General features: G+C 43.8%; 2 protein-coding genes, 1 long non-coding RNA gene and 2 pseudogenes across 3 annotated transcripts; 1 reads left to right on the top strand and 4 right to left on the bottom strand.

The window, feature by feature from the left end:
* Nucleotides 1-12,879: 12,879 nt before the first annotated feature.
* LOC105473028 (SUB1 regulator of transcription) lies at nt 12,880-31,976 on the bottom strand. Its single transcript, XM_011726589.2, has 5 exons — nt 31,863-31,976; nt 28,758-28,830; nt 25,649-25,771; nt 17,938-18,046; nt 12,880-15,995 (listed from the first exon to the last, which is right to left on the bottom strand). Exons 2-5 carry the CDS (start codon nt 28,827-28,829, stop codon nt 15,916-15,918), a joined length of 384 nt encoding a protein of 127 aa, XP_011724891.1. The 5' UTR covers nt 28,830; nt 31,863-31,976; the 3' UTR covers nt 12,880-15,915.
* A 15,103-nt stretch (nt 31,977-47,079) lies between these two features.
* LOC105473027 (uncharacterized) lies at nt 47,080-112,166 on the bottom strand. Its single transcript, XR_011625098.1, has 4 exons — nt 111,698-112,166; nt 80,660-80,754; nt 79,797-79,900; nt 47,080-47,230 (listed from the first exon to the last, which is right to left on the bottom strand). It is a non-coding gene; the product is annotated as an uncharacterized lncRNA (long non-coding RNA).
* On the bottom strand, nt 87,398-88,448 carry LOC112425096 (putative transmembrane protein 183BP; annotated as a pseudogene).
* Nucleotides 88,504-96,315, bottom strand: LOC105473026 (transmembrane protein 183A-like; annotated as a pseudogene).
* A 3,133-nt stretch (nt 112,167-115,299) lies between the features above and the next one.
* LOC139363620 (large ribosomal subunit protein eL34-like) lies at nt 115,300-115,679 on the top strand. Its single transcript, XM_071097897.1, has one exon. The coding sequence runs from the start codon at nt 115,312-115,314 to the stop codon at nt 115,663-115,665; it is 354 nt and encodes a 117-aa protein (XP_070953998.1). The 5' UTR covers nt 115,300-115,311; the 3' UTR covers nt 115,666-115,679.
* Nucleotides 115,680-144,179: the final 28,500 nt, after the last annotated feature.

The raw sequence follows: 144,179 nt of genomic DNA on the forward strand, positions 1-144,179 counted from the left end.
TCAATGGCTCTGAAGAAAATAAAAGCCCAGGACCCCCACCAATGACTGCACTTGATCCCCAAAGAGCTGATCCTGCCTACTACACGTACCTCCTCTCCACAAAGAACATGGACTGCGGGTGTACAGAAAATGAAGGTAAAGCAACAACTACCCATCCAACCATCATTCAGAGAGTTAAGACTAATGGGTCCTAAATGAGATAGGGAGAATGTCCAGGAGAATTTACCCACCCTATATAAGAGGAACTAGGCTTGGAAAGAATTGTCCACATTAAACATGATATGCAGAGAAATGCCACAATGGAATACTAAAGTAATAAATGTGAGTAAGCTATAACCACACACAACAGCATGGACGGACCCCACACACAACAGCATAGATGGACGCCACACACAACAGCATGGACGGACCTCACACACAACAGCATGGACGGACCCCACACACAACAGCATGGACGGACCCCACACACAACAGCATGGACGGACCCCACGCACAACAGCATGGATGGACCACACGCACAACAGCATGGACGGACCTCATGCACAACAGCATGGACGGACCCCACGCACAACAGCATGGACGGACCTCATGCACAACAGCATGGACGGACCTCATGCACAACAGCATGGATGGACCTCATGCACAAAATGCTGATGAAAGAAGTTCAGTGCAAAAGGATGCATCCTAAAAATTCTATTCAGATATCATGCCATGAGAAGTCAGAATCCTCACGCCTCTTGTAGGGGGTAGATGTGAGCAGGGCATGTCTGTCTCTAGTGAACAGCACATTACATCTCTCCCAACTCCTGACAATTTTACCCCAATTGCCTTCTTATTGACATTCCATATTTTTTTTAACTCTTGGTGCATATCAATTCTGTAACAAACTCTTTACATATTGAAAATAATACAATATGGTATCATGCTATCCATAAGTCATTCACTGCAAAAAACGCCTCATTGTGCAGCGATCATTCCTCAGAAAGACATTTTTGAGGGTAGTGATGGCAGTTCATCAGTGGAGTTCAGTGGTCTCCCCCCATGAATTTGCTAGATCCTATCTCTCAAAATTGCTTCATCTGAGGTCCCGTTAGTGACCCCACAGTGAACCAGGGCACACACCAAGGTCGCTTCCACCTTCGTCTAACCATGAGAAATTGCTGTGACTTACCCACTCTGGTCCAAGTTCTTAGTTACAGACAAGACAATCCAATCCAGTTGGTTAAAGTACAAACAGATTTGTTAGTGGGTACATGGAGCTCACAGAATCAATACAAGGGCTAAAAGGAAGACTGAACTTCCAAGAATGAGTGCCAAACCACACTGAACCAACAAGGAAGCTGCTACCCCTCATCAACAGGCAATGCAGAATCAGAAAGCTACTGCTCCTGTTAGCCAAGAACACAGAATCAGAAAGCTGCCCAGGCTGGGCACAGTGGCTCACGCCTGTAATCCCAGCACTTTAGGAGGCTGAGGTGGGCAGATCACCTGAGGTCAGGAGTTCGAGACTAGCCTGGTCAACATGGTGAAACACCGTCTCTACTAAAAATACAACAATTAGCCGGGCATGGTGGCGCACACCTGTAGTCCCAGCTACTAGGAAGGCTGACGCCGGAGAATCGCTTGAACCCGGGAGGTGGAGGTTGCAGTGAGCCGAGATCACACTACTGCCCTCCAGCCTAGGCAAAAGAGCGAGACCCTATCTCAAAAACGAAAAAAAAAGAAAGCAAGCTGCCACAGACTGCTTGACTCACTGGTGCTATACCCACAGCACCGGCACGGAGGCTATTGACATCAGTGACCTGCCAGCCGCACAGTTGCTTCTTAAACTGTTTGCTCACAGTTTTCTGGAAGACAGTGCTTTCCAAACCTAAAGATGCCTACAAATCACCTGGGGTTCTTGTTAAAATCATAGATTCTGCTTCAGGAAATCTGAGGTGGGGCCTGAGTTCTACATTTCTAATGAGCTCCCAGGTAAGACAGATGCCGCTGCTCTCATTCTTTAAGGAACAACACTAGGAGACATCAGCCGAATGAAATCAAGCCCTATAACCCCTTTCACCTCAATCCCACCAGTGTTCCAAGCCCCTGGGGCATCTGTCATTTGGTCTCTCACCCCTCACACTACCCTGGATACCGCAAACTAACCCTTGAAAACTACACCAGAGAAATCTTACAGACACCACATTGGCAAAACTATCAAAGTTGTCACCAGTAATAGGACAAATAAACATCATGTACCTCCTGATAAGATGTACTGAGAAGCCTATATCGCTTCTGTGGTATCTCTGTCAAAAATGCATAACCAGAATTTAATCATCAGCATACATCAGACAACCCCAACTGAGAGACATCCTACAAAATAAACGACACGTACGTTTCCAAAATGTCAAGGTCAAGAAAGAGTAAGTACTTCAATTCAGAGGAAACAGAGACATGACCAAACACACACACACACACACACACACACACACACACACACACACACACAATGGGAGATTCTGGATTGGATCTGAGACCAAAAATGAGGATACTGGTGGGACAGTTGTAAAATCAGTACATTAGATAATCATATCAATGTTAGTTTCCTGCATTTGATAATTGTACTGTGGTTACATAAGATATTAACAATTTGAGTGAAGTAAGAATTTGAGTGAAGTACTTACAGAAATCCTTTGTACTGTTTCTACACTTTTCTTTAAAGTCTGAAGTTACTGCAAAACAAAAAGAACTTGGCCGGGTGCGGTGACTCACACATGTAATTCCAGCACTTTGAGAGGCTGAGGCAGGTGGATCGCCTGAGCCCAGGAGTTTGAGGCAGGTGGATCGCCTGAGCCCAGCCTGGCCAACACGGCGAAATCCCTACTAAAAATACAAAAATTAGCCAAGCATGGTGGCACACACCTGTAATCCCAGCTACTCTGGAGTTTGAGGCAGGAGAATCGCTTGAACCCGGGAGGCAGAGTCCGCGCCAGCAGACTGGACCCACGAAGCCTCCATGCATATAGTATTAGCCTGCACTAACACTAACACTAACCAACACTACCACATGTGCACTAACACTGCCAGATAACCTTTCTTCATGTCACTGGTAAACTCACAATCCCACTGTTGAAGAAATCAAGTTTGGATTGTGTTTGGAATTGTGCTTTTGGAGATACTTCACTGATGGCATTCCAATTGGCCGTGCTCGGCTAATTGTTAGAGTTGACTATTTATGAAGGACTGAAGATAAATTCTAGAAAATATAGCCTCACTTTATTTTATATAAAAGTTAAAAAATTAATATCCTGGCTGAGCACGGTGGCTCACACCTGTAATCCTAACGCTTTGGGAGGCCAAGGCTGGGGGATTGCTTGAGCCCAGGAGCTCAAAACCAGTCCAGGCAACATAGCAAGACCCCATCTCTACAAAAAGTAAAAACAAAAAAATAGTCATGGTGGCATGCATCTGTAGTCCCAGCTACTTGGGAGGCTGAAGAGGGGAATCAGTTGAGCCCGGGAGTTCAAGGCTATAATGAGCTATGACCAAACCCCACTGCACTCCAGTCTGGGTGACAGAGTGAGACCTTGTTTCAAAAACTAAAATAAAACAAAGTATCTTTCCCCACCCCTGCTAATATTTCCCTGTGAGCTGGTTCATTTACTACATATATTATTAAAACAAAACAGAAACAGTTTAGATACACATTATCCCCTGTGACTGTCATCAACTCAGTCTAGATAAGTTTTAACAAGAAACAAGTTCATTTATCACATTAAAAACTAAATATTGGTATATATCATGTTGTTCAAAACTATGTGTAGGCATTTAATGTGGGTATTTCAATGGCTATTTCCACCATTTCACTCTTTGTTTATACTTACAATGAACATTGTGCAGTTTTTACTTTTTCTTCACGTTTGTTGATGTATTAAAATATTATTATTCTTTGCTGGCCGGGCGCAGTGGCTCAAGCCTGTAATCCCAGCACTTTGGGAGGCCGAGACTGGCGGATCGCAAGGTCAGATTGAGACCATCCTGGCTAACATGGTGAAACCCCATCTCTACTAAAAAATACAAAAAACTAGCCGGGCGAGGTGGCGGGCGCCTGTGGTCCCAGTTACTCGGGAGGCCGAGGCAGGAGAATGGCATGAACCCGGGAGGCGGAGCTTGCAGTGAGCTGAGATCCGGCCACTGCACTCCAGCCTGGGCGACAGAGCAAAACTCCGTCTCAAAAAAAATTTAAAAAAAATTATTATTTGCTAAACCTAATAATAAAACATTAAGACTTGTATTTTATATTTTTAAATGTTTTTCTAGTAATTTATTTGTATTTAACAAAAGTAGTGGTCCACAACCCATTGGAAATAACCACAATTTGAGAAGCAATGCAGTCGCCTTTGATATTCCCTAGATGGCCACTAGGTGGTGCCCAAGGATCTTCTTCCTGGCTGGTTGCGTGATCTTTGCAATGGCATGCTCGTGATAAGGCGCTTGGCAGTGTATAAGTGATAAGGCGCTTTTCCAGTGTAGACGGGCAGGATTGTCAGACCTTTCCTACCTGTCAAGTCCACAGAGAAGGCAACTTACTCTCCTTTGTAGGGGACATCTATAAATAGTTGAAGTTGACTTACACAAATGAAGATATATTTTCATGTTTCACCAATTGTTGGGAGGCTTCCCAAATGAATAAATAGAAGCATCTCTAAACACCAAAGCTGTTACAACTATTGTTGCATCAAGAAGACTATTTGAGAGCTTTTGTTCAATAATAGTGACAGGAGCCAACCACATCCAGGCCAAATTATAAAGGAAATCTACAAAGTCTTTCCAATGCCCGCATCTCCCAGAATCAGGAGGGCAGTGGAATGGCAGAACAGAATTCTGAAAAATACCTGGCTGGTATCAGTCTACCAACGAGACCTCGAGAGGCAATCCTTGCATGCAGTCCTCATAAATATGAGATCCACAGTCAACAGAAAGGCTCTCCCACACACAATAGCCCAGTACAACACTTCCCACTGCTCCCTGGGGAGCCACTCACAAGACACTCCTATATTTAAATAGACGTTGAATGCCATTAAAAAACGCATATGAAATATATCAAAGCTTTCCATTCAGAGATCTGAGAATCCAACCCTTATGAGCCCTGCCACAGCTACAACCTATGTGAAAGTTCAGCAGAGAAATTTATTCCTTCAGCCTCACTAGGACAGTGCTAACAAAGACCAGCTTTTCACCAACACATAAATCGTCAAAGCCTTTAGATTTCAATACATTCTTCCCCTGTGAGACTTCTGCACCACTGAGGCAGACAGCAAGAAGAATGCAGACCTGGACCACAAGAATGCAGACCTATGGCCAAGGTCGACATCAAGAATGCAGAGCTGTGTATGGCCAAGGTCGACATCATCCCTTGAGATGACTTGTCAAGGTTTCCAGGCCTGCCACTTGTGACTAGAAGTCTGATTTCCAACTTGTGTACCTGCCTTGAGGGTTTGCTCTGTCCATTCTTCAAGTTTGTCAACCCAAGTCCTCAAAAACTTGTAAATCTCCCCATCCAACTCTGACCTTGTTTTGCTTGGGGTTGAACGTGCTAGGAATGAATACCCAGTCTGTCAAGGAGAACGCTGTGGAATAGCAGCCACTGGGAATCATCCCTGCGTGGAAATAGGCAATAGCCCTGTTATTGCCAATAATCTCATGTTCCTGTTGATAATCTTGATTATCTTTGGTAGTGAGACAACACAAAGAGATTATGTAGCCTTGGAATAGATACAAGTTTGCCTATTAAATTTATTTGCTAGTTGATGATTTTAACAGTTGTTTCTGGTCATTGCCAAGACTTTTTAGAGGCCTCATAGGGCAAGAAAGACCAAACACATTAAAAATATCCAAGCGAAATTCTTTTGCACAAGGTTTGAAGACACTCATCTTTGACTTTAATCTACAGAACTAGGTAACAGAGGTTTTTAATCCTAATCCATAATAGTTGTCTCTGCTAATCTTATTTGCCCATTATTAGTCAAGCTCCCAACCTGAAAAAACACTCAAATTATGCCAATTCAAGGAGTAAGATTTATTAAAACATATTATTTACAAAGGTGTGAGTGAAGCCTTAGGAAAACAAAAGGGTAACCCTGAGCTAGTAGTAACACAGGAACTAAACATCCCACAGTTGAAAGTTGTAGGGACCAAGTAGTTACTAGAAGCCATAAGAAACTCACATAGAGGAAGTCACCTTGAGAGGAGTGGTGTAAGAAACACAGCCAACCTGAGGTCCTTTCACCATGAACAAAATCCAACCAAACATCCCAGCCTCCCAGGACAGAGAGCAGGGTAAGACTGCATCTAGGGGAATAGATGGAGTATCTAGGGGAACAGATAAAATACATACATATCTGGCACTATCCGAGCCTTTTGCCTTCAGCATCATTTCTTGTCCTTCACCTGGTGGAAAAACTTAGTGCCCAATACAGGGCAAGAATGATGTTCCACCAACTACTACTTCAATACAAGTTATTCTCATACTCCCACAGCCTAAAACTTTAGCCAACATCGGTGTTATTCATTTAACTTATTTCAGAGAAAAGGGAGGGAGAAACAATTATGAGGTTTATATTGGTCATCTTAGCTGCCTCTGCCCTCTGCCCATTCCCAGTCCCGCTTAGCCTCTCCCAGCACCTTCACGGGGCCAGGGTTCTTTACCAGATGAGAAGTACAAAACCTTTTGTACCAGATGAGAAGTACAAAACATTCTTACAGTGAGTCTTTGGAGGTCTTCTATTTATGGGTTGAAGTTTTTCCTTCATCAAGACAATTGGTTAAGTGAGCAGAGTCACCAGTAAATCCCCTGGTTTCCAAACATCACTCTCCTTGCCACCACTGTGTAGCAACAAACAGTCCGATTTCCCTCATACACTAAAGATCAATGAACTCAAACAACACAATCACCTCCTTATTTCCCTATTAATTCAATGGCATGAGAAGCCCAAAATGACCAAAAGGCAGTCTCCACTACAAATGCACTGGAACAATCACTCCCTTCCACGCTAGGCTCCCAAAACTTACATGCTTTTCAAAGAATGAAAGAGACTGAATGCTCCTTGAGAGTAAAAAATTTTTATTTGTGGCCGGGCGCACGGTGGCTCACACCTGTAATCCCAGCACTTTGGGAGGCTGAGGCAGGTGGATCACTTGAGGCCAGGCGTTCAAGACCAACCTGGTCAACATGGCAGAACCCCATCTCTACTAAAAATGCCAAAATTTAGCCAGGCGTGGTAGCGCACGCCTGTCATCCCAGTTACTCGCCTGTCATCCCAGCTACTTGGGAGGCTAAGGCATATGAATCATTTGAACCTAGGAGGCAGAGGGTACAATTAGCCGAGATCGCACTACTGTACTCCAGCCTGGGTGACAGAGTGAGACTCTCTCACAAAATAATAATAATAAATAAAGTAGATCGGGCAATCACCATTTTAAATAACTTAGTGATCAAAATCCACACGACCAGTTGTGAAACAACTTGACGTGATGTACCTTCTGGCGTGGTGCAGTAAGTACAGCAACTCTTATGTAGCATTCCTGCAAAAGTCATTTAACCCGAACTGAGCCATGAGGAAACAGACAAATATAGAATACGGGACATACTACAAGTGGCCTGGATTCTTACAGAAGGTCAATGCCATGGAAAACAAAATAGTAGGGAATTATTCTAGATTAAAAGAGACTAATAACCAAATGAAGAGCATGAATTTCGATCAAGACACTGCATTGGGAGGAGAAATAACATTTTTGGGAACTGGGGAAATTTATATATGGACTGAATGGTTGATAAAATTATTGATGTTTTAAGTTATGATAATATTGAGGCTAGGTAGAATGTCTTTACTCCCGGGAAACGCACATTGAAGTTCCAAGGCAGTCTCAAAGAAAAGCACCAGCAGAACTGTCTGGAGTGTGAACTGAACTAGCGGCACTTTGCATGGAGCACCATTTTAACTTCCAAGATTGACACATTGTCACTGTTCAGACCTGTGGATTTGGCAGACTTCTCAAAAACAAACAAACTGAGCCTATCACTTCAAAAAAAAACTGACAGCATGTGTTATCAATGATGAAATTCAAGTTTTCAAGGGGAAAATTACATACTACAATTTTTAAGAAACTACCACTTGTCAAATTTTGTGGTTGTTATCAAAGGATACGTATCCACAATTACCTGGAAAGGCTATTAAAGTATTCCTGTGCCGGGCACGGTGGCTCACGCCTGTAATCCCAGCACTTTCAGTGGCTGAGGCAGGTAGATCACTTGAGCTCAGGAATTTGAGACCAGCCTGGCCAACACGGTGAAACCCTCTCTTAACTAAAAATGTAAAAATTAGCTGGGCATGGTGCCAGACGCCTGTAATCTCAGCTACTTTGCAGGCTGAGGCATGAGAATCGCTTGAACCTGGGAGGCGGAGGTTGCAGTGAGCCCAGATGGTGCCACTGTACTCCAGCCTGGGCGACAAGAGCAAAACTCCGTCTCAGAAATAAAAAAATAAAGTATTCCTCCCTTTTCCAACTACACATCTCCATGAGGCCACATTTTCTTCACATACCTCAACCCAAACAAAAGACTATCTGCAGAAGCAAACAGGAGCATCCACCCACCCTCTATTAAAGAGATTGGTAAAATGTAAAATAATATCACTCATAATTTGTTTTGTAAAATGATTATTTTCCATTAAAAAATGTTAAAAATTTAAAAAGTGTCTTTCCATTCCTAGGACTTACTGAAGTACTTAAAATGAAATAGGTCTGCAGTTTACTTTCAAATATTCATCCAAAAAATTGCATAGATGTATACACATGTATGTATGTGTATAAACACGTATGCCTAAGCGGCATCACAGATACTTGGTCTTTGTCCCTGGTTCCTGGCACAGAGCTCCTAAAACCTAATTTATTGAGTTAAAAGTGATAGGAACATTTTTTGTTCAAATGAGGAACTCTTGGCAGAGCCCCTAGATAGCTTCAGGATGGGGATTGGTGGCTAGAAAGACGAAACTTTGATTAGAAGCTTAGAATGTTCAGCTCCACCTCCCAATCTCTGGGGATGGATGAGGAAGTGAGGACTGTGTTACTCACCAATGGCTAAAGGTTTAATCAATCACATGTAATGGGATCTCTATAAAAACACCCTAATGATGGGGCTCAGAGACTTCAGTTGGTGACATATTAAGGTGCTGGGAGAATGGTGCTCCCAGAGAAGGCACGGAGCTCCACATCCCTTCCCCATACCTTGCCCTGGGCATCTCTCCCATTTGGCTGTTCCTGAGTTGTATCCTTTATAATAAACCTGTAATCGTGAATAAAGTGCTTTCCTGAGTTCTGTGAATGGTCCCAATTATCAAATGTGAGAAGGGGATTGTGGAAACCCTCTGAATTTACTGGTCATAAGTACCAGTGACAACCATGGACTTACGAGCTGGCATCTGAAGAGGGGGCTGTCTTGTGGGACTGAGCCCTTAACTTGTGGGATCTGACACTAACACCGGGTAGATGGTATCAGAATTGAATTGTGGGACACCCAAATGAAGTAACAAAAGTGGTGATGGAAAAACACACATACTTGGTCTCAGAAGTAAAAAAGCTCAGCATATGTGTATGTAACTTTCTACAATTTACTTTCAAACAGTTCAGCAAAAAGAGACAGAATGTTGCAGTATAATAGGTGAAGCATATGAGTGTTCCTTACACTATTCATTCAACTTTTCTCTGGGTTTGAAATTTTTCAGAATAAAATACACTGGGGGCCAGGCACAGTGGCTCATGCCTGTAATCCCAGCACTTTGGGAGGCCAAAGTGGGCAGATTGCTTGAATCCAGAAGTTCAAGACCAGCCTGGCGAACATGGTGAAATCCCATCTCTACTAAAAATACAAAAAGTAGTCGGGCATGGTGGCACACGCCTGTTCTCCCAGCTACTAGGGAGGCTAAGGAATGAGAATCGCTTGAACCTGGGAGGTGGAGGTTGCAGTGAGACAAGATCACGCCACTGTACACGAGCCTGGGCAACAGAGCAAGAGTCTCTCAAAAAAAAATAAAGATAACATACATGGGGAAAAAAACCAAGTGCAAGGTCACTGAAATATGAAGCAAACATTCTCCAAGTTGGAGGGGCCATTTCCATCTGCGACCCTGTGGCCTAGGAGCCATTCCCTAGGCTCCTCCAATAGATTAAAGAGGTCTTAAACTTCCTCCCTTCATTTATAGGCTCCCCATCCAGAGCAGGCCCTGTGACTCCAACAGGGAATGGAGACCTCAGGTGCCTTAAAAACAATAAATGAGAATGGCTCATGGCTAGACATGCCTAGTGCCAGATCCCAAAACCCAAGGTTTGACAAGGCCATGGTCTGAATTTGGAGAGCCTGACTGTGGAGAAGAGGGGCGTGAGAACCAAGTGATCGGATTCATGTTAAAATGAAGTAATTCATGGCTCACACCTGTAATCCCAGCACTTTGGGAGGCCAGGGCGGGTGGATTACAAGGTCAGGAGTTCAAGACCAGACTGGCCAAGATGGTGAAACCCTGTCTCTATTAAAAGTACAAAAAATTAGCCGGGCCTGGTGGTGGGCGCCTGTAATCCCAGCTACTTGGGAGGCTGAGGCAGAGAACTGCTTGAACCTGGGAGGTGGAGGGTGCAGTGAGCCGAGATCGTGCCACTGCACTCTAGCCTGGTGACAGAGCAAGACGCTGTCTCAAAAAAAAAAGTAGTAATTCGTATTTTTCTTTAACATTACTAGAAGTACTCACGGTTCAGGTGGCACTTAGTCACCAAAAAAAAAAAAAGTGCGAAGTGGTTGAAACTGCTGCTGACACCCAAGGTCAACTTAAATTCACACTGAAGCAAGTTAGGAACCTACACGTGTACCTTCCCTTAGATGCTGCACACTGTAATTTCAATCATACTCTGCCCTGGATCCCACACCTTTCTACAGCCACCATCCCATTTTTCTTTATCCTTCACAACCGAGCTGCTCAAATAAACTGTCTACACACCCTGTCTCCACTCCTCATTCAACTAGCCTCTGCCCTCCCCACCCTTGTCACCACCACCAATGGCCTTCATGTTACCAAATCTTCAGAAACATCAAAGTTGTAAAAGTCAAGGAAAAATTAAGGAAATTGTCAGACTGAAGGAGACTACAGAGATAATCAAATGAGACACGTGATCCTGAGTTAGATGTTTTTGCTAAAAGACACTGAAACTCACAAAATCTGAATGGGGTCTCTGAGTGGAGGGGTACATGGGAGTTTTTTGCACCATTCCTGCAACAACTACATACTTGAAAAATAAAGCCTTCGGAATAGGAGCTATTAAAAGACTTGGGCTTGCCAGACACAGTGGTGTACACCTGTAAAGGTGCTAGGAAGGCTCAGGCAGGAGGATCACCTGAGCCCACAAGCTCAAAGTCATGGTGCGCTAGGACCACACCTGTAAATAGCCACTGCACTCCAGCCTGGGCAACACAGGAAGGCCCTGTGTCTTCAAAAAATAAATAAATAACATTTTAAAAGACTTGGGCTTAGCTTACTTAGGAGGGCAAAACTGGAACTTTTACATCACTTTTCAAGATACGTGAGTTACTACATAGACAATTTCAGCTGATTTCTGAACTACATACACAGTCTTTCTGTTACCCAGGGAGGTTACATTATCCAACCATTGAAATGAGTTGAAATTCAGAAGCAGTTACAGAAGTGGCATAAATCTTATCTCCTAACTACAATAAGTTATCCAGCAGAAGGATAAATCATTTAAGCTATCAAGAACATAAAAAGTGAAATAACAGGAGCATTTCACTTAGATAGTGGGTCATTATTAATCCAGGACTAACATGTCTATAAAAGCAGGTCTGGGAAGGTCTGAACTCTTTAAGGGGCTTATGTGAATGAAGCAAGTGGGGAAAAAAAGTCCTGTTCATGTAGCAAGATTTTTTTTTTTTTTTTTTTTAAGACAGTCTCACTGTCGCCCAGGCTGGAGGGCAGTGGCACAATCTCGGCTAGCTGCAACCTCTGCCTCCTGGGTGCAAGTAATTCTCCTGCCTCAGCCTCCTGAGTAGCTGGCAGGTGCTCACCTGCATGCCCAGCTAATTTTTGCATTTTAGTAGAGATGGGGTTTCACCATGTTGGCCAGGCTGGTCTGGAACTCCTGACCTCAAGTGATCCGTCCGCCTTGGCCTCCCAAAGTGCTGGGATTACAGGAGTGAACCACCATGCTGGGCTGCAGCAAGATCTTTTACTAAAATGTACGTAACTATTGGGTGAACTGTTATATAATACTTAATTCCACATAATTTTTTAAATGTTTAGTACTTTGCAAATACCTTTCCTATCCCAGTAACTTCCTTTGAGCCATACTACAAAACTATCAAGTCAGTGATTGTGTAAACTCCAAGTACTACTTTTTTTCCTTCTTCTGGCTGAATTATGTTTTACTAAAAGCAAATTTACAGTTAAGTGAATATACCATGGATCTTTCTATTCCTAAACAGAAATTGAAACGGGCCCTCAACGTATCATCTTAAGCAAAAACACTAACCAAGAGCAAAATAGGGACTTTATAAATGAAAATATAAGTCTGAAATCTTCAAAGGAGTCCATGACACAGTCAAGTATATGAAGGAATCATTAGACTACAAGGCACTTACAGGGAGAAAGAAAAAAAAGAGCCTGTGTACACCTAAGTGTTTGCATTTTTCCATTTGGATCAGGTAGATGGAAAGGACGGACCCAAGACTAATCCACATTCCAAAGCATTCACACAGAAAGGCATACTATTAATCAAACCCATTCAACAGACAAATTACCCATTTACCTTCAGGTTTGTGAAACTGGGATAACACAAAGGGCAGATTTCTTTCTTTTATTTTGACATTTAAAATATTCACAGATGGAGTATTATATTCAGACATCTCCATGGAAGATGTACGAAAACAAAGCATACAGGCATTCCACAAGTACAGAATTACATATTTGTGATTATGTGAATGTTCACCCTAGAGTTTATCTGGAAAAACACCACTTAAAAAAAAAAAAAAAAAAAAAAACACTTTTGAGTGTTTCATTGGGTTAATTGCCATAAAAAATGAACTGCAAAGAATTTCAGGAGAGATACCTAAATATTAGTACTTTTTAAAGATTTCAAACTTTTATGGTATTCTGCTAACACATCTCCTGTGAGGAACACTTAATACTGAATTCTTTCTTTTTCTCCTCAATAGCCAAGTCAGAATATACTTATTTCATTTTTCACCCAATTCTTTGTTTCTAAACACATTATGTAGAATAGATGTGATTGTCACAGCATCTTGAGTAGCTAATGAAGTAGGAGTATTCTTAAGTTCTTAGGCATTGATGAAGCAAAGCAAAACACAATCAAATTACAAATATTTTCTTTTGTAGTGGTTGTTCGTTAAGTAAAATGCTAAGAGCACTGGAAATTGGTCAAATGCTGCTCACATTTTAAAAACAGAAGAAAAACCCATTAGAAAGCCCTGATACACATAGTCTATTAAAGGGAAAAACCTGAGTACTGGAATTAAATTCATTTTGGCATTGTAAGGTAAGGTATCTATGCCTAAAAATGCCAAGCTTTCTGCCTAGGAAAAAAAAATCTTTACCAAGGAGATAAAATTTAAACAGAAAACAAAATTAATCTATACTTTCTTTTCAGAACAAGTTAATTTGCTTCTTTTAACCCAGTTCTCTTTTCCCATACACAAAAAACGGATTAATAATCTCAGTATATTGCATATCCAGTAACACATTTAAATGAAGTTAGCAGTCAACCTACCAACTGTGCCAAAGAAACACTCCTTACAAGGAGGTTTCATTAACATAATGCTAAACAACTAGATAACATGTAGGTAATAGATTTCAGCACCATCTGTTAGTAGATTGTTTCAAAATGCATACACCCCCCAAATTCATATAAACTTAGGAAATTTACCCATCATTCCCTCTGCATCTACACCAAAAATCAAAGTTCTGTATTCTAACTACCCTTCCTGTGTGCCAAAAATAAGAAATATTTACAAATCTATCCAATTAAGTTAATAGGACACAAACGTTCCCCAAAAAAGGAGGGAAGTTACCAATCAAGCATGATGTGTCTAACGTACAAATTTTGGGAGTTTCTCTGAACCTACTCTAGGTTCAAGGGGCTGCAAAAAAAAAAAAAAAAAAAAAAAAAAAAAAAATTTTTAATACATTGGTACCTATTATTTGATGAAGGCTAAATTACAAGAAGAGATTTCACCAATTTGAACCTCTTAAGGTTACTGCTAAATATACTTTAAAAAGTCATCTAAAAAATGTTTTAAAAATACAACAGAATAGCTACTAGAAAAAAAAAATTGATAACTATGTGGCCTGGCAAATGATTTTCAAATTAAGTCCTTGACAATCAACTACAAAATGTTTTAGATGTACGAATCAAACTTGGTAGCAAAATAGTGCAAAACTCTGATATGGCAGCCCTTAATAGCAGGTAACCATTTGAGATTTGCTACCAAAAATAATTTGTCAACAAGAATCTTTTATGTCTTTAAACCTTTCCTTTTTCTAGTCTACCTAGAATTGTGTTCCACTCGTTATAAAAATCTCAAAATATCATGCATCTATCATTTAGATAGAAGAGAATTAGTTGTTCTTCACTGCCGCCTCCTTTAATTTCAGTTATAATTCCCTTTATAAACATTCTTTTCCTAAGGCACACCATGCCCTATTTATTGCCACAAAGCCACTAAAATCTGTGCCTCGATCTGTCTGCTTCATCAGTATGGTTAAATACAAACCACTTACTAGTGTCTGCTAAAACTTAGTAACACCAAGCCTAGAATGCCACTGGTCTCTTCTACTGGGGCAAAGGCCAAAATACACAAGCATTTGCTCATAGGCTCTTTTCCCTACAAACTAACCATATTACCTACTGTAACAGTAAAACTTAATGACATCTCTGGCTACATATAATTCATACTCAATACTATAAAATAAAATGTTAGGCCAGTAAGCTTTCACAATTTTTATTAAATCCTAGTCTAGTTTAACAATATCTGATGTTACAGACATCATCCCATGGTGAACATGTTTAATAAGTGAAAGCAAGTCAGACATCTCATCTAAGTCATTATTTTCTGCAGACTAAGCAATAACTACACAGAACACTATGGGTAAACAAACACCTGCTCAATTTTCACACAAGCCATGTTGTTTATCAAATTAGATCTGCTAATGTTGAATACAGTAGATTTGGTGATTGTAGTTCTCATGTAAGTATCCTATTGAGATAACATTTTGACAGTTTCACTGACATTCCAAATAAGCATAACATACTCAAAGAAAAGAATAAAGAGTGAAGTAAAAACTGAACATGAAGAGATTAAGTTATTAAAGGAAACTGAAGTAAACAATTATAAAAAGAGTGAAAAATCATTGGGGTGAAAGTCAAACAAGCCTAGACATTTGATTGGAAGAGAATAGATCAAATATGGAGTTCTCAAACCGTAAGTTTATAAGCTCAATGCAATACGAATCCTTTTTATTGTAAAAATTGAGTTGAAACTAAAAGATCTATAAAAACTGTTATTTTTGGCCTTAAACAGTACCAATTCTTATGATCAAAAAAGGCCACAACAGTTAAGATTGTATTACTTGATTTTATTTTACACTAGGTGGTGGGCACAAAGCAATCCTTAATAAAGTTGACAATTAGCTTCACTCAACATTTTTAATAATGCACATTAAAAAAAAGTATTCATCTTACAAATTCTTCTGCAATCCAAACATACAATAGCTTGGAAAACATTTAGAAAACAAAAGCCAATGTAAAAAGACAGATTAAAACAACTAGAACAGTACAGGTTTTATTTATATGGCTCGAATTTTACAGTTTTCTTACTGCATCATCAATGTCAGAAATCTGTTCCTTCAGCTGGCTCCATTGTTCTGGATTTAAAGAAATACCTAAAACAAAGTTTAAAAATTCAAAGGTGAAAATCTATTTAAGCATTGAGGATATTCATACTTCCAACTAGAATACTGTTTTATCAAAATTGTCACCTTAGGCCGGCTGCAGTGGCTCATACCTGTAATCCGAGCACTTTGGGAGGCCAAGGCAGGTGGATCACTTGAGGTCAGGAGTTCAAGACCAGCCTGGCCAACATGGTGAAACCCCATCTCTACTAAAAATACAAAAATTAGCTGGGCATGGTGGCTGGCACCTGTAATCCCAGCTACTCAGGAGGCTGAGACAGGAGAATTGCTTGAACCTGGGAGGCGGAAGTTGCAGTGAGCCGAGATCACGCCACTGCACTCCAGCCTGGGCAACAGAGCTAGACTCCATCTCAAAAAAAAAAAAAAAAATGCCACTTTGACACAATGCTACAATACTGAAATCAAATGTACATCTCTTACATTTGTTAATTAACAAATCATCATCACAATTTACTAAGCAGATCAATCTCATATCCAGTCTTACTTTCCACAGTGCATCCTGCATAGTACCTATTTTAACCAATGAGAATAAATGAGGGTTTGAAGACACATCTTACTAATACCTGCCAACTATCAGGCTAAAATGGTCAGGTCCAGATTTGGCATGTGATACCCCATTACTATATTTCCAGTTGGTTCCAATATTTGCCCAAAATTTCCACAGAAATTCAAGCTGAGTAACTGTGCTGAGTTCTTCCAGAAGCATTCATTTCACTTTGGAAAAATTCCCAGGACCTGATTCATACAGGACTCCTCAAAAAGTATATACCAGGTAACTGCATTCCAGGGTCATCCTGTCAGGGTTAAAATCCCAGCCTCACTTTCACTAAGCGTATGATCCTTAAAAAAGAACTACAACACCTTGTAAGCCTTAGTTTCCTCACCAGTAAAATGGTATCCACACCCCAAAGAGTTGCTGTAAATGATTAACACGAATAATGAATTTAGCATATAACCCAACACATAAACGGTTAAAAAATGTGAGATATGTCTTTCCTATTTAAGATGTAAAAGTATGAACAGAAATTTTATATTTTCTGTATTTTGTACTTTAATGTTCTAGCATTCTAATACTGATGCATATAAACAGAGAAGTAAACAAGAACTAGCAGAAAGTACTCCCAGAAAACTGCCAGAAGGCCATGAAATTGAAAAAAAAAAAGAATAAACAAGAAATATGGCATCAGCCACTCTGGTACGTGAATGACCAATCCCGAAGTGACTTGAAGAAAATACGAAAGCGTATAAACACATATAGAGGCTGAGTTTAACAAAAAACTGAATGAAGCAAACAAGTGGTACCTTTCAAACTAACAGGCAAGCAGAGTAAAACTAAATAAGGAAGCATTTTTCTTTAGCTGAGGGTCAACCTAGAGCAGCAATCCAAATATACAAATTTAGGTTGGCTCACCTTCTCTAGCTGTTTGGTGAATAATATAAAATATGCTTCCAGAATGCTAAGAGGCTTGGGACTGGATGAAGCACAAATGGAAGGACAGCAGAGATCCGCTTGAAGAATAATGCCCTAAAGAATAGCTTTTACGAGCTGAATCAAAAGGAAGCATTGTAAACCGAGATTTTCCATTCCAGATTTTACAAGTTCCCAGATAGTGCCTAATCTGCTTCAGAATTGCTATAAACCATTTTAAAGATTGTTCAAGTATATTAGCAGCCAATTGAAGTGATACTAGGGGGTGTTACTTTTCTGGGTTTTATTCCCAAAAGCTGTATTAAGACATCTCTTTAAAAAAATGTTAAGTATCATGTCCAAAATGACTACAGAAGATAGAGAATCAACTAAGATTCTTCCTTGCCCCGTGTGTCCTGCCAACATTTCAAGTTAAGTAAGCTACTCAGAAAAGTTTTAGTTTAGTCCCAACACTATAACAAAATTCAAGTAATCAGACCTCACCTTTTCTTCCTGGTTTCATTTCACCTTCAGGATCCATCCAGTATTCTCTAATATCAATTAGCACTTTGCCTTTAAAATCTCGAACGCTAACGTACCTCATTTTCCCAATCTGCAAAAGAAACAAACATAAAAAGAGGTGCTCCTTACAAGAGTGGTATCTGTTTCAATTGTATTCATATTCACAACCTGCTGCATGCTCACTCTACATCTAATCATGAAAATGGTTACTGCTGACCCTTGAACAACATGGCTCTGAACTGTGCAGGTCCCACTTATATGCGTATTTTTTTCAATGAACATACTGGAAAAAAATTTGCAGACTTGACAATTTGAAAAAACTCACAGAACAACTGCATAGCCTAGAAATAACGACAACACTAAGAAAAAGTTAGGTATGTCATGAATGCATAAAACATACATAGATATGAGGTTATCAATTACTATCATAAAACACACAAATCTATTATATGAAGTTAAAATGTATCAAAACTTATGCACACGGACACAGTAGAAATGTAAACAAAGATTAAATCATAACTGCATAAAATTAACTGCAGTACATAGTGTAGTAGTGCTAATAATTTCATAGCCAGTTCCTGTTGCTACCTCAGTGTGCTCAAATGTTACAAATATCTGCTTAAAACACCTTGTGTAAAACACCATGTGATGCTAATCATCTCTGCTGAGCAGTTCATGTCTCCAACAAATTGTGTACTGCAGCAAAAAGTGATCTCTCACGGTTTTCACATATTTTTCATCATGATTAGTGCAATACCATAAACCTTAACACGATGAGTCCTATACAAGTGCCCCTAGAGATGCTGAAAGTGCTCCCAAGAAGCAGAGAGAAGGCATGACATCACAAGAAAAAAAAAACGCCAGAAGCAGTGGTGCATGCCTATGATCCCAGCTACTCAGGAGGCTGAGGCAGGAGGATCACCTGAGCCCAATCTGAGCAACACAGCAAGATTCTGTCTTTAATTTTAAAAAGCAAAAAAAATAATAATTAAAAGTTGAATTGCTTCATATGTACCACGGACTGAAATCTGCAGCTATGGTTGCCTACAATTTCTAACATGATATATCTTATAAACAGACAACGTAAACTAGTGTTATTGATAAACACCATACAGTGCAGTAAAATGTATTTTTTCTCCCATATTATTTTCTTAGTAATATTTTCTTTTCTCTAGCTTACTTTATTGTAAGAATACAGCATACAGTACATATAACATACAATATATGTTAACCACTTATGTTACTGGTAAGGCTACCAGTCAACAGTAGGCTATACTTAGCAGTTTTGTTTTGGCGAAGTCAAAAGTTATAACCAGATTTTCAACTGCACAGGGGTTGGTGCCTTGCATTCTGACCCTGCATTGTTCAAAGGTCAACTGTACTACTCTCAATATCAGAACTGCAGCCAAAGGAAATTACTGTTTAAACTATCATATGATCCAGCAATCCCACCTCTGGGTATATATCCCAAAGAAGTAAAAGCACAGACCCCAAGAGACATCTGCATACCCATGTTCATAGCAGCATTATTCACAAGAGCCAAGAAGTGGAAACACCACAAATATCCACCCAGAGATGAACTGATAAACAAAAAGTGGGAGGGGGGTGGAATAGACACACAATGGAGTATCATTCAGCTTTTAAAAAAGGAAATCCTGTCACATTGTATGTCAATGAAATAAGCCAGTCATAAAAAGGAAAAAGGTAAATACTTTATGATTCCACTTACATGATGTCAAGTTCATAGGAACAAAAAGTAGAATGGTGGTTACCCAGGGCTGGGAGAAAGGGAACTGTTGTTTAATGGCTACAGAAGTTCAGTTTTGCAAGACGAAACAGTTTCGGCAATCTGTTACACAATAATGTGAATACACTTTTATGATTTTTACCACAAAAAAAAAAAGGAAGCAAAATTTTGCAGTACAAACTACAACCAATAGGAATCCACAGATGCAACTAGCTACAATGCTTCACCAACCATTCAACCATATACAAATCCAGAGTTCCAGTCAATAATAACAGTTTTCCTTTTCATTTCACTTCAAATAACATCTTCAATGCACCTCAAAGATTGAGAACTTAAAAATATTCACAGAAAATTATTTTTCAAAAATCTTACGTATCTGCTTACCACAAATTACAAACTCCAGAGAAAACAGGCTTTCCTCAACAAAGTGTCTCTAAGCACTTTTTAAGACTCACTGTAATACAGTAAGGGAAGACAATGTGGCACTGCAGTAAAGACAGACATAGGGGTCAATGGAACACAATGGAGTCAAAAATTACACACACATTGGATATACTCACTGGTTTTTGTTTGGTTTTTTTTTTTTTTTTTTTTTTTTTGGTAAAATCCAGGGTAATTCAAAGGAATAAGAATATACTCTTTTCAACAAATGATGTTGAAACAACAAGCGTCTGCATTGGGGGTGGGGAAGATTCTAAATCCCTATCTTACACCACACACAGAGAAATTAATTCTAACATGAATCATAGACCTAAACGTGAAAACTACAACTATAAAACTTCTACGAAAAAACACTGGCAAAACTTTTTGTGGCCATGGTAGACAAAATATGTCTGGGACAGAAAATAAGCATTAAGCAAAAGAGGAGAAAAATTAATAGACAATTACACTAAAGCCTTTTTTTAAAAGATGTTTCAGAAAATAAAAAGGTAAACCAGAAACCTAAAGAAAATATTCACTCAAGGTGCAGCCACAGGGGTCTTGGCCTTCCAGCACAGCCTAAGGAAGGAGCAGAACTGTGAACATGAAGAAAATGATGAACTGACCAGAACTGGTGAGAACCTCCTTTCCAAGAGAGAAGATCTGTCACAGATGCCCCTGACCAACTGCCAGTCCGCCCTTATCCTGTCTGTTTGATTCTGTCTCTCTGGTTTCATATTCTTTCTTCTCTGTTAACCTTCACTCATTTTTAAACTAGACTGCTTTGAAAACTAAAGTGTCCCTGAAGTCTAAAAAAAAAACTAATCATACTTACATCTGACAAAGGACTTATATCCAAAATACATAAAGCGTTACAACTCAAATGACCTGGCATTATTTTTAAGTGGCCAAAAGATGCTCTTCACAAAAGATGTAAAAATAGCCAATAAACACACTAAAGATGTACAATGAATTAAGACCTGTACATGAGGGAAATGCAAAGTAAAAGCACCATGAGTTACTATTATACATTCATTGTAACTAAAAAGAATAAAACTTAAAAGACTGACAATATCTAGTGAGGATGTGGTACAACTGGAATCTCGTAAGTTGTACTGATGGCTGTGTAAAATGCTACAGCTACTATGGAAAGTGGTTTGACAGTGTCTTATATAGTTACACACTTACCCTATGACTCAGCAAATATATCTGGTATTTACCCAAAAGGGCAAAAATGTCCACAAAATGACTTGTACAAGAATATTCACAGAAGCTGTATTCCTAATAGCCCAAGACTTGATACAATTCCAATGTCCATCCAAAGTGAATGGATTAACAAACTGTAGTATTATCATACAAAATACTATTCAGCAATAAAAACAAATTACTGATATATGCAACAAGGACTAATCTCAACACATTATGCTAAGCAAAAACCAGACACAAAAAACAGACTGCATGTATCCATTTATACAAAGTTCTAGAACAGGCAACAAAAATCTATAGTGGTAGAAATAAGATCAGTGATTACCTAGGACACGAGCGATGACTGCAAAGCCAAGAGGAACTTTCTGGGGTGATGAAAATGGTCTGGCCACAAAACCGTGTACATTTATCACAGTCTATCAAAGTATGCTTTTAAATGTGTGCATTTTATTGTACATAAACTATACCTCAAAAACATTTCTTAAAAAAAAAAGAAATCTGCCCAACATTTGCTTCTCCTTTAGAAAAAAAAAAAAAAAGAGGAAAATTGACAAATTCTTATTAGCAAAAATTAAACAAGTGATGAGATATTAGTATAGGGGACATATTACTTAAAGGTAGAAAAAATAAGGCCGGGCGTGATGGCTCAAGCCTGTAATCCCAGCACTTTGGGAGGCCGAGACGGGCGGATCACGAGGTCAGGAGATCGAGACCATCCTAGCTAACACGGTGAAACCCCCGTCTCTACTAAAAAATACGAAAAATTAGCCGGGCGAGGTAGTGGGCGCCTGTAGTTCCAGCTACTCGGGAGGCTGAGGCAGGAGAATGGCGTGAACCCGGGAGGCGGAGCTTGCAGTGAGCTGAGATCCGGCCACTGCACTCCAGCCTGGGCAGCAGAGCGAGACTCCACCTCAAAAAAAAAAAAAAAAAAAAAAGTAGAAAAAATAAAGATCACTGAAATCCCATTTTATTGGAAGAAAATAAAATCAGATGACAGAAAATATTTTATATCCACAAAATCTGGAGATTAGCAGCAAAAAATACCATATACCTCATAAAGAACTGTGATTCTTATATGAATTTGATTCCCTGTCCCCTTTGAAGATCTGATAAAGCAGCGGTTCCTAACCTTTTTGGCACCAGGGACCAGTTTCATGGAAGACAATTTTTCCACGACAGGCAGGGAAGGGGAAAGGTGACAGTTTCAGGATGAAAACTATCCCACCATCAGGCATTAGATTCTCGGAAGGAACGCACACCCTAGATCCCTCGCATGCGCAGTTCACAATAGGGTTCGCGCTCCTATGAGAATCTAATGCCACTGCTGATCCGACAGGAGGCAGAGCTCAGGCGGTAATCTTCACTCACACGCCGCTCACCTCCTGTGCAGGGGACCCCGTGATAAAGGTTATGAATAATTCCTTCAAACACAAAAAAGAAAATTCAAATTAAAAAAAAATTCTACAGACTCCTGCCCCAGATTAAAATGACCAGTTATAATCATTTTAAATTAAGTAATTTGAAAGTATCAAGTATCCTTAAATCATCAAATCAATTAAGGCAGTATTACTGACCCTTTGTGCCTAACTCGAAGAAAAATATGGATCAAAGTTTCCTGCCTCAACTATTCTGACCTTTCAAGACACAGGTACTAGGTGATTATGAGATAATTCTCCAGTCTCTTTATAATCACAGATGTCACTCCAGGTAGGTTATCTCCCTACGGAAGGAAGTTCTTCAAAATCAGGGCTGAAGGAACCAGGAAGCAAGCATCTCTAATATCTTCTCTCTAGTCACGATTCTGCCTCAATTATTTCAGACTTTAAAAGACTAGTGTATTGATTTTCCCTTGGTACAACTCTTTACTACATTTAGAGAACGGCTTATGTACTGATGTTTATTGTACATCAAGCTGTAATGGCAATGAAATTATTATACTATCTCTTACAATGCCTACACTACTAGATCCCTGAAAGCCACTCTGAAAATAAGGCCTAGGCCAGTGCGGTGGGTCACGCCTGTAATCCCAGCACTTTGGGAGGCCAAGGCAGGCGGATCATGAGGTCAAGAGATCGAGACCATCCTGGCCAACCATACTGGCCAACATGGTGAAATGCTGTCTCTACTAAAAATACAAAAATTGGCTGGAGGTGGTGGCGCACACCTGTAGTCCCAGCTACTCAGGACGCTGAGGCAGGAGAATCTCTTGAACCCAGGAGGCGGAGGTTGCAGTCAGCCAAGATTCATGCCACGGCACTCTAGCCTGGTGACACAGTGAGACTCCATCTCAAAAAAAAAAAATGACCTATGTTCCTCCTAGAGGCAGGCTTTCAAAAGATGCAATGTCAGCCTTAGGAGGCTTGGGAATCTTTCCAGATGAGGGTTTAAGAAATGAAGCTCTGTTTTTCTGGTGAGAAAATTCCTAAAAATTGATCTAGTTTTCACAAACTCCTCTTAACAGAATCGAATCTCTAAAATGTGTGTTCCGAACTAAATAGTTCATCGGTACTTTGTCTATCTTCTTTACCCAGAAGTATAACAAGGCAAAAATAAGCATTAGAAAAAAAAAACTTAAATTTTCCCATTCTCACATTAATCTTGGCACTCCACCTTTCAAAGCTATCAACAGGTCAAAAAATACATGTATGTTAGCCTTGCTTTCTAGTCATATAAATGTTTACAGTCTTGGTCAGGGAGGGTGGCTCATGCCTGTAATCCCAACACTTTGAGAAGCCAAGGTGGGCGGATCACCTGAGCTCAGGAGTTCAAGACCAGCCTGGGCAACACAGCTAAACACCATTTCTACCAAAAAAAAAAAAAAAAAATTTGCCATGCATCATGGAGCATTGCCTGTAGTCCCAGCTCCTCAGGAGGCTGAGGCAGGAGGATCATTTGTGCCCAGGAAGCGGAAGTTGCAGTGAGCAGAAATCACACCACTGCACTCCAGCCTAGGTGACACAGCAGAGACCCTGTCTAAAAAAAAAAAAAAAAAAAAAAGTCGTCGCTCGTTCCACCCAACTTTTTGGTTTCAACTAATACTTATGGCTTCTGGAAACACTCATCCTTTTCTTGCTCCCATTACTGCACTCTTCTAATTTTCCTTCACCCTCTCTCTTAACCTACACCTCTTTCTCCTTCCATTCTCTATCTGAATATAACCCAAGACATGCCCTCATCTGCTTCCTGTTCTTCCTGTTTAACACTTTAGTAGGCAACTTTAGTCAACCATGCTGATAATCCCACATGAACATTTCCCAACTAAGTCCTTCAGGTGCTACAGAAGCAACTCAATTTTTTTTTTTTAATCACATCCACAATCAAGTCCACATCTTCACTGATTGCCTAATTCCTCTGGTCCATTCTTTCCAACCTGTATCTTGTAATCAGCACAATTTCTCCTTTAGGAAAACCCATCTAATCCCTTATCACCTCACATACAGATTAAAGCCTACAATCATCTAAGCAATCTCACCTGCTTCCATTTAACCCCAACACCCCTTCCTCACAAATCCTTCTTGTACAAAGATGCCAGATGTCCCTAAAACAAGATAGGAAACCCAAGAGAAGCTATATGAGTCCTCTCCAGGTGATTTCATCAAGTCCCTCTAAAGAACTTCCTTCACTTTACCTATTCAACTCATTCCCCTTTCTGTTGCTCATCAGGCCAAAATTAGGCACATAATAATCTATTCATAGCTTACTGTCCCAACACTTGACCTGCCTCCTCCAAGTTGCTTTCAAAATGTGCAGTTCTCAATCTCATTTTTTGGATTTCTGTAACATTTAAATTTGCATTGGTTTAAATACAGCAAAACTGGACTTTAGAGACTTTACCAATAATCCAGCATTGTACAAAATACTTTAACTAGTTTGTTCTGTTTTAATAAATGTCTCTAGTTAAGAGGATTGTAACACACATATTATGCAATTATCAGATTATAGTACTTTTAACACTCTTCAGATCAAGCCAGGTAATAATTCCTCTGAATCTAAAGAAATAGCCAACTTTGGCCTGGCATGGTGGCTTACACCTGTAATCCCAGCACTTCTGGAGGCTGAGGCAGGTGGATCACAAGGTCAGGAGTTCAAGACTAGCCTGGCCAAGATGGTGAAACCCCAACTCTACTAAAAATACAAAAATTAGCTGGGCATGATGGCGGGTGCCTGTAATTCCAGCTACTCGGCAGGCTGAGGCACAGAACTGCTTGAACCCAGGAAGCTGAGGTTGCAGTGAGCCGAGATCGCACCACTGCACTCCAGCCTGACAGAGCGAGACTCCATGTAAAAAAAAAAAAAAAAAAAAAAAATAGCCAACTTTACCTGAAACATGTTATCATCTCTGCTGCTGCTACTCTGCTTAGAAGATGACAGAGCTCTCGAAGTTTCACCTGTCTTTTGCTTTTTTACAGGTTTTTCTGGAGCAACTTGCTTTTTCCTCTTTAACTAGAAAAGAATATGGTTAAAATCTGCACACATAAGAATAAAACACATCTCAGTGTTAAACAATCAAAAGACTATATCCAAAATATCATAAATATACACACAAGCAAATTTCACTCGACAAAACTATGAATCTGACCAATCCTTCTATCTAGTAATGTTTTCAAACTCTGTTCTCAGGATCCCAAAGACACTTCAGGCATTAGAATGGTATTAACCACAGGAACAGTTATTTTGTGGTTTGGGATCCCACGTATGATTTCTTTGGTAGAAAAAAAAAAAAAGGAGGGACCTTGCTGCTTCTGAATAAACCTGGAAACCACAGGTCTACTAAAGCTAGTCAGTTACTTATTTTATGAAGCAGATATATTAATTAGAAAGAATACAACCCACTCCAGCCTGGGTGACAGAGTAAGACTCTGCCTCAAAAAGAAAAAAAAAGAATACAACCAACTTACTCCATTTCCAGGATATGTCCTGCCTATTCCAAAAGGAATTTATGCTAGCTTAAGGAAGTTATGGGCTGGGAGCAGTGGCTCACGCCCGTAATCTCAGCACTTTGGGAGTCCGAGGCGGGAGGATCACTTGAGGTCAGGAGTTCGAGACCAGCCTGGCCACAATGGTGAAACCCCATCTCTACTAAAAACACAAAAAAATTAGCTGGGCTTGGTGGCGGGCACCTGTAATCCCAGCTATTCGGGAGGCTGTGGCAGAGAACTGCTTGAACCCAGGTGGCTGAGGTTGCAGTGAGCCAAGATCACACCACTGCACTCCAGCCTGGGCGACAGAGTGAGACACCGTCTCAAAAAAAAAAAAAAAATTAGCCAGGCGTGGTGGCACACGCCTGTAATCCCAGCTACTCGGAAGACTGAGGCAAGAGAATCACTTGAACCTGGGACCCAAAGGTTGCAGTGAGCCGAGATCACGCCACTGCACTCCAGCCTGAGCAACAAAAGCAAAACTTCATCTCAAAATTTTTTAAAAAAGGAATTTATGACTAGGCAAATCTGAAGAGAGCTATTTTGCACTGGGCACTGAGAGCCAACAACTCAAGAACTTCCTCACCACAAAAAAAAAAAAAAAAATCATTGAAGATAGACAGCTATGTGTTAGACTAGCTTTCAAAAATCACAAGTGTTTTAAAAACTGCATTATTTTAAAAACTTATTAGAAAGTCTCATTCTCAAAAAGAGCTAACAACCCATAAAAACCACTAGAATTCACAATCCAAACAGGAGAGGGCAGTCATGTTCCTTCTTGATGAAATAATATAAATATTTTAATATTACTAAATTAATTGAAAGTTATCAAATTAGATGAGGCTAGGAAAAATATTACATACATGTAAAACGTGAAATGAAAAACATGGTATATAAGGTTAAGTGTTTACAAGATTAATATTACTACTTGGGACAAACAAAAAGTTAACTCAGCTCAGTATGCAGAAAGTAATTATTCTATAAATCAGGCTGTAAGTTTTCCCTGTGGACTAGTGCATGTCTGGCAAATAAAAGCTCAATACACATTTGTTATTATGAACATATTCAAATACTATATAGGGTGCAAATTTTAAAATTAAGAAATTTACTCAAGTATAGTCTTTGAAGCCTTATTTTACCCTTCCAAGTGTTGTTATAGTCTATATTTATACTTTAACATTACAACTTCTCCAATCTCCCACAGGCTCTCCCCTTTTTTTATAGCTAAAATTGCTAAGCTTCAGGAGGAAAAAAAAGGTGGGGAGCCTGCTTCTTTTGAATAAACTTTTAGAAACCACAGGTCTACTAATGCTAGTCATTACTTGCTATTTTACAAAGGATATATACTGATTAGGAAAAACACCACCAACTTATTCTATTTCTAGTATATAAATATCTACTCAGATATGTAAAGTTCTATGAGATAAAGAACAACTCTGCACGGAAGACTTGACCGCAGAGTGAGACGCTCAGTTATGCTCCACTGAGATGCTCAATTTAGCAAAATGCACCAATTACGGTGCAGCTGTCATCTAACACAGAAAAAGCCTATCTTGTCAAAATGGGTTTCAAGTTAGCTTTACTGGGTGCTGATTTAGTTAAATGGAAAGGACCAGAGCACAAACTTGGTACATTCCAACTTAAAATGTACCAAGTCTAAAATTCAGAAAACCTTATGTGCAGAATAAACACCAGTAACTGAGAGAACTGTCATAATTAACATTTTATGGCCATTCATGATGGCTCACACCTGTAATCCCAGCACTTTGGGAGGCTGAGGCAAAACAGCATGAGGCCAGGAGTTTGAAATCAGCCTTAGCAACACAGCAACACCTGGTCCCTACTAAAACATTTTTTTTTAAATTAGCCAGGCATGATACCTGTAGTTCCAGCTACTCTGGAGGCAGAGGTAGGAGGATTGCTTGAGACCAGGAGGTCAAGGCTGCAGGGAGCCATGATGTTGCCACCACACCCCAACCTGGTTAAGAGTGCAAGACCCCGTATTTAAAAAAATAAACATTTTACAAAAAACATCAGGTAAATTTCTAAATAATGGCAAATAGTGACTTTGGCCTACTTAGAATTCTATGACCCTAGGATCCAAGGCAGTGGCTCTGCAACTTCAGGGTTCCTAATGGTCCTCAACAGAAGACTTGTTAAGTCTGATTAGGGCCTATGAGTATGAATGTGCAAAAAGCATCCTAGGCACTTCTAGTCAAGTGGTCCACAGACCAACCACACCACCAGAAATACCCATTCACATTCTCATTTTTTATTTTTATTTTTAAAGAGACAGGGTCTTGCAATATGAGCCTGGTTGGTCTTGAACTCTTGGCCCCAAGCAATCCTGCCAACTCAGCCTCCCAAAGAACTAGGGTAACAGGCATGAGCCACCATTCCCATCTAGATCCTCATTTTAAGATGTCAATATGCCTTTTACTATCCTTCAGAATGGGATATGGACAATATTGTTGAATATCACAAAAACGACTTGGTGCAGTAATAGTCACCTTTTTGTCAACCTCACTGTCAGAATCACTGCCAGAAGAGCTTGAAGAAACAAGTTCCTTTGATTTAGGCATCCTGAAAGAAAAATACATTACATAAATCAAGGTACTCTATTACTTTCAACTTAGCTCTCCCCCAATCAAAGAAAAAAATCAAGGACAAGTTCCATGGTTCATTCTATCATTTTTGTGGTACTGGAGTTGTTACACTGAACACAAGTTTTAATTTATACTCTTTTAAGTTGCAAATAACATGCAGGGTGCAATGTGCTGCACTCAGAACAATTAACTAAACGTCATACACTCCTACACCTCTAACCTTTCTCCAAGCCAATGAATCTTTCTATACTTCGTTTTAGTGGCATTACACACTATGGGTAGGGTAGACTGCAAGAAGGCAACAGATAACAATTACTGTTAAAACCAGAAAAATGTAATTCTACTATTACTGCTTTAGACTTCACACCAATGAGATCAGAACTAATGTAAAATTATTCACTGTGGGGAACTGACTCCAACATTTACACAACAGGGAACTAGCTGTACTATGCAAATGTGACATCTAATTAATTTTCACATATTTTATTCATATTTTGCCTTTTTGGTCATATCACCAAAATAACAACAGGTACTAATTCAAGAGTATACAAAATTATACACAATTCAGGCCAGGAACGATGGCTCATACTTGTAATTCCAAAACTTTGGGAGGCCGAGGCGGGTGGATCACTTGAGCTCAGGAGTTCCCAGACCAGCCTGGCCAACATGGTGAAACCTATCTCCACTAAAAATACAAAAATTAGAGGGGCACGGTGGCGCGCCTGCAGTCCCAGCAACTCGGGAGGCTGAGGCAAGAAAATCGCTTGAACCTGGGAGGCGGAGGTTGCAGTGAGTCGAGGTCACGCCATTACACTCCCGCTTGGGCAACAAAGCAAGACTCCGTCTCAAAAAAAAAAAAAAAAAAAAAAAAAAAAATTCTACACAATTCACAGCAATTCAGCAATTCATTACATTTTACACAGATTTTCTACTCTGGAACATAATTAAAATTTGAAGAACCTATTTATGTGAGGTGCAAAACCTTCCCGCAAATTCCTACCGTGCTGGTAGCTCCCCAGGTTCCCCCAGAGACACACATAGCTTAGTGCCTTGCTTACAAGTGGGTGTTTACTGAGTGCCTGAGTGCAAGTTTGCAGAGAGCAAACTATCAGTAAGCCTAGGTCCCAAATTTCAAGGAGTTCCAAAATATGTGGATACCTCTATTCAAGGCACTTATAACACCAGATCGTAAAACGCTGATTATCAAAATATCTTTTGCTCTCCCCATCTCAGAGGAGATTAGGTCCTATTAACCCATTTATGCCGGAGGTTACAATTTTTTGAATTTTGCAACCAGACCTTGGAGATGACCTTGAGCAGTAGGATATAAAAAACTGCCACATGCTTAGCGTTCCAATAACGGAACACTAGCCATAAATAGGTTAATTTCTATATGCCTTAAAGGGCCTAAACACAACACAGTGTATTTGCTGAATACAAGAAAAAAAGACTTAAAATTCCTCCTCAAAATAAAAAATCATAAATAATCTAGCGCTCTAGACGAAACCTGCATTAGCACTGATGTTGCATGTGTTCCAAAAGAGGAGGTCAAGGAAAAAGAAGTGGGCCACCCCAATCCTAGCCATTAAATTCAAAAAGCTCAATCTGATTTTAACTGGTAACGTCTTCAAGAGTAAATTCAGAAGGCAAAAGCAACGTTCATGACCACGTTTTATCCATTTTTTGTTTCTGCTCCATTTTGCAACCTAATCTCCAAAATCAATTTAGTTCAGTTTATGCTAGTTAATACGACAAAAAGATATTTTTAAAAAAGGTAACTAAATTGAATATAATTTTTCACTTTGAAACTCTCGATCATAACTACCGTCTGTTATTAAAAACGGCCTGGGGGCCTAAGAATTTTTCTTTTTTTTCTTTTTTTATTATTATACTTTAAGTTCTAGGGTACACGTGCACAACGTGCAAGTTTGTTACATATGTATATTTGTGCCATGTTGGTGTGCTGCACCCATCAACTCGTCAGCACCCATCAACTCGTCATTTACATCAGGTATAACTCCCAATGCAATCCCACCCCCCGCCCCAAGAATTTTTCAAAGAACCACCTGGTATTCAACCCAAAGAAGTCCACTGGAAAAGAAAGGTAACGGTAACTAAAGCCAGCCTCTCAACTTTTAACAAATATATTTTTACCTGTTCCAATGTGGGGGTGAGGGGAGAAGCAGCTTGTAATTCAAGTAACTGATACTGAAACCGCTATTGTAGAATTTATACAAAACGCAACTTTAAAAAGAGAAACGGAATCTTTCAGCCTTTGCTGATTGAGAGGAAGATCAGAAAAACCGAGGTGAAAATGAACCAGGACTGAAGGGCACACGACTTCGGCATAACAGGAAGGTGACAAACACAAGACCAGGGAAGGGGTCGCAAGGACCCAGCAAGCTGCTAGAACCCCGTGGCTAGCAGCTCCTCGGGCGAGGGTAGACAGGTTGGTCGGAGGGGGCGTGGGAGGCGGCGAAGTGCGGAGAAGACGGCGTGGGAAGGGGCGGGACTTGCACCAAGCGCCATTTTCTTCTCTCGAAGGGTTCCCTCCCCCAGCACATCAGCCGTTCTCCCCCCCCCCCACCGCCCCCTCCCGCCCGCATCCGCTCTCCCAGTATCCAGACTACCCCGCTCAGGGCGAGGGCCGGGGGAAGAGTATATAACTGCACGCGCCCCACCTAGGCCAGCCGCCGCCGCATTGTCCCTAGAGGGACCGCGACCCCTCCCCGCGGCTCCTCGCCCCCCGGCCGGCCTCAATCTGCCGCCCAGGGCCGCAGCGACCGTCGCCTGGGCTCGGCTCCCCGGGGACGGGAGTCTAGCGCGGAAGGGCCCAAAGCGCGTCAGGCGCGGAGTCAGGAACGGAGCAGGGGGCCTGGGGACGCCGAAGAGGGGAAGGGGGAGGTAAGGCAGAGCCGCCATTTCCCGCGGCCGTTGCCGGCGAGAGGAGTGGAGGGCCAAAGGCAGCTCACGGCCCGGCTGGGACGGTGGGGGGCCCCGCGCACTCACGCTTCACTCGGCTTTAGCAGTCGAACACCCTCTTGCTCGTTCGCTCGCGACTGACAGAGAACCGGAAGTGACGGCAGCCAGGAGACGCCGGCCCCGCCCCGCTGGGGCTGCGGTCACGTGATGGGGCGTGGCCTCCCCACCGAAACCAACACTTAGACCCTTTCCAGGGCCTTAAAGGGACGGCGTCTTTCCCAGATGGGTGACGAGAAAGTTAGATATTGGAAGATTACATCTGACCCTTGAGAGAATGAAAGAGCTAATATCCTTCCTGTAGGAGATAGCTTTTAAAAAAAGGAAAAGAAAACGCCAATAAAACATGAGTTACTAGCGCCATGCTTTACACTTGTTCAATAAATGTTTATTCTAATGAAGCGAAGGGGCCATAATGAAAAAGATCGATACTCTGTCCCATTTTCCCAGAAATGGCCTTCTTCCTACACCACTGCACCCACCTCAATACATGAGTCTGCCTCCTAAAATCCAAAGGAAGGAAGCTAAAGTCACAGCGTCTAATTCCAGAAAGTGCAAGAAATCTTTGGAGTACTCCTTATTCCTGTATTGAAATCTTGGAGATATAAGGGAGTTCACAGAAGGCAAGAGAAATCCATATACAAGCAGCAATATAGCTAAAAGATTATTTGAATATGTGTTTGAATGAATGCCTCCTACAGCTAAGAATCAATATAAAGGCATATCTGTTAACAAAGATCTATCAAGCACCCACTATGTGTCAGACACTGCATGAGGCAATTTACATTACTCATCCTAAAAAGCACGTTCCAAAGCAGGAATGACTACTCTCTCCATTTTATAGACGAGGAAACCAAGGTTAACGCCCTATGGAGAGGATATTTCCTGTTACAGCTGAAGCGTGAATTGGCCTTATGTTCCCTGCCTCCAGACCCTATTTTCCTACCTCAGGTAGAGGAATGGTATGAGATTGTACAAAGTAGAGGATGGAATCCTGTTGAAACTCAGAATTGCACATCGGAGATGCAACAGAGGCTGAGGAAGGGCAGTGGGTTGCAGAAAGGGAGGAGTGTTTGAATCTACATATGGAGCAATTAGACCTATGGTTCCCATCCATTCCACCCTTATAGGAGAAGAGTTATATATTGCCTGGAAACATTAAAGCTGGGGGCAGAATGTGCAATGAGGTTGAGACGCAAAGAATACAGCGGATGGAATCAAAGTCTGAACACTAAACGTGAACGCATCCCCCACACGTGCCTTTCTAGAATTATTTGACTTTTAAAGGATTAAATGCAGACAAAAATACAAATTAATTCCTTAGTTTGTTCTGAAACTCTTGATCATAATGAAATCAAAGCAGCCATGAAAATAAACACTGACGTCGCGGTGGCTCACGCCTGTAATCCCAGCACTTTGAGAGGCCGAGGCAGGTGGATCACCTGAGGTCAGGAGTTCAAAACCAGCCTGACCAATATGGCGAAACCCGGTCTCTACTGAAAATACAAAAATTAGGTGGGAGTGGTGGCATGTGCCCAGCTACTCAGGAGGATAAGACAGGAGAATCATATGAACCTGGGAAGTGGAGGTTGCAATGAGCCGAGATTGTACCACTGCACTCCAGCCTGGGTGACAGAGTGAGACTCCGTCTCAAAAAAAAAAAAAAAAGAAGAAGAAGAAAAGAAAAAGAAAAAAGAAAAAAAACATTGACATTATACACTGTCATGGGACACTGCGCAGTTCCACACCTACCTAAAGAAATGCTTAATATTCAAGGTAAACCACATGCACTTAAACTAATATGGCATCCCCTGCATCTGCAACCCTTCCTGCTTTAACAAGTTTTCATTCAGTTTCTGTGTCACTGAGGGAACTGGGCAGTGTGCCCGCTGTAGGTTTGGGTTTCGGTTCTCTAAGCGTCGGAGGTGGAGAGCTGTTAAGGAGGTATGCATTTTTAGAAGTAGGGAGACCTGAAGCTTTGCATGCAAATTTGTTGGCTCAATTTTCCTGGGTGTGGTACTTTGTAAAACTAATCAAAATCCTTGATCCTAAGCGTTGCCTGTTTTTAAAAGGTAAACATAACTCAAGAAAATAAACAAAAATAATTTTTTACATAGGTGAAAGAGGAAGGAAATTTTTTTATTTTAAACAAAATAGAGACTGGGCATGGTGGTTCACACCTGTAATCCCAACACTTTGGGAGGCTGAGGCGGGTGGATCACCTGAGGTTAGGAGTTTGAGACAGCCTGCCAACCTGATGAAACCCTGTCTCTACTAAAAATACAAAACATTAGCCAGGTATGGTGGCAGGCACCTGTAATGTGAGATACTTGGGAGGCTGAGGCAAGGAGAATTGCTTGAACCCAGGAGGCAGAGGTTGCAGTGAGCCTAGGCTGCACTGAGCCTAGATCGTACCCATTGCACTCCAGCCTGGGCAACAAGAGCGAAACTCCATCTCAAAAAAAAAAATAGGACAGCAGTTGCTTTCAAATAATAGAATGGGAAGGAAGTGTAATTCACATGCATTTGTACATTGTGGGGTGGGGAATAGCTCCTTTTATAGGCAGATTCCTAGAGGGCATCTTTAAAAGTGAAATAACTCCCACTTTCTACTCCAAGCCTTGGTCTGGAAGAAGAGGGTGGCACAAAAAGGAGTGTGCTGAATTTGGAGAATCTGTAGGTGTCCCAGAAAGGGAGGTAGATTGGGAAGTAGGGCTGAGAAGGGAACTAGCTCACAAACTGTGAAAGGGACAGAGCTTGAGGAGGAGACTGCCAGGAAGAAATTCCTGGAGGCCTGGAGTATCACGCCGGACTGTTAATGCAGTCCCTCCAAGGCCTTATGCTGTCGACACCCTCCGTTACTCACTTCTTTCAAAGCTTCAGAAAAAGGCTTATTCAAGTATCAGGATATTATTTTGACATCTTACCCAATGTAGCTCTTGTTACTAGCATTTCCTGCTTTCTGACTTTTACCCTTTCCCCATCATTTGACTAGAAGAAGGATGTTAGACCAGAACACACAGACCAGATTCTTGGCTTTTGACTTTTTTAAACTATAAGGATTCCAGGCATAAATTATAGATTTAAGATAATATGCTATTAAAGTTTTTTCTGGCTGGGTGCTGTGGCCCCTGCCTGTAATCCCAGCACTTTGGGAGGCCAAGGTGGGTGGATCACAAGGTCAGGAGATTGAGACCATCCTGGCCAACATCGTGAAACCCCGTCTCTACTAAAAATACAAAAATTAGCTGGGCATGTTGGTGCGCAGCTGTAGTCCCAGCTAATCAGGAGGCTGAGGCAGGAGAATCGCTTGAACTCAGGAGACGGAGGTTGTAGTGAGCCAAGATCATGCTACTGCACTCCAGCCGGGTGACAGAGAGAGACTCCATCTCAAAAAAAAATAAAATAAAATAACTGGGTGTAGTGGTATGCTCCTGTGGCCTCAGCTACTTAGGAGGCTGAGGCAGGAGGATCACTTGAGCCTGGGAGGTCGAGGCTGCAGTGAGCCGTGAGTGCACCACTGCATTCATTCCAGCCTAGGTGACAGCCTGCGTGTTTTTGTCTCAAAAGCAAACAAACAAAAACAGTTCCTTTTAGCCCACCCCACTAGCCTGTAGAGATTATTGCTACTGTGAAAGGGAAGGGTCAGAAGAGAAAGGAGATGAGGCCCCTCTTCAGTGTCTGAGGAGTAGAGAAGTAGTTCTGCTCTCTGTCCCCATACCAGCCCTGCGGAAGGAAGGAAGCATCAAATCCCCAGAGGGCTTGGGGATCTGAGAGAGCAAAGCAAACTAATGCCTTGCTTTCCAGGTGGCCAAGCTCTCCGAGGTCCTCTGCAACCCAAGCGCCCCTCCCTCCACCACAGAGTTGGGGTAGAGATGTCTGTGTGGTGTATCAGGATGGCAGACCTCAGGCAGCCTCATCGAGTTCAGAGTTGCCCCCAGGGTACTGCAGGACTCAGTGGAATGTCTTTCTCTTTGGCCAAGAGTGGCACAGATGTGTCACTGACAGCCAGCAGACCTGGGGGGGCCTTGAAGTGAGGAAGAGGAAATCTCACCACCCTTGACTTGCATAGAGTGGTGTAACAAAGGACATCTCAACAAATACCAGTGTGAAGATGTGAGAAGGACCAAGAATCAGACAAGATGAACTCTTAAGCAAAGGCCAATGATAAGGTTTCCATCTGTGTCCCTGCCCAAATCTCATGTCGAATTGTAATCCCCAATGTTGGAGGAGGGGCCTGGTGGGAGGTGATTGGATCCTCAGGGCAGATATCTCCCCCTTGATGTTCTCATGATAGTAAGTGAATTCTTACGAGATCTGGTTGTTTAAAAGTGCATAGCACTTGCCAGGCGCAGTGGCACATGCCTGTAATCCCAACACTTTGGGAGGCCAAGGAGGGTGCATCACAAGGTCAGGAGATAGAGACCATCCTTGCCAACATGGTGAAACCCCGTCTCTATTAAAAATACAAAAATTAGCTGGGCATGGTGGTGCGTGTCTATAATCCCAGCTACTTGGAAGGCTAAGGCAAGAGAATCACTTGAACCATGGAGTTGGAGGTTGCAGTAAGCTGAGATTGTGCCACTGCACTCCAACCTGGCGACAGAGCAAGACTCCATCTAAAAAAATAAAGAAGTGTGTAGCTCCTCCCCCTTCTCTCTCTACCTCCTACTCTAGCCATGTAGGACGTGCCTGCTTCCCCTTCACCTTCAACCATGATTGTAAGCTTCCTGAGGCCTCCCCATCCGTGCTTCCTGCACAGCCTGTGGGACCATGAGCTAATTAAACCTCTTTTCTTTATAAATTATCCAGTCTCAGGTAAGTCTTTATAGCAATTCGAGAACAGACTAATGCGGCTGTCATGGACAGATGGGGAAAATAGGCCAAACTCTACCACCACCCTTGGTGCTCTGACACCATGTAGTCCTCCCCACCTCTGTCAGAATTTAGGAGAGAAAGGGGGAAAGGGAGAAATTATGAGTTTGACCTGAAATTGGCTAAGATTAAGCTTTTACCACTAGGTGAAATGGTGATCATTAAACACAATCATAAGAAAATCAAGAAAGTCACATTTCCTGAGAGCCTGAGTTTGTAGCACAAGAGACATACCAGTAACATACAAAGAAAAGGAAATAAGAAAGAAAGGGAGAGGAAAAGGGTTATGTGCCAGGGATGTGGTGGGCATACAGGGAGGTCAGCCGCCTCTGGTTTAACATCCAGGCTAAAGCAGGAAAGCAGATCACAGCATGAATGACCAGGAGACCATAACTTCTTCCAGGATATTTTGGGAAAACTTAAGGAGAATTCTGGAGGTCCTATGGCATATGGAATGGTAGCACCAACCATTCAATTTGGGTATTAAAGGAGATGGTGGCTCTGGATGTCTAGAGGTTTTAGGAACACCTAGGATGGGGCCATGTGGATCATACATGCAAAAGAGGAAACAAATAAAACAAAAACCTGGGCATCCTCCAGTTTAGTGATTCTGAAGAACTGGGAAGGGAGACAGTACCAGGTAAGGATTGTACCAGGTAAAGACTGTACCAGGACAGTACCAGGTAAAGTTATGGATTGAATGCTTGTTTGTTCCCCCAGATTCATATGTTGAACTCTTGATCCCGGTGGAATGGTATTAGAGGTGGGGACTTTGGGGCATACTTAGTCATGAGGGTGGAACCCTCATAAATGAATTCATGCTCTTATGAGAGGAGACAAGAGAGAGCTTAATTCTCTCTCTGTTCTTTGCCATGTAAGGATACAACAAGAAGACAGTCATCTGCAAAGCAGCAAGTGGGCCCTCACCGGATGTGCAGGCACCTTGATCTTGGACTTCTCAGCCTCCACAATTGAATAAAATAAGTGTTTGTTGTTTAAGCCACCCAGTCTATGGTATTTGTATTACAGCAGACTAAGACAGGGGCAATATACACTCTTCCCAAGAGGAGACACAGGGAGCACCTACTCTTTGTAGGGTGTGAGTTATATCCATCAGATGCAGTGATGTGAGAAAAAAAAAAAAGCCTTGTGGGTGGGGCTCGGTGGCTCATGCCTGTAATCCCATCACTTTGGGAGGCTGAGGCAGGTGGATCCCTTGAGGCCAGAAGTTCAAGACCAGCCTGGCCAACATGGCAAAACCCCATCCCTACCAAAAAATACAAAAATTAGCTGAGCATGGTGGCACATGCCTATAATCCCAGCTACTTGGGAGGCTGAGACAGGAGAATCCCCTGAACCCAGGAGGGTGAAGTTGCAGTGAGCTGAGATCACACCACTGCACTCCAGCCTGGGTGACACAGCAAGACTCTGTCAAAAAAACAAAAGGCTTGCTTCACAGGCTTTGAAAAAGCTGGGAAAAATAATTTACTTTCTCCCTTTCCTGCCTTGCTAAACCCTGGAGTGTTAAGCCTAGAGACAGAGCGGAAGAAACCAGCAACTGTGTTCACCTGGTGTTATGTAGGCTTGGCTTCAATGAGACGTAATCCCAGATCAGAAAGCCAACAACGGCAGTCAAAAACAAAGAGAGCAAAATTCCTCTGTCAGCAGTTACAGTGGTAATTCTGGTCATCTGGAGACCAAAGGGGACAATCTGATATGGACGAGAGGAGAAAAGGAAGGACTGAACTTGCTCCCCAAAGCAGCGCTATGACCCACGCGCTAAAATTTTCTTCCACCAAACAAGTTGCTACAGACCCTTGTATTTTATCTACTGTCAAAAATTAACTTTCATAGTACAACATTTAAAAAGCTGAGAATACGTAATTCCAAAAGTTTAATACTCGTTATTACTCAAGTAATTATAAATAAACATGAATTATATGAATTAGGTGTAAAGTCATATGCAATGAGTAATAGCAATATATTTAAGGAAGCTATTTAATTACAAACTGCTAAGCATTTCTCCCCTAGGGTGACTTTTCTGAACTTGGTACTAGAGCTATTCTTAGATCCAACTTTCGTTAGAAATGCAGTGTCACCTTTTATAGAAGAATGCATTTTGTAATAGCAAATATACGTACACCATTTTTAGTAGGTGAATAGCACAACTCCTCTTGCTAGCTATACCTGACTTATTTAATGTGCTATAAAATAGTGTAATTACTTTCTAGTAAATATGCTGCAACTTATATTCAAATGAGTGTTTTCTCCTTCAAAAATCATCTTCTTGGAGGCTGCAAAATCATTGTAATGATTCTGACATTGGTCAAAGTTAACGTTTAGAATTCCTCTTTGAAAATGGCTGTCAGAGCTGAGGCATAGTCTTTTATAGGCTCCCAGCAACAAGAAATCTTTAGCTTTTGCAGTCAATTTCTATTTGTGAAGAGCAAAAAAGTTTCTAAGTTCCATGATCAGTAATATGAGTAATTAAGAAATTTATAAAAATGATATAATTTTATGGATTACTAATTGACTCTGGTAACAATTCCAAAAAAGAAAAATGTTGAGTGCAAATGTGGGATCACTGTTTGAACAAATATGTAATGTCCCAAGAAGACTACTATGGAGGATAGTTCATTTACGTGTTCTGGTTTCACATGTTATGTGTTACGTGTTACAAAGATAGTCTATTTAAGTGTTAAATTTTCTGGAGTGCTCAATACTTAACATGCATACTATGTTGCTATGCTTGTGATAGTCAATAAAAAGAATTTGAAAAATCCAATCCAAGTATCCCCCTCTTAGCTGGGGCCCAGCACTAGGCTGGCTGGTTGACCATCACACCCCTCGCAGGAAGCATAGCATGAGATGTATCAGCCAATGGGTTAGGTATAGTGACGGAATAGACAATCAAATACCATCATGGTCTCAACTGAAACAAGAACTTGATCTGCCAACAGCCCTGCTTAGCCAGAAATCACAGTAGAAAGTGATACCTGCATTGAGAAACCCAAATTATTTAATTGGGCAATACCTTCTGAGTACTACAGTTTATCATAGATATGCAGAATGTTCACCTCTGAACTGTCAGAGAAACCAGCAGCGCAGGGTCAAGATTACAATGCTACTCAATGACGTCCTGAACTTTTCATACCACTGGTACTTCACAGTGATCTTTTCACATCATTGTGTCTTCAGTTAATGTATTTGTTGTTTGAAAGATCAGCTTATTGCTTTCAGTTTCAAAATTTTAACTATGATTAACAAACCAAGACAGGTGTATTGATTCTGGTCTCTCAGTTTTTTAAAAGGTCTACTTTTTAGTAACCCCTTATATGGACATTCTTGTTCCTCAGTGACTTCTGCTAGATTGTCAAGCCCTAGACTTCAATAGTTAAATAGTGTATTGTTTCATGGCACAACCTAGGACATAGTTGACTTTGTATCACTGAACAGGACAATACTGAAAATGGAAACTCATGCAGAAATATATCCGACTAAGTCCGTCTGGGACATAGCATCCAACAAGAAAAACTGGGATCTACACACAGAAGAAAGTAGCAAGGTAAATAAATCAGTAAATAATTTATCTCCAATGGGTTTTTAATTTATTTGCTAAAAGAACTTCAACTGTTATAATTGTTAAGCAAATTCCTCAACAATTCTCCTTTCTTGTGCCCTGCTGGTTTAGTTTTCTGTTCTTTCTCGTTTTAGCCCTTGCTCTAAATTAGGCTTTAAAGAAACTTCTAAAGACATCTACCACATTAGATTCTGCTGAAATATATTATCAGATTACTAATTTATTTTCTCTAAAGACCTGGAGCCTTTTTTTCCAATAAGGTATTCCCTCTATGAATTCGAACTGCTCTTCTGGAGGATATTTTTCTTTTTTCTCTCTTCTATTGTTTGTTTTGTTTGCTTTGGTTTGGTTGGTTGGTTGGTTGGTTGGTGGTTTTTTGTTTTGTTTTGTTTATCTCTTTTAGACTGAGTCTTTCTCTGTCGCCCATGCTGGAGTGCATGCAGCAGTGTGATCTTGGCTCACTGCAACCTCTACCTCCCAGTTCAAGTGATTCTCCTGCCTCAGCCTCCCAAGTACGTGGGATTACAGGCACCTGCTGCCACGCCTGGCTAATTTTTTTTTTTTTTTTTTTTTTTTTTTTTTAAGTAGAGATGGGGTTTCACCACGTTGGCCAGGCTGGTCTCGAATTCCTGACCTCAGGTGATCAGCCCCCCTCGGCCTCCCAAAGTGCTAGGATTACAGGCGTGAGCCACTGCACCTGGCCATTTTTTGTTTGTTTGTTTTCTTATTTACCAGGTATGCTGTTAAATAGGATAGTTTTCTAATAAAACTTGCCCATTTTAAACAATCTATACAAATTCACATTTCTTTAGGTCATTTATGTAATTTTTATTAATTCTTCAGTATTCTGACCAGGAGCTCACCTATAAAGCCAAATGAGAAGCCTTGATTCAATAGTGTAAATGTCTTTGTGTCAATTCCACATAGAAAGCAGAGATTTTGTCCTCATAACTTGTTATCAAGGAGTTGCTGCTAAATCCAAGCAGAACCCTAGATATGCAGAAAGGATGCTGCTATCCATGGTGGTTTAAGGAGAAAGCACGTAGAACTAGTAAAGTATATCAAAAGTGATTCTCCAAGAGGGACTGGGAGAGTCTTGCCTCATGAAGAGACACTTAGAGAATGCATAGCCAGAACTCTGGGTCCTCTGGTGAGAAGTCCACTGGGCATTAACGCTTCTGATTTAGAAAATCAATCAACTGCCAAACTTATTGAATATCTACTATGTGCAATCACTGAACTTGACTTTAGGAACCAAGCCATACAAGGGGGAGGTGGCAGCATCTTCAGAGCACCTCGTATATGCCGGGCACTTGTGCGTGTCATCTCAGTGTGTTCACTTTAAGCCCGGGAGAGAGGTGTTTTATTCCATGACAGAAAGGAAGAAACGGTACTCAGATTGGTGAAGGGAGTTACCCGAGTTAGTGGGTTGAATTGTAACCCCCCCAAAAAAAAGTCTACCCAAATCCTAACCTCAGTACCTGTGATTGTGACTACATTTGAAAATAAGGTCTTTGCAGATGTAATCACGGTATGATGAAGTCATACTAAATTAGGATGGGCTTCAAATACAATGACTCGTGTCTTTACCACAGAAAGCAGAAGGAAATTTGGATGCATTTTACAAGCTGAGGAACACCAAGGATTGCAGGCAGGCACCAGAAACTAGGCAGAGGCAAGGGAGGGCTCTTCCCTAAAGCTTTCAGGAGGAGCATGGCCCTTCCGTTGCCTTGATTTTCGACTTCTACCATCCAGAATTTTAAGATAATAAATTTCTGTTGATTGATTGATTGATTGATTGATTTTTTGAGACAGAGTCTTGTTCTTGTCGCTCAGGCTGGAGTGCAGTGGCATAATCTCCCCTCACTGCAATCTCCGCCTCCTAGGTTCAAGCAATTCTCCTGTCTCAGCCTCCCGAGTAGCTGGGATTACAGGCATCTGCCACCACACCTGGCTAATTTTTGTATTTTTAGAAGAGACAGGGTTTCACCATGTTGGCCAGGCTGGTCTCAAACTCCTGACCTCAAGTGATCCACCTACCTCGGCCTCCCAAAGTGCTGGAATTACAGGCATGAGCTTCCTCGCCTGGCCAAATTTCTATTGATTTAAACTACGAAGCTTGTGACAATTTATTACAGTCCTAGAACACAAAGCCACCAATGTCACACAGTGGCTAAGTAGCCGTGCTGGAATTTGATCCCAGTTGTTTGCTTTGCAAATACTAAACATAACCCATATACCATGATATCAAGCGGGGATTTTGTTGCCACATGATTTCTGAACTTATTCAAGGCTGTCCTAGACATTATGAGCCAAGAAGAAGTAATAAACTGCCTGAATTCAAGCTAATAGTTACAGATGCCCAAGCTGCATTCTCTCAGAGAATTGATACATGGGGAGCTGCATAGAGGCATGGAAAGGTTGCTAAAGAGCTGGGTCCAGAGACCTACAGTGATATTGACCATAACAGGGCGAGGGCAAGTTATTTTACCTCCCTGGGTCTCAATGTCCTGTTCCCATCAGAGGTCAGGTTAAACATTCCATGGGATCCCAGACAACTGTGTAACCAGTTGGCGGGTCCACCCCAGACCTTTAAAAAAAAATTTTTGGCCTGGCGCGGTGGCTCATGCCTGTAATCCCAGCACTTTGGGAGGCCGAGGTGGGTGGATCACAAGGTCAGGAGTTCGAGACCAGCCTAGCCAACATGGTGAAACCCCATCTCTACTAAAAAAATATAAAAATTAGCCGGGCATGGTGGCATGCGCCTATAATCCCAGCTACTCGGGAGGCTGAGGCAGGAGAATTGCTTGAACCCAGGAGGCAGAGGTTGCAGTGAGCCGAGATCACACTACTACACTCCAGCCTGGGTGACAGAGCAAGTCTCCGTCTAAAAAAAAAAAAAAAATCAGAAGTTTGTAGTTTTTTTTTTTTTTTTTTTTTTTTTTTTTTTGAGACGGAGTCTCGCTCTGTCGCCCAGGCTGGAGTGCAGTGGCCGGACCTCAGCTCACTGCAAGCTCCGCCTCCCGGGTTCCCGCCATTCTCCTGCCTCAGCCTCCCGAGTAGCTGGGACCACAGGCGCCTGCCACCTCGCCCGGCTAGTTTTTTGTATTTTTAGTAGAGACGGGGTTTCACCGTATTAGCCAGGATGGTCTCGATCTCCTGACCTCGTGATCTGCCCGTCTCAGCCTCCCAAAGTGCTGGGATTACAGGCTTGAGCCCCCGCGCCCGGCCAGAAGTTTGTAGTTTTAAGGGTTTAGTAGTTTTTGGCTACACAGATGAATTGTGTAGTGGTGAAGTCTGGGCTTTTAGTGTATCTGTCTTCTGAATAATGTATATTGAACCCAATAGTGAAACACTTTAACTTCTACTTTTCTTTCTTTCTTTGGTCAGTTTTATTTTAATCGTTTTTTTGGTTTTTTTTTTTTTAATGTTTTGCCATTGGATTAGTTACATTCCCATTTAAATGTTTCTTCTTGCATCTATTCATTTTCAGGCATTAGAAGTTAAAATAATGGAAATAGGGCCGGGAATAGTGGCTCGTGCCTGTAATCCCAGCACTTTGGGAGCTGAGGAGAGTGGATCACTTGAGCCCAGGAGTTTGAGACCAACCTGAGCAACAAAGTGAACCCCCTACCCCCACCTACAAAAAATACAAAGATTAGCCGGGCATGGTGGCATGTGCCTGTAGTCCCAACTACTCGGGAGGCTGAGGTGGGAGGATCACTTGAGCCAAGGAGGTCAGGGCTGCAGTGAGCCATAATTGCTCCACTGGCCAGCCTGGGCAACAGAGTGAGACCCTGTCTCAAAAAAAAAAAAAAAAAAAAAAGAAAGAAAGGGGAAAAAAAGGTAATATATTTCAGCACAGTATTTCTTTCTCCTTCTTGACAGCAGCTCACACTTTTAATGAAGGACCCAAGCCAGCACAGTGCTCTCATAGCCACAGCAGGTGCAAAAGAGAAATTGGCTGTTTCAAAGATAAAAACAATGAACCGTTCCCAAAATAAACATTAATCTTTTGAAACCATCAACCATGCAGAGTAAAGTAAATACTAAATTGGGTTGTTTTCCAGGATGACTTTTCTTTAAGAATGTAAAATGGCAAAAAATGCACCTGCTTTTACAGCTGTGACTCTGAACAGAATCAAGCAAAGTCCCCCAGTGGCGCATCTAATAGGTACAGAAAGTAGGCATTCTTAGCTGAGAAGAAGAACTGGGCTATTTTCACTTTGACTTGCCCTTCTTTGTGTGTGTTCAAAGGAGTGCTATTTATAAAAGTTCTGAAATCAAAAGATTAGTACAATCGAGTAACTTTCGAGGCACCCTCTTAGACACTGGCTCAGTTTCTTCTCTTTCAGCAAACTGAGCTGCAGTGACTGCCAACAGGGAGAGAAAAAAGGTGATTGCATGTGAGAACATGGAAACCGGAGCTCTTCTTTCCAGCCTCCCTTGTGAATTCTCTCAGAGGTGGAAAGCCCCATGGCATCATATTACAATAACCTCCTTGTGTCATTTTAAATGCACAACCAGGATTATTATCAGCAATATTATTGCTATTATTATTTTTGTCATTTTATTATTTTGATGTGGGAGAATCTGATTCCCTGGGCATAAATGTGGGTGTGTGTGTGTGCGTGTGTGTGTGTGTGTGCATACACACACATACATATTAAATGACAAATTAAATGACATACTATCCATTGTTGTTGAATAAACAAGAAATGTTTTGTCAACTCTACAGGAGATTCCAATAAAATCAATAAATACAGAGTGAATTTGAAGAGCAAGGTACTGTGCCAGCCATTTTGAAACAAAAGTGATGATTCATTCGAAAGGTAAAGTGACTGCTAATGGGTATGAGGTTTCTTTTCTCTTTTTTTCCTTTTTTCTTTGTTAAATAGAGACAGAGTCTTGCTATCAGGTATGAGGTTTCCTTTTGTTTATTGTAAGACAGAGTCTTGTTCTGTCACCCAGGCTGGAGTGCAATGGCGTGATCTCGGCTCACTGCAGCCTCTGCCTCCCGGGTTCAAGTGATTCTCCTGCCTCAACCTCCCGAGTAGCTGGGACTACAGGTATGTGCCACCACGCCCAGCTGATTTTTTGTATTTTTAGTAGAGATGGGGTTTCAGCATGTTGACCAGGCTGGTCTCGAACTCCTGACCTGAACTCCTGACGTCAGGCAATTCGCGTGCCTTGGCCACCCAAAGGCGTGAGCCACTACGCCCAGCCAGGTATGAGGTTTCTGACTGTGGTGATAAAAACGTTCTGGAATCAGTGATGATGAGTATATAACTGTGAATATACTAAAAATCACTGAATTGTACACTTTAAAAGGGTGAATTTTATGGTGTGTGAATTCCTTTTTTTTTTTTTTTTTTTTTTGACATGGAGTCTCTGTGTGTTGCCAGGCTAAAGTGCAGTGGTGCAATCTCGGCTGACTGCAGGCTCCACCTCCCGGGTTCAAGCGATGAGAATAGGAGAGCGGGTTCAAGCGATGAGGTAGGAGACTACCTCAGCCTCCTGAGTAGCTGGGACTACAGGCATGTGTCACCATGTCCAGCTAATTTTTGTATTTTTAGTAGAGATGGGGTTTCACCATGTTGGCCAGGATGGTCTCTATCTCTTGACCTCATGATCTGCCTGCCTTGGCCTCCCAAAGTGCTGGGATTACAGGCATGAGCCACCGCACCCAGCCTATGGTATGTGAATTCTATCTCAATTTATACATACATGCATGCATACCTATAATTAAAGAATAGCTAGTATGTGCCAGAGAGTCTGTGCTAGTCATTGGGTAAATCATACCTAACCTGTTTGAGTCGCTGACTCTGTATCAGCCTGTATGCGAAGTTCTCTGCATACATCCTCTTATTTGATCTTTATAACCTCCTTGGAGGGAATGAGTGTTGGCACCCCATTTTATAGCTAAAGAAATGGATTTAAAGAGTCCCTTGCTCAAAATCACACGTGAACTTAGGTATAATCATGTGAAACTGCCATCTTTAGACAGTATTTATGTTCATATGTCATCAGTTTCTCATAGCTCAATCTAGTAAGTAGCTCTCTCTGAGTTCAAAAATGTGTACATCAGGAAACCACTCTAGCCAGATTAAGCAGCAAAGAATCATGAGAAGGTAAGAGCCTATGTCCATAAATGGCAATGTGTATTAAAAACAACTTCATTTTAGTGAGTGAAAAACTTACAATTCAATCTGAAGTGGTAAATAGGATTAAGTTCTTTAATTATAATTAATGTTATATTTATGACTGTGTTTAATTGATTCTGGTGATAAGAGATAGTTAAGTTTTTCTCTGATATCACCATTTAATTTCAGAGTTAATATAGTGTAGTTAGTCTAGCATATATTCATGATTTCTTTGTGCAAGCAAGAAAGAATATATTAATCGAGTCCTTTTCAACATAAATTATATGTCATGCAAGTTAAAATTAAACAGAAAACTGCATTTAAATAAATGTGAAAAATTCAAATAGAAAAAAAAAAAACTTCATATGAGTGAAGAAATAAGGTTCTATTGTGTGAAGTCACAAAGAATTTGAGTTTTATCTGTTATAGCACCTAGCACCACTTACGCTAACGAATACGCCAGGTCTATTGGACTCCAGAGGCTGTGTTCTTATCCACTGGTAATTTGTCTCCTTCAGGGAGTTTAGAATCTGTTGACAGATACATATACAATGTACTAGAATACTAGAATCAAAAATAGAAATTGGTAAGTTCCACTAGAGTGAAACAAATAATGAATTATGAGGTTAACATAACAGAGAACACAGAAAACAGTGGCTTAACCAAAGTAGGCCTTTATTCTTTTCACAAAGCAAGAAGCCTGAGGATACAGTCCAGAGCTAGAAGATCATCCTCACATTTCCATTAGCGACCCGAGATATATCTTCCTTTCCACGCCACCATCCTTAGCGTGTGGCATTCTGTGAAGGAAAGATAAGTCAAAGGACAAAGGCACATGCCAGTCAAACTAACACCTTTTTAGGCCCCCTCTGAAGTCTCTCCCAGAAATGACCACTTGGCAAGAACTATTTCAGTGGCCGCTTGTGATTTCAAGGGAGACTGTAAAATTTTTTTTTATTTTTATAAATAGGATTTTTTTTTTGAGATGGGGGGTCTCACTATGTTGCCCAGGCTGGTCTTGAACTCCTGGGCTCAAGCAATCCTCCTGCCTTGGCCTCCCAAAGTGCTGGGATTACAGGCATGAGCCACTGTGCCTGGACTAAAATTTGATTATTTCTAAGATGGTGAAATTTATCACCCTGTACAAATTAGGATGCTGTTAGTAATGGAAAATGAAGAGTGAACAGTAGGAAGGCAACTAACACATTCTGCCTCATACAGGAAGAAAGTTCAAAAGCCTGGGTAGACAAAGATGGGCAAATGTCTACTACAGGGATCAGCCAGGATTTACAACCAGGTTTGACTGCTCCAGAGCCAGCACTGCTAACCCCAGGTGATGCTAACTCCTTCATGGAGTATATAGTCTAGAAATGCATTTGCACTACTTACTGTGACATAAAGATACTATATTTGTTTCCTATTATTGGTGTAGCACATTACCACAAACTCAGTAGCTTTAAATAACAATAATTTAAGGTTTTACATTTCCAGAGGTCAGAAGTCCAAAATCAGTTTCACTGGGCTAAAGTCAAGGTGTTGGCAGGGCTGGTTTCTTCTAGAGGCTCTAGAAGAGAATTCATCGTCCTTTTTTAACTTCTGAAGGCTGCCTGCATTCTTTGGTTCATGGCCCCCTTCTTGAATCATTCTAGGCTCTTCCTTCTGTGTCCCATCTCCTACTTTCATAATGAAATCTCCCTCTTCCTCCTTTTTATAAGGACACTTGTGATTACACTTACGGCTCATCCAGACAATTTAAAATAATCTCTCCATCTCAAGATTCTTAACCTAATCCTATCTGCAAAAAAAAATTCTTTTGCTTTATAAGGTATATATGATTGACATATTATTCAGCCTACCATAAATAGTAAGTTAGAAATTATTAAGTGCAAGGAAATAAAAAAGGGTGATCACATTGGCAATTGCCTTGAAGAAGGAGCAAGCAAACTGAGAAACATAGGATTCAGAAGGCCAAAAGAGAAATATTACTTGGAGAGCCCAAAAGAAGAGTATAAACAATCTGGAAATGGAAAGATAACACAGACATCATGGGGAACAGGTAAAATAACTCTAGACTACAAACAGGCTGCGTCAGAGCTGGGGGGAAACTTTGAGACCAAGAGACCCAGTAAGGGTTTATCTCCAAATCTAGACAAAAGATGGTTCAAGATTACTCACGGCAGCCGGGCGTGGTGGCTCATGCCTATAATCCCAGCACTTTGGGAAGCTGAGGCAAGTGAATCACCCGAGGGCAGGAGTTCAAAACCAGCCTGGCCAACAATGTGAAACCCCATCTCTACTAAAAATACAAATAATAATATTAATAATAATAAGCCTGGTGTGGTGGCACATGTGTGTAATCCCAGCTACTTATGAGGCTGAGGCTCGAGAATGGCTTGAACCTGGGAGGCAGAGGTTGCAGTTAGCCAAAATCACACCACAGCACTCCAGCCTGAGCGACAGAGTGAGACTGGGTCTCAAAAAAAAAGAAAGAAAACAAAAAGATTATTCATGGCCCTGGAATGTCTTCCAAGCCTTTTATACCCTCCCGTGTCCTTTCCAGCGATAGAAGGCAGCTCTGGCTCCTCCTAAAGTTTGGAGAGCCTCAAAATCAGGGCTCAGATGAAGCAAGAGAGGTGCCTGGTGCCCACACTGACCCTGGACTTGCATCACCCTAAGTACCTCCTTACTTCTTAAATTTTGCACACTAGGCACCTCACTTTCTCTCACCCCAGTCCCCAGCTCTGGAGAGCTTATAGATAAGCAAGGTCTTGAGGTCTTAAGGAGTATACCAAACCCTGAACAATATGAAGGAAGCCATTTTAAGCTGTATAATTTACCAACCTTCCTCCTATTATGAGACCTTGAAGACATTTCAATTTCTGAGTCTACACAATTTTGATGAAGCAAGGCATTCCTTCACCCAGGGGAGCACTCAAACAAAAGCTGAATGTCTCCTACTATTTGCTTTTGCTTTTGGTTAACTTTCCCTTCCTTCCTTCCTTCCTTCCTTCCTTCCTTCCTTCCTTCCTTTCTTTCTTTCTTCTTTTTTGCAATGGAATCTCCTTCTATCGCCAGGCTGGAGTGAAGTGGTGCAATCTCGGCTCACTACAATCTCCACCTCCTGGGTTCAAGCGATTCTCGGGCCTCAGCCTCCCAAGTAGCACGCACCCACCACCACACCCAGCTAATTTTTGTATTTTTAGTAGAGACGGGGTTTCACCATGTTGGCCAGGATGGTCTCGATCTCCTGACCTCGTGATCCACCCACTTCGGCCTGCCAAAGTTCTGGGATTACAGGCGTGAGCCACTGCGCCTGGCCTTTTTGTTTGTTTGTTTTTTGTTTTTTGAGATGAAATTTCGCTCTGTCACCCAGGCTGGAGTGCAGTGGCACAATCTCAGCTCACTGCAATCTCCACCTCCCAGGTTCAAGTGATTCTCTTGCCTCAGCCTCCCCAGCAGCTGGGATTACAGGTGCCTGCCACCATGCCCAGTTAATTTTTTGTATTTTTAATAGAGACAGGGTTTTGGTATGTTGGCCATGTTGGTCTCAAGCTCCTGAACTCAGGTGATCTGCCCACCTTGGCCTCTCAAAGTGCTAGGATTACAGGGGTGAACCACTGCGCCCGGCTTCTTTAGATTAACTTTCAAGTCATCAAAGTTCAAGTGTCTTAAAAAGGAGGACCCACCCCAGGGAATTCCTCCCTGCAGCAGGCCTACAGGAACCTCAAGAAGATCTCCGTGAGGACACAGGAGGCACCCAGGAGGCCTTGCTGTTCATACCCCTCTGTGACCTGGATTCTATGGCCTGCCTGTGCATGGCTCTTTTGCTAGTTTGATGGTAAAAACAAAGCTAAAGGTGAAAAAGAAATAAGGATTGAAAGTATCTGCTATGGTTTAGATATGCCTTATTTCTGCCCCCCAAAACTCATGTTGAATTTGATCCTAATATGGTGATGTCGGGCCTAGTGGGATTAATTTGGGTCATGGGGGTGAATCCATCATGAACAGATTAATGCCCTCCCTCAAGGGTGAGTGAGTTACACTCTAGCTCTATTACTTCTTGGGAGACAGCCAGTTGTTAAAAAGAACCTGGCACCTCCCACCCTGTATTAGTCCGTTCTCACATAGCTATAAAAAATACCTGAGACTGGGTAATTTATAAAGAAAAGAGGTTTAATTGGCTCATGGTTCTGCAGGCTGTGCAGGAAGCATGGCGCTGGGATCTGCATGGCTTCTGTGAAGGCTTCAGGAAACTTACACTCATGACAGAAGGTGAAAGGCAGAGCAGGAGGGAGAGAGTAGGGAAGGTGCTACACACTTTTAAATGCCCAGATCTCATGAGAGTTCACTCACTATCACAAAGACAGTACCTAGGGGGATGGTGCTAAATCATTCGTGAGAAAACCATCCCATAATCCAATCACCTCCCACCAGGCCCCACCTCCAACACTGGGGATTACGTTTCAATATGAGATTTGGGCGGGAATACACATCCAAACCATATCACCTTCTCTCCATTGCTTCCTCTTGCCATGTGATCTTTGCAAACACCAGCTCCCTTTCACCTTCCATCATGAGTGGAGGCAGCCTGAGGCCCTTACCAGATGCAGATGTCCAATCCTGGACTTTTCAGCCATCAGAATCATGAACCAAATAAACTTTTTTTTCTCTACAAATTACCGAGCCTTAAGTATTCTGTTATGGCAACACTAAATAGACTAACCATCAAAGTCTAAACAGGAATGTTTTTTCTTGTTATGACTAGAAAACATGTAACTTCTCTGGATGAGACTGTCCCAGAGAAAAAAAGGAAACAATCCGAAAATGCAGGAGAAAAAATGAGTCCAAGAATGTTTGATAATTACCCTTTAAGCTCATGTTCCCTACAATGGTTGGGAAGAGGGGCCAGTTTGAAAGACTGATGATTGGCTCTTGGGCAGGGTTCGTCAACCCTGACAACATTACATTTGGGGTCAGACAAGTCTTTGGCAGTGGGGACTCTGCTCTGCATTGCAGGATGTTTGACAGCACTCTCGGCCTCAACCCACTGTATGTCAGTGATACCTCTGCCCCAACTGTGACAACCAAAAACATGTCCCAATATATTGCCAAATGTTCCCTGGGAACAAATATAGTCCCTGACTGAGAACCACAGCTCTGGGGAGTTATCAGTGCTTCAGCTGAGTTCATCGAAGTAACTTTCCCATCATAGAATTCCTGTTAACTCTGAATGAGAAGAAAGGCAATAGTATTCTTCAAAATGACATGTCACGGAACAGTAACTCATCATTCCAGTTACCCTAGAATAATAACCAAAACCAGATTACAAATGGATTTTTATATATTATATGGTAGCCCTAAATTAGTGGAGAAGGGGAGACACAGGGGGCTCGCTATGCCCCTCACAGAGACTTCCAAAACACCGTGTGCCTCTCCATCCACAACAACTCACCTGCAGATGCTCCCTCATCCCACCCTTCTTATCTGAAAATGATGCCAACAGCTACATCTTTTTAAATCTACAATTCAGGGACTCTCAATGGAGATCATTAGATAGATGACAATTTTTTTAAAGTGTTGAACTTTGCATGGACCTAAAAAGTTCATATATATGTGTGCTGTATAAATGAAATTATTTATATTTATATATATGAAATTATATATACACTATATATAATTTTATTGTCTATAGTAATATATACAATATACATGTACATTTATTGTATATAGTAATATCAATTGGCACCTCTTCCCAACCCTTGTAGAGAGCATGAGCTTAAAATGTAATTATCAAATAACCCTGGATTCATTTTTTCTCCTGTTTTCAGACCGTTTTGTTTTTTCTCTGGGACAGCCTTATCAAGAGAAGTTATATGTTTTTTAATCATAATAAGAAAAAAATTCCTGTTTAGACTTTGATACTTAGTCTATTTAGTGTTGCTATAACAGAAAACCTAAGGCTGGGTAATTTATAGAGGAAAAAAAGGAGTTAGTTTTTTATAGGAACCAAAGATAATGGTAAAATGGACGCTGGTGCAGGTTCAAGTGCCTCAACGCAACATCCTTTCCATGGATGCTCACAACAAGGTGGGGAAGTGATTAGCATCATTTCTTACGCATCTGGTGTCCATGGTAGTCACATAGATAATAGGCCTTTAACTACCTCTGACACCAAAGAGGAAGTGCAACGTGGTGCACATTGTACATTGCATGGAGAGAAACCGCCTGTCAGGACCACCCCTCTCTGCAGCCTCTATGTCCTGTCTTATGGCTGTCAAGGTAATCGAGTTGCTATTTATAAGGAGGCACAGGCCTGCCATCCCCACCATCTCCCCTTCCTCTAGCCCCCATCCCCACCCATGCTAGTTCTGCCTGCAGTTACTGCTCTGCAGTTTTCTCCTGTCAGTAACACCCATTTTTCATTGCTTCAAGCCAGGTCTCTGAGCATCCTTAAAGCACCTCCCCGATGCCTCCTGTATAGCTGGCTCAGTGATTAGCTCTGGGAATGAACGGAGATGGACCATTAATTCCCAAGGGATGTCATCATTTCTTTGACTATCTCCCTGTGAAGAAGTCCGGGATGTCGGGGAGGCAGCTGTTTTGCAGGTTTCCCATAAGAGTGAGAAAAGCAAACCACAGCAGAAGGATGAATGGAACAGACAGAAAGCTACAATGGGGAAAGAGAACTCCACTTTAAAAAAGGTTCCTTAAGGGCAGGCTGTTGACGATTCCAGGTGCTGTTTAAACAGGGCTGTCAAGGTGCACTGTATTTCTTTCCATGCTTCCTGTTGGTCCCCAATGAGACAGAGTCTGAGGGCTAAGCCATCCCCACCAGTTGTAAATAGCTACCCTAACAACTGATAAGGAGTACAATGGCCGTACATCTTTAGACTTCAGGGTAGCTTTGTTAGTTAGGATTCTCCAAAAAACAGAGAACCAACAAGATATAGTGTGTGTGTGTGTGTGTGTGTGTGTGTGTGTGTGTGTGTGTGCGCGCGCACAAGCGTGGAGAGAGAGACAGATTATGGGTGCTGGCAAGTCCAACATTTGCAGGGCAGACCAGCAGACTGGAGACCCAGGGAAGAGTCGATGCTACAGCTCAAGTCCAAGGCTGCTTGCAGGCAAAATTCTCTGTTTCTTGAGGGATCTCAGTCTTTTTTCTTAAGGCTGTCAACTGGATGAAGCCCACTCACACTATGGAGGGTAATCTGCTTTACTCAAAGTCTACTGATTTAAATGTTAATCACATCCAAAATACCTTCACAGCAACATCTAGACTGGCATTTCACCCAGTTGACACATACAATTGACCATCAGAGTAATCCTACAACCTACCAAGTACAATAGGATCTGAATCAGGGCTGAAAGATAGGCAACTGCCCCTAGGGAGCCTCTCTGAGATGATCGGACCTTGACAAATGGGAAGGCAGGTCTACCTTCCACCTACCTGTCTGCTCCCATCTTGTTCAAGTCTGCCCTAAAACTATAACTCCTGCTAGAACCCCACATTTCCTTCCCAAGCATTTCCGTAATGCTTACACAAGCCCCTTGTACTTGCTGGCCGTTGCTGGTAGTTCAAAGTCAGAACGGTTGGCTAGATCCTCAAGTAGGCCTAGGCCACAATTATTGGAGCACTAATGTGGGGAGCCTGGAGCTATTCTGGGATGGAGGAGCCTGGGTTGGAACCAAGAGCCAAGATAAGTAAGCACGATGTAATGGAAAGATTACTAGCCTGGGAGCAGGGTGACCTAGCACTGTATTTGTCACTAACAAATATCGATTAAGCACTGTGTATGTATGTCCTTATTTGTAAAATGAGAGGGTTGGGCTCAGTGACCCTGAGCAGTATAGTCCATTCCAGCTCTAGATTTGTTGATTTCATTAGGCTATTGTAATGTGGGGTCTGACTACAGGATGGCCACCCAATCCACAGCCAAACTGACCCATATTTTAGGAGCCAGAGTATTTTGGATTGCCTTTTTTTTTTTTTTTTTTTTAAGAGATGAGTTCTTGCTCTGTTGCCCAGGCTGGAGTGCAGTAGTACAATTAGAGCTCACTACAGCCTCTGAACTCCTAGCTTCAGGTGATCCTCCCATCCAACCTCCCAAAGTGCTGGGATTATAGGCATGAGCCACCATGCCCAGACTGGATTGCTATTATTTGTCCTTTTATCCATTCACTTATTAAACTTGTGCCTACCCTACATAAGAAAATCTTCCATAGTATTATGAGAAATACAAATAAATTAAATACAATGTCTCTGCCTCAAAGAACTTAAAATCCAGTTGGGAAATGATTCAGTTAGGATGTGTTTGGTTGCGAATAGCAGAATTCCTGAACAACAGTGGCTTAAGCATTGTAGACCTTTATTCATCTGCAACAAAAAAGAAGTCTGGACATTCTGGAAAAGGAGAAACTATGGAGACAGTGAAGATTAGTGGTTGCCAGGGGTTACAGGGAAGAGAGGGATGACTAGGCAGAGCACAGAGGATTTTTAAGCCAGTGAAGCTACTCTGTATGACACTATAATGGTGGATACATGACATTACAGGTTTGTCCAAACCCATAAACTGCACAACACCAAGAGTGAGCCCTAATGTCAACTGAGGACTTTGGGTGATTATGGTGTGTCGAGGTAGGTTCGTCAATTAGAACAAATGTTCCACTCTGGTAGGGGATGTTGATGACTGGCGGCTACACATGTGAAGGAGTGAAGGACATGACATCCCAAAACATGCTGGATTGGTATATTGTGTACATCATGCTGAAAACATTGGAGGAATTGTAGTTTCAGAAAAGCCTAGCTGACATTTCTCTTCCTGCATACAGCAAGCCATAAAGACTCCTCTGGGAGGGGTACCCTCCCCACACCAGGGCAAGAATATAGGCCTTATCACCAGACACTGGGCACTGAGGGCTGCAATGGACCTGAATAAATATACTTGACAGGGACTGAGAACAGTGGCCCATGCCTGTAATCCCAGCATTTTGGGAGGCCTAGGCAGGAGGTTCCCTTGAGCCCAGAACTGAGGATGCAGTGAGCTATGATGGCACCACTGCACTCCAGCCTGGATGACGGAGTGAGACCCTAAGTGTGTGTGTGTGTGTGTGTGTGTGTGTGCGCGCGTGCACGCACACACGCACTAAATGAAGTAATTCTTATCTTTCACTAGTTTTGCACCTTCCCAATGTATCTCCTAGTGACTCCCCTAGAAAATTTACTGCCCCTAGCCAGATTTTCTGGTTTTCTTTGTCCTGTTATTTCTTCTCAAACTTATTGTTCTGTGTCTTAAAAGTTGTGTAGGGCACCCTTGACATAAGTAACTCCATCTTAGAAAAAGACTCCATTTTACATTTCACAAGGCACTTTGCCAACAGGGACTAGATGTTTCGTCTGATTACTAAAGATTGAATCCATCCAAATATGGACATAACCAAGCACAGTCTTCTACTATCAGTCCTTACTGGAGGACTCTGTGTCCAGGAAGAGAGCAGGACTTCAGCAGCTTGAAATGACCATCTTAACAGACATCTTCTTGGCCAGGCACAGTGGCTTATGCCTGTAATCCTAGCACTTTGGGAGGCTGAAACGGGTGGATCACTTGAGGTCAGGAGTTCAAGAGCAGCCTGGCCAACATGGTGAAACCCCATCCCTACGAAAGATACAAAAATTAGCTGGGTGTGGTGGCGGGCACCTGTAATCCCAGCTACACGAGATACTCAGGGCCCTGAGGCAGGAGAATTGCTTGAACTCAGGAGGCGGTTATAGTGAACCAAGAACATGCCACTGCACTCCAGCCTGGGCGACAGAGTGAGACTCTGTCTCAAAAACAAAAAAAGAAAAAAGACACCAGCCGGGTGCGGTGGCTCACGCCTGTAATCCCAGCACTTTGGGAGGCTGAGGCAGGTGGATCACCTGAGGTTGGGAGTTCGAGACCAGCCTGACCAACATGGAGAAACCCCGTCTCTACTGAAAATACAAAATTAACCGGGCGTGGTGGCGCATGCCTGTAATCCCAGCTGTTCAGGAGGCTACGGCAGGAGAATCGCTTGAACCTGGGAGGCGGAGATTGCGGTGAGCCAAGATCGCGCCATTGCACTCCAGCCTGGGCAACAAGAGCAAAACTCCACCTCAAAAAAGAAAAGAAAAGAAAGAAAGACATGATCTTGCTGTCACTTGTGATAAGCACCTAGCATCTGCCAGGCAAAGGCTCTGCCCACTTCAAAGTCTCCCCCTTGCAAGACCTGTGGACCTCTCAGGCCAGACCAGGATATTATTTTTGTCTATATCACTCTTCCTGGGCTGGTTTGTTAACCCTTTCCCTATCCCTTTTCTCTTGATGTAAAATGTTACTTTGTTGTGGAATGTTTATCTGTAACATTTATATATTGATTAAGTGTATCATTATGTATGGTTTGCAATATTGACTGACGGGTGGAATGGCTTGAGCCTGTGTGCATGCAGCTCTAACTACTGAGTGAACGGAAGTACTAGGAGAATTGCCTCCTTGGGGACTCCATGGACTCGTGGCTCCTATGATTGAGACAGTGTCGATGAAAACCTGACTTTGTAGAAAGACACAAATGCCCATAGACCTGGTTATATCTGCCCTTGTGCCACTTACAATAAAAGTATAAAAGCATCTTTCTTTGGCAACTTCTTTGGACTTTACTCTCTTGTGAAGATCCCCATGGACAAGTAAAACTAATAAAATGTGTATGTTTTTCTCTAGTTAATCTGCCTTGTGTCAATTTGGATTCTAGATCCAGCAGAAGAGCCCGCATTAGAGCTTAAGGAGGATTGGAGGTGGACTTCGACTTCCCGACACGTTTGGGAGCAGGAGGTTATGGGAAATCTCTGTATCATCCTCCCAATTTTGCTGTGAATCTAAAATTGCTCTAAAAAATAAAATAACATTTTTTTTTTGTTGTTTTTTGTTTTTTTTTTTTTTCTTCTGGAAGCTGGCAGCCCAGGACTGAATCAGGGGCTCAGTGAAATCATCAAGGACACAGACCCTCTCTGACAGCCTCTCTGCAGCAAGTCCTTAGGCCTACACATCATGGCTGCTCCCATGCCAAGCTCTCTGTCTTCACACTAATGCCTAAAAGGAAGGTAGAGGCATAAGGAAAAAAGCTTTTGCCTGATAGGCTCTACTTTTTTTCTTCAGGAAAAAAAAAAAATATTTTCCAGGTGCACAACAGACTTCCCTTTTTATCTTATCATCTGGAGTTGGGTCACACTACCTACCCTAGGCTAATCTTGATGAAGGGAAATGGGATTCCCAGCATGATTTATCTCTGGGTGCCTCTGTGGTTGCTGACCAAACAAGGAAGAAAATGGCTCACAGGGAGAAAAAGGGAAAAAAAAATATATACACACACACACACACACACACACACACACACACATTCAAATGAAAGTTCATATATTCACAGGTAGTATATATATACACATATATTTCTTTTCTGTATATATAATTGAAAGAAAATTCAGCAATTTATATACTCACAGTGAGAATTCTGTGTGTGTATATGTGTGTGTGTAAACTGTATTTCTTTTCTATTATATATACATAGTCACAGGAAGATTCAGGGAGCTTTACTTTTCCAGGAAGAAAAAACAATTTTTCCTTCAACCCTACATAATTCTTAGCTGGGACACCTGTAACAAAAGACAGATTAACAAGAGAAAAATAAGCAAGTTTATGAATGCCCGTGGCACACATCAAACAGAAGAAACCTCAAGGAAACATATCTCAAAGCAGTGGCTTAGAACTCTGGCTTATATAGTATCTTTAACAAAGAACAATAAAATTATGTGGAAATGATAGAAAAAAGAAAGCAGTTCTAGGCTTGCAACAGCAGAAAACTGTGGAAAGGTAAGTAGATGGGAGGAAATTAACGGAGTGAGGTTTATCTACAGACTCTTCTGTGCTATCGTTGGTCTGTTAAGAGTTTAGAACTATCTCCAGTAAAGGAGAATTTATCTCCTGTCTTTAGACAGAGAACAGGAAGGATAGAGAGAGTTTTCCTTCTTTTGCTGTCTCCTAATTGTCTTTACATCTAAAATAATTTTTATGTCAAAAAGATACATTTTGAAGTAGCATATTCTGGTTTCATTCAATTTAACATAAACCTTTTTTGTTGGGTGATTTTGTTTTTTTGGTTTTTGTTCTTTGTTCTTTGTGGGGGGGGGGGGGGGTGTGTTTTGAACTAGGATCTCGCTCTGTTGCCCAGGCTAGATTGCGGCAGCACAATCTTGGCTCCCTGCAACCTCCGCCTCCTCAGTTCAAGCAATTCTCCCACCCCAGCCTCTCAAGCACCTGGGACTACAGACATGTGCCACCACACCCAGCTAATTTTTGTATTTGTTGTAGAGACAGGGTTTTACCATGTTGGTCAGGCTGGTCTTGAACTCCTGGCCTCAAGCAATCCACCTGCCTCAGCCTCCCAAAGTGCTGGGATTACAGGCATGAACCACCACACCCAGCCTGTTTTTTCAATTTTTTTAAAGACAGGTCTCCCGGTGTTCCCCAGGCTGGACTTGAACTCCTGGCCTTAAACAATCCTGCCTCAGCCTCCCAAAATGCTAGGAATTCAGGTATGAGCCACTGCACCTGACTGATATAAACTTTTTATTGAGGAAGAAACAAACTGTTCACACATAGAATGGCCTCCTTGTAAAGGTTAGAGTAAGGCTTATAAAGAGTAAAAGAGGAAGTTCATAGAGCTTAATTTTCATTGGTTATTTTAAAGTATCTTTTCCCTTTAGAGCAAGCAGCTTACTTAGGCTGTAGCTGATTGACTACAATGTGTTGATTCATGCCAAAGGAGGAAATAAATTTCAAGAGGAAATAAATTATAATTTTAGTGAGTATTTCAGGAAATGGGGCTTAATGAGTTTTGCTGAGCTGGCTCTAGGCCACTGGCTCAGAGGCAAAGGTCAGCCCCAGCCTCCATTTTGATTTTTATTTTACAATATATAATTGGTATAAGTGTTAAACAACAATGCAATCTTAGGATAAACAACAACCAGACTTGTCCATAGACCAGCGTTCTGCTCCTGGTCTCCCACCTCTCGTAACTATCTATATGACATTGGATAAGACACAAGCTGGAGGCTTGGGGGCCTTGTTCCCTCCTCCGTAAAAACAGCAATGGAGAGGATGGAGGGCATCAGGTGAGAATTCTTCATCCCTTCTACTTACGAATTTTATTCTAGCTCCATTAGTGGGGTAAAAGTGTATTACAGCAGAAGACTACCATTTCAAATGTGGGCCCTGGCAAGCCCTGTCCTGATCTATGAAGACCAAGGCCAGCTACTCCAACCCTGCAAGTCAGGTTAACAAGATCGGGCTAATATCATCCTCTGTTGAAAGTAAGAACACAGGCTTCAGAGTGAAAGATACACAGCCAGGCTTTCAACTCTGGCCTGAAGACATTTGGCAAATCACTGATGTGTTGCACTTTCCTCCCCTGGAAGATGGTGCGAAAATCTATCTAACTCAAAGTGCTGTTGAAAAGACTCAATGAGAGAAAACAAGTTAAGTAAGCACTCAGCACAGTGCCTGGCACAAGATAATTGCTTAATAAATGTTGAAGTTCAATTATGATTTAAATGGATTGTAAGATTGAGGCAAGGACTATATCTAATATCTTGTTCACACGTTTCTTTCACTGATAGCCCACCCTCTTGCCCACCAAGCACAGTGTGTCAGATATCAATTAAGAATGAAGGAATGCCAGGCCAGGCGCGGTGGCTCATGCCTGTAATCCGAGTACTTTGGGAGGCTGAGGTGGGTGGATCACTTGAGCTCAGGAGTTCAAGGTCAGCCTGGGCAACATGGTGAAACTCCATCTCTACAAAAAATACAAAAATTAGCCAGGCGTGGTGGTGGGCACCTGTAGTCCCAGCTACTCGAGGGGCTGAGGTGGGAGGATTGCTTAAGCCCAGGAGGCTGAGGCTGCAGTGATCTGTGATCGCACCACTGCACTCCAGCCTGGGTGACAGAGTGAGATCCTGTCGCAAAAAAAAAAAAAAAAAGAATGAATGAATGCCATTTACACTCATTAGGATGGCTATTATCCAAAAGAAAAGAAAGAGACGAGACGAGACGAGAAGAGAAGAACAAGTGTTCAGACATCTGGAAGAAATTGGAGCCTTTGTGTTGATGCGAATGCAAAATGGTGCAGCTGCTATAGAAAACAGTATGGCAGTTCCCCACAAAGCTAAAAATAAAACTACCATATGATCCAGCAATTCCACTTCTGAGTATACACTGAAAAGAATTGCAAGGAGGAGCCGGATGTGGTGGCTCACGCCTGTAATCCCAGCACTTTGGGAGGCCGAGGCAGGCAGATCACTTGAGGTCAGGTCAGCAGCCTGGCCAACATGGCAAAACCCCTCTGTACCAAAAACAAAAAAAAAAATTAGCCAAGTATGGCGGTGCACGCCTGTGGTCCCAGCTACTCTCGGGCCTGAGGTGGGAGGATAACTTGAACCCGGGAGGTGGAGGTTGCAGTGAGCCAGGATCGTGCCACTGCACTCCAGCCTGGGTGACAGAGTGAGACCCTGTCTCAAAAAATAAAATAAAATAAAACAATAATTGAAAGGAGGGGCTTAAACAGATATTTGTACACCTTTGTTCATAGCAGCGTTATTCCCAGTAGCCAAAAGGTGGAAGCAATCTGAATGTCCATTGATGGATGAATAGATAAACTGTGGTATATACATATAATGGAGTGTTACCCTTAAAAAGGAAGGAAATTCTAACACGTGCTACAACATGGAGGAACCTGGAGGAGATTATGCTAAGTGAAATAAGCCAGTCACAAAAAGACAAATATGCATGATTTCACTTACACGAGGACCTAGAATAGATCATAGAGACAGAATCGTGGTTGATAGGGGCTGGGGGAAAGGAGGAATGAGGAGTTATTTAATAAGTATAGAGTGTCAGATTTACAAGATGAAGAGTTCTAGAGATTGGTTGAACAACAGTGTAAACATACTTAACCCTACCGAAGTGTACACTTAAAAATGGGTAAGATGGTAAATTTTGTGCTATGTGTATTTACCACAATTAACATTTTTAATAAAGAGGAATGAATAAATGTGTTGACATATGCTATACCATAAATAAACCTTGAAAACATTAGATTAAGTGAAAGAAGCCAGATGCAAAAGACCACTATTGTATTCTTCTATTTACGTGAAATGTCCAGAATAGGCAAACCCATAGAAACAGAAAGTAGTTTAGCAGTTGCCAGGCGTTGAGAGGAAGGAGGAATGAGGGGTGACTGCTAATGGATACAAGGTATCTTTTTGGGGTGATGAAAATATTCTAAAATTAGATAGCAATGATTCCAATTCTATGAATATATACATATCACTGGATTGTATAAAAGCATACCTCAGAGATATTTTGTGTTCAATTACAGACCACTACAGTAAAGCGAATACTGCAATAAAACAAGTCACATAACTCACACCTGTAATCCTAGCACTTTGGGAGGCCGAGGCAGATGGATCACCTGAGGTCAGGAGTTCAAGACCAGGCTGGCCAACATGGTGAAACCCCGTCTATATTAAAAATACAAAAATTAGGTGGGCACGGTGGCTGACGCCTGTAATCCCAGCACCTTAGGAGGCCAAGGCAGGCAGATCACGAAGTCAGGAGATCGAAACCATCCTGACTAACATGGCTAAACCCCATCTCTACTAAAAATATGAAAAATTAGCTGGGCGTGGTGGTGGGCACCTGAAGTCCCAGCTACTCAGGAGGCTGAGGCAAGAGAATCGCTTGAACCCAGGAGGCAGAGGTTGCAGTGAGCCGAGATCATGCCATTGCACTCCAGCCTGGGCTACACAGCAAGACTCCATTTCCAAAACAAACAAACAAACATAGCTGGGCATGGTGGCACGCACCTGCACAATCCCAGCTCTTTGGGAGGCTGAGGTGGGAGAATCACTTGAACCCAGGAGGCAGAGGTTGCAGTAAGCCTAGATCATGCCACCACATTACAGCCTGGGCAAGGGAGTGAGACCCTGTCTCAAAAAAAGAAAAAAATTATTTCCCACTGCATATAAAAGTTTTGTTTATACTATACTGTAGTCTATTAAGTATAGAATAGCATTATGTCTTTAAAAACAATGTACATACATTAATTTAAAAATAATTTATTGTTGGCTGGGCACGGTGGCTCACCTGTAATCCCAGCACTTTGGGGGGCCAAGGAGGGCAGATTGCATGAGGTCAGGAGTTTGAGACCAGCCTGGCCAACATGATGAAACCCCGTTTCTACTGAAAATACAAAAATTAGCCGGGCATAGTGGCACACGCCCGTAATCGCAGCAACTCATGAAGCTGAGACAGGAGAATTGCTGGAACCCAGGAGGCAGAGGTTGCAGTGAGCCAAGATTGCACCACTGCACTTCAGTCTCTGTGACAGAGTGAGACTCCATCTCAAAATAATAATACTACTAATAATCATTTATTGCTAAAAATGCTAACAGTCATCTGAGCCTTCAGCAAGTCATAATCTTTTTGTAGGTGGAGGATCCTGCCTTGGTGCTGATGGCTTCTGATCGATCGGGGTGGTGGGTCCTGATGGTTGTGGTGGCTGTGGCAATTTTTTTAAGTAGGACAATGTGAAGTTTGTCATATTGATTAGTCCTTTTATGGAAGATTTTTCTGTAGCATGTGATGCTGTTTGACTTTACCCACAGTAGAACTTCCTTCAAAATTGGAGTCACTCAAGCCTGGCTGCTGCTTTATCAACTAAATTTCCGTAGTGTTCTAAATTCTTTGTTGTGATTTCAACAATGTGCACAGCATCTTTACCAAGAGTAGATGCCACTGCAAGAAACCACTGTCTTTGCACATTCATAAGAAGCAACTCCAGGCCAAGTGCAGTGGCTCATGAGAAGACGAAGAAGGAGAAGGAGAGAGAAGAGGAGCAGAAGGAGAAGGAGAAGGAAAAACTCCTCGTCTGTTCAAGTTTTATCATGAGATTGCAGCAATTCAGTCACATCTTCAGGCTCTTGCTGTTTCTACCACATCTGTAATGACTTTCCCCACTGAAGCCCTGAACCCCTCCATGTCATCCATAAGGATTGGAATCACCTTCTTCCATAGTTAACCTAGCTCTTTTGACTTCCCCTCATGAATCATGATTTTTTGGGGGTGGCGGGGGGACGGAGTCTCACTCTTTTGCTCAGGCTGGAGTGCAATGGCACAATCATGGCTCATTGCAGCCTTGACCTCCCAGGCTCAAACAATTCTCCCAACTCAGCCTCCTGAGTAGCTGAGACTACAGGCACGCACCACCACATCCAGCTAATTGTTTCAATTTCTAGTACAGACAGGTTCTCACTATGTGGCCCAGGCTGAGCTCAATCAATCCTCCTACCTCAGCCACCCAAACTGCTAATATTACAGGTGTGAACCACTGTGCCCAGCCAGAAGCCTCTTTTTCTAATCTTAATCTCCACATGGTAGCTGAAAGAATTGTTACATTTTCTTGATAGCATCTAGAATGGTGACTCCTTTTCAGAAAGTTTTCAATTTACTTTGCCCAGATCCATCAGAGGAATCACCACCTATGGAAGCCATAGCCTTAGAAAATGTGTTTCTTAAATAATGAGACTCAAAAGTTGAAATTATTCCTTGATCTATGGCCTACGGAATGGATATTTTGTTAGTAACAGGCATGAAAACATTAATCTCCTTGTGCTTCTCCATCAGAGCTTTTGAGTAACTAGGCACATTGTCAATAAGCAATACTATTTTGAAAGGAGTATTTTTGTCTGAACAGTAGGTCTCAACAGTGGGATTAAAATATTCAGAAAACTACGCTGTAAACAAATACTCTGTCTCTCAGACTTTGTCCTACATATAGAGCACAGGCAGAGTAGATACAGCATAATTCTTAAAGACTTTGGGATTTTTGGAATGATAAATGGGCATTGGCTTCATCTTCAAATCAGCAGCCACATTAGCCCCTAACAAGAGGGCCACCCTGACCTTGGAAGCCTTGAGGCCAGACATTGACTTCTCTCTAGCTATGAAAGTCCTAGGTAGCATCTTTTTCCAATACAAGGCTGTTTCATCTACATTGAAAATTTATTGGCCGAGTGCAATAGCTCACACCTGTAATGCCAGCACTTTGGGAGGATGAGGCAGAAGGATCACTTGAGGCCAGGAGCTCAAGACCAGACTAGACAACATAGCATCTAGATAACATGTCTACAAAAAAAATTAAAATTAGCCAGGGCTGAGCCCAGTGGCTCACCCCTGTAATCTTAGCACTCTGAGAGGCCCAAACGGGCAGATCTCTTGAGCTCAGGAATTCGAGGCCAGCCTGAGCAACACGGCAAAATCCCATCTTTTTTTTATTATTATTTTTTATTATTCAGATAATAAAAAATTATCTGAGCATGGTGGCGTGCATAATTGTCTGTGGTCCCAGCTACTCAGAAGGCTGAGATGGAAGGTTCACTTGAAACTGGAAGGCAAAGGTTGCAGTTAGCTGAGATCACACCACTGCACTCCAGCCTAGGTGACAGAGTGAGACTCCGTCTCAAAAAAAAAAGAAAAAATTGTTTAGAAAAGTGGCGTTGATAGACTTTCTCCAAGGTTTGTTGCCACAAACCTTCAATTTTTAAAAACCACAGTATCTGCATACAAAAAAAGGTATGCCTCTGGGCGCGGTGGCTCACACCTGTAATCCCAGCACTTTGGGAGGCCGAGACGGGCGGATCACGAGGTCAGGAGATCGAGACTGTCCTGGCTAACACGGTGAAACCCCATCTCTACTAAAAATACAAACAATTAGCCGGGCGCAGCGGCGGGCACCTGTAGTCCCAGCTACTTGGGAGGCTGAAGCAGGAGAATAGCATTAACCCAGGAGGCGGAGCTTGCAGTGAGCCGAGATCGCGCCACTGTACTCCAGCCTGGGCGATAGAGCGAGACTCTGTCTCAAAAAAAAAAAAAAAAAAGAGGTATGCCTATAAAGGTTAACTTTTGGCTGGGCACAGTGACTCATGCCTGTAATCCCAGCACTTTTGGGAGGCCAAGGCAGGCAGGTCGCTTGAGCCCAGGAGTTCAAGACCAGCCTGGAAAACAGGACAAAACCATGTCTCTACAAAAAATACAAAAAATTACCTGCATGTAGTGGCACTCTCCTGTAGTCCCGGTTACTCAGGAGACTGCGGTGGGAGGATCACTGAGCCTGGGAAGTCAAGGCTGCAGTGAGCTATGAACGCACCACTGCACTCCAGCCTGGGTGACGGGAGTGATACTATCTCAAAAAAGAAAAGGGAGGGGGTAACTTTTATCATAACTTTTATTAGGTATGAATTATATCTCAATAAATCTGTCATAAAAAATGAACAAAGGCCGGGCGCGGTGGCTCACACCTGTAATCCCAGCACTTTGAGGCAGGCGGATCACCTGAGGTCAGAAGTTCGAGACCAGCCTGCTCAACATGGTGAAACCCTGTCTCTACTAAAGCATACAAAAATTAGCCCTGTGTGGTGGCTCACACGTGTAATCCCAGCTACTTGCAAAGCTGAAGCACAAGAATCGCTTGAACCCAGGAGGTGGAGGTTGCAGTTAACCAAGATAGTGCCACTGCACTCCAGCCTGGGAGACAGAGTGAGACTCTGTTTCGAAAGAAAAAAAAAAAAAGAATAAATGAGATTCTAAATTCTAAACAGATCATTGGGGTTGTTTTAATTCAATGTCGATCTCAGCAGAAAGGAGGTTTCCTGAGTGACCACGAAACTTTGAGATTTGCGACTAAACACCTGCCAAGAGCTGCAAAAAGCCCTAGGCTTTTGGGACTTACCACAGGACTCACACTTCTCTGGAGCCACAGGAGTATCTAACCATACAGTCTCTTTGGGGCATTCGGGCTAGAGGCAGTACATCTCTTCCCCTAGAAATGCCCTACAGGGAATTCAGTTTACTACTTGTCATTATAATGATGTAATTGCATTCTATTCATGGATAATGTGCAAAAACAATCACCGGAGACTATAAACAAACAGCTGGTGAGCAACCTCCTTGCAAAATGCTAAAGGCAAACTTCAAAAGTTTTATTTTTTTTTAAATCAGTTTTTAAAACCTGATGTGGTAGTCCCAAATGTGCAGCAGAGCATATGTGGCAGCTCGGAAGCAACAGAGACACATTCTATAAAACGGCACATTGTCAGAACCATTCGCGGGAGAAAGCCCGAAGGCAGTGGTGAGGCTGAAAGTGGAACCACAATTCACTGGCAGGCCTTTATTCCCGCCAATGATCCAAACTTTTCATGCTTAAAAACACCTTCTGTCCCCATAACACATTTTTGCACAGCATGTAAATTTCAAGTGGCTTCTCCCAAAAATACCTTTCTCACCCACCCTACAGGAGCCCGTAAGACTTATTCAAGAAGCTCTGCCCAAGGCTGGGAGTGGTGGCTCACGCCTGTAATCCCAGCACTTTAAGAGGCCAAAGCAGGTGGATCACCTGAGGTCAGGAGTTCGAGACCAAGCTGACCAACATGGAGAAACTCTGTCTCTACTAAAAATACAAAATTAGCCAGGCATGGTGGCTCATGCCTGTAATCCCAGCTACTTGGGAGGCTGAGGCAGGAGAATTGCTTGAACTCAGGAGGCGGAGATTACCATGACCCAAGATTGCACCATTGCACTCCAGCATGGGCAGCAAAGCAAAACTCCGTCTCAAAAAAAAAAAAAAAAGAGGAAGCTCTGCCCAGTCAAGGTCCCTGTGCTGGTTGTCTGGGGGCTAACATGCAGGGCATTTCTAGTCCCCCAAGATCATCAGCCCACATTGCACAAGGACCTAGAGCTGTATTTTGAATTGCCTAAATGGAGCTTCTAGAACTGAGTCTTGGGGAAAAAAATTGAAACATCTGAAACTTACCTGAGCAGGTGCGGTGGCTCATGCCTGTAATCCCAGCACTTTGGGAAGCCAAGGCAAGAGGATCACTTGAGCCCAGGAGTTCAAGACCAGCCTGGGCAACATAGTGAGAACTCATCTCTACAAAAAAAAATTTTTTTTAATTAGTGGGGTGTGGTGGCATGCACACACACCTATAGCCCCAGCTACTCAGGAGGCTGAGATGGGTGGATCGCTTGAGCCCAGGAGGTCGAGGCTAAAGTGAACTATGATGGTGCCACTGTACTCTAGCCTGGGTGACAAACTGAGACTCTGTCTCAAAAAAAAAAGAAAGAAAACGAAGAACTTACCAAACCATCATGATAGCAGAAATATAAGCATATGTAAACAATTCATGTGGCACTGAAAATAATGATGATTAGAAGCATATCAGGCAGGCTGGGCGCGGTGGCTCAAGCCTGTAATCCCAGCACTTTGGGAGGCCGAGGAGGGCGGATCACAAGCTCAGGAGATCAAGACCATCCTGTCTAACACGGTGAAACCCCGTCTCCACTAAAAAATACAAAAAACTAGCCGGGCGTGGTGGCGGGCGCCTGTAGTCCCAACTACTCGGGAGGCTGAGGCAGGAGAATGGTGTGAACCCAGGAAGCGGAGCTTGCAGTGAGCCAAGATCGCGCCACTGCACTGCAGCCTGGGAGACAGCGAGACTCCGTCTCAAAAAAAAAAAAAAAAAAAGGAGTGTATCAGGCATAGTCTTTTCATTGCCTGTCTTTTCTGAGAAATTGGTAAATTCTTCAAGCCCCAGCAAGGAAAGGCAGGGTCTCAAACCTGACCAGGTTTGTCATCTGAACCCCACTATGTGGGATATTCTTTCTGCCCTCTCCTGTGGGTTCCATCTGAGTCATGACAGGCTTTGAGCATTTTCTTGGTGCTTATCCACGGATCACTGGTTGGCTTCATTCTCTGTGGTTGCTTCTTTCTTTTTTTTTTTTTTTTTTTGAGATGGAGTCTCGCTGTCGCCCAGGCTGGAGTGCAGTGGCCGGATCTCAGCTCACTGCAAGCTCCGCCTCCTGGGTTTACACCATTCTCCTGCCTCAGCCTCCCGAGTAGCTGGGACTATAGGCGCCCACCACCTCGCCCGGCTAGTTTTTTGTATTTTTTAGTAGAGACAGGGTTTCACCGCATTAGCCAGGATGGTCTCGATCTCCTGACCTTGTGATCCGCCTGTCTCGGCCTCTCAAAGTGCTGGGATTACAGGCTTGAGCCACTGCGCCCGGCCTCTTTCTTTTCTTTTTAAAAATTGAGATATGGGCTGGGTGTGGTGGCTCACACCTGTAAATCCCAGCACTTTGGGAGGCAGAGGGGGGTGGATCACTTGAGGTCAGGAGTTCTAGAGCAGCCCGGCCAATATGGTGAAACCCTGACTCCGTCTCGAAAAAGAAAAATTAGTCAGGTGTGGTGGCAAATCCCAGCTACTCAGGAGGCTGAGGCAGGAGAATCCCTTGAACCCAGGAGGCGGAGGTTGCAGTGAGCAGAGATCACACCACTGCACTCCAGCCTGGGCAGCAGAGTGAGACTCTGTCTCAGAAAAAAAAAAAAAAGAGAGAGAGAGATAATCTATGTACCATAAAATTCACCCTTTTAAAGTGTCCAATTCAGTGACTTTTAGCATATTCACAAGATTGTAGAGCTATCACCACTATCTAATTTCAGAACATTTTCATCACCTCAAAAAGAAATTCCATGTGCATTAGCAATCATCCCATTTCCTACTTCTCCTAGTCCCTTGACACCACTAATATAATTTCTGTTTCCTTTTTTTTTTTTTTGTGAGACAGACTCTCGCTCTGTGGCCAAGCTGGAGTGCAGTGGCACAATCTTGGCTCACTGCAACCTCCGCCTCTGGGTTCAAGCAATTTTCCTGCCTCAGCTTCCTGAGTAGCTGGGACTACAGGCGCACACCTCCACACCCGACTAATATTTGTATTTTTAGTAGAGATGGGGTTTCACCATGTTGGCCACGCTGATCTTGAACTCCTGACCTCAGGTGATCCACCTGCCTCAGCCTCCCTTAGTGCTGGGATTGCAGGTGTGAGCCACTGCACCTGGCCTAATTTCTGTTTCTATAGATTTTCTTATTCTGGACATTTTACATAAAAGAATTCTATAATATGTGTTATTTTGTGCCTGGCCTCTTTCTTGGCATAATGTTTTCATGGTTCACCCGTGCTGTTGCGTGTGTCCGCGCTTCATTTCTTTTTTTGGCTGAATAATATTCCTCTGTATAGGTATACCGTATTTTGTCTATCCATTCGTTGGTTAAGGGAGATCTGGGTTGTTTCCGCTTTCTGGCTATTATGAATAATGCTTCTGTGAATTTCATGTACAGGTTTTTGTGCAGACATCTTTTTCAGTTCTCTTGGGTATATACATAGGAGTGGAACTGATGAGTCATATGATGACTCTGTGCTTAACGTTTTGAGGAGAACTGCCAGATCCACAGACCATTTTACATCTGTGGTTGCTTTTGGCTGTGGCGTGGCAGGGCCTTTTCTTGGCTTCTGCCTTTTGTGCTCCTCATTATCCCACCTGAGCCTCAAACGGCAACACACTTCCAGGAATGTCTTGTTTTCTCCTCAAACTTACTCCCAATCAAAGTGAAGTGACCTGCTCCCAAGCAAAGAGAAACGAAAGAGAGCAAAAATGCAGCAGGGCCCCGCTGCACACCCAGCATTGAGCTCCACAATATGTGTTCAGTTCTTTTCTTACTCTCAGTAAGACTTGAGGGAGATGTCATTGTCCCCACTTGATCAACGAGGAAGTGGAAAAGCCTTCCAGGTTTGTCATTTGAACCCCACTGTGTTGGATATTCCTTCTGCCATCTTCTAGTTTTATTGCTCCAAGCTCCTTCCCAAGAAAATGGTTCTCAAACTGTGTATCACGGAACCTGATGGTACTTTGGGGGTTCAACAACAAACAGCATTTTCTTCCAATGAGTCTTTAACATTCCTGAAAAATCCACTCCTCATTTTTATCTACCTTAGAGTTCAATGGAAACCTTGTCAGTCTTTCTTTTCTTTTCTTTCTTTCTTTTTTTTTGGAGACAGAATTTTGCTCTGTCACCCAGGCTGGAGAGCAGTGGTGCGATCCTGGCTCACTGCAACCTCCACCTCCAGGGTTCAAGCGATTCTCGTGTCTCCGCCTCCCGAGTAGCTGGGACTACAGGCGCTCAGCACCACACCCAGCTAATTTTTGTATTTCTAGCAGAGATGGGGGTTTCACCATGTTGGCCAGGCTGGTCTTGAAGACCTGCCGGCCTCGGCCTCCCAGAGTGCTGGGATTGCAGGGGCCCAGCCACCTCATCAGTCTTATTTGCCACTTTTTGGCCAGGACTTACAGCAATACATGGCATATAGTAATTGCTCGATAAATATTTTTCTAGTAAATAAATTTTTCTCTGCTAAAAATTTGGGAAACCATTGTGCTAAAGCGTTGCTTCCTAAACCTGACAAAGTCAAAACTTGCAATTTAACTTACTGTCAAATTGCCCATAGAATATATTTTTTAAATATAGCCCAGGAGGCCCTGCTGAATCACTCTCTAGGGTGGGTGTTCGCAGTACTGTTATGAATCTCCCCTGGCGATGCCGAAAGAGCTTTCTGCAGACCCTAGTTTGCAAGCCGCTGCTCTGAGAGGTACTGGCTCTGCTCGGCTTCAGGGCCAGTGACATCTGTGGTTACTTTCCCAGGCCTAAGAGATCTTACTCTGGCCCAGAGCCACAGTCAACAACTGTACAGTCAGGAATTTTTATCCAGGTCTACTGTCATGACAGTCCAGTGGCTACGGCTGGCTTCACTCTAAGCATTAGACCTTTCTTTTTTCTTTCTTTCTTTTTTTTTTTTTTTTTTTTTTTTTTTTTGAGACGGAGTCTTGCTCTGCCGCAGTGGCATGATCTCGTGTGAGTGGAGTGGCACAATCTCAGCTCACTGCAACCTCCGCCTCCCGGGTTCAAGCAATTCTCCTGCCTCAGCCTCCCAAGTAGTTGGGATTACAGGCACCTGCCACCACGCCCAGCTAATTTTTGTATTTTTAGTAGCGATGGGGTTTTACCGTGCTGGTCAGACTGGTCTGGAACTCCTGACCTCAGGTGATCAGCCCACCTCAGCCTTCCAAAGTGCTGGGATTGCAGTCATGAGCCACCGCGCCCGGCCACCATTAGATCTTTCAATGTGACTGCAAGCCTGAAGAGCACTACAAGCCAGTCTTTCCCTAAACCTCAACTTTAGACCTTCTTTCTTACTATTAACTAGTAGTGATTAAAGTCATGCTAGGTTGGACATCAGAAGTTCTCCATGGCTGGAGAAAAGAATCTCACCACTTCTGATACCCTATAATTCTTCCCCCTTACCCCGATCCCCGCTCACCAAGGACTTGAGGGATAAGCTTACGCCATGCAATGGGGTTCCCCTTTCCCCTCCACCTATAGAAAGTGGCAGTAGGTCCCACAGATTCAGTTCTTCTTTCAAGGTCAAGGACAGTGTAGGAAATGGTAACATCTTCCACTCCATTCAATTACCCTGGGGCCACCCACTGATGGTGGCCCTAAAGAGAAAAAAGAACTCCTGACTCACTTTTACAGGCTTGCTTTGAGTCCCACTTCCCCTTTACTCCTAGGAGGAAGAAGGACTTTATCATACTAGCAAATCTGAAGATTCTCTAAAGATATTCAATTATGCATCTATAGTCAGAGTAGACCCACAGTGTGAGGAAGACCAGGCTATGGCAACAGGGCTGCCCCTTAGGCAGAGTGGGGGTAGAAAAGTGAGGGTGGGAATAGGGGTGTTGGCTGAGGAGATGGAAGGGGAAGCAGAAGGCAGGGCAAATCTGGATGAGCATGAGATAGAGCCCAGTCAACAAAGCACAGTACCTATGAACGTGCAGCAATCTCCAATCCCAGCGCCAGCAGATCACTGGCCCCAGGGACTTAAGAAGCCTCAAGATGGCCTCACAGGAGTGCAAAGGAGATAAAAATAGTCTCTCTAGCACTTTGCCACCCAAGGGGTGATCCTCCAGCCAGCAGTGGCAGCATCACCCAAGCGTTTGTTAGACATGCAGAATCTCACTTCCCACCACCTAACTTAACAAGACCTCGGCATGATTTGAATGCACATTAGAGTGCTCTGAACCAGCTTGAGAACAAGCACAACTCAGTATTAAAACACAGTAGATGGTTCAACTGAGGCTGCATCTAGGCTTTGGTGCACATAAGAATTGCCTGGAAAGATTCTGATTCAGGCAGAATCAGAATTTTCGGGTGCAGAATTTGGGTAGGGCACAGGAATCTACATTTTTAGCAAATGCACAGATGATTCTTATTCCAGAAGTTCCAACTGCTTTACTTCTGAACAGAGGACATGAAGTTGCCACTTATGTGTGTGCAGAATAATATTTTAAATTCTTAACTCATTGTTTCCATGTATGTGTCTCTTTTGCTCATTGCCCATTTCCAGTAGATAGGCCATTTTGAGCCCGTTGCCATTTGGAAAGGGTGTAAGAAGACTGAGGCTAAAAAACAGAGAGACAGACAGATAGACTTCTTCCTGACTGTGGCTCCCAAAAGTCTGAAGCCTTTGGTTGTACTTGTACAATGCAAACAAATGCCAGTAGACGGACAGACTATTAAGTGCGAGTCCCAGTGGATTAGGAACTCAGAATTCAGTTGCAGTAGAATATAAAGAAAGCAGAATATGGAGTGAAAATTGCACCAGCTACATGGGAAGGTTGGCAGGATTTTAGATCAAGAACATTCCAAAGAGTCCTCTGGTGGGGCCCCTGGTGGGGCACCTCTGGTACAGCAGACTCTCTCAGCACTACCTCCAACTTTTCTCCAGGGAATCCTGGGCTTTTCTTTCAAATGTCTGATTTTCCTTCTTCTTTCTTTGTGTATTTTCTCTATTCCTAAACATTGCCTTTAATGGCCCATCAGGAAACACCACCATGACCCTTTCAAACTAGAGGACCCCAACAACAGGGAAGGAAACAGCAATTCTTTTGATCCACTTTCTCCCGGGCCAGGGAAAACCCAGTATTTCAAAACACATTGCTTTTCCTACCGTTCCTGGAGACAGAAGGAACCATGTGAGTCCTTCCTGGGTGAGGCCAGCCTCATGTCTGACCTGTTCTCCAATCAGCAGAGAAAAGGACAATGTTTCCCTATTAAAACCAGATGAACTTTCACAGCTACTCCCCATATATTCTTATCAATGTCATTTATCACTGGAAGTTAGGGTGAAATATGTATTAGCATTTGGCAGAAATGCCAGCTAATTGCAGCTAAGATAGTGTTGCAATTTCTACCCCTCTAAATTTCTCAACAGCAAAGTTCAGCTTTCCTAAAGCTTCAGGGTCTTCGCGACCTGAAATGTCAACCCCGTAAAAACCAATTCCTATGAAAAAGCATTTGCTCTGTAATTGGTTATGGAAATGGAACCTTTAAGTGAGTTCCTGGAGTAACAATAGTCTGCTAGAGCAATGGCAACCCCATCCTCCTCTTTCTTGAAGTAAGCACCAGGACTGAAGTACAGACATACTCAGGATAAGAGTAAAGTAATTCCCACACATAATCTCCAGTCTCTGTTATTTCTGTACAGGAACTTTTCCTAGTCCATCCAAAACACAGCAGGGTCTGGACTTAGACCAGTGCCATATCACCAGACCTGCCCTGAGCCTCCACGGCAGCCTGTTCCAGGACTCCCCTGGGAAGAGCAGTGGGAGGCTCTCTCTCCTCCAAACCCAGCAAGGTTTCTGTTCACACTTTTCCAGAGTCAAAGTGGATTAAGCTGTCTAAAAGTGGGTACAGTTAACAGAAGTGACTCAACTTACAACCACTACCTCTGCCTGCCCCCACTTCCTCTTTCACCACCTCTGAGAGGCACCTGTGGGTGCCTCCTGCATTGACAAGCCTTCCCCTTTGGCTGTAGCATATGTATGCATGTATGACGCTACCGCTCTGTGGTGGGACGCCAACTGGAGAGGAGTCTGTTGATTCTAGAGCAGCTGACTTCTGTCGTGTCTCTCTCTAGAAATAGAGAGAAGCCACAGAGGGAAGAAGGTGGGAAATGGGGCCAGGTGCAGTGGCTCACACCTGTAGTCCCAGAACTTTGGGAGGCGGAGACGGGAGGATCACTTGAGGTCAGGAGTTCGAGACAAGCCTGGCCAACATGGTGAAACTTCATCTCTACTAAAAATACAAAAATTGGTTGGGTGTGGCAGTGCGCGCCTATAATCCTAGCTATTTCTATTATTATAACTTCGTAATATTTAATGAAATATTTAATGAAATGAGGCAGGAGAATTGCTTGAACCCAGGAGGCGGAGGTTGCAGTGAGCCAAGATCACGCCACTCCGCTCCAGCCTGGGTGACAGAGTGAGAGTCTGTCTCAAAAAAAGAAAAAAAAGAAAGTGTGAAATGGGAAAATGAGGGATGACCAGTAAGTCTGGATCCTGGTAGTTCATTTCCTGCTCCCCTACTTTCTGAAGCTTCGTGGACCTTGGGTTCCATAAAGCATCACTGCGAGTCATCCCCCTATCTCATTTCTCCATCATAGCTACACTATTTCTTCACTTATAATGTCTGCTTCTCTCACAATCAGCCAGGGACCTTTTTAAATTCAGATTTGTAACAACAGCCCATGGTAGAATAGTTAGGCACAGAGAAAGTGATTCAAATGTCAGTTGAATAAATAAAAGAACAACTTGATTATCACACACTATCCTGAAAGAACATGTGTGTCATAACAAAAATTATTGGATATTATGTTTGGTGCTTTAAACACACACACACACACACACAAATATGAAACATCTTTTCTGCCATCCATGGGTTGACAGCTAAATAGAATACTCTTTTGTAAATAAGCATGACTATTTACACAAAACATATGGCAGCAGAATCAAAATATTGTATATTTATGAATGACTTATAAAACCCCACATAATGTTGTAGAGAATGGATTTAATAATAATTCTCCACAACAGTGGAGAGCACATTTTCTCTGTGGAATCTAGTAGGATTCATGACAAGAAAGAGGTGCTATCAAAAGAGCTTTCAAAACACTGCAAAGAGACCACCTGGAGATCAGGAAACACAGGGGACAGCCAGGTGCATACTGGGTAGGAGCATGGGGCTGGTACAGCCTTGGAGGGTGCAAGAGAAGTGAGAAAGTCAGGGTTTTTAAGTTTGCTAGGGCCACTGTAACAAAGTACTGCAAACTGGGTGGCCTAAACCAGTGGTCCCCAATCTTTTTGGCACCAGGGACCAGTTTCATGGGAGACCATTTTTCCACGGACCTGGATCAGGAGCAGCAGAGAAGTGGGGGGGACAGTTTCAGGATGATTCAAGCACATTACATTTATTGTGCACTTTATTTCTATTACTATAACATTGTAATATTTAATGAAATAATTATACAACTCACCATAATGTAGAATCCATGGAAGACCTGAGCTTGTTTTCTTGCAACTAGACAGTCCCATCTGGGGATGATGGGAGACAGTGACAGATCATCAGGCATTAGATTCTCATAAGGAGCACACAACCTAGATCACTCACATGCACAGCTCACAATAGGGGTTGTGCTTTTATGAGAATCTAATGCCAGCTCTGATCTGACAGGAGGCGGAGCTCAGGCGGTAATGTTCGCCTGCCCACTGCTCACCTCACCTCCCGCAGTGCAGCCTAGTTCCTAACTGGTCTATGGTACTGTTCTATGACCCTGGGATTGAGGGCCCCTGGCCTAAACAAAAGGAACTTTTGTTTTGTTTTGTTTTTGAGATGGAGTTTCACTCTTATTGCCCAAGCTGGAGTGCAATGACGTGGTCTCAGCTCACTGCAACCTCCGCCTCAGCCTCCCAAGTAGCCGGGATTACAGGCACTGCCACCATGCCAGGCTAATTTTTTGTATTTTTAGTAGAAGGAGGTTTCACTATGTTGGCCAAGCCAGTCTTCAACTCCTGACCTCGGGTGATCCACCCACCTCAGCCTCCCAAAGGGCTGGGATTACAGGCATGAGCCACTGCGCCCAGCCCAGAACTTCTTGTTTCATAGCTCTGGAGGTTAGAAGTCCAAAATCTAAATATCAGGAGTGTTAGTTCCATCTAAGGGCTATGAGGGAAGGATCTGTCCAGGTCTCTCTCCTGGGCTTATAGATGGCCATCTTCATGTTCAGATGTCAGTCTCCCTGTGTACATGTCTGTCTCCAAATTTCCCCTTTTTATAAGGACACCAGGCATATGGGACAAAGGCCCACCCTAGTGACCTCATTTTGATCTGATTACCTTGCAAAGATTACATTCTGAGGTACCGGGGATTAGGACTTCAACATATTCATGTGGAGGGGAATACAATTCAAACTGTCATGCAGGTGCCCTGGAAGCACTACCGATGAGGATGTGTTCCTGGCTTAGTTCGAATTCTAGATCTCCAGTCAAAAGGTTTTTTTTAATTACCCCATTACCACACTACCACCCCAGCCCCCAGATCTTCTCATCACACATGTTTTTTTCTTTTTTCTTTTTTTTCTTGAGACAGAGTTTCACTCTTGTTGCCCAGGCTGAAGTGCAATGGTGCAATCTCGGCTCACTGCAACCTCTGCCTCCCGGGTTCAAGTGATTCTCCTGCCTCAGATCCCAGGCAGCTGGGATTACAGGTGCACACCATCACGCCCAGCTAATATTGGCATTTTCAGTAGAAACTGGGTTTCTCCATGTTGCTCAGGCTGGTCTCGAACTCCTGATCTCAGGTGATCTGCCCACCTCAGCCTTCCAAAGTGCCGGGATGGGATTACAGGCATGAGCCACTATGCCTGGTCTCACACATGCTTTTTATGACTGCTAGAAAACAAGGGCTCTTTGGAGTCGCTCGTGCCTGTGGAATCTCCTGCAGGACTTTCAAAAGTGAGTTGTTAGGCTTGGCTCAGTGGCTATGCCTGTAATCCCAGCACTTTGGGAGGCCAAGGTGGGCAGGTTGCTTGAGCTCAGGAGTTTGAGACCAGTCTAGGCAACATGGCGAGGCTCCCATCTCTACAAAATAAATAAATAAATAAAAGTGAGTTGTTGCCTCCCTAGCAGTCCTTCAACCTCTTGGTAGGAGAACTGACATTGTGATGCAGAGGTTAAAACTGCCAGACATGCAAATTCTCAGTTCAGTGTGCAGCCAGAGCACGGGCAGGTGACTCAGTCTTGGCTATCGGGACCTGATGTGGCTTCTGCTGGGAACCTTTGGCAAAGCACATCTCCATTAATAACTAAAAGATGCAGGAATGGGAACACCCCTCCCTCCCTGGCCTGGACATGGCCTGGTAAGGATGTAATGCTTGGGAGCTCCAAAGTGATTTTTTTTTTCTTTTTCCGGAGACGCAGTCTCGCTCTGTCACCCAGGCTGGAGTGCAGTGGCGCGATCTCCGCTCACTGCAACCTCCACCTCCCGGGTTCAAGCAATTCTCCTGCCTCAGCCTCCCGAGTAGCTGGGATTACAGGCAGCCACCACAGTGCCCAGCTAATTTTTGCATTTTTAGTAGAGGCAGGGTTTCACCATGTTGGCCAGGCTGGTCTCGAACCTCTGACATCAAGTGATCTGCCCACCTTGGTCCAAAGTGATTTTAAAACCATGAAAGGAGATGGCACCAAAACATTAGAACAGCGGAGCAGGAAAATGAAAACCTTTTTTCAACTTTGGTAGGCTGATATCCATATGCTAAGCCTTGGAACCTATCAATTTTACCTTATAGATTTGAGTTAAGGATCTTGAGATGAGATTATCCTGAATTATCTGGGTGGACCCTAAACATAATCACAAGTGTACTCATGAGAGGGAAGCAAAGGAGATTTGACAACAGAAGTAGGGGAGGAGATGATGGAAGCCAGAGGTTGGAGTGATTTGAGGAAGGAGTCACCAGCCAAGGAATGCAGAGAGCCTCCAGCAACTAAAAAATGCAAGAAAACAGATCTTCCCTAGAGCTCCCAGAAAAAAAACAGCCCTGCCAACTGACTTTAGTCCAGTGAAACTGATTTTAGACTCCGGCCTCCAGAACTATAAAAGAATAAAGTTGTGCTGTTTTAAGCCAAGTTTGTGGTAATTTGTGGTAAATTAATACAACAACCTAAAACTGAACCAACCCAGGGAACATGCTTCCTCTTGATTTCTTGTAAAATGGCATCATTTGTTAAACTCCAAATTTTGTAAGCTACTTTTAGCAAGGCTTGGGACTACAGGTAAGTCCCAAGCATCCTAAAACATACTTTTAACATGACTGCTGGCAGTTTTAGTGGAGCTATTAGTCAGGATATTGGTTCAGCTGCTAACACAGGAAGAATTTTTTTTTTTTTTTTTTTTTTTTTTTTTTTGAGATGGAGTCTCATTCTTGTCACCCAGGCTGGAGTGCAAAGGTTTGATTTCAGCTCATTACGACTTCCACCTCTCGGGTTCAAACGATTCTCCCACCTCAGCCTCCCGGGTAGCTGGAATTACAGGCACCCACCATCATGCCTGGCTACTTTTTGTAGAGACGGGGTTTCACCATGTTGGCCAGGCTGGTCTTGAACTCCTGACCTCAGGTGATCTTCCAGCCCTGGCCTCCCAAAGTGCTGGGATTACAGGTGTGAGCTGCCACGCCCAGCGCCCCCCCCCCCAGCCTTTTTTTTTTTTAAAGGCGGACTGGTAGTGCAGCTCTGCTTTGAGAGTTTTGCTCAGAAGTAGTTTTCTTTATTTAGCATATTGGATACCTCTCACTTTCTTTTTTTAGTAGTGATAAAATAAGTAGCAATATTTTTATATAAGAGTATGTTTTATTGCGCTGCCATTCCTGGGGGTTGTCCTCATCCTCATGGTCCAAGATGACTTGCCACAAATACAACTGCAAGCTAGCCAGGAAAAGAGGGGGAGGCCCAAAGACAGGGCACACCCCAGAAAGCTGCAACACTTCCATTCACAGAGCGCTGGTCAGAACTTGGTCTCCGTCTACACCTACTTGTCAGGGAAGCTGGAAGTCTTTAGTTGAATGCGCACAATTAGAAACACAAAAATAAAAATAAAAGAGCATGTACATACTCTTTTATTTTTGAGATGAGACCATAAGTGGTCTCTGTTTCAGTTCTGTTTTAGAAATGATGACATGAGCATTTAAGTTAAAATCAAGAAGGCTTTAGCATCTCAGGACAAATGACCCTAATATTCAATCCTACTGATGAAACTTAACTCATTCCAGATCTCCCCTTGTCTACTGCCATGGTTTAAGAATTTGTGGGGGCCGAGGGTGGTGGTTCAAGCCTGTAATCACAGCACTTTGGGAGGCCTAGGTGAGTGGATTGCTTGAGCCCAGGAGTTCAAGACCAGCCTGGGCAACAGCCTGGGCAACGTCCTTACTAAAACTACAAAAACTAGCTGGGTGTGGTGGCACGCACCTGTCGTCCCAGCTACTCGAGAGGCTGAGATGGGAGCATCACTTGAACCCAGAAGGTCGAGGCTGCAGTGAGTCGTGATCATGCCTGGGTGACAGAATGAGACCCTGTCTCAAAAAAAAAAAAAAAAAAAAAAGAATTTGTGGGGAGGGTAGCAGCAGATTCTGCAATATGTAAGAAAGAAACAAATGGTGCCCTTCCCCATTACCTTCCCCTCATGCCCAGGGCACCTCTTTGAAATAATAGTGCTCTGGGAAGACACTGAAACAATGCATTGCTCAGAGGAAGCAAACCCATACTGCTTTGCAGATAGGCACAGTAATTCTTGGGGATTCCCAAGGCTGCTGAGTTTATTTCTCCTGTGAGTTATGCTGAAAACTCCCAACCCTTGGTAAATAACCTGAACCAGTCTTGTTGCTACATTGCTTGGTAGATTTCAGAGTCACTCACTGCAGGACAAGAGGCTGGAACATTCCACTCACTAAGTGAGAAGCCATTTTCAACTACACCCTGTAGTTCACGGTGTTATCTGGAGCCAGAGTGAATGCCGGTTGCCATGGCACTGCTTTAAATTGTGCCTGTGCTAACACATCTCATCACAATGTCACATGCTGCTCCCATACACTAGATAGATAGAGCCACATCTATCTCTTCCTCTTGTTCACCAATTGATGCCTGAGCTCTGCACTAGGAATCGAGATACATCAGCCAGAAAGCAAATCGTGTGGATGCCACACCTCCCTAGCATATTTATAAGGGGTTGAAAACACCTGAATTAGGCAACAAGCGATCTGAGTTCTACTCACAGTTCTCCACTCTGTGGCTTTGGACAAATTCCTTAAAATCTCTGACCCTTGGTTCCTCACCTGTACAATGAATGAGATGGAGTAGAATATCTCTGCAGTATCTTCCTGACGTAACGTCTCTGATTCCTGCACGCAGTTTTGAAGCAGCGGAAGCTCTGCAGAGAATCAACATCAAAGTGTGAGTAAGGCAATTCCTGTAAGCAGTTGCACGGCCCTGCCCTGCTGACTGTTTCTGAAATTCCCCTCCACCATCTCTGAGCTGTTAGGGATTTGTTTTGAGTTAATTTTCTGGCAAGATGCCACTTGCCAAAAGGTCCCTACTGGCGCACTAAGAGGACTGTTTTCAACTTGGAGTATTATTTGCCTTGGAAATGCTTTCTTCTCAAGCTAGTCACTGGTTCAGTGCTCACAATTTTGGTCACAAAGATAGCTATACCTCTGAATAAAGTAAGTTCTGAAACTAGACACTTTGGGTTGCAGAGGTAGGAGAATCACTTGAGTTCAGCAGTTCAAAACCAGCCTTGGCAACATAGTGAGACCCATCTCTACTAAAAATACAAAAATTAGCCAGGTGTGGTAGCATGTGTCTGTAGTCCCAATTGCATCACTTGAGCCCAGGAGGTCAAGGCTGCTGTGAGCCAGCATGCAATGGCTGGGCAACAGAGCGACACCTTGTCTCAAAACTAAATAAATAAACTAGAAAAAGACATATATGTGAGTCTGGCTTTTGGACGTGTTTTATAGAGTAGTATCTCATGAGACCAAGGGACAAAGCAGTTCTGATACTCGTCTAACTAGCGTGCAGCTGGTCTCATTAGCTGGTCTCATTTCATACTTGCATTGTCCTGCCCCCTAGCACTCATCTGTTGTTTGTAAAAACTGGGCTCTTGCTGGGTGCGTTGGCTCATGCCTGTAATCCCAGCACTTTGGGAGCCTAAGGCAGGCGGATCACAAGGTCAGGAGTTCAAGACCAACCTGGTCAATATGGTGAAACCCCGTCTCTACTAAAAATACAAAAATTAGCCTGGTGTGGTGGTGCATGCCTGTAGTCCCAGATACTCGGGAGGCTGAGGCAGAAGAATCACTTGAACCCAGGAGGCAGAGGTTGCAGTGAGCCGAGATTTCACCACTGCACTCTACCCTGGGCAACAGAGTGAGACTCCGTTTCAAAAAAAAAAAAAAAAAAAAAAAAAACTGGGCTCTCACTTTCAAATTCTCCTTTACAGCCTATCTCAATTATTTGTGAAAATCCTCACATGGGCTCTTATGTATAATCCACAAACAAAAATTTGGCCTGGGATGTAAGGGTAACAAGGGTAATAGAGCGTCTTGGCTCAAACCAGGGATATGCAACTCATAGGAAAAAAAAATCTAGGGCCTTGATAGCAATCATCGTCTTTTTTATTTTTGAGACAGGGTCTCGCTCTGTCACCCAGGCTAGAGTGCAGTGGTGCGATCTCGGCTCACTACAGCCTCAACCTCCTGGACTCAAGCCATCCTCCCACCTCAGCCTCCCAAGTAGCTGGGACCACAGGCACATGCTATCATGCATGGTGAATTGTTGTTGTTGTTGTTGTTGTTGTTGTTGTTTTGAGACAGAGTCTCGCTGTATTGCCCAGGCTGGAGTGCAGTGGCGCAATCTTGGCTCACTGCAACCTCCACCTCCTAGGTTCAAGTGATTCTTTTGTCTCGGCCTCCCTAGTAGCTGGGACTACAGGTGTGCACCACCAAGCCTGGCTAATTTTTGTATTTTTAGTAGAGACGGAGGGGTGGGGGTGGAGGGTTTGCCACATTGGCCAGGCTGGTCTTGAACTCCTGACCTCAGCCTCCCAAAGTGCTGGGATTACAGGCATAAGCCACTGTGCCCGACCCAGACTCTGTGCATTTTTTGCAGAGACAGGATCTCACTATATTGCCCAGGGTGGTCTTGAACTCCTGGGTTCAAGCGATCCTCCCGCCTCAGCCTCCCAAAGTGCTGGGATTAGAGGCGTGAGCGACTATGCCATGCCACAATCACCATCTTGATAACAAGGTTTGTCCACCTCAGTTTGCCTGATAGGGAGTGAGAGGAAAATCTAGACAGACTTCACAGAGAAGATGAAACATTGGCTGGCTCTCAAAGAATGAAGGCTGGATCCAGTGATGATGGCTTTGGGGGAAGACCTGATGAAGCAGATAGATGCCCATGCTTTGCCCCTGAACTGACTGACCTCCCCTTTCCAAACTTCAGTTGGAGCACTTGTACATTCATTCTATATTTTTCAGTCTTCTATCTTTTAAAATGTCCTAATCTTAGAATTAAGGCAAAAAGATAATTGTATGTCCTTTCACTGTCATGCTGGATTTTGTCCGAACAGGTCCACCCAAGTGTTATTCATCTGGAGAATGTACCTTTGTTTGACTCGTTAATTATTATTATTAGGGTCCAGATTCTAGGAAGTTACCTGTTAACTTGTAGGTTTTTGTCTGTTAGAGATGCAAGTGATTCCTATTCTGTATAAAAGACAATCCTAAACATTATAGTTTATTCACCTGTAGGACATAAATTAGATTTCCCTTTAACCTAGCTAACTTATTTCAGCATGTCTTTTCTGCTATATAAACCTCTGTTCCATGAATTCTCCTTCACCCAGATTTATTATCTCTCTGGTCCCTTCATTAAATGTGTTAGATTAGTATTTGACACATGCTCACTATATATTTGATGACAGCATGTTTTTAACTCTTAGAGGGAGACTCAGCCTAAAAAAAATAAAGAAAATTATCCTTTGGCATTCATTTAACAAATATTTATCGAACAACTTTTTTTTTTTCTTTTTTTTTTTTAAGATGGAGTCTCGTCCCGTCGCCCAGGCTGGAGTGCAGTGGCGCAATCTCGGCTCACTGCAACCTCTGCCTCCCAGGTCCCAGTTCAAGGAATTCTCCTGCCTCAGCCTCCCAAGTAGCTGGGATTACAGGTGCGTGCCACCACGCCCAGCTAATTTTTGTATTTTTAGTAGAGATGGGGTTTCGCCATGTTGGCCAGGATGGTCACGAACTCCTGACCTCAAATGATCCACCTGCCTTGGCCTCCCAAAGTGTTGGGATTACAGGTGTGGGCCACCGCACCTGGCCTATTGAACAACTATTATAGGCATCTTAGTCTGTTTAGGCTGCTAGAACAGAATACCATAGACTGGGTAGCTTATAAACAACAGAAATTTATTACTAACAGTTCTGGTGATTGGGAAGTTCAAGATTACAACACTGGCATATTTGGTATCTAGTGATAGCCTACTTACTGTTTCACAGATGGCCTCACAAGGCAAAAGGGGCAAAGGAGCTCTCTAGAGCTCCTTTTATGAGGACACTTATTCTATTTTTGAAGGTACTACCCTCAAGACCTGATCAATTCCCAAAGACCCACATCTTCTAATATCATCACACTAGGGGTTAGGAGTTCAACATATAAATGTTGAGGGAAGCCTGGGCAACAATGGCAAAACCTCATCTCTACCAAAAAAAAAAAATATATATATATATATATAAATACATATATCTAGTGTATATATAGCACATATATAGTACATATATAGTGTGTATATATACATATATAGTACATATATGTAGTGTGTATATATACACACACACATGTGCGCGCGCGCACACACACACATACACACAAAAATCGGCCTAGCATGGTGGTGCCCAGTAGCTGCCAAGTCCCAGCTACTTGGGGGGCTAACCCTCAGGGATCACTTGAGCCCCAGGGGTCGAGGCTGGAGTGAGCCATATTCGCCCTACTGCAAAGGGTCTCAGTTTGTCACCCTGTCTCAAAAAAAAAAAAAAAAAAGGAAAATACAGGGGGAGATATTACAGAGAACAAAATACATGTGGTCTCTGCCCTCACACAGCAAACATTCTAAAGGAAGAAAGATTGCAAATACATCAATAAATTATAGACTATGATTAGGGCAATTAAGAAAAATACGTAAAGTGCTGTGACAGAGATTATTGGGGTAGGCAGTCACAGCAGGCCTCTCTGAGAAGGTGACATGAAGCTGAGACTTGAAAGTTACAGAAGCCAGCTCTGCAAAGAGGGAGCAGGGAAAGGTTCCAAGAAGAAGGAAGCAACAAGCACAGTGGCCCTGCAGTGGAGCCAGCTTCAGAGTGTCCTGGGAACTAGAAGGCCAGATGACAAGAGTGGGATCCATCAAAGGCAAGATGGCCTGAGATGTAGTCAAAGAGGTAGTGTGGAAATTAAACTTTTAATGTCAGGACTTGTCATTACTAAGAACTAAGGAAGGAAGAAGGGGGCTGATCGCCACCTAGAAACTGGGTGGCCTTCACATCTTAATTATTTTATTATACTATTTTATTTTTGATACAGGGTCTCACTCTGTCACCCAGGCTCGAGTGCAGTGGTTCGAACATGGCTCACTGCGTCCTTGACCTCCTCCTGGACTCAGGTGATCCTCCCACCTCAGCCTCCTGGGTACCTGGGGCTACAGACACACACCACCAAGTGTGACTAATTTTTTGCATTTTGTGTAGAGTTGGGATTTCACCATTTTACCCAGGCTGGTCTTGAACTCCTAGGCTCAAGCAATCTGCCCACCTTAGACTCCCAAAATGCTAGGATTACAGGTGTGAGCCACCATGCCTGACCACAACTTAGTTATTTTAATACATCAGATTATCGGCTTTCTTTTAGCTTTCTTAATGTTAATATCTTACATACCATGGTGCAGTACATTTTTCAAAAATAAAAGATTGATCCTGGTACAATACTATTAACTATTCTACTAAACTCAGATTCTTCCAATTTCTCCAGTTTTTCCACTATATTATTTTCTCTGTTCCAGGATACCACATTGCATCATTTGTCATATCTCTTTAGTCCCCTCTAATCTGTGACAGTTTCACAGTCTTCCCCTGTTTTTCTTGACCTTGGCACTCTCAAAGAGTGCCGGGTATTTTGTAGACTGTTTCTCAATTTGAATTTTTCTGATGTTTTCTCATGATTAGACTCAGGTTATGAATTTTAAGGACAAAACAACAGAGGTCATGTGACAAGCATTCTTTTACTTCTTTTTTTTTTCATTCTTGGCTGACCAAAAAAAAAAAGCCTGGCTGAGAACTGTCTTGTGACACTCAGGGAAGGAGAGATTTTGTAATATTCAGGTGAAGAAGGGGAAGGTTTTCATGAAACTGAGGTGGGGAGAAGGATTTCATGTTATTTCACAAAGAGGGAGAAACATGATTATAAGTGAGTAAGTTCAAAAGTCTGGCTTTGGGTCGGGTGTGGTGGCTCACGCTTGTAATCTCAGCACTTTGGGAGGCCAAGGCAGGTGGATCACCTGAGGTCAGGAGTTCAGGACCAGCCAGGGCAACATGGCAAAACCTTGTCTCTATTAAAAATACAAAAAATCAGCCGGGAGTGATGGCACACACCTGTAATCCCAGCTACTCAGGAGGCTGAGACACGAGAATCACTTGAACCCGGGAGGTGGATGTTGCAGTGAGCTGAGATCATGCCATTGCACTCCAGCCTGGGTGACAGAGCGAGACTCCGTCTCAAAAACAAGTCTGGCTTCAGTCAAATACTCTGATAGCATGCATATCAAATAGGACACAGTGTCCAGCAAAATTTTTAAAAGCTGGGGTTTCGCTAAGGTTTGAACCCTTTCTCTCATGGGGAGTTTAAGTCGTGTGAAGCTCTATTGTGGGGTTGTTTCTGTTCATCAGTAGGTAAAGATAGTGTCGCACACAATTAGATTTGAAGTGATTCCAAGACTAGGGGAAGTTGGCAAAGGGTTTTAGACCAGAGACTGGTATTCCGAGCTGAAGAAACAGTATAGTGAAAGGCATGCAGGTGTGAGGGAGCACTTGGCATATTCAAGTAATTGGATTGCTTGAAGGGTAGGATGAGCAAGGGAAGCAGTGAGAGATAAGATTAGAAAAGAGTCAGGGGCCACAGCAGGAAGGGCCTTCTACACCATGTGAAGGTATTCGGGATCTTATAAATGATCCAGAAGTCAACAGTTCACTTCATTCTGAACCATGGTCCAAAGCCCAGCCCAATCCAATTACCTTGCAAGTTTAAGTCACACATTTCAAGCAAAGGTAAGGGGCAAGTTCACCATTTGCTCAGGCAACATTCCTTATCAGTTGGTCAAGACTGTTAGCTAACATGTTATGGAAAACAGCACCTTGTTACTATTGGATCGGCCATCACCAATATTTATTTTGCTTGTGCTACTGAAAGGAGTGGTTGTGTGTCTCAGACATCCTCATTCATTTCTTGTACTGACTGTGTGATTACATGTTCTCTTTTTCTCTAGATCTTTCTATCTTCTCCTTTATAGTTGCCTTGGCACCTTCCACTAATCATTAAATGTTGATTCAATCTCAAGCCCTTTTCTCACCCTATGCTCTTCCTCCCTATATGATTTTATCTAGCCTTGCGCTTCCCTTGCTACCCATGTCCTGAAAATTTGTTTGTTTGTTTATTTATTTTCTTGAGACAGAGTCTTGCTCTGTTGCCCAAGCTGGAGTACAGTGGCTCAATCTCGGCTCACCGCAACTTGCGCCTCCCAGGTTCAAGCAATTATCCTGCCTCGGCATCCTGAGTAGTTGGGATTGCAGGTACCTGCCACCACACCCAGCTAATTTTTGTACATTTAGTAGAGACAGGGTTTTGCCATGTTGGCCAGGCTAGTTTCAAACTCCTGACCTCAGGTGATCTGCTTGCGTCGGTCTCCCAAAGTGCTGAGATTACAGGCATGAGCCACCGTGCCTGGCCAACGTCCTGAAAATTTAAAAATCTATTCCACCTGAATTGCCACCTAAAGCTCTAGGCTGTACTTTTAACTTGTTCCTGGCTTCTGACCCTTCTGTAACACATGAACCTCAAGCTCAGCATGTTCAAAACAAAACTTTGAGGGGTCAGGCACGGTGGCTCACACCCGTAATCTCAGCACTTTGGGAGGCCAAGGCAGGCGTATCACAAGTTCAGGAGATTGAGACCATCCTAGCTAACACAATGAAACCCCATCTCTACCAAAAATACAAAAAACTAGCTGGGCAAGGTGGCGGGCGCCTGTAGTCCCAGCTACTTGGGAGGCTGAGGCAAGAGAATGGCATAAACCCGGGAGCGGAGCTTGCAGTGAACCGAGATCCCGTCACTGCACTCCAGCCTGGGCGACAGAGCGAGAATCCGTCTCAAAAAATAAATAAATAAATATGTTTACAAATCATAGTAATTGTTTTTCCTCTTGATTCAACATTTCTCCCTCCCCTAACAGGAGCCCTAGAGCCTGAAGAGCATGTACATTACTAACCAAATATACAATCCAGCCGCCCTGTCCAAACAGGAATCTGATTACTAATGGACGAGAATCGGGGCTGCCCTCAAGGGATGGGAAGCAGTAACTATGATCTCAGGGAGAATGGGTACTGAGGGTGCCACCAGTCAGAGTCAAAAGCTGTGCACTGGGTTCAGGATGACTTGTGCACCCTGTTCACTGTGCAGTTTCCGACCACCACAGACAGGGGAATCTTGGAACACCAGTCTCACTCGATGATGCCACATGTCCGTGCTCACATTGATAGTAAACAGAGTGAATATCATTCCCATGACAATGGGAATAAAGATGAAATTGAGGTTGGTGACCTGCAGTAGGCAGCAGTCCTGGTATGGATTAGTATGAACATCTTGGTACTGAACGGGAGACTGCAATCCTCCTGTACACTTGCTCTTTAACCTAGGGGACTGTTTTTTTAACTTGAAGTTGAATTTCCACATTGGTTCCTGTCTTTTCCCAACAATCTTTCTGCACCAGAAAAGTAAGTATTTGGAATTCTTTAATGTGCTTTAAAGCACACTAAAGCACCAGAAAGTGCCAGAAAGTACCAGAAATTCTTTAAAGCACCAGAAAGCTGGGGGTGCTTTCTGGAATGGCTGGATTCTTGGAGATTGGAGCAGCAAATGGCTCATACATATATGGTACAGAGATCGGATCACACAAGCCCGGAGACAGCGCAGCTTCTCCATTGACTCTGGTCTCAGTCGCAAAGGCAGGGAAGCATCCAGCGTGTAGTGCCTTCGGTACAACCTGATCCAAAAGGCAGCAGTGCAAATGACAGTCCAAGCATTCTTACAAATCAGAGAAAATTTCACAAGGTCCTCAAGACGGATATAGGAAGCCAGCAACAGCGAAATATCCATGGGATACTCCTCTCCTCCAGCCCGCTCCAGTTCTTCTTTGTGCCTCTTGCTTTTCTTTTTTCTGGAGACAGTTCTCTCACGGATGCTTTCCTCCTGGGCGTCCATCTCATCACTGCTGTCGATGATGTCACAGGGCTCACCGGCCCCAGAAAGAGCTTCCTCTGCAGGAACCTGAGAGGCTTCCAAGCCACAAAGAGATTTTACTTCCTGCTGAACAGCGTTGGCTACGGTTTTCTTGACTCGTCCAGACCTCACGACCGGCGGATCCGAGTTGGCGTAATCCGTCTCGGTCACTCGGCCGAAGCAGGCGTCGTGGGCCTGGAACTTGGGTGGCTTTCCTCTGTTGGGCATGGCGACCGTACCGGGGCGTGGCCTGCCTAGCGGGCGGGGCCCGGGGTCCTGTCTCCCGCGTGAGAGCCGGCCCCGGAAGCCGCACGCCAGCTCCGCCCGGCTCCGCGGCCATCCCACACCGGAGGCCGCTAACTCGCCTACGACTGGCTATTTTTTGTATTTTTTGTAGAGACGGGGTTTCGCCATGGCCTCAAACTCCTGAGCTTAAATCCTCCCGCCTCAGGTTCCGATGAGCCACTGTGCCCGGCCAAATTTGTCGATTTTTATACCCATGTTTTCCCCTTTTCCCCATATACTTGATGTCACATCTTCATCTCTCATCTGAACTATTATTTCATCATAGGACTTACCACTCTCTGTAGTGATTTATTCGGATTACATCTGTGTTGAGGAATAGGCACGGGATGCTCTGTGGCGCTAGTTCTTACCTATATATGTATGAAACCTGGGCAAGCCCCATAGTTTATCTTTCATTCTAAGAGGTAAAAAATATTCTGATCACGGCAGGACGTGGTGGTTCACTCCTGTAATCTCAGCACTTTGGGAGGCCGGGGCAGGCAAATCACTTAAGGCCAGGAGTTCAAGACCAGCCTGGCCAAGATGGTGAAACCCCGTCTTTACTAAAAATACAAAAATTAGCTGGGCATGGGGGCTCGCACCTGTAATCCCAGCTACTCAGGAGGCTAGGGCAGGAGAATCACTCGAGCCTGGGAGGCGGAGGTTGCAGTAAGCCGAGATCAGCCATTGCACTCCAGGCTGGGCAACAAGAGCAAAACTCTGTCTCAAAAAAAAAAAAAAAGAAAGAAAATATTCTGATTGCTTTCAGCCACATGAAAAACTAATGTTAGAAATTAATATGTCTGATGCAGTACAATAATCGGAACTCTTGACTTTATGTCAACTTAAAGCACCTTCCTTTCCTCAGTGTGGCCTGCTCAAGGCAGAAGCTTGCAGTCAAGAAGAGGGTGGTTGTCTGCTTCTCTTTTTCCTCTGGGAGCCTCTCCTCCACGGCCTGCACTTTCTGGGACTTCTAACCCTTCAGGCTTGGAGTTTCTCTGAACATGTTAAATGATTTGAGCTGATGCTTCTCTCCTGGTTACTCCAATGGGCTGGCCAGGAAGCTCTCTGACTGTTCCTCTTCACTTGGAGGTGGGGGATGGCCTCTGCTTTGGTTGGTCACTCATCACCACTGGCAACCTTAACATGGGGTGGCCATCTCCACACGGACTCTCTCTCTGTTGTGTCCCATCACACTCTCAGGCAGTCCTCTTGGGCAAGATCTCTTTTTCTCTTTTTTAAAAACAGGGTCTTGCTATGTTGCCTAAGCTGGAGTGCAGTGGCTATTCATAGGCGCGATCATAGCTCGCTGTGGCCTCCAACTCCTGGGCTCAAGCAGTCCTCCTGCCTCAGCCTCCCAAGTAGCTGGGACTGTAGTCACACCCCACAGTGCCAGGCAAAATCTCTTTATAAATGATGCCAGGTCAGAATTCATACATCATGTTTCACCTCTGGTCCCAGAAAATAAGCACCTTAGACCCACTGCTTGGGGAGCGCAGCTGCTTCTAAGGCAGCCTCGAAACCTTTTTTTTTCAATGACAAATTTATTGAGATATAATGCACATATCATAAAATTCAGCACTGAAGCACATTTCCATGGGTGTTAACATATTCACAAGGTTGCATAACCATCCCCTCTTTCTAATTTCAAATATTTTCATCACTCCAAAAAGAAACCCCTGACGCATTAGCAATCATTCTGCATTCCCTCCTTCTTCTAACCTCTGGAAACCACCAATCTACTTCCTGTTTCTATGAATTTTTTATTCTGGACATTTCATATAAATGGAACTGTACAAGACGTAGTCTTTTGTGTCTGCCTTCTTTAACTTAGCATTATGTTTTCAAGGTTCATCCATGTTGTAGCATGAATCGGATCACCATTTCTTTTTATGACTGAAAATATTCCATGGTTTGGAGATACCACATTTTGTTTATTTATGTTTGGTTATTGATGGACATTTGGGTTGTTTCCATTTGTTGGTTATTATGAATAATGCTACTATGAGCATTCATGTGCAAGTTTTTGTATGGACATATGTTTTCATTTTTCTTGGGCATATACATAGGAGCACAATTGCCTGGTCATATGGTGACTCTATGTTTAAATTTTTGAGGAACTGCCAAACTGTTTTCCAAAATGGCTGCACCATTTTACAATCCCATCGCAATGTATGAGGGTTTCTAATTTCTCCATATCCTGGCCAGTGCTTCCTGTTTTGTTTTCTTTGTTATTTTACACATCTAGCAGACATGAAGTAGTATTTCACTGAGGCTTTGATTTGCATTTTCCCAAACTACCAGATGATGTTGAGCAGCTGTTCATGTACTTATTAGTCCCTTGTATATCTTCTTTAGAGAAAGTCTATTCAAATCCTTTGCCCATTGTTTTTCAAATTCTATTTTTGTTCAGGGGGTAAATGTCCAGGTTTGACACATTAGTAAATTGTGTGTCACTGAGGTTTGGTGTACAAATGATCCCATCACCCAGGTAGTGGGCATAGGTAGTTTTTCAACCCTCACCCTTCTTCCATCCTCCCTCCTCTAGTAGCCCCCAGTGTCAGTGGACAAGGCAGCTCCTGCCTATGAGCCCAGCATTTGGAAGGCCAGGGAAGGAGGATTGCTTTTGCCCAAGAATTTGAGAACAGCCAGGGCAACATAGTGAGACTCTGTCTCTACAAAAAAAAAAAAAAAGTTGTCTTTTTAAAAAATTTATCCAGGTATGGTGGCACATGCCTGTAATCTTAGTTACTCAGGAGGCTAAGTTGGGAGGATCACTTGATCCCTGGAGGTTAAGGCTGCAGTGAGCTGTGATTGTGCCACTGCATTCCAACCTGGGTGACAGAGTGAGATCTTGTCTCAAAATTAATTAATTCTCACTCTGTACCCAGTGTTATTATCCCTTCTTATGTCCTTGTGTACTCAGTATTTAGCGCCCACTTATAAGTTAGAACATGTGGTGTTTGGTTTTCTGTTCCTGCATTAATTCACTTAGGATAATGGCCTCCACCTGCATCCATGTTACTGCAAAGGATGTGATTTCATTCTTTTTTATGGCTGCATAGTATTCCATGGTGTATATGTACCACATTTTCTTTATCTAGTTCACCGTTCATTGGCACCTAGGTTGATGCATTGTCTTTGCTATGGTGAAAGTGCTGTGATAAACATACGAGCGCACATGTCTTTTTGGTAGAATGACTTACTTTCCTTTGGGTATATACCCAGTAATAGGATTGCTGGGTTGAATGGTAGTCCTCTTTTAAGTTCAGAAATCGCCAAACCCTTTTCCATGGGGACTGAACTAATTTACATTCCCACCAACAGTGTATAAACATTCCCTTTTCTGTGCAACCTCAGCAACATCTGTCATTTTTTGACCTTTTTTTTTTTTTTTTTTTTGAGACGAGTCTCACTCTGTCACCCAGGCTGGAGTGCAGTGACGTGATCTTGGCTCACTGCAAGCTACGCCTCCTGGGTTCATGCCATTCTCCTGCCTCAGCCTCCGGAGTAGCTGGAACTACAGGCACCCACCACCACGCCCAGCTAATTTTTGTATTTTTAGTAGAGACAGGGTTTCACTGTGTTAGCCAGATGGTCTCGTTCTCCTGACCTCATAATTCGCCCACCTCGGCCTCCCAAAGTGCTGGGATTACAGGCATGAGCCACTGTGCCTGGCCCATTTTTTGACTTTTTAATAGCCAACCAGAGTGACATGAGATGGTATCTAATTGTGGTTTCGATTTGTATTTCTTTAATGATTAGTGATGGTGAGCATTTTTTCATGTATTTGTTGGCTGCATGTATATCATCTTTTTTTTTTTTATACTTTATGTTCTAGGGTACATGTGTACAACGTGCAGGTTTGTTACATATGTATACATGTACCATGTTGGTGTGCTACACCCATTAACTCATTATTTACATTAGGTATTTCTCCTAATGCTATTCCTCCCCTCTCCCCCCACCCGACAGCAGGCCCCAGTGTGTGATGTTCCCCTTCCTGTGTCCAAGTGTTCTCATTGTTCAATTCCCACCTATGAGTGAGAACATGCGGTGTTTGGTTTTCTGTTCTTGCAACAGTTTGCTGAGAATTATGATTTCCAGCTGCATCCATGTCCCTACAAAGGACATGAACTCATCCTTTTTTAATGGCTGCATAGTATTCCATGGTGTATATGTGCCACATTTTCTTAATCCAGTCTGTCATTGCTGGACATTTGGGTTGGTTCCAAATCTTTGCTATTGTGAATAGTACCACAATAAACATACGTGTGCATGTGTCTTTATAGCAGCATGATTTATAATCCTTTGGGTATATACCCAGTAATGGAATGGCTGGACCAAATGGTATTTCTAGTTCTAGATCCTTGAGGAATCGCCACACTGTCTTCCACAATGGTTGAACTAGTTTACAGTTCCACCAACAGTGTAAAAGTGTTCCTATTTCTCCACATCCTCTCCAACACCTGTTGTTTCCTGACTTTTTAATGATTGCCATTCTAACTGGTATGAGATGGTATCTCATTGTGGTTTTGATTTGCATTTCTCTGATGGTTACTGATGACAAGCATTTTTTCATGTGTCTGTTAGCTGCATAAATGTCTTCTTTTGAGAAGTGTCTGTTCATATCCTTTGCCCACTTTTTGGTGGGGTTGTCTGTTTTTTTCTTGTAAATTTGTTTGAGTTCTTTGTAGGTTCTGGATATTAGCCCTTTGTCAGATGAGTAGATTGCAAAAATTTTCTCCCATTCTGTAGGTTGCCTGTTCACTCTGACGGTAGTTTCTTTTGCTGTGCAGAAACTCTTTAGTTTAATTAGATCCCATTTGTCAATTTTGGCTTTTGTTGCCATTGCTTTTGGTGTTTTACACATGAAGTCCTGGCCCATGCCTATATTCTGAATGGTATTACCTAGGTTTTCTTCTAGGGTTTTTATGGTTTTAGGTCTAACATTTAAGTCTCTAATCCATCTTGAATTAATTTTTGTGTAAGGCGTAAGGAAAGGATCCAGTTTCAGCTTTCTACTTATGGCTAGCCAGTTTTCCCAGCACCATTTATTAAATAGGGAATCCTTTCCCCATTTCTTGTCTTTGTCAGGTTTGTCAAAGATCAGATGGTTGTAGATGTGGGGTATTATTTCTGAGGGGTCTGTTCTGTTCCATTGGTCTATATCTCTGTTTTGGTACCAGTATCATGTTGTTTTGGTTACTGTAGCCTTGTAGTATAGTTTGAAGTCAGGTAGCGTGATGCCTCCAGCTTTGTTCTTTTGGCTTAGGATTGTCTTGGCAATGTGGGCTCTGTTTTGGTTCCACATGAACTTTAAAGTAGTTTTTTCCAATTCTGTGAAGAAAGTCACTGGTAGCTTAATGGGGATGGCATTGAATCTATTACCTTGGGCAGTATGGCCATTTTCATGATATTGATTCTTCCTATCCATGAGCATGGTATGTTCTTCCATTTGTTTGTGTCCTCTTTTATTTCATTAAGCAGTGGTTTGTAGTTCTCCTTGAAGAGGTCCTTCTCATCCCTTGTAAGCTGGATTCCTAGGTATTTTATTCTCTTTGAAGCAATTGTGAATGGGAGTTCACTCATGATTTGGCTCTCTGTCTATTATTGATGTATAGGAATGCTTGTGATTTTTGCACATTGATTTTGTATCCTGAGATTTTGCTGAAGTTGCTTATCAACTTAAGGAGATTTTGGGCTGAGACAATGAGGTTTTCAAAATATACAATCATGTCATCTGCAAACAGGGACAATTTGGCTTCTTCTTTTCCTAATTGCATACCCTTTATTTCTTTCTCTTGCCTGATTGCCCTGGCCATAATTGCCAACACTATGTTGAATAGCAGTGGTGAGAGAGGGCATCCCTGTCTTGTGCCAGTTTTCAAGGGGAATGCTTCCAGTTTTTGCCCATTCAGTATGATATTGGCTGTGGGTTTGTCATAAATGGCTCTTATTATTTTGAGATATGTTCCATCAATACCGAATTTATTGAGAGTTTTTAGCATGAAGGGCTGTTGAATTTTGTCAAAGGCCTTTTCTGCATCTACTGAGATAATCATGTGGTGTTTGTCTTTGGTTCTGTTTATATGATGGATTATGTTTATTGATTTGCATACGTTGAACCAGCATTGCATCCCAGGGATGAAGCCCACTTGATCGTGGTGGATAAGCTTTTTGATGTACTGCTGGATTTGGTTTGCCAGTATTTTACTGAGGATTTTTGCATCGATGTTCATCAGGGATATTGGTCTAAAATTCTCTTTTTCTGTTGCGTCTCTGCCAAGCTTTGGTATCAGGATGATGCTGGCCTCATAAAATAAGTTAGGGAGGATTCCCTCTTTTTCTATTGATTAGAATAGTTTCAGAAGGAATGGTACCAGCTCCTCCTTGTACCTCTGGTAGAATTCGGCTGTGAATTCGTCTGGTCCTGGACTTTTTTTGGTTGGTAGGCTATTAATTATTGCCTCAATTTCAGAGCCTGCTATTGGTCTATTCAGGGATTCAACTTCTTCCTGGTTTAGTCTTTGGAGAGTGTATGTGTCCAGGAATTTATCCATTTCGTCTAGGTTTTCTAGTTTATTTGCATAGAGGTGTTTATAGTATTCTCGGATGGTAGTTTGTATTTCTGTAGGATCAGTGGTGATATCCCCTTTATCATTTTTTATTGTGTCTATTTGATTCTTGTCTCTTTTCTTCTTTATTAGTCTTGCTAGTGGTCCATCAATTTTGTTGATCTTTTCAAAAAACCAGCTCCTGGATTCACTGATTTTTTTTGAAGGGATTTTTGTGTCTCTATCTCCTTCAGTTCTGTTCTGATCTTAGTTATTTCTTACCTTCTGCTAGCTTTTGAATGTGTTTGCTCTTGCTTCTCTAGTTCTTTTAATTGTGATGTTAGGTTGTCAATTTTAGATCTTTCCTGCTTTCTCTTGTGAGCTTTTAGTGCTATAAATTTCCCTCTACACACTGCTTTAAAGTGTCCCAGAGATTCTGGTTTTGTATCTTTTTTCTCATTGGTTTCAAAGAACGTCTTTACTTCTGCCTTCATTTCATCATGTAGCCAGTTGTCATGAGGAGCAGGTTGTTCTCTTTCCATGTAGTTGAGCAGTTTTGATTCATTTTCTTAATCCTGAGTTCTAGTTTGATTGCACTGTGGTCTGAGAGACAGTTTGTTATAATTTCTGTTCTTGTACATTTGCTGAGGAGTGCTTTACTTCCAATTATGTGGTCAATTTTGGAATAAGTGCGATGTGGTGCTGAGAAGAATGTATATTCTGTTGATTTGGGGTGGAGAGTTCTGTAGATGTCTGTTAGGTCTGCTTGGTGTAGAGTTGAGTTCAATTCCTGGATATCCTTGTTAACTTTCTGTCTCATTGATCTGTCTAATGTTGACAGTGGGGTGTTAAAGTCTCCCATTATTATTGTGTGGGGGTCTATGTCTCTTTGTAAGTCTCTAAGTATTTGCTTTATGAATCTGGGTGCTCCTGTATCAGGTGCATATATATTTAGAATAGTTAGCTCTTCTTGTTGAATTGATCTCTTTACCATTATGTAATGGCCTTCTTTGTCTCTTGATCTTTGTTGGTTTAAAGTCTGTTTTATCAGAGACTAGGATTACAACCCCTGCCTTTTTTTGTTTTCCATTTGCTTGGTAGATCTTCCTCCATCCCTTTGTTTTGAGCCTATGTGTGTCTCTGCATGTGAGATGGGTCTCCTGAATACAGCAAACAGATGGGTCTTGACTCTTTATCCAATTTGCCAGTCTGTGTCTTTTAATGGGAGCATTTAGTCCATTTACATTTACAGTTAATATTGTTATGTGTGAATTTGATTCTGTCATTATGATATTAGCTGGTTATTTTGCTCGTTAGTTGATGCAGTTTCTTCCTAGCATCGATGGTCTTTACATTTTGGCATGCTTTTGCAGTGGCTGGTTCCAGTTTTTCCTTTCCATGTTTAGTGCTTCCTTCAGGGTCTCTTGTAAGGCAGGCCTGGTGGTGACAAAATCTCTCAGCATTTGCTTGTCTGTAAGGATTTTATTTCTCCTTCACTTATGAAGCTTAGTTTGGCTGGATATGAAATTCTGGTTTGAAAATTCTTTTCTTTAAGAATGTTGAATATTGGCCCCCACTCTCTTGTGGCTTGTAGAGTTTCTGCCGAGAGATCTGCTGTTAGTCTGATGGGCTTCCCTTTGTGGGTAACCCGACCTTTTTCTCTGGCTGCCCTTAACATTTTTTCCTTCATTTCAACTTTGGTGAATCTGACAATTATGTGTCTTGGAGTTGCTCTTCTCGAGGAGTATCTTTGTGGCATTCTCTGTATTTCCTGAATTTGAATGTTGGCCTGCCTTGCTAGGTTGGGGAAGTTCTCCTGGATAATATCCTGCAGAGTGTTTTCCAACTTGGTTCCATTCTCCCCATCATTTTCAGGTACACCAATCAGACGTAGATTTGGTCTTTTTACATAGTCCCATATTTCTTGGAGGCTTTGTTCATTTCTTTTTACTCTTTTTTCTCTAAACTTCTCTTCTCACTTCATTTCATTCATTTGATCTTCAATCACTGATACCCTTTCTTCCAGTTAATTGAGTCAGTTCCTGAAGCATGTGCATTTGTCACATAGTTCTAGTGTCATGGTTTTCAGCTCTATCAGGTCATTTAAGGACTTCTCTACGTTGGTTATTCTAGTTAGCCATTCGTCAAATCTTTTTTCAAGGTTTTTAGCTTCTTCGTGATGGTTTTGAACTTCCTCCTTTAGCTCGGAGAAGTTTGATCATCTGAAGCCTTCTTCTCTCAACTCATCAAAGTCTTTCTCCCTCTAGCTTTGTTCTGTTGCTGGTGAGGAACTGCGTTCCTTTGGAGAGGGAGAGGCACTCTGATTTTTAGAATTTTCAGCTTTTCTGCACTGCTTTTTCCCCATCTTTGTGGTTTTATCTACCTTTGATCTTTGATGATGGTGATGTACAGATGGAGTTTTGGTGTGGATGTCCTTTCTATTTGTTAGTTTTCCTTCTAACAGTCAGGACCCTCAGCTGCAGGTCTGTTGGAGTTTGCTCAAGGTCCACTCCAGACCCTGTTTGCCTGGGTATCAGCAGTGGAGGCTGCAGAAGAGTGAATTTTGCTGAACAGCAAATGTTGCTGCCTGATTGTTCCTCTGGAAGCTTCATCTCAGAGGGATACCCGGCCATGTGAGGTGTGAGGTGTCAGTCTGCCCCAGTGGGGGTTGTCTCCCAGTTAGGCTACTCAGGGTCAGGCACCCACTTGAGCAGGCAGTCTGTCCATTGTCAGATCTCAAACTCCATTCTGGGCAAACAACTACTCTCTTCAAAGCTGTCAGACAGGGACATTTGAATCTGCAGAGGTTTCTGCTGCCTTTTGTTTAGCTATGCCCTGTCCCCAGAGGTGAAGTTTACAGAGGCAGGCAGGCCTCCTTGAGCTGCGGTGGGCTCCACCCAGTTCGAGCTTCCTGGCCACTTTGTTTACCTACTCAAGCCTCAGCAATGGCAGGCGCCCTTCCCCCAGCCTCGCTGCTGCCTTGCAGTTAGATCTCAGAAGGCTGTGCTAGCAATGAGGGAGGCTCTGTGGGTGTGGGACTCTCTGAGCCAGGTGTGGGATATAATCTCCTGGTGTGGTGTTTGCTAAGACCCTTGGTAAAGCACAGTATTAGGGTGGGAGTGACCCGATTTTCCAGGTGTTGTGTGTCATGGTTTTCCTTGGCTAGGAAAGGGAATTCCCTTCCTCCTTGCACTTCCTGGGTGAAGTGATGCCGTGCCCTGCTTCGGCTCTCACTTGGTGTGCTGTACCCCCTGTCCTGCACCCACTTGCTGACACACCCCAGTGAGATGAACCCGGTACCTCAGTTGGAAATGCAGAAATCACCCGTCTTCTGTGTCACTCACGCCGGGAGCTGGAGGCTGGAGCTGTTACTATTCGACCATCTTGGAACCACCGTCCATGTATATCATCTTTTGAGAAGTGTCTGTTCATGTCCTTTGACCATTTTTTAATGAGGTTGTGTGTTTTTTGCTTGTTGAATTAAGTTCCTTATAGATTCTGGATATCAGACCTTTGTTGGATGCATAGTTTGCAAATATTTTCTCCCATTCTGTAGGTAGGCTGTTTAGTCTGTTTATAGTTTTTTGGTTTGTTTGGTTTTTGTTTGTTTGTTTTTGCTATGCAGAAATTCTTTATTTTAATTAGGTTCCACTTGTCAATTTTTTTGTTGCAATTGCTTTTGAGTACTTCATTATAAACTCTTTGCCGAGGCCAATGTCCAGAATAGTGTTTCCTAGGTTTTCTTCTAGAATTTGTAGAGTTTAAGGTCTTACGTTTAAGACTTCAATCCATTGTGAGTTAGTTTTTGTATATGGTGAAAGGCAGGAGTCCAGTTTCATTCTTCTGCAAATGGCTAGTCAGTTATCCCAGCACCATTTATTGAATAGGGAGTCCCTTCCACATTGCCTGTTATTGTCAACTTTGTCAAAGATCATATGGTTGTAGATGTGTGGCTTTATTTCTTGGTTCTCTATCCATTGGTCTATGCACCTGTTTTTGTGCCAGTACCATGCTATTTTAACTTCTGTAGCCTTATAGTTTGAATTCGGGTAGTGTGATGCCTCTAGCTTTGTTTTTTTTGTTTAGGATTGCTTTGGTTGTCCCCTTTTGCCTATTTTTAAACTGGGTTTTTGTGCTTTGGTTGTTGAATTGTTAGAGTTATTTATATATTCTGGATCCTGGCCTCCTTTTTAAAGCCGGCTGAAAGGCATCACCAACTGTGGTTTTGCCCTGGGGATTTTTCAAACTGTAGTAGGCTAGGATGGGGGACCTTTGTGAAGCTTTTTAGATAGTTCTCTTGCAAGTATGGCCCATTAACCACTCTCTCCAAAGAAATCCTTTCTCTCCAATCTTTTTTTTTTTTTTTTTTTTTCAGACAGGGTCTTGCTGTCTGTCACCCAGACTGGAGTGTGGTAGTATGATCTTGGCTCACAGCAGCCTCAACCTCCCAGGCTCAAGCGATCTTCCCACCTCAGCCTCCTGAGTAGCTGGGACCACAGGCTTGTCCCACCATGCTCGGCTAATTTTTTAATTTTTGTAGAGACAGGGTCTCACTGTCCAGGCTCATCTTGAACTTCTGGGCTGAGGCAATCCTCCCACCTTGGCCCCCCAAAGTACTGGGATTATAGGCATGAGCCACCCTACTCAGACATCGTTTCCAGACTTTTTGATCTTCAACTCAATCTTTTATGACTTTGAGGGGGATAAAGGGACAAGAATAACAAAAAATGTTTTATCTGCTCCCTTTCCAGGTCCCACATAGTTAGGGTGACTAATTTATCATCCAAACCAGAAAACTTTTGAATGAAAGGAGGTACTGGGGCCGGGCGCAGTGGCTCACGCCTGTAATCCCAGCACTTTGGGAGGCCGAGCAGGGCGGATCACGAAGTCAGGAGATCGAGACTATCCTGGCTAACATGGGGAAACCCCGTCTCTACTAAAAATACAAAAAATTAGCCGGGCGTGGTGGCGGGCGCTTGTAGTCCCAGCTACTCCCGCGGCTGAGGCAGGAGAAGAGCGTGAACCCGAGAGGCGGAGATTGCAGTGAGTGGAGATCGCGCCACTGCCCACCAGCCTAGGTGACAGAGTGAAACTCTGTCTCGAAAGAAAGGAAGGAAGGAAGGAAGGAAGGAAGGAAGGAAGGAAGGAAGGAAGGAAGGAAGGAAGGAAGGAAGGAAGGAAGGAAGGAAGGGGCCAGGAGCTGTGGCTCACACCTGTAATCCTAGCACATTGGGAGGCTGAAGTGGGTTGATCACCTGAGGTCAGGAATTCAAAACCAGCCTGGCCAACATGGTGAACCCCCATCTCTACTAAAAATACAGAAAATTAGCCAGGCGTGGTGGTGGACGCCTATAATCCCAACTACTCGGGAGCCTGAGGCAGGAGAATCGCTTGAACCTGGGAGGTGGAGGTTGCAGTGAGTTGACATCCTGCTACCTCACATCAGCCTGGGCAACAAGAGTGAAACTCCACCTAAAAAAAAAAGAAAAAGAAAAAGAAAAGAAAAAGAAAGGAGGCACTAAAATAATGAAAATAATATTATTGGAAGTTTTATTTATTAACTGATAGATTGACTTCATTTTGTCAGTGGGGTTGCCTATAATAAAATTCTCTTCAAACCCTACTTTCAAAAATACAGTGTCCTAAAAAATAAAAAATATCAAAACTCTGTATAGCAAGAATGTTTTCACATTGATTATCTAAACAAAAAAAATAACCTAAGCACGCCCAGTTCTCCCGGTATAAATTCATGATCCATAACCAATTCCTCTCAGCCGCACTCCTTCCCTCTCTCATGGCCCACGGGAACCTTCAGCTCTCCTTTACCACTTGGGAGCCGCAGGAAACTTAAGGGATAATTCCTGACTGTCTCTAACTAGTCTCACGAGGCCACCATCTCTTCTGTTCTCCTCACGTGGTGGTGGATCACATCTGCCAGTCTGCCACCTTCTTAAAATTCTAGGTGAGACACAAAGAAGTCCATATTGCTCTTAGATCTGTGGACATAAAGAGGGGTTCTTATCACCCAGGCCCATGACAGTGAGGGTTGGGGGTGTAGTGTATGGCCCTTATATTCTTCCTAACTCTTCAACTGCTTTATTCTTCTTGACTTGAAGGATTTTTTCTAGTTGGGGTGAGAAAGACTCAGGAAAAAAGGATTCCTGCCATTTGCAAATCCTTTCAAGTTTTCCATCTTAGGTTAAACTCTCAGCTCTAGAATTGGAAGCTGAGTCTACTCTGTCCATTTCTGGCTTTCTCCTGAGACCCACGGTATACCCATGTTCCCTGGTCTGAACAGGGTGGTCAAAGGAGAAAAAAAAACATCACTTTATTATTCAAGAATATACATACACACGTGTGTGTGTATATGTGTGATAATTATATTTATACATCAGCTTATTGAAGGAGTAGACACTTAGAAGGAAACACTCTATCTGGTCACTAGACCACCACTAATAATTAGGTGTTCTCTCCTCCATTATCCAATTCCTTGTCCCCCTGAATGCTAGCCAGCACCTCAGATAGATGGCAACTTTTCTGCCCAACTCTGCATTTCTAAATGACCTCAGCTTTGGTGCACCTGCCAATGGAAGGTTGAAATAATCTTCCACTGACCACAACTGCTGGGCATGGACATAAATAATAAAACAAGGAGCAATTCCTGATGAATTGCTGGGTTTCTTGTGTACCCCCCCTACTCCCGTCGTGTGGGAGCAACCTCATTTCCCGTTTCACAGTGTCATTCACCCCAGCCAACGCCATTACCCTTTTTTGCCTGCTCATGGCTAGGACAGAAACCATTACTGTGTCACCTATGGGAAGTATTCCTCCCTTAGAGAGTAAGACCACCAGCTGAGCATGATGGCTCACCCTGTAATCCCAGCACTTTGAGAGGGGAAGGTGAAGGATCGTGTGAGCCCAGGAGTTGGAGAGTAGCCTGGGCAATGTAGTGAGACCACATCTCTATTTTTTAACAAAAGTTTTTAAAAATTAAAAATAAATAAATAGGCCAGGTATGGTGGCGCATGCCTGTAATCCCAGCTACTCAGGAGGCTGAAGCGGGAAAATCACTTGAACCTAGGAGGCGGAGGTTCCAGTGAGCTGAGATTGTGCCACTGCCCTCCAACTTGGGTGACAGAGCGAGACTCCGTCTCAAAAAATAAAATAAAATAAAAGTAAAGTAAATAAATAAATAAGAGAACAAACTAAATAAGACAGCAAAGCCCAGAGTTGCATACACAGGAAGCAAACATTTTATAATTGAGTACTGAGGTAAAACTTTGAAAGGCACCACCGCCAAATCCTGTATTTCCTGTACCTGTATTTCCTTCCAGGTATCAGATGCTTCAAGTTCCTAAGTACATGATAAAACTAGTTAACTGTTAGCATGGTATCTCACTGTCTTTTACTTTCCTTGTGAAGTGAGTTCCTTAACTGAAGACTTATCTCCCTCAGACACTTGGACCATCATTTTATCTGCTGGGTCATACAGACCAATTGGTACCTCCTCTTCTTCTACAGTCTGGATGAGCTAGAGAGAATTCTCTTGTTCTGTACCCAAATAAGGCTAGCATAACTGGGTTCACCAAGTAAATGGGTTGAAGCAGGGCCCCAAATGTGTTCTCTGTTACCTCTAATATGCAAGGAGCCCTATCAATTGGAGAGGATTATCTATCGATATTTCAGTCCACTAGGTCCTCTCCTAGCATTTATTTTTCTTTCTGTTTTTACAGAGAGGGTCTTGTTCTGTCACCCAGCCTGGAGTGCAATGGTGCAATCACTGCCCACTGTAACCTTGAATTCTCCAGACCTAGTGACCCTCCCACCTCAGCCTCCTGAGTAGCTGGAAGTACAGGTGTGCACCACTACATCCAGCCAATATTTAAATTTTTTGTGGAGACAGGGTCTCACTATGTTGCCCAGGATAGTCTCAAATTCCTAGTTTCAAGTGACTCTCCCACCTTGGCCTCCCCAAAAACTGGGATTACAGGCATGAGCTATGGCGCCCAACCCTCCCCCAGAAGATTAACTGAAGTAGCAAGTCCTTGTATTTTCATAGGATTTGTTTCTCACCCGCTAGCATATATGGGTCTAAGATATCTAGATCAACATCTGTGATACTGGTTACTTCTTATTCCCCAGGCCTTATATGTGTGCTGTATTCAATGTAGACCAGCCTTATGTCTTATGGGATGGTAAGATGGTCATGATCCCTACCAGACTCAATATATCCCCGAGGCAGCATGGTAAAAGTATATATGTCTGCTAGGTGAAAGCTAACTATTTCTGGAATACCCTTTATCAGAATGGGTAAAAAAACACACTTGCGCCGGGCGTGGTGGCTCACGCCTGTAATCCCAGCACTTTAGGAGGCTGAGGCAGGTGGATCATGAGGTCAGGAGATTGAGATCATCCTGGTTAACACAGTGAAACCCCGTCTCTACTAAAAATACAAAAAATTTGGTGGCGGGCGCCTGTAGTCCCAGCTACTTGGGAGGCTGAGGCAGGAGAATGGTGTGAACCCTGGAGGCAGAGCTTGCAGTGAGCCAAGATTGCGCCACTGCACTCCAGCCTGGGTGACAGAGTGAGACTCTGTCTCAAAAAAAAAAAAAAAAAAAATACACTTGCTAGATCAGTTGCTGGTGCCTGGGACTGTGTTAATATGCTCCAAAATGGAAACCATGTCTTGGCCAGTCGCTGTAGGAGAAGTTATCAACTAATTAGGCTTACTTAATCCACTGTTGTTTCCAGAATCCATCTATCCTCATACTGGCCATTCTGAGGAACTTAGCTGTAGTTTCAAAATCTTTAACTATGGGGCTAATCTTCGTGATTCCCCTGGAGGTGTGGTATTGGTTTTGATTTATTATTCTGGTAGGGAGAAGAAACTTCAATGGTTCCCTCTTGGCTCTTCCAACGACAGTCATTCTTACTGTGTGTGTCAGAGAGCCACTACTGGGGACCTACCAATCCAACTCTGTGCTGTATTCAGGATCTGGAGAAATAATTACTGGGCTTTTCATAAATAGACCCAGGTTAAAATCCTACTTACCACTGATGACCATTAGACCCACCGTAATCAGGAACTACAGTAGATTTATGTATCTCATGTAAGTTCAGAGCCAATATTCACTATTCCCTGAAAAGTTTGTGTCTCTCCCTTGCCCCTGTACACAGCTATCCAGATAAATAGTTCCTCTGAAAAAGGCAAGCAGGAGGTTTCAAGTATGTAATTGAGCTTATATGGGTCCTTCCTTGTAGGCATTTGGTGTCCTCTCCATTCTGTGCATCTGGTTCTGTTACCAATCTCAGACCTGTGAATTGGAAGATAAGCTATGTCTACCACGGTGGTTCAAATCAGGCCTCTATTCACCAAGCTGGTTTGGTTTGAGTTAGTTATTCACATCACAGAAAACCTGCGCAGGTCATCTGTTGATCTCATTACCCCAGATGCCATAGCAGAGATCTTGGAGGATCAGACCCTTGTCAAATATTTTTCCCAAGCCTGCCCTAGAGCCTCATGTAACCGTGCCCAAGTTGCCTATGGTCATTAAACAATTGGCATCACTTATACTCTGCCACAGTTCACTCCAAGACACTTGCTGATAATAGAAAACAAGTTTCAACTTTGGCATTTGCCTACCAGCAATTCTAGCCTGCAGACTTCTGATATGTTTCTGATAAGCTGGCCCCTATTTAGGGGCCTAGCAGTGGCCAAGGGACCTTCTCCAAACTGCTTAGCCGCTGGAAACAATGAGGCCACTGTGGGCGGAGAGGAGTGCAGCAGCCTGCTGGCTCAGCCAAGTCCACCATGGTGGGACCTCGCCCAAAGCCTGCCCTCCTGCTCTGTTCCCTCCCCGGAATTATGAGAAGCAGGGACATCCTCCCAGCCCCCTCACCTCATCTGCCAGCCCAAACCAGCTGCACCTAGAGTGTCCTCAAGCTCTGCCCACATTGACATCCAGACTGCCATGACTCTCTAAGAAGCAGGGGCACGTGGGCCAGGCCGGAAAGCGTGGGGGTGATGAGACAGGACATATGCCTGTGATCCTCTGCAGGGGAGACAGCAAGATCACAGGGGATTTCTGGTGTCAGTCCTGACACCCACAGGCAAGAAGAGCTTAAGAGATTGTGAGAGCAGTGACAGGCAGGGTCCCCTGCCCCCAGGCCTCCTTTCCCACACCCATTCCATAAAGTTGCTCCCTGAGGAGGTCTGGTGCTGGTGGCCTCGCCCTCTGGGGTTGGGACCCTGGCAGGCAGTGTGGTGCAAGGTGTGAGAACTGAATTTGGTAGTCAGGCAAACAGTGCCAATTACACCCTGCCCCTTCTGAACTATGGGATCTTGTCCTTTGTCCCTCTGAGCCCGTTTCCTCATCTGCAAAATGAAGATAATTTTATATAGTGACATAATAGTAATGAAACAGAACACCTAAGACACGCCAGCCCTCAACAAACCACCTCTGGCCCAGATGTCCTGTCTTTATCTCCTGCCATGGCACCCAAATATGTCAGCATTTGGTAAAGATGGGCTCTTCAATTTCAAAACCCAGTAAGAGTCTTCCAAGCTCTGTGAAGGAGATGCAGTCAGCAGGCAAGTGGGCAAGAAATGCATGTCAGATATTGATTGACATTCAGATATTGGTTGACTGATATTCAGCCTTCATATCCCCCTTTCCATACCCTTCTGTGTATTTTTTGGAGCCATTGGAATATTACATTTCCCAAATTCTCTCACCAGCTGGGTGCTGGATAGATAGGTTCTGCCACTGAAGGGAGACAGAAGGTAGGAAGAAGATGACCCCTAGCCTTCTCTGGCTCTGGCAGAAGCAGCCAATTGCAGACAAGAAATGGGCTGCAGCAGAATACCAGTTCCAATCGTGGCAGCAATCACAGCTCCTAGTCAGGCCACTTGTCATCTGGAGCAGCATAGCGGTGAGTGTGAACCCACAGGTGTCAGCCCGAGGTGGTGGGAGGTCCCTGATCTCTAGATAAACCCATGTCTCCATTTTGCAACTCCAGCCCTTACAAAACCTTTGTAACCAGTCCCCTGCATTCAATCCCTTTCTGCTTGAAATATCTAGAATGGTTTGTGTTTTTTGGACTGGACTCCTGATTGACACAACAGGCTTGAAAGAGCCAATCCAGAACTGTCTCCTAACGTTTTAGAATTCTTCTGTTTATATCAGTTGTTCCCAACTCAGGCTGCCTATTAGACTCATCTAGAAGCTTAAAAACACTGATGCCAGCTGGGCACAATGGCTCACGCCTGTAATCCAGGCACTTTGGGAGGCCAAAGTCGGAGGATTGCTTGAGTTCAGGAGTTCAAGACCAGCCTGGGCAACATGGCAACATGGCAAGACCCCATCTCTACTAAAAAGACAAAAAAATAGCTGGCATAGTGGTGTGCACCTGTGGTCCCAGCTACTCAGGAGGCTGAGGTGTGAGGATCACTTGAGCACAGGGGGCCGGAGGATGCAGTAAGCCAGGATCACACCACTGCACTCCAGTCTGGGCAACAGAGTGAGACCCTGTCTCTCTCTCTCTCTCTCTCTCTCTCACACACACACACACACACACACACACACACACACACACTACAAAAACAAAACAAACCCCAAAAACACCACATTGATGCCTATATGCTCTATACTTTCAGAGATTCTGGCTGAATTGCTCAGACACCAGAGCTTTTTAAACTCACCCAGGAGATTTCAATGTGCAGCCAGCTCTGAGATCCACTGGTCCATTTTTAAGCATTTTCTCTGAGACAGAGTCTTGCTCTGTCATCAGGCTGGAGTGCAGTGGCGCAATCATGGCTCACTGCAATCTCCGCCTCCTGGGCTCAAGCGATTCTCCTGCCTCAGTCTCCTGAGTAGCTGGGATTACAGGCGTGTGCCACCATGACCAGCTAATTTTTGTAGAGGTATTTCACCATATTGCCCAGGATGGTCTCAAATTCCTGGCCTCAAGTGATCTGCCTGCCCTGGCCTCCCAAAGTGCTGGGATTACAGGCATGAACCACTGCACTCAGCCTGAGATCCACTGCTCTCTGTCATGCCAAGCTATTTCTGGCCTTTCCCTATTATCGAAAGTGGACCAGCAGTGGATCCAGGGCTACATCAGCCAACTGCAGCAAACTTAGAACAATTATTAAGCTATTATCAATGTAATGAGATTTCAGGTGATTTAATTTTCTTTCTTATACTTTTCTGAATTGTTTTAATGAACATTGTTTTAAATTATTTTGAAGGCTATTTTCACAAAGAAAAATGATCTTCCTGTCTTCTCTAGCATATAACTATACTCACATCACTAAATCTAGCCCAAGCTAAAACTATATTCCATGAGCCTAGTTTATACATCCTCAAAATTCATTCTTAGAAACATCATCAGGGCTTTTGAAAATGTAAATAAGCAACAGGTTACAGATATGTAGCAATAGTGTTCTCATTGTTGTGGTTGTGTTCTGGGTGAATGGAACCCCTGGGCTGCCCACTCGGAACTCTAAGCAATCTCATATTTAACCCAGCATGCTGCACAAATGATCATTTTCTATTATCATATCCTTGGTCATTTCACATCCTGCTCAATCCCACCCTGCTCCTCCCCAGGCCATATTGTATTTGGATTTAGGTTACTGGCATAGCAAAACGAGAAGTAGGTCATGAAGCAATTCATACTCCAAGGGAGGGACTGCCTCCTTAGGCAGAGGAGAGGCAATCCAACCCTTGTTAGGCAAGGGTCCTTCTTGAGGCAACCCTCTTGAAACTCAACCTTCCTAGTTTCAGAAGTCTTTGAGGACTGGGATTTGCTGTTGTTAACCTAACTGAGACCCGTGATTTCGGTTTCCAATTTAATCTAATCCAACGCTTCCCCACTTTTTTCATATCATGGCTCAGTGTAACCCATACTACCTCTAGATCACCACACCAAGCTGTGTACTCATAGCCAGAGACACCAAACTGTCACGCCTTCGGGCTGCTGGCCATGCCATTTCCTCTGGATGATATATTCTTAAGGTTAGGTAAGCCCTGGAAGCATATGGGTATTTATTATACACCACACACACACTTTGCTAGATTCCAGCACTACGTTAATCCCCAACCCGCGCCATCAGCTCTTAGTAGCCTGGCCCAATGTCATCTCCCTCACAAAGTTTTTTTTGTTTGTTTTTTGTTTTTGTTTTGTTTTGTTTTGTTTTTTGAGACAAAGTCTTGCTCTATCACTTAGGCTGGAGCACAGTGGTGTGATCTTGGCTCACCGCAACCTCCTCCTCCCCAGTTCAAGCAATTCTCCTTCCTCAGCCTCCCAAGTAGCTGGGATTACAGGCATGCATCACCATGCACAGCTAATTTTTGTATTTTTAGTAGAGATGGGGTTTCACCATGTTGGCCAGGCTGGTCTCAAGTTTCTGACCTCAAGTGGTCTGCCCATCTTGGCCTCCCAAAGTGCTGGGATTACAGGCATGAGCCACCAGGCCCAGTCCTCCTTCACAAATTTTTCCTGGACTTCGCCACAGATAAAATTAATGGTTTTCTCAATCTCTGTTCCAACACAGTTATTTACACATGAAATAAGCCCTTGACATTCATAAATTTAAAATTCCTCGTTTAGGCAATTCAAAAGTTAGTCTACAAAGTGAGTCTACGGGATGTGATCATTTGTCATTTTGCCAAAGCACAAATGGGAATCGTTCTCACTAAAGAGCTGGAGAAGAGTGAGTCTACTTCCTCTTGGAAGCCTTTCCTAATACTCCATCCTACTCAGCCTCAGATTGATAGCCCTCTGAATCAGCTGGGATACTCCCAACTCTGATGGAAAACGGGAATAACTACATTTAATTTCTCCACAACAAGGAGTCCAAGGTGGGTGGTTCCAGGGTTTGCTCAGCTCCTCAACAATGTCAGGGGTCTGGATCGGGACTTTTGCAAGCCTCTTGGCCAAGTGCACTTCATCACATGATACCAGTAGCTCTAAACAGCAGCTCCCCACATAACCTCATTTCAGGAGATAGAGACCAAAGACAGCCAAGAGTCCCGAGTGAAACCCTGCCTTCCAGCCTAAAACAGCCTGAAGGCTGAAAAACCTGTCTGCTGGTCGAGAATGAAGTCTGCTCTTTCCCAGCTGATTCTGAATAATGCCTGCTTGTGCACTGAGAGGATCGGGTGGAGCCTTGGGAAGTTCACACCGTTTTGCGGCGGGGAGGAGTCTGGCCTCTTCAGTGCCTGTGTGGTAACCTGGGATTCAGACTGTGAGGTGGGAGGTTGTTGGAAAGACCCCCTCTCACTTTGCTGAGGGTTTTTCTTTCTTTTTCCTTTTTGCCTAATAAATTCCATTTTCCTCACCCTTCCGTGTGTCCACAGGCCTAATCTTTCCTAGTTGTGTGACAAGAACCCAGTTTTAGCTGAACTAAGGATAAAGTTCTGCAACACAGGATGGGATGAAAAGATAGGCCTCCTTCCCATGTCACATTTTACCAAGAAGCAAAAAGTTAGCCTAAAACTCCATTGACTTTTCCTCTCATTTAATCAGTCAGAATTTGGTCATGTGCCTAACCCTAAACCAAATACTAGAACAGGTAAACCAAATCACCATGCTTGATTGCGATTAGTAATCTTCAGGCCAACAGCAACAGCATCACTTGGGAACTTGTTAGAAATGCAAATTCTTGGGGGCAGGCACGATGGCTTACACATGTAATCCCAGCACGGTGGGAGGCCAAGGCAGGTGGATCATTTGAGGCCAGGAGTTCAAGACCAACCCTGGCCAACATGGTGAAACTCCGTCTCTACTAAAAATACAAAAATTAGCTTGGCATGGTGATGCACGCCTATGGTCCCAGCTGCTTGGGAGGCTGAGGCAGGAGAACTGCTTGAACCCAGGAGGCAGAGGTTGCAGTGAGCCAAGATTGCAACGAGAGATTCTGTCTCAAAAAAAAAAAAAAAAAATGCAAATTCTTAGGCTTCACCTAGACCTACTGAATCAGAAACTCTGGGAGTGAGGCCCAGGATTCTGGGTTTCAACAAGCCCTCTAGGTGACTCATGCAAGCCAAAATTTGGAATCACTGGCTTAGATGTATCATAGTTAATCCTGAGCCTGGGGGAGGGACCTGAGCATCCTGCCTTTTAGAATAAAATCCAGATTCTATAAACTAAGAAGAAGAGAGTTATGCTGATGGGTAGATGGCACTCTCCTATTATTTCCATTTAAATAATCACAATTACATTTATTTACCAGTTGATTTTTCTTGCTGACTCCCTGACTCAACTGCATGCTTCCTGAGAGCACGAACTTTGTCTTTTATTATCATTTCTGGCCCTAGCACAATAGAAGGGGCTCAATCAATGCATGCTGGACAAAGGATAAACGGTAAAGTAGTCTCTCCTTTCTAATTGCCCACCGCCTTAACAGCTGCTTCCTGCTGCTTTCCACTTAAAGAACATTTTCACATCAGTTCATGTCAGTGAGCTGAGAGCTGTCTCTACCAGGGGGTCTAAGAACAATGATTCCTTTGCATATGGGTGCAAGTGTAGACTCTGGCTTCCTGAATGCGTGTTGGACCTTTATGTGCATTCATTTCTATTCAAGGGTGTCCTTGGAGAGCACTGCTGTACAATGGCACAACTGAATACGATTGTTGAGCTGAGTTCTGGCTGCTGACTCCTGCCTGGCAATCTTTCTCAGAGGCAGCTGTGTACTCAGAGTCAAACATGACCTGGAAATAAGCCTCCAGGCTTCATCCGCAGCGAGAGCAGCATCGAGGCAACGGCAGATAGCTGCCCTCATGTTGTTCTGCCCAGCACAGTGACCTGGACAAGCCTCCCAGGCCTTCTGAAGGCACTTGTATTAGGTGCGAGGGACAGAAACCCAAACTCAAAGTGGTGAGAACAAAGAGGTGAGGGAAGACTTAGAGGCACATATACCTGCAAAGTCCTAGGGTAGGATCAGTTTCAGCTGTAGCCGGATCCAGATGCTCAACGTCCTCAGGAAACTCCTTTCTTCATTGCTCAAATGGATCTCTTCTAGTTGGCTTCACTCTCCCATAGGTTTTCACAGAATAAGCCAGGAACAGCTCCAGACTTACATACCATCCGCTTGGCATTTGCAGCAGAAAGCCCCTCTTTCACAACAGTGTCAGCAAAAGTCCCAGAGCTGACTCTCCTCATCCTAACTTAGGTCACATGAACATTCCAGGGCAATCAATGGCTGAGGCTGGCATAAGTGCCCAGCTTGGAGCAGGGGCATTGGGTAGGATGGAATCAGTCTCACCTGAACCACAGGGACTTACAGTGAAAAAGGTGTACCCCCCAGCCCTCCCCCGCCACCAAATCATAGTGCTGTTACCAGAGGAGCGGGGAACGGCTGCAGAACAGGCAAAACCCACAGATGTCCCATCTAACCACTGTTCCTTCTTTTGGGTCCTTGAGTAGCACTTCATAAAAAAGGGCACCCACATACATGCAGAGCTAGGTATCATTTTCCAAAACAGGGAAGGAAATAAAGTGCCTCCTAGAGACAAACAGTGCAGACTCTCTTTCTCACTGGCTTGAAATAGCTCCCAGCGCTACAGAGCAGGGCTGAGGGACGGCACCAGCAGCCTCACTCTCGGTGTAATTTAATCCTCCGGAGCATCTGCCCTGAACATTCAGCTCCACGAACACCCACTCCCCCGCCCTCTGCTGTGGTCCACCCCCTCCCTCCCATGGTTTCTTGGCCTGCTTTACTGTCTTTTTGTAATCATCAGCTAACATCTGCTACATTTTATTCGTGGCAGGAAGGATTTTTTTTTTCTCCTTTACCCTTCTTCCTCCTGGGGTTGAATGCAAAATAGACTAGAATAACAAAATGAGGCAGACAGGCTTCTTAACATAATAACCTAAAAATGTGTGAAGCTGGGAAGTGTCCAATATTTGGATCCCTCCCTCTGCGACTCCCTGAGAGCAGGCCCTCTTTTTCCAGCACTCTCCTGGCTCAAAGCCCTGGATCCATCCAGGAAAGAACAGGATGAAGCTGAGGGACTGGCAATTTAAATTGAGGAAAAAGGGCAAGGGGTTAAGAGAAGGCAGAGCACCGTAAGAGGTAGAGATCAGGAATTCAAGGAATCAGGATCTCAGCTCATTGCAACCTCTGCCTGCCAGATTCAAGCAATTCTCCTGCCTCAACCTCCCGAGTAGCTGGAACTACAAGCACGCGCCACCATGCCCTGCCAATTTTTGTATTTTTAGTAGAGATGGGGTTTCACCATGTTGGTGAAACCTCCAACTCTTGACCTTGTGATCCGCCGGCCTCAGCCTCTCAAAGCGGTGGGACCACAGGCATGAGCCACCGTGCCCAGGCAGATCCAGCCTATCTTAGCCAGAAAAAAACAACATGGTTTTTCTTTCTTTCTTTCTTTCTTTCTTTCTTTTTTTTTTTTTTTTGAGACGGAGTCTCGCTCTGTCGCCCAGGCTGGAGTGCAGTGGCACGACCTCGGCTCACTGCAAGCTCCGCCTCCCGGGTTCACACCATTCTCCTGCCTCAGCCTCCTGAGTAGCTGGGACTACAGGCGCCCACCACCGCACCCAGCTAATTTTTTGTATTTTTAGTAGAGACGGGGTTTCACCGTGTTAGCCACAATGGTCTCGATCTCCTGACCTCGTGATCCGCCCGTCTCGGCCTCCCAAAGTGCTGGGATTACAGGTATGAGCCACCGCACCCGGCCCCTTTTTGTTTTTGTTTTTGTTTTTGTTTTTGTTTTTTCAGATGAAGTCTCACTCTGTTGTCCAAGCTGGAGTACAGTGGTGCAATCTTGGCTTACTGCAACCTCCATCTCCCAGGTTCAAACAATTCTCCTGCCTCAGCCTCCGGAGTAGCTGGGACTACAGGCATGCGCCACCATGCCCAGCTAATTTTTGTATTTTTAGTAGAGACGGAGTTTCTCTATGTTGGCCACACTGGTCTTGAACTCCTGACCTTGTGATCCATCCACCTTGGCCTCCCAAAGCCCTGGGATTACAGGCGTGAGCCACCACGCCCGGCCCACACAGTGGTTTTGCAAAGTCTTTTTAACCCATAGCCTTCAGTCATGTGAAACTGCTGTCTGGAATTTTTATTCTCCTGTGACCATGCTGTATTATTCCTGTCTCAGGACCACCCACAAATCTCCAGCTGCTTTGTGGACCCTCTCATGGACATCCTTTCAGACTCGGTGTCTGTACTCCATCAGCAAATCCATGTGTGCCACAGATCAGACAACTACTTTTCTTCCAACACAGGGGTAAACCTATGGGATTATAGATTTATTTATTTTAAAAGCATTTGACTAGTAAATTGCAAAGCATAATATATCATAAGAAGGATATTTTGCTGATTTCAAAATTCTCTATTGAATGTATTTCTCAAATGAATGTATTTGTTCTCCTCTACTGAACCTGTAAAACTCCCCTACATGTGAATACTACGAGTCCTTTTCAAGGAACTCACTCTGTCTTCTCAACAGTTAAGTGAAAGCTGACTTCTCTATTTCTTGGTTTCTTCCAATGGAACCCTTCTTTTCTTCCTACAGACCCCAAAGACTCATTTGGTTTTCTTCTCCCTTGGCCCCATCACTGTTTCTACTTTCTGTGTCTTTTGTGTCTGTATTGGTCAGGATTATTAGTGGCAGACAAGAACCCTCTCTAACTAGTTTAAACACAAAGAGATTAATTCAAAGGTATTAGGTAATCTAATGCTTTTTTTTTTTTTTTTCAAGATGGAGTATTGCCCTGTCGCCCAGGCTGGAGTACAATGGCACAGTCTTGACTTGCTGCAACCTCTGCCTCCTGGGTTCAAGCAATTCATCTGCCTCAGTCTCCTGAGTAGCTGGGATTACAGGTGTGTGCCACCACACCCGGCTAATTTTTGGGTTTTTTTGTTTTTTTTGTTTTTTTGAGATGGAGTCTCGCTCTGTTACCCAGATTGGAGTGCAGTGGTGTGATCTCCATTCACTGCATGCTCCGCTGCCTCCCAGGTTCACGCCATTCTCCTGCCTCAGCCTCCCTAGAAGAGCTGGGACTACAGGCGCCCACCACCACGCCCGGCTAATTTTTTCGTATTTTTAGTAGAGACGGGGTTTCACCGTGTTGGCCACGCTGGTCTCGATCTCCTGACCTCAAGTAATCTGCCCACCTCTGCTTCCCAAAGTGCTGGCATTACAGATGTGAGCCACCGTGCCCAGCCTGCTAATGCATTTTTGAGAGGACTAAGGGACCAGCTTTGAACTAGGGAACCACCCTGGTAGGATCTTCTAACAAGAACCTCACTATTGCCACTACATGCCTCTTGGCATCTCTGACCAGGATTCTCTTTATAATCCCAGCGCATGGTAGTCACATTGTAGACATCTTACAATTTCCACCAGATGGAGTCTTATTCTAATACACTGGTATACTAATGATTGATATATTAGAATGGAAGGGAGGTATCAAGGTAAGGGACTTCAGAGGCCTGAGAGTGGAGGAAATTGCTGCCTTTAAAATACAAGGAGTTCTTCCGGGGACGTTGTCTGCAGGTACTCAGAATGGTCCAACTTTTGACATACCTACGTAGGCTTTCCTACAATACAGCCTCTAACAAAACTAGGCTGTCCCGAACCCCTGGTAATAGAATTGTTTACCTTTATACCAAGAAGGTTGGGAAAGCACCAAAATCTGCATGTGGTGTGTGCCCAGGCAGACTTCGAGGGGTTCGTGCTGTAAGACCTAAAGTTCTTATGAGATTGTCCAAAACAAAGAAACATGTCAGCAGGGCCTATGGTGGTTCCATGTGTGCTAAATGTGTTCGTGACAGGATCAAGCGTGCTTTCCTTATCGAGGAGCAGAAAATCGTTGTGAAAGTGTTGAAGGCACAAGCACAGAGTCAAAAAGCTAAATAAAAAAATGAAACTTTTTTGAGTAATAAAAATGAAAAGACTTGCTGTAAAAAAAAAAAAATACAAGGAGTTCATGTATTTTACAGATGGAATTGAGGTGCTTCAGGCAAAATTAGGTGTCTTTTTCTAATTAATACAAAGATGCTGTACAGGTTAGCCGTAACCATACCCATGAAACCAGAAATGAAACAATAGAGACTTTACCACACCTGTGTCAGAAAAAATAAAACCTCCCCTAGGGGTGCTTTCAGAAGATGCTGCCTTCGACCCCTCAGCCAGGGTCTCACACTTCTACCTTGAAGTCTCACCCAGTGGGTGTTCTGATGGAGTAGGGTCTCCTGAGGAAGCCTAATTACCAAGGAGTCTAGTACTTATAGGCTTCTGCTGTCCAGCCCCTGCATATGGGAATTCATGGAATGACGTTCTGCAAACCAATCTGCAGTCACAATCTCAGATTTGCAGTGAAGCAAGCACATCATGCCCCTGCTCTCCACTTTTCGCAGCCTCTGAAAAACACCACTCAGCCTCTGATCTTTAAAAGATTCTGCTGATCCCTGTGGCGTAAATCTGAGAAGCTATGCAGGAGAGAGAAATTCTGGAATCAGCAAAAATGTCCCTTTTTACAATGCATTATGTTTTGCAATTTACTATTGAATGTTGTATTCTATTTACAAAGCTGCTGAAAATCTCAAAAAGTTTTCTCTTGATATATTTCTTTAGTATATTGAAATGCAAATGAGCTCCGCTTCAACTAGGTAATCTGAGCACACACATGAATAATTACCACTCCCACCACCCGATGCCTCATTAAAATGACTGTAAAGGAGAAGAATGCAAAGGAGGTGTCAACAGCTAAGGGTTTCAGAGGCCTGAGAGTGGAGGATGTCCCCACCTTTAAAATACAGAGTGTGCCTGACCCAGGGAAGAAAGTGGGCAGCCCCTCAGAGAGTCTGTGTCAAGCGGCCAAGCTGTCCACAGATAGCAGCTGCTGGGTCCGCTGGCTTGCCCCACTTTCCCAAATAGATGTCATTTACTACTCAGAACACAGCAGACAGCATGACCCCAATGTTCGCATCAGTTCTGCTTGCCCTCAAGCCTCATGGGGGCAATACCAGTGCTGGTCAGGTGAATACTGCCCCTGAGGAACACTGAGTTCATGAAACCCCCAGTTTTCCAAGGGAACCGCTAGCACACTTGCCCCAACTTTGCCCCAGAGGAAGACACTATCTTTTTTTTTTTTTTTTTTTTTTTTTTTTTTTTTTTTTTGAGACATAGTCTTGCTCTGTTGCCTAGGCTGGAGTGCAGTGGTGAAATCTCGGCTCACTTTGCAAGCTCTGCCTCCTGGGTTCACGCCATTCTCCTGCCTCAGCCTCCAGTAGCTGGTACTGTAGTCACCCGCCACCACGCCCGGCTAATTTTTGTATTTTTAGTAGAGATGGGGTTTCACCATATTGGCCAGGCTGGTCTCGAACTCCTGACCTCAGGTGATCCACCTGCCTCTGCCTCCCAAAGTGTTGGGATTATAGGTGTGAGCCACCGTGACTGGCTGACACTGTCTTTATCACAGTGATATGGCTCTGAATAGTGGAGGAACACCAGAATTCTTGGTCCTCATGTCGGTTTAGATAAAAGTACATGGACACAGGTGGAGTGGTTTTAAGGAGTGGAGAGTTTAATAGGCAAGAAGGAAAGGAGACGACAGAAGGAAGAAGCTCCCTGTACAGAGACAAAGGGGGAGGGGCTCCAAAGCCAAAAGAGGAGGTCTCCACCTGCCAGGGATACCAGCCAGGTATATAAGCAAAGGCTAGAGGAGGCGGTGTTGGATTTGCATAGGGCTCAGGGGATTGGTTTGACTAGGCATGTCATTCATGTAGCCCGAGAAAAAGCTGGCCTTCCCACCCCAGCCTTTTAATATGCACATATAGGGCACCAAGATGTTCTACACATGCGGGGATATGTTGGGGCAGCCATGTTGCCAGGAACCTGTGGAGAAAGGGCAAGAAGGTGGAAGGAATCTCCATGTTTGGGTGGACCCAGTTTCTAATGGCTTGCATTGCATATCAAAGGTAGCTGGCCTGGCTCTAACAGCCAGGGCTTTACAAGAAACTTTTCCGGAGACGCTTTAAAAAGTGAAAACTTCCCAAGGACCCCTTTTCCTACAACAACAGAGGTCAGGAAACAAAACTGTCCTCTGACCCAGAGGGAGACACGTCTCTGGCTTCCAAAGATGTCTGCTAAACAAACAATCTTTAAAAGATTATCTGGGCCGGGCGCGGTGGCTCAAGCCTGTAATCCCAGCACTTTGGGAGGCCGAGATGGGCGGATCACGAGGTCAGGAGATCGAGACCATCCTGGCTAACACGGTGAAACCCCGTCTCTACTAAGAAATACAAAAAATAGCCGGGCGAGGTGGCAACGCCTGTAGTCCCAGCTACTCGGGAGGCTGAGGCCGGAGAATGGCGTGAACCCGGGAGGCGGAGCTTGCAGTGAGCTGAGATCCGGCCACTGCACTCCAGCCTGGGCTACAGAGCGAGACTCCGTCTCAAAAAAAAAAAAAAAAAGATTATCTGGCCGAAAGTTGCCATAAAACGTGTCAACCACCAAGAGAAAGGCCTCCCAACATTCTGTAGGTAGGAGAGGCAGATGGTGAAGTGAAGTGGAAAACAAAGAGTTCAATGAAACATCTGTGGGCCGGGCACAGTGGCTCACGCCTGTAATCCCAACACTTTGGGAGGCCAAGGCAAGTAGATCACTTGAGGTCAGGAGTTGGAGACCAGCCTGACCAATGAGGTGAAATCTCGTCTCTGCTAAGAAAATACAAAAATTAGCTGGGCACTGTGGCAGGTGCCTGTAATCCCAGCTACTCAGGAGGCTGAGGCAGGAGAATTGCTTGAACCCTGGAGGTTGCAATGAGCCGAGATCGTGCCACTGCCCTCAAACTGAGTGACAGAGCGAGACTCTGTCTCAAAAAAAAAAAAAAAAAGAGAGAGAAAGGAAAAGAAAGGTCTGTGTAAGAGGGAAAATGTCTAGATAGCCACTGCTCCGGTCCTAGGTGGGTGGATAGGGAAGTCATAAGCTGGTACCTTTCCACCCTCTCAAACTCCAAGACCAATGTAGGGGGATTCCACCCCATGAATTTCAGGTTACAGCTTCCTTTTCTGGGGCTTATTGAAGTCACAGGGTGTTATGAAGTGTGGGTTAACCTTACAGGAAAAGTAATATAGGGGCTGAGCAAAGGTTTGGAGATGGATAGGAGTCACTAGATTGCACTGACATTGAAGGAGATGCTGGCTACTATTAAAGAGATGGTTCTCAAGGGATGTCAGTGGGAAGCAGAGCCAGCCAAGCCCCTGGGGGCAGGTAAGGACCCGTAAGGACCACTGATCTGCAGATAACAACTCAGCTCCCACCCAGTTCCTGGGTTCTTGAACAAAACCCTTTAAAGAAAAGTCCCTTATTCCTGTCCAGGTGGTCCCTTCAGGTCAGGCCCTCTCTCAGAGAAACCCCTAAACCTTCATCCCTACTCCCATCCTCCCCTGGAGATGTTCACCTTTTAGAATCCAGCTCTACAGACAAAGCATGGAGGAGTCAACTATGGATACAGAACAGAATGTAAAGCTTTATCAGCCTGACGAGGTGAAAGTGAAACGACAGATGGCAGAAATTGGGAAGTAAAAGATGGACAGAAGTGTTTAATGGAAAGGTAAGCTTTCTTTCTGTTTCAATAGAGGGAGAAGAAGATACTCCTTGAAATTACTAGAACAGGAGAGATTCCAGTCCATTACTTACTGTTAGAAACCAGTAGAGGAACTAAAAATAATGATACAGCTCTACTGGGGCAGGAGTGTGAACAAGTTAAATCCTTATCTTTCACAACAGGAAGTTAAGAGATAATGTCTAAAGATGATAAACCAGGAAACAGCAAGCAGTGTGTGTATTTAGACACACAGGTAATTACTAAAAACTGAAACCAAACCTCTGGGTGGCAGACTGGGCACAGGGATAGGTGGATGCCTCTGTAGAATTTAATTTTGTGTGTGTGTGTGTGTCTCTCCACCTTTTCTATTGGGTTCCACGAATAAAAGGTTCTTTTTGTTGTTGTTGTTTGTTTTGTTATTGTTGTTTGTTTGTTTGAGATGGAGTATCACTCTGTTGCCCTGGCTGGTGTGCACTGGTGCAATCTCGGCTCACTGCAACATCTGTCTCCCGGGTTCAAGAGATTCTCATGCCTCAGCCACCCCAGTAGATAGGATCACAGGTGCATGACACCACGCCCAGCTAATTTTTGTATTTTTAGTAGGGATGAGGTTTTGCTATGTTGGCCAGGCTGGTTTGAACCCCTGGCCTCAAGTGATCCACCCGCTTTGGCTCCCCAAAGTGCTGGGATTACAGGTGTGAGCCACCACACCCAGCCTGTTTGTTTTGGAGACGGGGGTCTCATCATGTCACCCAGGTGGGAATACAGTGGTGCAATCACAGCTCACTGCAGCCTCAAACTCCTGGGCTCACACACTCTTCCCACCTCAGCCTCCCAATTAGCTGGGACTACAGGCACACTCTGCCATACCCAGCTAGCTTTTTTTTTTTTTTTTTCCTGTAGAGATTGGGGGCAGGTGGCAGTCCCGCTTTGTTGCCCAGGCTGGTCTCTAACTCCTAGCCTCAAGGAATCTTCCTGTCTCCCAGAGTGCTGGATTACAGGCATGGCACCATGCCCAGCCAATAAAAAGCTTCTCAAGCTTCTTTTCTTCTCTTTATTCCCGGAAAAACCCATCAATCTAGTCCCTTCTTCCCCCAAAAGCACTAATTTTAAGGGTGTTCACCAAAATTAGGGACATTCAGTGTATCAAACTGTGTAGGGAAAAACTCTCCTGAAACTATGTTTTTCCTCTACTCTCACACAACAATCATCAACACAGAAGATTTCTGTGACCAAATGTGTGGGGGTTTCTCCCCACATACCAAGCAACGGACACCAGGGAGGGTCCTCTAATTCAGTTCCAACCGTATCTGCCCAGAGATGGTGTCAGATCCCACAAGTTGAGGACTCAGTCCCTAAGACTGCCCCCCCGAACCCCCCCCCACACACACCAGTTGCAAGGTCGGCCCTCCAGAACCTCTTACTGACCCCCTTCAAGTTGGGGTTCCCATGACCCCCCTCTATGGGTTCAATAAATTTGCTGGAGTGACTTACAGAACTCAGAGAAACACATTTACTGGTTTATTATAAAGGATATAGTAAAGGATACAGGAGAAGAGATGCATAGGGCGAGGTGTGGGGGAAGCAGCACAGAGTTTCCATGCCCTCCCTGGGCACCACCCTCCAGGAACCTCCAGGAGCTCAGATACCCAGAAACTCACTGATCCATGTCCTCTTGGGTTTTTATGGAAGCTTCATGACATCAACATTCCTTCCCCCATGGTATAGGGTGGGAGCCCTCTCATGGGAGAGTCTTAAGATCCACCTCCTGATCAGGCCGGGTGCGGTGGCTCACGTCTGTAATCCCAGTACTTTTTGAGGCAGAGGTGGGCAGATCACTTGAGGTCAGGAGTTCGAGACCAACGTGGCCAACATGATGAAACCCCTATCTCTACTAAACATACAAAAATTAGCCGGGGCATGATGGTGCATGCCTGTAATCCCAGCTACTTGGGAGGCTGAGGCAGGAGAATCACTTGAACCCAAGAAGCAGAGGTTGTAGTGAGCTGAGATTGCACCACTGCACTCCAGAAAGGGTGACAGAGTGAGACCTTGTCTCAAAAATAATAACAATAATGATGAGGGGGGAAGGGGTTAAATATCTGAAACAGTCCGACAGTGCCTGATAGGTGGGGGAAATTCATTAAATATTGATCCAGCACATGAACAAGAGGAACAATGTTCTATTCAAGCTGGAAGTCCTTGATACCCTTGTTACTCTTATTCAATTCACCACCTACTCCTATTGATTGTACATTTTTCCTCTTTCTTGAATCAGCCCTTTTCTATCTCCAAGGCTTCTTCCCCGTTCCAGTTGCCATTATGTCTCACTTGGACCATGCACTAGCCCATGGCCAGAATTTCTGTGGGCCTGACCTAAACAGCTTCCTCAACCCCTAGACTAAGGCGGAACAAAACTCAGGGGACAAAAAAAGGAGAGCCGGGGACCTACAGAACAGCATACGAGTTCATTTTTTTTTTTTTTTTTTCCTTTTTGAGACGGAGTCTCGCTCTGTCGCCCAGGCTGGAGTGCAGTGGCCGGATCTCAGCTCACTGCAAGCTCCACCTCCCGGGTTTACGCCATTCTCCTGCCTCAGCCTCCCGAGTAGCTGGGACTACAGGCGCCCGCCACCTCGCCCAACTAGTTTTTTGTATTTTTTTTTAGTAGATACGGGGTTTCACCGTGTTAGCCAGGATGGTCTTGATCTCCTGACCTCGTGATCCGTCCGTCTCGGCCTCCCAAAGTGCTGGGATTACAGGTTTGAGCCACCGCGCCCGGCTGAGTTCATTACAACTAACAAATTTAAAACAACAAAACAACAACAACAAAAACCCTGTCTTCCACACTAACCATATTGCATGACTTCATCTAGCATGAAGTTAATCCAGGAAAGGGGCTGTTTCATGTCAAAAACAGGAAGACGGCTCTGAGGCACTTTCGAGAGAGCTCTAATCTTCCTGGGTTTTCAGTGTCAGAAATCAGAGGCAGGAAAAAATCTGTGAAAGAAAGCTGAGGGGAGAAGCATAAGATCCAAGATGGAAACTTTGAGCTCGGACTAACAGATCTTCCAAAGAACCCTACAATTTACAAGATATTATCAATTCTCCCGAGTAGGAGCCCAGTAGGTTTCATGGGTGTGTGACCTGCACATTTGCACGTTCCTGTACAGAGAAGGGCACTGCACTTAGTTAACACTTTACAGTCAATATCCTGAAATTCTTAATAATTTTTGAATAAGGTCCCAAACCTTTTTATTTTGCACTGAGCCCTGAAAATTATGTAGCTAGTCCCGGCAAAGAACTTACTGTGTGGAACCTGGAAAACAGAAGTTCTAGGTAGTTATTTAGTGTTTTCATTTTATGTAAAGTTAATTTCTTTTTTGAAGGAGAGGCTTTCTTCCCCTTCTCAAATCACATTGATTTTCTTTCTTTTTTTTTTTTTTTTTTTTATCTTTGAGGCGGAGTCTCGCTCTGTAGCCCAGGCTGGAGTGCAGTGGGGTGATCTTGACACACTACATCCTCAGCCTCCCAGGCCCCAGTTCAAGCAATTCTCTGGCCTCAGCCTCCCGAATAGCTGGGATTACAGGACTGCACCACCATGCCCAGCTAATTTTTGTATTTTTAGTAGAGACGGGGTTTCGCCATGTTGGCCAGGCTAGTCTGGAACTCCTGACCTCGTGATCCTCCCGCCTTGGCCTCCCAAAGTGCTGGGATTACAGGTGTGAGCCACCGAGCCTGGCCTAATCACATTAATTTCACACTGGAGAATAAATTAGAGGAAAGCCGGCATGGATGAGTGCCCTGCCCAGATCCCCCGGACACTTGTGGCTACACTCTGAAGGCGGTTCACCTCCGACACCCACAAATTCTCTCAGACTCTTATCTGGCCACAGGAAGCTGCTTGGCCTGCAGCTGGAGCAATCCTGAAGTGCTGGAGAGTGAATGCCTGTAGAAGCAACCTTTGGCCAACAGAGAGTTGGTGGTTATGGATCTCAAAGTCCTCGACCCTCAGGAAGGATGATGTTCGGGATCATTCTGAGGCATGCCCTGCCCAATTCCCAGTGCTCTCCCCAGGAGTGAGCGCCAGCTGCCCGTGGGAGAAAGGTGCTTGCTCATGTGCACACTTCACTGGCTTCCCTTACCTCCCCATCTTATTCTCCATTCCCTATGGAGAATAAGTTTCCCGCAATTATCTCCTGAATCAACGATTCATACTTGCACTCAAATCCTCATTTCAGGACACTTCAGCGGGAACCTGAATAAAGACAAGTCATTTCATCAAAGTCCAGGGCAGGGTCAAAGAGTGACGTGAATGACAAGCTGTATACACCTCAGGACTACTTTCTCTTCAGCTGGCATCTGAGCTGGCAAACAGAGTGCCAAAGATACACACGAGGATTCAAGTAGGTGAGGGGATGTATCCTTAGCTCCTCTCTGAGGTGTAGCCATATAGAGGTGGGAACATGCAGGGCAGTTGGGAGCTACGGATTCACTGCCTCTCATACCACTCAGTGAGGGAGAGGCCTCATCAATGCTCAGGGATCTATCTCCTACCATGTATGGAAATTCTTTTTTTTTTTTTTCTTTTGAGACAGTCTCACTCTGTCACCCTGGCTGGAATGTAGTGGCATGATCTCAGCTCACTGCAACATCCACCTCCTGGGTTCAAGAGATTCTCATGCCTCAGCTTCCTGAGTAGCTGCGATTACAGGTGTGCACCACCACGCCTGGCTAATTTTTTTTTTTTTTTTTTTTTGAGATGGGAGTCTCACTCTGTCACCCAGGCTGGAGTGCAGTGGCACGAGCCCAGCTCACTGTAACCTCTACCTCCTGGGTTCAAGCGATTCTCCTGCCTCAGCCTGCTGAGTAGCTGGGACTACAGGCATGTGCCACCATGCCCAGCTAATTTTTTTGTATTTTTAGTAGAGACAGGGTTTTACCATATTGGCCAGGCTGGTCTTGAACTCCTTACTTTGTGATCCGCCCGCCTCGGCCTCCCAAAGTGCTGGGATTACAGGCGTGAGCCACTGCGCCCAGCCAATTTTTGTATTTTTAGTAGAGGCAGGGTTTCACCATGTTGGCCAGGATGATCTCAAACTCCTGGCCTCAGGCAATCCATGCACCTCGGCCTCCCAAAGTGCTAAGATTACAGGCATGAGCCACCGCGCCCAGCCAGGTATGGAAAGTCTTGCTGTGCTATCATTACATTACGTTCGGCAAGTGACAGAAAATCAAGCACGTGGCTTAAACAGGTAGGAAGTAAATTTGCCTTTTACATAGCAGATTGGTGATCGAGGCTTGCTGTAGCACTCCAAGTTTTGCTTTACTATGTATGACCTCCATTCCCAAAGTCTCCTCATTCTCCAAAATGACTGCCCATAGTCCAGTCATCTCATCCATGCTCCAGACAGCAGGAAGAAGAAAATAAGGAAGAAAAGCCCAGCCTTGGCCTTTAAGGTCCCATAATAGATGTTATATATATATTCTCCACTGCCTATATCCCAGTGACCAGACTCTAGACTCGTGACTCTACCAAGCGGCAAAGAAGTATGGGAATTGTATTCATTATTCTGGATGTGTGCCCAGCTAAAAATTGAGTGTTCTAAGCCAGGCACAGTGGTGCATACCTATAGTCCAAACTACTTGGAAGGCTGAGGCAGGAGGATCCCTTGAGCCCAGAAGTTCGAGTCCAGCCTGAGCAACATAGCAAAATCCTGTCTCTAAAAAAGTAATAATAATATCTAGAGAAGAAGAGAACAGACACTGGGGGCAACTAGCAGACTCCACCACCCCATCCTCAAATAATTTCTTATGACTTAGGATGGCCCAGGAAGAACAGTATAATTCCTGCTTGTCCCAGAAAGGTGCTCATATGCCCACAGAAGTGACTGGCTCTCATGGAGCCCGGTAAACTGAAATGTGGTAGGCAGACAACTGCAAACAGATGGATGTCTCAAGACATGCCAACCTGAATAGATAATGAACCAGGTCCAGGAATCATCTACTGCCATGGCATATGTGAGTCCTCCTACCACCTCCGTAGGTGGAACCCAGGGAAAGAAAGGGATACCAAATTGACTCAGAACGTGCTTGCACTCCCTTAGTGAAATGAGGATTATGGTGGCCATTAGGGCTGTTCACAAATGTTCTGACTCTTCTCCTTCTGGGTAGATGGTAGGATTTGCATTTCTCTGCCCGCTTGAAGTTAGATGTGGCCATGTGATATACTTTAGTCAATGACCCATGAGCAGAAGTGAGATGTGTCCTGTCCAGGTTGAAGATTAAGAGCCTGTGAAAGTTAATTTTATGTGTCAACTTGGCAAGGCCATGGTACCTAGTTTTTGGTCAAACATCAGTCTGGATGTTGCTGTGAAGGTATTTTGTCCTTGTTCTATTTCTTTTGCTTTGTTTCCTATTTATTACCTTTGCCTCCCCCAAATCAATGCTGTCAAGGCATTCGGATGCCTTCCTTAACATTTAAATCTGTAGATGTGGACTTTGAGTAAAGTAGATTACTCCCCATAATGTGGGTGAGTCTTATCCAGTCAGTTAAACAGATTAAGAGAAAAAGACTGAGGCATCCTGGGGAAGAAATTCAGCCCCCAGACTGTCTTTGGACTATGGCCACATCAACTCTTCCCTCGGTCTCCAGCCCGTCATCTTGCCCTGAAGATTTTAGACTTGCCAGCCCTGACATTGGCGTGAGCCAATGAAGTCTCTCCCTCTGTCTCACTGTCTCTCTCCCTTTGTGTCTCTCTTTCTCTCTCTTCATGTCTCTCTGTCTCTCTCCCTTTGTGTCTCTCTTTCTCTCTCTTCATGTCTCTCTGTCTCTGCCACTCTCTCTCTCATCATGTTCATTTTTTTTTTTTGAGACAGGATCTTACTATATTGCCCAGGTTGGAGATATGTATATGTATATGTAGATAGATAGATAGGTAGATAGATAGATAGATAGATAGATAGATAGATAGATAGATAGATACAGAGACAGAGAGAGACATGAAGAGAAATATAGATAGAGACACAAAGTGAGCATGCGTACAATTCCAGTAAACACACTGCGCATTCCGACAGCCCACCCCAAAGGAAGAATCGGGGGAGAAGTAACGCAAGACCACAGAAGTATGCCAACATATAAAACCCCAAGTCAAAAGGTCAAACCACACATTTGATCCCTCAAGTCCCCTGCTTGACTCTCTTTGAAGTGTACTTTCCTTCCTTTCATTCCTGCTCTAAAGCTTTTTAACAAACTCACTCCTGCTCTAACACTTGCCTCGGTCTCTCCTTCTGCCTTATGCCCCTTGGTCAAATTCTTTCTTCTGGGGAGGCAAGAATTGAGGTTGCTGCAGACCCCCACATTCACCACGGTTAATAGGCTGAAGTGTTCCTCCTGCCTTGGCTTCCCAAAGTGCTGGGATTACAGGCATGAGCCACGACACCCAGCCTAGAATTAATATTCTGTTCCCATTCTTCTACCCCTTAAGCTTCCCCAGGCTCTAAAATTACCTCTTTTTCTCAATTCAACAACAATGCTTCATTTGCTTCTTAGGGTAAGAGATCACAACTATCTAATGAGAGGTAATAAGCAAATCTTCTCCAAGGTCTGAACAAGAGCTCCATTTTCCCAAGGGGACTTGCACTTAAAAAGAAGATTTAAAAACAAAACAAAAATCCCACACAAATCAAGCTGTATTTGGTGAAACTCTAGGAAGTGCAATTAAGGAGTTTTCCTGCACTATGGAAAGTAATTTTTCAGAGGTGCTCTGCAGATAGAATCAACACTGTTGGACATTGTACTTGGGGTTGCCGGGTGTTTCTAAGTGGCAGAGAACAGGGAATCCTCACATTCTCTTCTGGAGTTCCCATTTCTCCATCCAGATGGCTCCCAGTGGTGCTGAGTCCAGCTTCTGTAGCTCCCAGTGAGGCTGAGTCCAGCTTCTGTAGCTTCACAGCCTCTGTTCCTCCTCAGGCCCAGCTACTGGCTGCTTTGTTTTCCACAGGGCAGCTTCCTGGGATATGTGACCTTTGTCTCAGGGTAAGGTCCTGAATCCTGGTGCAGAAATATTATCCCTGGGTGTCACATCTCCCCTCTTGCCTCACCCCAGGAGGCTTACCTCTAATCTCAAATGTAATGTATAGCCATAAGAAGTCAACTAGGGGACCAGGTGTGGTGGCTCATGTCTGTAATCCTAGCAGTTTGGGAGGCCAAGGCAGGTGGCTCACTTGAGGCCAGGAGTTTGAGACCAGCCTGGGCAACAAAGTGAAACCCCGTCTCTACTAAAAATACAAAAATTAGCCAGGCATGGTGGTGCCCACCTGTAATCCCAGCTACTGGTAGGCTGAGGTGGGAGGATCACTTGAGCTCAGGAGGTAGAAGTTAGCTGAGCTGGGATCATGCCACTGTACTCCAGCTTGGGCAACAGAGTGAGACCCTGCCTCAAAAAAGAATAAAGAAATCAACTAGGGAACTTATTAAAAATGCAGATTCAGGAGTCCGGATTCTGATTCCTTAGGTTGGGTTGCAGGCCGGAAAGCTGCATTTTTACAAGCAGCTCAGATGCAGGCAGGAGGCAGACTTTACTTGGAGAAATAGTGCAAAGGGAGATGGGGTGAGCTATTAACATCGCCCACTCTCTTAAATCTCTGTGCTTTTCTAGTAAGCTCTGACTCTGTTATTGATGCAGCTGGGCCATCTGCTCATAACCTCAAAATGAAACAAATGAAACCAACAAACAAAAGATGGAATGTTGCTTCTAGGAATTTCTGTACCATTTTTCTCTTTTCTTTCTGTTTACAAAGGGATGGGCCTTTTTGTGATGCAGTCTTTAGTGACAAAACTGAGGACAAATGATACCCTCCTCTCCCACTCAGTTTTTGCCATATTTGCAGAAGGCTGATGACATGGCCTAAAAGTAAACACATAAGAAATTCTTTGAGCAGCCGGCTCAAAGAATTCTCAAATGAAAGCTAGGACAATCAAGAGTTAAATGCAATTATTAACGCAGTGACTGTTATAAACTTGGGTTAGAACCAGCAGCCGTAGGGCAGAATCAATAGTCAAAATGACATAATCCATTTGGCCAATTGAAGGTTTCATTTCTATGGCCTCTGGGAAGAGGCACCGAGCCCCCCACACCTGGAAGTAATTATTCCAGCCTGGCCTCCCGCCCAGGACCAAGTCAGGTCTCTGACGGAAATCCAGGCGCCCTCTCGTGGTGGAGGTAAAGGACGATAGAAAGTTGAGAGTTTTTACATTCTTGTGTTTCACCCCTCTTCCATCTGATACCCAGACAGAGCTTTTTTAAGGATCTGCAGGTGCAGAGTCCTTCTCGAAGCTGCAGCAGGACTGTGCGACAGGTAATAGTGTCCTCGCTCTGGTGGCATCCCCAGATTTAGTCTATGCACGTCAAACATTAGTTGGGTGCTTTGATACTTCACAAATAAAGACATTGAGCAGCTGTGTTTAAAAGCACAGTTCTTTCTGGCCCAGTTCTATACATTAAACCCAGCCAACCCACCGGTGCATGTCACAGAAAGCAGTCAATAAAAGTCAAGCCCCGGTCGGGCCCAGTGGCTCACGCCTGTAAACCTAGCACTTTGGGAGGCCGAGGCAGGCGGATTGCCTGAGCTCAGGAGTTCAAGACCAGCCTGGGCAAAATGGTGAAACCCCGTCTCTACTGAAATACAAAAAAAAAAAAGGCCGGACGCGGTGGCTCACGCCTGTAATCCCAGCACTTTAGGAGGCCGGGGGCGGGGGGGGGGGGGGCCGGATCACAAGGTCAGGAGATCGAGACCATCCTGGCTAACACAGTGAAACCCCGTCTCTACTAAAAATACAAAAAATTAGCCGCGCGTGGTGGCAGGCGCCTGTAGTCCCAGCTACTCGGGAGGCTGAGGCACGAGAATGGCGTGAACCCGGGAGGCAGAGCTTTCAGTGAGCCGAGATCCCGCCACTACACTCCAGCCTGGGCGACAGAGCAAGACTCCGTGTCAAAATAAAAAATAAAAAATAAACCAAGCCCCATGTTCAGCCTGGGTCCTCTGGCTCCATCAGCACCCACACTTCAATCCCAATCCTGCCTGCCCAGCTTCTCCAACCCTATGCGGAGTCTGCTTTTCCAGCTCAACACTCAGCCCTCATTATGGATCTCAGAATCTGCTCCCAGGGGCGGAGCTTGCATTCACCCTGCGGCCCTGGGTTCCACCTGGCTGGCATATCCACCCCTCCTTTCTCACAATCCCAATCAGGGAAAATCCCACAATTCATAACCTGAAAATAATAGAAAAAGACCTCAGCATCTTCAAAAAGGGCTGTCCATTAGTCAGACACTCTACTCACACACATGATTTTTTCATTTTTAACAGTAAATTACACAGACATATTCTACTGTTTTAAAAATTCAAATCCAACCTACAGAAGCCATTGTTATTCCTGAACTTTTTATATGTTTTCACATACATAAATTTACTAGAGAGGTATTGAGTTTTATTGTTTGTGGAGTTTTGTTTTTTTTTTTAGCATAAATAGGATCATATTATATCTGTCTTCTTTTTCTTTCACAGGTTGATTTTTTTTCTTTACATATATATATGTATTTTCTTTTTTTTTTTTTTTTTTTTTTTTTTGAGACAGGATCATGCTCTGTCATTCAGGCTAAAGTGCTGAGGCATGATCATGGCTCACTGAAGACTGGTCCTTCTGGGCTCAAGCAATCCTCCTGCCTCAGCCTCCTAAACTGCTGCAATTACAGGCAGGAGCCACCATGCCCAGCTTACAGCTTGATTTTTTAAATTAACAATAAGATATGTTTTATGAGTAAACATTTCCCTGTACATTTCTCTGAAGCCATTTAGTTCTTTTTTTTTTTTTTTTTTTTTTTGAGATGGAGTCTCAGTCTGTTGCCAAGGCTGGAGTGCAGGGGCAGGATCTCAGCTCATTGAAACCTCTGCCTCCCGGGTTCAAGCAATTCTCCTGCCTTAGCCTCTCGAGTAGGTGGGATCACAGGCACATGCCACCATGCCTGGCTGATTTTTTTTGTATTTTTAGTAGAGATGAGGTTTCACCATGTTGGCCAGGCTGGTCTTGAACTCCTAACCTCAAGTGATCCACCCACCTTGGCCTACCAAAATGCTGGGATTATAGGAATGAGCCACCACGCCTGGCCTACTTATTTCTTTTTAACTGTTGCATACTACTCTATAGTGCCTAGAAAGCCAAAATAATACTTTTTTCTTCCTTTCCTAAGTCTGGAATCAATGGAGGAATAAGAAAATGGAGGCAGACAGATATAAATCAAAAGCTGACAGAAATCAAAATGTCAGTGTTGTTAACAAGCTGATGGGAAAACATAGTTTAAGGGTACATCTAGAAGGACTCGCCAATATTTTACCCCTGAACAAATACAGACTTACCTGCTGGGCCACACGCATCCCTGGACATCCAACATGTGTGTGAAGCAGGCTTCAGAGCTTGCCACAGAGCAGGGCAAAGGCCAGAATGACCTCCAAGCAAACACCGTGGAAGATGGCAGGGAAAGAACCGAGCAAAGGTGCCCAGGCCCTTGTACTTAAGTTACCAATCAAGCAAACTAGTCCTCCTCTCAAAGAGATGAGTGAGTGGATAAGGGGTTGGAGAGAAAACAGGAGTGTTACTCTAGAATCTAACTGAGGCCAGGGAAATGGAGAGTCCCCTAAACATTTTTCAGATTTTTAGTCTTGCAACCCTTTCAGCTCAAAATCTGCCAGAGCACAGCTAACTCCCGCTTCCTCCTGGGAGAAGAGATCAGGCAGGTATCAGAACGTTCCTGGCTTCTACATTCATGAATCCATTCCCTCAATACCAGCCACTGCTCTTTTGTAGAGCTGTCTCACAGACGGTTTATATTTTGGCCTCAGCAGACTCTAATATGGGTTAGAGCAGCCCATTAACTTCTAGACCATGATATTACCTAAGCCAAAAATGTGCTACAAATTCTGTTTCCCATCAAAAACACGCCTAGTCATATTGTCCACTGTAACTCACTAAAGGTTATACAATTAAATAAAATGACTGCAAAAAGCTATTCCTTTCAAAAATGCAATATCTAACACAATGTATGTAGTCCATATATGAAAAACTCACACCTGGCATCATATTTAATAGTGAAAGACTGAAAACTTTTCGTCTAAGATCAGGAACAAGACAAGGATGCATGTTTTCACCACTTCTGTTCAATAGAGTACTGGAAGTTCCACCGGACCAATTAGGCAGGAAAAAGAAATAAAAGGCATCCAAACTGGAAAGGATCAAGGCATCTGTTCACAGATGATATCATCTTAGAAAATGATAAACACTCCACAAAAAGACAGAACTAATAAACAAAATCAGCAACATTGCAGGATACAAAATCGACATACAAAAATCAGTTGCATTCCTATACATTAACAATAAACAATCCAAAAAAAATTTTAAGTAATTTCACTCACAATAGCATCACAAAGAATAAAATACTTAGGAAAAAACTTAACCAAAGAGATGAAGCACTTGTATATTGAAAACTACAGCTGGGTATGGTGGCTCACGCCTGTAAACCACCACTGAGCAGAGTTGGTGCCACTGCAGTCCAGCCAGACCTTGTCTCAAAAAAACAAAACAAGGCTGGGCGCAGTGGCTCACGCCTGTAATCCCAATACTTTGGAAGGCCGAAGTGGGTGGATCACCTGAGGTCAGGAGTTCCAGACCAGCCTGACCAACATAGAGAAACCCCATCTCTACTAAAAAATACAAAATTAGCCAGGTGTGGTGGCACATGCCTGAAATCCCAGCTACTCAGGAGGCTGAGGCAGAGGAATCGCTTGAACGTGGGAGGAGGAGGTCGCGGTGAGCTGAGATCGCACCATTGCACTCCAGGCTGGGCAACGAGAGCGAAAATCCATTTAAAAAAAAAAAAAAAAAACTACAAAACGTTGCTGAAAGATTTAGATTTAGACATAAGTTAAGTAGGAAGACATTTCATGGATTGGAAGACTTAATATTGTTAAAATGTCAATATACCCAAAATGATCTACAGACTCAATGTAATCCTTATCAAAAACCCAATACTGGCTAGGCGCCGTGGCTCAAACCTGTAATCTCAGCACTTTGGGAGGCCGAGACGGGCGGATTACGAGGTCAGGAGATCGAGACCATCCTGGCTAACACGGTGAAACCCTGTCTCTACTAAAAAAATACGAAAAACTAGCCGGGCAAGGTGGCGGGTGCCTGTAGTCCCAGCTACTTGGGAGGCTGAGGCAGGAGAATGGCGTGAACCCTGGAGGCGGAGCTTGCAGTGAGCAGAGATCGCGCCACTGCACTCCAGTCAGGGTGACAGAGTGAGACTCCGTCTCAAAAAAAAAAGCCCAATACTGTTGGTTTGTTTGTTTGTTTGTTTGTTTTTCAGGAAAAGAAAAATCCATCCTAAAATCCCTGTGGACTCTCAGAAAAACCCTGAATGGCCAAAACAATCTCAAAATAGAAGAATGAAGTTGGAGGTCTCGAACTTTCTGATTTTAAACAATAGTAATCGTGCTACTGTAATCAAGACAGTGTGGTACTGGCATAAAGAGAGACAGATAGACCAACGGAATAGAATAGAGAGCACAGATATAAACTGTAAGCCCTCGCCGGGTGCAGTGGCTCACACCTGTAATCCCAGCACTTTGGGAGGCCTAGGTGGGCAGATCACTTGAGGTCAGGAGTTCAAGACCAGCCTGGCCAACATGATGAAACCTTGCCTCTACTAAAAATACAAAAATTAGCTGGGTATGGTGGCATGTGCTGGTAGTCTTAGCTACTGAGGAGGCTGAGCAGGGAGAATAACTTGAACCTGGGAAACAGAGGTTGCAATGAGCTGAAATCACACCACTTCACTCCAGTATGGGTGACTGAGTGAGACCCTGTCTCAAAATAAAAAAGAATTAAAATAAACTGTAAGCCCTTACATACATTAATATAATCAGATGGTTTACAACAAGGATGCGAAGACCATTCAATGGGAAAGGGACAGTCTTCTCAACAAATGGTGCTGGAAAACTGGATATCCATATGCAAAAGATTGAAGGTGGAGCCTTACCTAACACCATACACAAAAATTAACTCAAAATGGACCAAAGCTCTAAATGTAACGGATAAAACTATACAACTCTTAGTAGAAAACACAGGGGGAAAGCTTCAGGACATTGAATTTGGCAATGATTTCTTGGATATGACATCAAAAGCACAGGGGCTGGGCAGGGTGTAATCCCAGCACGTTGGTGTGCTAAGACGGGCAGATCACCTAAAGTCAGGAGTTTGAGACCAGCCTGGCCAACATGGTGAAACCCCATTTCCACTAAAAATACAAAAATTATCTGGGCATGGTAGCGTGCGTCCTGTAGTCCTAGCTACTCTGGAGGCTGAGATGGGAGGATCGCTTAAACGTGGGAGGTGGAGGTTGCAGTGAGTTGAGATCGCACCATTGCACTCCAGCCTGGGCAACAAAAGCAAAACTCTTTCTCAAAAAAAAAAAAAAAAAGCGCAGGTAATAAAAGGAAAAATCGACAAAAGAGAGTATATCAAACTTAAAACTTCTGTACACCAAGGATCCCAATTAATAGAGTGAAAAGGTAATATATGGCATGGTAGAAAACACTTGTAAATCATCTATCTGATAAGAAATTAATATCTACAATATATAAGGAACTCCTACAACTCAATAGCAGAAGAACAAACACCTGATTAAAAAATGGACCAAATCCCAGCACTTTGGGAGGCCGAGGCGGGCAGATCACTAGGTCAAGAGATTGAGACCATCCTGGCTAACACGGTGAAATCCCATCTCTATTAAAAATACAAAAAATTAGCCAGGCGTGGTGGTGTGCACCTGTAGTCCCAGCTACTCGGGAGGCTGAGGCAGGAGAATGGTGTGAACCTGGGAGGCAGAGCTTGCAGTGAGCCGAGATTATACAGGAAAAAAAAAAAGGACCAAAGGAGGCCAGGTGTGGTGGCTCACATCTATAATCCCAGCACGTTGAGAGGCCAAGGCAAGAGGATCACTTGAGCCTAGGAGTTTGAGATCAGCCTGGGCAACGTGGTGAAACCCCGTCTCTACAAAAAATAAAATATTAGCCAGGTGTGGTAACAGGCACCTATAGGCCCAGCTACATGGGAGGTTGAGGTAGGAGGATTTCTTGATCCCAGGAGATCAGGAGATCAGGACTGCAGTGAACTATGTTTGTGCCATTGCACTCCAGCTTGGGTAACAGAGCAAAACCCTGTCTCAATTTAAAAAAAAAAATAGACAAAGGACTTTAATAGACCTTTTTCTGAAGAGGATATAAGGTTTGGGCATGGTGGCTCACAACTGTAATCCCAGCACTTTGGGAGGCCGAGCAGGTGGATCACTTGAGGCCAGGAGTTCAAGACCAGCCTGGCCAAAGACCTAGCAAAACCGCATCTCTACTAACAATACATAAATTAGCTGGGTGTGGTGACACACACCTGTAATCCCAGCTACTCAGAAGGCTGAGGCATGAGAATTGTTTGAACCCAGGAGGCAGAGGCTGCAGTAATCCTGCCACTGAACTCCAGCCTGGGAGATAGAGTGAGACTCTGTCTCCAACAAAAAAAAGAAGAAGATATACAGAAGCCAATAAGGACATGAAAAAAATGCTTAACATCACTCACTAATCTTCAGGGAACTGCAAATCAAAATCATGATGAGATAGCACCTCACACCCATTAGGATGGCTACTTAAAAAAACAAACAACAATCAGAATATATATTGACAAGTATGTGGAGAAGTTAGAAACCTTTTGCATTGGTGGTGGGAATGTAAAATGGTGCAGCTAAAATAGAAGAGTCTGGGCTCCTCAAAAAATTAAAAACTGAATTACTGGCCAGGCACGGTGGCTCACACCTATAACCCTAGCACTTTGGGAGGCTGAGGCAGGCGGATTGCCTGAGCGGAGGAGTTCGAGACCAGCCTGGGCAACATGGTGAAATCCTGTCTCTACTAAAATACAATAAAATAAAATAAAATTAGCCAGATGTGGCAGCTTGCATCTGTAGTCCCAGCTACTTAGGAGCCTGAGGCAGAAGAATCGCTTGAACCCGGGAGGTGGAGGTTGCAGTGAGCTGAGATCGCGCCACTACACTCCAGCCTGATGACAGGGTGAGACTCCATCTCAAAAAAAATTAATTAATTAAAAATGGAATTACTGTATGCTCTACCAATTTCACTTCCAGGTATATACTCGAAAGAATTAAAGGCATTGATTCAAACAGAGTTTTCTTTTGTGACAGAGTTTCACTCCTGTCGTGCAAACTGGAGTGCAGTGGTATGATCCTGGCTCACTCCAGCCTCAACTCTCTGAACTCAGGTGATCCTCCCACTTCAGCCTCGCGAGTAGCGGGGACTACCGGTGCACGCCACCATATTCAGCTAATTTTTTGTAGTTTTTATAGAGGCGTGTTTTTGCCATGTTCCCCAGGCTGGTCTCTAACTCCTGAGCTCAAGTGATCCACCCACTTTGGCCTCCCAAAGCGCTGGGATTACAGGCCTCAGTCACCATGTCTGGCCTTGTATGCACATGTGTATAGCAACATTATTTGCAATAGCCAAAAGGTGGAAACAATGCTAATGTTCATTGATAGATAATGAATAAACAAAATGAAGTTTATGCATACAATGGAATGCTTTTTTTTTTTTTTTTTTTTTTTTTTTTTGAGATGGAGTGTTGCTCTGTCGCCCAGGCTGGAGTGCAGTGGAGCGATCTTGGCTCACTGAAACCTCCGCCTCTTGGGTTCAAGCAATTCTCGTAGCTCAACCTTCTAAGTAGCTGGGATTACAGGCACACACCACCATGCCTGGCTAATTTTTGTATTTTTAGTAGAAACAGGGTTTCCTCATGTTGGCCAGGCTGGTCTCGAACTCCTGGCCTCAAGTGATCCGAACACCTCAGCCTCCCAAAGTGCTGGGATTACAGGCATGATCCACCACACCCAGCTGTTAGTATTCCTTAATCCAGTCAAGTTGACACCTCAAATTGAGCATCACAATGATACATGTCCTAAATAAATAAATACAAAATAAAATAAAGACTCCAAAGAATAAATAGGATTCACAAGATTGTCATAGTACCAGTCCCTTACCTACCATATTTGGAAACTCAGGCAATCCTAAATGCTACCCCCACACACACACCATGATGGTTCTATATATATATAACTTAATCTAGAAACATATGATTACCAAAGATCAAGACCGTGGCATCTGAAAGAAGGAGACTAGGTAGAGAAATCCTTTTATTTCCAGCCCTACAAGAAAGTTGGTTATTCCATGTCAGCTATCTGGAGATCATAACCTGAAAACAAACTACACTGGGAAGAACTCCCACCAACAGTTGAATTTGAGAATCAGACATGTGATATATCTAGAAGAAAAATGGCTTCTCCTTTGGAGGGTGGCATTTGAGACATTCCTGCCTTGTTGCAAAGTCACTGTTTATTTAGGTCAGGCACAGTAGGCTCACACCTGTAATCTCAGCACTTTGGGAGGCCAAGGTAGGCAGATCACTCGAGGTCAGAGGTTCAAGACCAACCTGGCCAACACGATGAAACCCTGTCTCTATTAAAAATACAAAACTTAGCTGGGCGTGGTGACATGTGCCTGTAGTCCCAGCTACTTGGGAAGCTGAGACAAGAGAAATCGCTTGAACCTGGGAAGTGGAGGTTGCAGTGAGCTGAAATTGTGCCACTGCACTCTAGCCTGGGTGACAGTGTGAGACACTGTCTCGAAAAAAAAAAAAGTCGCTATGTTTATTTGATGTTCTGTTCTTCTCCATTCAGCTGATTTCAAACTCTTTTTTTTTTTTTTTTTTTTTTTGCTTTTTGAAACGGAGTCTCCCTCTGTCGTCCAGGCTGGAGAGCGGTGGTGCGATCTCAGCTCACTGCAATCTCTGCCTCCTGGGTTGAAGTGATTCTCCTGCCTCAGCCTTCCCGGTATCTGTGATTATAGGCACCTGCCACCACGCCAAGCTAATTATTGTATTTTTAGTAGAGATGGGGTTTCACCACGTTGGTCAGCCTGATCTCGAACTCCTGACCTCAGGTGATCCGCCCGCCTCAGCCTCCCAAGGTGCTGGGATTACAGCTGTGAGCCACCACCCCTGGCCAAACTTCTAAATTTCACTTTCCCCTTGTGTTCCTGGCCACTCAGTTCTCTGCCTAGTGACATAGCCTCCACACTCTCTCCTAAGCAGACACTTTTAGCCCTGAGCTCCTCTTGCAGCGGAATTGTTTGGGCCTGCGCAAGGCTGAGATTTCACAGAATTGCCCCAAGAAAGCCATTTTCACCACCAATGTTCATTGGAAACCACCCGGGGCCTGTAAAAAATCTGCCTGTTTCCCCCCAATTTGTTTCAGCTGGAATCACTCCCAGCCGACTGTGAACTGAAGCATCTCTCGTGATCCTGGAGCCCCACGGAGGACATGCATCTCTGCCATCTGTTCTTCCTCAAATCCTAGGCTTTCTTCCATTTTTCACATTTTTCAGTCCCCATATTTGAATTTCAGGTCTTGAATTACTTTCTTCTGCCATGTATTTTTCTGCATAGTGGAATGATGTGCCTTTGGGGCTCCCAATTCTCCTGTGGCTCCCATGTCCCTCCGGGAAGATTTTAGGCAGTTTTGCCAGCTACTTATGTTGATTCACTCTCTTCTCTAACTGGTTCACCAGATCTGAGTGCTTTCACCTCCACCCACTTTTGCTTTCTGGCTCAGATGTTTATTTTTCTAAAATAATCCTCTGCGATTTATTTTGTGGGATCCCAGAGAGAGAGACATCAGTGAGTTCTGGTTTTCTGAAAGTGTCCATTTTCAAACAAACTACAAACAAATAAATTCTAACATGTTCCTGCATCAAGTAATTCCATTCTGGGGGTAGGTATTCTCAATTCAAAATATTTAACAAAGCCTAACATGACTTATTATTGCTCCCTCTGGCTCACCTTTAATGTCTCATCTTCCCTAGGCCTCCTCTAAATTCTGTGTATATTTCAGGCATGTTCCCTCAGGGCCAGACAATACCTGTTTTCCACCTATAGCCAACAATATTCCCCCAGTAATGTTCTGGTTATGTGGAGGTTTATTTTTCTGATTTTTTTATTAGTGAAAAATACATATAAAAATTAATATTTTAACCATTTTTAAGTGTACAGTTCTGTGGCATTAAGTACATTCATATGGTTTTTGGTTTTTGAGAAAGGGTCTTGCTCTCTCCCCCAGGTTGGAGTGCAGGGCCACAATCACAGCTCATTGCAGCCTGGACCTCCTGAGCCCAAGCAATCCTCTCACCTAAGCCCTCCTGAGTAGCTTGTGCTACAGTCACACCAGCATGCTGGACTAAGTTTTGTATTTCTTTATAGAAATAGGGTCTCACCATGTTGTCCGGGCTGGTCTCAAACTCCTGGGCTCAAGGAATCTTCCTTCTTGGTCTCCCAAAGTGCTGGGATTAGAGGTATGAGCTATCACGCCCGACCCATTCATATTGTTGTGCAACCATCACCACCATCCATCTTCAAAACTTTTCAATCATCCCAAACAAACTCTGTACACATTAAACGACAACTCATCATCTCCCCATCCCTCCGCTGCAGCCTCTGTCAACCACCATGTTACTCTCTGTCTTTCTTTTTTCTTTTTTTCTTGAGATGGAGTTTTTGCTCTCTTGCCCAGGCTAGAGTGCAGTGGCATGATCTCGGCTCACTGCAACCTCTGCCTCTTGGGTTCAAGCGATTCTCCCACCTCAGCCTCCCAAGTAGATGGGATTATAGGCACCCACCACCATACCTGGCTAGTTTTTGTATTTTTAGTAGAGACAGGGTTTCACCATGTTGGCCAGGCTGGTCTCAAACTCTTGACCTCAAGGGATCTGCTCGCCTCAGCCTCCCAAAGTGCTGGGATTACAGGCGTGAGCCACTGCACCTGGCCTACTCTCTGTCTCTATGACCTTGACTACTCTAGGTACCCCATATAAGTTAAATCATACAGTATCTGTCCTTTTGTGTCTGGCTTAATATATTTAGCATAATGTCTTCAAAGTTCATCTATGTAGTAGCATGTGTCAGAATTTCCTTCCTTTTAAAGGCTGAATAATACTCCATCCTGGCTGGGGGTGGTGGCTCATGCCTGTAATCCCAGCATTTTGGGAGGCCAAGGCAGGAGGATTGCTTGAGCCCAGGAGTTCGAGACCAGCCTAAGCAACATAGTGAGACCCTGTTTCTAAAACACAAAAAACAACAACAAAAAAAACACACACGGGCCAGGCACGGTGGCTCAAGCCTGTAATCCCAGCACTTTGGGAGGCCAAGACGGGCGGATCACGAGGTCAGGAGATCGAGACCATCCTGGCTAACACAGTGAAACCCTGTCTCTACTAAAAAAAATACAAAAAACTAGCCGGGCGAGGTGGCGGGCGCCTGTAGTCCCAGCTACTTGGGAGGCTGAGGCAGGAGAATGGCGTAAACCCGGGAGGCGGAGCTTGCAGTGAGCTGAAATCCGGCCACTGCACTCCAGCCTGGGCGACAGAGCAAGACTCCATCTCAAAAAAAAAAACCAAACAAACAAAAAAAAGACACGTGCACACAAATTATCTGGGTGTAGGGGCACAGGCCTATAGTCTTAGCTACTGGGGAGGCTGAGGCAGGAGGGTCATTTGAGCCCAGGAGTTTGAGGCTGCAGTGAGCTACGATTGTCCCAGTGCACTCCACCCTGGGCAACAGAGCCAGACAGACCCTGTCTCTCTAAAAAAAAGAAAAACAAATACTCCATCCTGATCTAAATCTATCCCAGTGTTCATATGTGATTCCCCAGTTGTTCATTATGGATTCTCTATCTAAAGATTAAAGACCACCATTCTCAATAGTTTCCCGGAACTGACTCCTTCTGGGGAATCCCTTTAATCTGCTGAGATTGTATCTTTCTAAATCTGATTAGATTTCCCTGAGTCCAGGGTAATCTTCCTGATCTGGTAATAACAAGATGATTCCCTTTTCTAATCTCTTCCTTAAAGACTCTTTTTAAAGGACTGATGGCAAAGAACACTCACAAACAGGAAAGGAGAAACTATTGTGTTGCATAAGAGTAGACATAGGTAAATATTCTGAGTCTTTTAGAAAAGATTAAATTACATCCAAGATTCTTTGATTTTTTTCCCCCCAAGGCAGATTCTCTCTCTGTTACCCAGGCTGGAGTGTAGTAGCACAATCTCAGCTCACTACAACCTCTGCCCCTGAGGTTCAAGTGATTCTCCAGCCTCAGCCTCCCGAATAGCTGGGATTATAGGTGCTGGCCACCACACCCAGCTGTTTATCTACTTTTAGTAGAGATCAGGTTTCACCATGTTGGCCAGGCTGGTCTCGAACTCCTGACCTCAGGTGATCCGCCAGCCTTGACCTCCCAAAGTGCTGGGATTACAGGCATGAGCCACCATACTCAGTTGACCCTTTGATTTTGAAGACAGGTAATAAATTACATATTTTAGAACAATTTTGATTTTTTTTTTTTTTTTTTTTTTGAGACAGAGTTTCGCTGTTGTTGCCCAGGCTGGAGTGGAATGGTGCAATCTCGGGTCACTGCAACCTCCGCCTCCTGGGTTCAAGCGATTCTCCTGCCTCAGCCTCCTGAGTAGCTGGGATTACAGGTGTGCACCACCCACCCAGATACTTTTGTATTTTTAGTGGACACCAGGTTTCACTATGTTGGTCAGGCTGGTCTCAAACTCCTGACCTCAAGTGATCCATCCGCCTCGGCCTCCCAAGTGCTGGGATTACAGGCATGAGCCACTGCACCCAGCCTAATTTTGATTTTTTTTTAAGTGGTTAAAATAAAAACACTGCTGTGCCACTCGAAGGGGCAAATTTCCATTCAGAGGAAGTATCAGTTATGTGTAATCCTCATTCCCCACAATGTTGGATAAACTAAGTGTTACCCAAATTCTTAGACAAGAAAAGAAGTCACCACAGAACCAAGCTCAAAAATGCAGAGCAAGGAAGATCTAATCTTATCTGCAATTTTAAAAAATAGACACGGGGTCTCACCTGTTGCCCAGGCTGGCCTGGAACTCTTGGGTTCAAGAGATCCTCCTGCCTTGGCCTCTCAGAAGTTCTGGGATTACAGGCATGACCCACCGTGTCAGGCCTTATCTGAAATTTTAAACAAACCCTAAAAAGACAAGTGCCTTGTCTTTTCATGCCAGGCCCAGGTGCTGCATTTCACTGTACAGGTGTGTGGCCCTACAGGTTACAAGCTCTCTGTGCTTGAGTTCTCAGCCTTGATGCTTCCTGCCAGGGAGAGATGTTCATCGTCCTGCAATTTGAGCTTCCAAAGGCTCAAATTTAGCCTGAAGGTAAAAATCAAGGAGGCTCAAATTTTAGCCTGGAAGGTACAAATCAAGGAATATGTATCAAAGTAACAGGAACAAAGGAACAATCTTCTGCTTCTTGCCCTTACCATTGAGTTTCTCCCTTTTCATTCAAGATGTCGCCATGGTAACTCACATGTGCCTCCAAACAGCCGTGATGGGCCCGGTTGGAGACTGGATTATTACTCTCAATTTTTCACTCCCTCCCTGTAATAGAATTCAGCATCCACAGCCTTTGCCCCAGACTTTGCAGAGTCCCCCACTAGAGTCCACAGAGCACATTTTCATGACCCACTGATGCTCTTCTTGACTATGTGATTTGTTTGCCAATGGAATTTTGGTTTTTTGGCAAAGTCTCTGTCATCCAGGCTAGAGTACAGTGGAATGATCTCGGCTCACTGCAACCTCTGACTCCTGGGTTCAAGCAATTCTCTTGCCTCAGCATCCCAAGTAGCTGGGACTACAGGCACCCACAACCACACTCAGCTAATTTTTGTATCTTTTAGTAGAGATGGGTTTTCGCCATGTTGGCCAGGCTGGTCTTGAACTCGTGACCTCAGGTGATCTGCCCTCAGCCTCCCAAAGTGCTGGGATTACAGGTGTGAGCCGCTGCGCTGCGCCTTGCCAATGGAATATTAAAGGATGTCACCTGAGCAGAGGTTTTCAATGCGTTTGCATGGTTTGGCTTGCCTTCTCAAACCTCTGCTAGCTGCCAAGAGAAGCTGCTGGTCCCAGCATGAGAGCCATGTGGGGCAGACATGATCTGGATCCACAACCTGAAGCAGAACCACCACAGCCGACCTGAACACCTATAGGTGAGATACATAAATGTGGTGTTGATGTTGTTGTAAGTCGCTGAAACTCAGTGTGTTTTTCAAGTAGAATCATTGCAGTAAAACCTGACTGATCCAACCTCCTTCTTTGGCGGGTCCCCAGTGCTTACCATGCAGCTCCATGTCACTCCAATGGTCACTCCTCACCAGACAGTAACTGTGACTCTTGCTGCCCAAGTTTCCACCCTCCTTGCTGTGGCCGGTGCCCTGTCGGTCACCCGTGTGACATGTCCCATTTCTCTGGAGTCAGAGGCAAGGTACAGCTCCCCTTTGTTGCTGCTGGAGTGACACGCCTTTTTCCAATCTGGGCTAAACTCTTTGAGGCCATAAAACAGCTCCCCGTGCTGTTATCTACAGCTCTCAAGCTTGACTGATTCGTTTTTCACTTCAGTAAATGATCCTTCTCCCCAGGAGACTGACATAAGACAATTGGGCCAAAGATTATTTGAGACACTCCTCAGGACTACATTCAAACCATATCCCCTACCCACCCAGGAGAGAAAGTACTCTTGCTGCAGTGAGTTGCTTTCCTTCTAGAATACCGTCAGGAGGGGTAAGGTAAATGTGGGTTATATTCCTCCAGGCCAGCTGACCAGCCTGTGCACCAGGCATCAGGCTCTTTTGAGAAAAGAATCCCAGGTGGCCCAAGTGGAAATTCACATGAGCTCCATGGCATAAGCCTACACTCTGGGACTCAACCTAAGGTAAGTGGCTGGTAAGTGACACGTTCACCTTTCCGTTCTCTAGAGAAGATAGGTCTGTATCAGGTGAGTCCCGGAATAGTCATTATCCACTCATCCAACAAATATTCAAATATGGTGCTAAGCACCAGAGACACAAAAGTGAAAGAGGCAAAGTCTTTGCCCTCATGAAGTTTATGTTCCTTGGAGGAGGGCAAGGAAACAGTACACAAAGAGACAGACATATAAACACATCATTTTCAGTAGTGATAAGGGTTATTTTAAAATGAAAGGTAGCTGGGCGCGGTGGCTCACACGGGTAATCCCAGCACTTTGGGAGGCCTAGGCGGGAGGATCACGAGGTCAGGAGGTCAAGACCATGCTGGCCAACATGGTGAAACCCTGTCTCTACTAAAAATACAAGAATTAGCCAGGTGTGGTGGTGGGTGCCTGTAATCCCAGCTACTCAGGAGGCTGAGGCAGAAGAATCACTCGAAACCAGAAGACGGAGGTTGCAGTGACCCCAGATTGCACACTCCAGCCTGGATGAAAGAGCAAAACTCCATCTCAAAAAAAAAAAAAAAAAAAAACAACAACAACAAGGAAAACAGTGGGGAAAAGGCCTCCTTTACATACAGCAGGAGGAGAATGTTTCTGAGAACCTATGTAGAACCCTAAGTAGACACCTGAATCCAAGGACCCCCCATCCCCCCGATTAAGGGACGGAACACACCATAAGAAGTATGAAGGAAGAACAAACACAAGGATCCTGAGACTGGAGTAAAATTCACAGACTGTCATGAAGGCCAGTGACTAGAGGAGAAGGAGCCAAGAAGGAAGCAGTGGGTGGCCAGGGGCCAGTTCATGTAGGGGCCTGTCTACTATGTA

The sequence above is a fragment of the Macaca nemestrina genome, chromosome 6 (genome assembly GCF_043159975.1).
Source record: "Macaca nemestrina isolate mMacNem1 chromosome 6, mMacNem.hap1, whole genome shotgun sequence".
NCBI classification, from domain to species: Eukaryota; Metazoa; Chordata; class Mammalia; order Primates; family Cercopithecidae; genus Macaca; species Macaca nemestrina.

Excerpts from the sequence above, each read along its gene's own strand:
- LOC139363620 (XM_071097897.1), top strand. The coding sequence starts at position 115,312 with ATGGTCCAACTTTTGACATACCTACGTAGGCTTTCCTACAATACAGCC.
- LOC105473028 (XM_011726589.2), bottom strand. The coding sequence starts at position 28,829 with ATGCCTAAATCAAAGGAACTTGTTTCTTCAAGCTCTTCTGGCAGTGAT. Across the intron at positions 25,772-28,757 it reads ACAGTGAGGTTGACAAAAAG|TTAAAGAGGAAAAAGCAAGT; the intron begins GTGACTATTACT and ends ATTCTTTTCTAG. Across the intron at positions 15,996-17,937 it reads AATGAAACCAGGAAGAAAAG|GTATTTCTTTAAATCCAGAA; the intron begins GTGAGGTCTGAT and ends ACTTTGTTTTAG.